At 42.0% G+C, this 144,179-nt stretch overlaps 1 protein-coding gene across 1 annotated transcript; it reads right to left on the bottom strand.

Moving 5' to 3' along the window:
* Nucleotides 1-59,762: 59,762 nt before the first annotated feature.
* On the bottom strand, nt 59,763-106,133 carry LOC147632341 (uncharacterized). Its single transcript, XM_086807161.1, has 10 exons — nt 105,909-106,133; nt 80,864-81,092; nt 80,623-80,783; nt 80,389-80,534; nt 80,203-80,265; nt 80,000-80,092; nt 61,754-61,915; nt 61,537-61,664; nt 61,271-61,410; nt 59,763-60,291 (listed from the first exon to the last, which is right to left on the bottom strand). The coding sequence occupies exons 1-10, from the start codon at nt 106,024-106,026 to the stop codon at nt 59,963-59,965; spliced, it is 1,569 nt and encodes a 522-aa protein (XP_086663287.1). The 5' UTR covers nt 106,027-106,133; the 3' UTR covers nt 59,763-59,962.
* Nucleotides 106,134-144,179: the final 38,046 nt, after the last annotated feature.

Below are 144,179 nucleotides of genomic sequence, written 5' to 3'. Positions count from 1 at the left end.
AGTGAAGTGAGGTGAGAGGAGGGATGAGTACCCGTAGTGCAACGCGGCGGTGTGACAACGCTTGTGGGGAGACACAGTGGTATTGTTTCTCAAGGAGTTGTGGAGCTTGGAGACCTCAAGGGTTACAAGCTCGGCCATTGGAAAGATCCTCACGACAGTTGCAGTTCACCAGGTAATCTCTTTTTGCATGTGTTTCAAGGAGGGTTAGGGTGAGCCATAATAGTTGCACGTAAATACTCTCTTTCTTTTGCAAGCCTTCCTCCCTTTGATTCTTTTCTCAATATTTTTCACCTTCTCTCCCCCCTTTGCTCTTATATCACTGAAACCACTAGGATTATGGGGAGACACACCGTCCAACCAAATACCAATTGGTTCATCACTTCAATCAAATTACCATAATCGAAAAATTAATAAATAATCTTAAAAAGCATAACATAGCATAAAAACACAAGAGAGAATCATTGGGTGAAATCTATCCCCCCTCAAGAAGTGTCGGCTTCCTTCCACTTCTTGAGTATTTATGCTTTATTAATCAAAAATAGCCCATAAGCCAAAAATAGATGCACGCTTATGCATGGGCTTGCCCTTTACAAAAATGGGGGTGGTTTTTAACACAAGCTTAGGTAAAGTATTCCTATCTAACCACTAAAGGATAATTACAAAAAGAACCCCAAGGGCTAATTCACGTGTAAATAAATAAGTCCACGCCCAATATAATAAAAGTGGGCGGCTCAATAGGTCCACACCCAAATACATCAAAATGGGGCGGCCAATAATAATACAAAATCTTGTAGTAGACACTACGGCAAAAATATCAAACTGAGAACCATCCCGATAATAGCTTGCACCATATCGCCGCCATCACATCCCAACCAATCTGGCTTACGAGCACAAGGCGGCCCGTCAATCTCACCAAAGGTTGTCCATTCAAACACACTACAAGGTTGTCCATTCAAACACACTACAAGTTAGCAACACATGCTACAAGTCCACAAACAGCACATAAGTAATAAATCCAACAATTAGTTCCAGCTATCCCTAATTTTATATGTCCTACACATGGAATATTTGGAATCACCCAAGTGCCATGCTTCAAACATAATGGTAATTAGGCGTCCCCAGTTAACCACAGAAGGATGGATGGACAAACCGTGACAATCGCGTTGTCAGCTGATCCAAAGCTGACGTGGAGTTAGTAGGTCTAATGTGGATGTGGAGTCAACAGATCGGAGTTGTTAGATGGATGTGGAGTTAGTAGGTCTAATGTGGATGTGGAGTCAACAAATCGGAGTTGTTAGATGTGTAATCTAGCTCTATTGAAAGTAAACCCGACCAAGAGAGTAAACCTGGCCAATGGAGTAAACCCAACCAACTACTGAATGCTGACAAACTGAAGACTGAAAGCTGATAGCTGAATCTGAAGCCACAATCAAATGCTAAACGCTGATGGTTGAAAGCTAAATGTTAGGCACTGAAAGCTAAATGTTAGGCGCATTGAAAGCTGATTGCTAAATGCGGAGAGCTAAAAGTTGAAAGCCAACCTGACGGGAAGGCTACAATCAAATATCGAACGCTGATGGTTGAAAGCTAAATGCAAAAGCTAAGCTGAAAGCTGGTTGCAACAAGAAGCCTAACCAAATGTTGGAAGTGCAAAGCCAAGTGTGCCGAATGCTGAAGGTTGAAGCCAAATGGCTAAATGTGGAGATCGAAGAGCTGAACGCTAAATGCTCTGATACCAATTTGGATGAGAGAGAAGATGCTCTGCACACTCACACACACGCACACACAATCAAATGGAGCTCAAAGAATAAGAGACACTAAAAGCAAAGCTGGGAAATAGTTGAATAGCTGAATGCTGAAGTCGCATGCCTTAATGCAGAGAATGCCTAAAGGAGAATGTTTGAATGAGGAAAGTTAAACGTTGAACGCGTGATCAGGCAAAGCCGACTGATACAGCTGATGGATGAGGAAGTTTGATGCTGTGAGCTGAAAGCTGAAGGCTCAATTGCTAACTGGGTAAATTAATAATTTGTTCTCATGTCTAACTAGAAAAGGCCCACTTCTTACACCAAGTAAGGTATCATAAAATTTGTTACGCTTTGCGCTTCATCAAATCTCACCACTATGTGTGTGTGTGTGTGTGCGCGCGTGTGTGTGTGAGTGTGTGTGTGTGTGTGTGAGTGTGAGTGTGCATGTGTATGCACATGTGTGTGCGTGCGTGCATGTGTGTGTGTGTGTGTGAGAGAGAGAGAGAGAGAGAGAGAGAGAGAGAGAGAGAGAGAGAAGAAGAAGAAGAAGAAGAAGAATTCTAATGACATCTGCAAAACACCAAGGGGTATATGAAAAGTGTCACAACATGCATTTAATGTTCAGACATTGGGATTTTGCATTGTACATGTAGATCTTTGTGGTACATGTAGATCTTTGTGGTAAAATGCCAACCATGGCATTGGGTGGTTCTACCTGCTTCTTCTATTACTTATCTATGACTTTAGTAGGAAGATATAGGTGTATTTTCTTCAAGATAAGGCTGAAGTATTTGGAAAAATCAAAATATAGCATAGCTTGGTAGATAATGAGACATCAAAGAGATTGAAGAGGTTTCTAATAGATTAAGGAGGCAAATTTCACATCAAGTGAGTTTAATGCTGCCTAGAGTAAGGAGCATGGGATCAAGAGGGATTTGATAGTTTCTCGTACTCCACAACAAAATGGTGTTACAAAGAGAATAATAATCTACAGTTGTGGAGATGGCACATAGTATTCTCAAACATAAAGGATTATAAAATTCTTTTTGGGCCCAAGGCAATAAACACATAGTGCATATCGTTAATATGAGTTAAACACCTCAAGAAGGTTATTTAGGTTAGAAGTCCTTATTTGCATATTTTATGACTTTTGGCTGCCTGTGACACTTTTGTACATGTTCCAGACTCCTCCAGAACCAAGTGGGATTCCAAGAGCAGAAAGTGTATCTATACGACCTAGAGGAAAAGAAGATAATTGTCACCTCGTGATGTGTTATTCAAGAAAATCACTAGTAACAGTACCAACTTCACAAGAAGTGAATTCATCAAATGATGAAATCTATAACACAGTAAAAAGGGCCATATCTTGAATGGGTGAAGCATCTGTAGGATTGTTAACCCATGACGGACATTGAGATGTACTATGTTTTACGTCATTAATTTAAATATTCTGAGTCATGGGCCGGGCTTGTCGGCACCATATATTAAGGATAAAGGGATTGGGTGATCGCCGATGAGAGGCGCACCTTGAATATCAGCAGGGTAAGGGTTAGATCGGCCGGCCATGTATGGGCGCCCAAGTGTGAACGGCCAAGTCACCTATAAGAGTCAAATGTAACCCTAAAATCCTCATTCTCATGTGTTATGAATACAAGAGTGCTCTTGCCTTATCTCCTTGATTTCCTTCTCCTGTGAGAGAGAGAGAGAGAGAGAGAGAGAGAGAGAGTGAGAGAGTGATCGAGCACTGTGTAGCGGCAAGGCGGCGGAGAGGCGATAGAGCGGCGACGGAGGCTCCTTCTTCACTGCGACGCGGGAATCCTTCAAGGCGGCGGTTGAGCGGTGAGTGACACACCTTTTGCATTCTGTTTGAGCTTCCTTCCCTGGTTGTATGCTTACAGCCATTCGTGGCTCGCATACGGTGTTCGGCAAGTTCCCAGCTACGACCTGTGCGGCAAAAGCGCACATTTTTGGCGCCGCTCTGCTGGGGAGTTGCCCTGCACCAAGCTCCAGTTTGCAGCTCGGGCTGTTGCGTGAAGTTTAATTTACACTGTAGGAAACCGACTGTGTGTTTGTTGTTGAGGTGTTTCCGTGTTTTGCAATTTGTTTCTGCAATTTGTCTTCTGCATTTCTGTTCTTTTTTGTTATTTTTCCACTCCGCGTGTGGGCGCACGTTCTGTTATCCAGTTTTCTGCGTGTGAGGGGGGATTTCTGAATCCCCAGACTTGTGCTGTGTGCGAACGGCGCCGCGGCCAAGGCTGAACCCTAGAAAGAAACCCTAGAAAACTTTTCTCAAAAAAAAAGAAAAAATTAATTTTAAAAAATAAAAAAAAATAAAAAATAAAAATTAAATTTTGTTTCTAAAGAAAGAACCAAATGTGTGGAGAGGAAAGATTTTTTAATTGAAGAAAAAAATTTTGAAAAGAAAAAACCCCAATTGACCCACGACCCACGGCCCCAGTCTTTTGATATATATATATAGGAGAGTGAGCCTCCATAGCTTTCTTTCAAGTGAGAGCTTATAGGAAGTTGTGCCCTATATGTAGCCCACTCCCCAAGGAGTAAAGTGAGCATGTGGGATAAAGCCCTCACCCTTTCCTCCACAAGCAAATAGACTTTTGCCCCTTCCCCCCCCCCATAGGAAAACGGACTGTTTTGAGGACCACAGGAGCTCTGCATAGGCGAACACGGTGCTGTAAAGCACGCTAGGACCCTTTAAACGATACGCTCGTTTCGAGCTATCACACGCCCTAGTCCAAGTTCGACCGTAAGTAAGGGGGTCAAAAATGAGTTAAAAACAATCTAAAAACAAGTAAAAACGGGGTGCAAAACACCTAAGAAAACACTTGTGTGAGTTTCAAGGGTAGTTACCAATGCACGTAGGGTACCCACGTCACATGCATCTACGTTCTGGTCGGGTGCTAGAGCCTGAGCCACTAGAAAGCGTTTCAGTTTACGCAGGCTCACACCATCCCTCCACGTTAGCATCTCGGCCCAAGGGAGTGCAACCCAAGATCTACGAATAGTGGATAGTGACTCGTCCTCTGACTCAGAAGCCATGGAAGGGCACCCTACCAAGAACCCTGAGGAGACAAGCCAAACATGCCAGTGTGGGCCCCATAACCCGGATCTAGCATGTTTAGTCATCTAATAGAGACCTTTAGTAGAGCTACACGCTCTGAACATGCGATAAGCGAAGTAAATGAAGAAGGAGGGATAGTGGATTCGCCATTCACATCTCATGTAGACCCTACCCTCCCAAAGAGTGTCCATGTGGATATTCTACCCACTTCGTTTAATGAGGACCCTACTGAGCTACCACATTCCGATGCTCTTCCTAAAGTAGAGGTCCCTAGAAGCCAATCCATAAGAAGTGACATTGCATCCACTTCAAGAGAACCGTTTGGCACACCAAGTCTAGATGGGATATTTCTCAATGAAAATTGGGAATATGATCTACACACAGAGACTCTAACTGACCTATACACAGGTTACACATACCATGTAGGTTGGTTAGAAGTCCTACGATCTACATCTAGCGCCACTAATCTAGAGGAGCAACAACACATGATATGTGAGGTTATTCATAGAATTATCCAATTTGAGAGGCAAAATAGGGGAGTGAGCTTAGGTTCCACTGGCCTATGAGATTTTTGGATACAGGCAAGGCCAAACAACCAACCCTATCATAATTGGAGACTCCCTCGGTGAGTCCCATAGACCCTTCATACGTTGTTTCGCCTGGAGTCTCAATGCAGGTTGAGCCCATGAGCAGTAACTTTAGCTTTCCAACCTTGGCTCAACTTTCCATTAAGGAATCCACAATGCCTACCCCAATGATGAGCATGACAGAAAGCGCACGTGTTACCACTGTAGTTAGTACGACACTGCTACCTAGTGGAACAGTACCTACAATAGTGCGTGCCAGTGCCTATCGACCCTATGTACCTATCGCTACTCATGCTCATGTAGCTCCTATGCCTCTTAGTATGCCAATGGCGTATGCTCCACGACCGCCTTATCACCACCCTTATCCAAGAGGAGCTAGGCCTAGCCACATATCATATCCTACATCATTTGCCAACATACTCAGACCAACGCCAACACCTATCAGCCAGGCTATCCCAGAAGTGCCTCCACCAGCTATGCCTGCTCACCTGGTGATCTCGTAGCGTTTGCTCAGACGATCGGACGATCCATTGCGGAAAACATGCGGGGCATGCCTGAGAGAGAACCTAGAAGCAAGGCAGTAGAAGTGGCTAAGCTCACTCAAAACTTCAGTGGTAACGAGGATGTTAGGAAGCACATTGAAGTCTTTGAACACGTGTGTGATTCCTTGGAAGAGCACAATGAGCTGCATAAGTGTAAAGCCTTAGGCTTAACCTTGAGTGGGAAGGCCGGAGATTAGTATCGAACCTTAAGGGTTGAAGAGCGCACTCACTACCCCACTCTCAAGAGATTGTTCTTGAAAGAATACATACGTGAGGGTGTGCTTTGGGGAGTAGCATCTCAACTCCAAAAAGCTGAACGCGAGGAAGGGGAGTCAGTGAGAGACTTTATAAGTCGATTGAAGCATCTAAATTCTCGCTGCACTCCCGATGAACGCTTCAACAACAACCAACTCCTCGATAGATTCATCCGAGGATTGCGCCACGAGGACATTTACAATGGCCTAGTCATTAGAGGTCTTACAACGTGGGAAGCAGTCACTGCCAATGCAATCCAGTTGGAAGACAACTTGATGATTGAAGGTAAAAAGGTGTCTTCAGAAACAAAATCCGTTAGTTCACAAGTATCTGGGCACGAGCCAATGACAGTAAAACCTATTGCCAAGGAGCCCAAGATATCCGAAATGTCTATGACCGACCTTACTAAGGCTCTCCAAGAGTACTTTCGGGGTAATCGAGCTCCTCAGAATAGCCATATGTACCCAAGAAGAGAGCAACAATGGTGTTCGGTGTGCTTAGGACCACATAGCACGAGTGAATGTCTCACATTCAGAGTCAAATTCAATGGGATTGCAATGCATGTGGTAAGTACGGCCATCAATCTAAGGATTGCCTAGTTCTTAAGTGAATGTTGGCAAATCAGGTACCACTAGCCTGGTCAAACACACCTCAAGTACCCGCGCTAATGCCTGCACAACCTGTCGAACCGTCACAGCACATAGTTCCAAGGAATCCGAATATAGTCCAGTCTGTGCCGTTACCACTGCCAGTGCTAGGACCACAACCTCCACATCCAAGGATTACCCCAATAAACCAAATGGGTTGTGAGTCACATAGTGCGTGTGGGGATTATGAAGAGGAGATAGACCCCACTGCTCCATATGGGATTGATACATTTGAAATGATTCCCCAGTACTACATGGAGGATCATTTCGGGCAAGTCAAGCCTGTATATCAAGTGGCTGCTCTCGCCACAAGAGGGCAATACCTTAATACCTTGGTGAGGAAACCACCTCTTCAATGCTACGAGTGTGGTGGACCGCACCGTGTAGCATAGTGCCCTAATAGGCTACAGAAGATCGCTACTCAAATGCAACCAAATCAAGGGAGCACACCGGGAATGCCGGTACTAACATGTAATCGTTGTGGCATAGATCATTTGATCGCTCAATGTCCACATAATCCTAATGCACCCAAGATTACGCCATTGAATTTGGTTGAGGTCACCAACCAAGCAGCACGAGGAACCACACCCGTTGTACCTGCGAATGTAGTTACACGGTCAATGCTTCAAAATCAAAACTACATTCTTGAAGAGAGGGATACTGCATCAATCGCTCAGGCAAAGAAAAAGAAAACACGGCAGAAGAGATCGCTTAATGCCACGAGCTCCAAGCCCAGTTCAAAGACCAACATAGGGACAGGAGACGACCCCGTGTATATGAATGATCCTGAAGATGATTCTGATTCAATAGAAACCATGGGGACCAAAGCCACTACCTTAAGGGAGGAACCCACTCTCGGGAGCTCAATGAAGGAGAATCAAGCGAGTACATAAATAAGGGAAAACAGAAGGAAACTTCCTCAGCCCCACAACCAAGTCAGTTAATGCCCTCTTGACCACCCAAACTGACTGAGACTCCCCAAGACAAGCCACGTGGTCCAAAAACCCTCAAGAAAAAGATTGGAACTTACCCAAACCCAGTTGAGAAGATTGAACAAGTGCAACACTTAAGGGGTTTGGTGGAAGAAACACAAAGAGAACTGGAGCCAAACCCTAGAAAAATCCAAATTCCAGACACAGTGTTTCCTACACAAGTTCAGCCTCACAGGAACCATAAACCGTTAGCTATACCTAGTATCATTCGGGAAGAAAGTGAGGATAGGACATCAGGAAGTGGGCAAACACCCTTTTTGCTTGAAAGAATGTTTAGTGAGGGAATGCCTGACCCCATCGAAGAGGAAGTGATTCCATCTTTACCAATCCCTAGTCAAGGGGCGATGTCTCGAAAAGTACCGTTGAATGTGTCTAAGCTAATGGATTTCATGTCCTCTGAAATCAGAACCACGATCATATCCAAATTATACAGAGATCCTGAGCTATTCTTAGCTTTTCGGGCATTTCTCAATGGAGAACTAAAGGCGGGGCTACCACAATTTGCAAATATGGATAGGGATCTACAACCCAACCTAGATGAAAACTCGGTCGTGGAAATACCTGTTAACAAGTTGGGACAGTACTTTGAAGGTGACGAATCTAATGCAACCCTCCCCATTACTACCAAGGGATTAACTCTAAAGGGAATCCTTGATGGTGGTGCTGGAGTGAGCATTATGACTAAAAACTGTTGGGAATCTATGGGGAGATCTCACCTCGAAGTCACAAACATAGTGGTTAAGATGGCAAATGGAACTATTGCTAAACCTATTGGAATGTTAAGGGACCTTAAGATCAAGGTTTTGGGATACAAGGTACGAAATACCTTCATTGTAATGGATTTCTCCAAGCATCCTATGTCATATCAAATGATCTTAGGATGTCCTTTCATGAGGGAAGCACAAATGGTGCATGACTGGTCGAAAAACCATGTCTATCTACAATTCCAGGATTCTGTCATTCGAGTTGATCTTGAGAATGGTCGTGCACATCCTTTAGGAAGCAAGGTTATCATTGATAATCGATCGGATACCACTATTCACTCTGCCCCATTAAGGTATTGCTATACATGCAAAAAAGAGACTGATGATGGGAAAGATTCTCCTTATATGGATGTCCTACTGGGTATGACTGAGTCGGATAACGTGGATTGGGTACACCTAGCGGCAACCATAGACACATGGGGAAATAGAGGCACAAGTTGGGTAACACCTGAAGGGCAAGATATACCACCGTTAGTGCCAATAAACATGATAGGTGTTATGCACTTGACTCCTGATGGCGAGAAAGTGGCAAACTCCACTGACACTGAAAGTAGCGAAGACTCTGACCAATGCAACTCTGAGTATGAATCTCAAGAAGAAACTAACTCTGAGCCTGATGGGGGGGATGAATCAAATATTCACCCAAATGTGGAAGCAAGGTGCTCAAGGCCTAGGACAGTGACCTCCTGCAGTTCATCCGAAAGTGAAGATCGACCAAGTGAGTCCGAATCTGATAGAAACAAAAATCCAAAACTTGGTAAGAAGAAAACGAGACATAAGCGCCAATGCTATCGAGCTAATGTACGCACTGCAATAAACAAGGAAAGATCCACTGCAGAATGGCTCAGCTATGTAGGAGCCATTGAGGCTCATCGGCGGAAGTTAGCGGATAATTGGGGACAATACCTCCAAAGTGTCATGTGGTGTATTCCGCAACCTCATGACGTCGCCCAATTAGAAATCGAAGAGAAGCCGAAACTAAGTCATACTGCAAGAAGGCGACAAAACCAAGAGTTTGCTCAGCAACAAAAGGAAGCGGAATTGAAAGAAAAAAGCCTGGCACAACAAGAACCAGTAGACTTACACCCCGCACCCAAGCATTTCAAATCATTTACCACATGGGAACGTAAAGTGGTCTACACAAAAGCCCAACGAACGCCTACCAATGGGAGTAGCGGTGTCTACGATGGCCTTGCGGTAGTTAAGGAGATAGACTTAGCAGATTCGGGTGAGGAGTCTAAACCAGTTTTTATTGCTCAAGACCTCACCAAGGCGGAAGAAGCTGCACTTACGAAGCTTCTTAAAGAATTCAAGGACATATTTGCTTAGACATATCATGATATGAAGGGTGTTCCACCCTCGGTGGTGCAACACATGATTCCAATGATTAGCACTGCTAAACCAGTCCAGCAACGTCCCTACCCAATGAATCCTAAGTACGCAAAGATTGTACAAGAGGAAATTGAAAAGCTTGTAAAATGTGGATTCATATACCCTATTGAGCACTCGGAATGGGTTTCTCCGATAGTCATCGTACCAAAAAAGAATGGAAAACTCAGAGTCTGCGTTGACCTCAAAAAGGTTAATGCAGCCACCAGAAGGGATCATTACCCCTTGCCATATTCTGAACATGTGCTTGAAAGAGTGGCAGGCAAGGAGGCATATAGCTTTTTAGATGGGTACTCGGGTTACAATCAGATCATAATTGCAGTCGAGGACCAAGCTAAAACAACATTTATCACGGAGTTTGGAGTGTTTGCCTTTCGCGTCATGGCCTTTGGCTTGACCAATGCACCTGCAACATTCCAACGATTGATAAACACGGCCTTTAAGGAATATCTAAGGGACTTCTGTGAAGCTTTCTTAGATGATCTTTGTGTTCATTCCTCTTGGGATGAGCACTTGATGTGTTTACGAAAAATATTTGAAAGGTGTAGATTATATGGCATTTGAATCCTTTCAAATGCCAATTCTGGGTTAAACACGGCCTTTAAGGAATATCTAAGGGACTTCTGTGAAGCTTTCTTAGATGATCTTTGTGTTCATTCCTCTTGGGATGAGCACTTGATGTGTTTACGAAAAATATTTGAAAGGTGTAGATTATATCGCATCTCCTTGAATCCTTTCAAATGCCAATTCTGGGTTAAACACAGAGTAATCTTAGGGCATATAGTGTCCAAAAATGGGATTTCCACGGACGAGAGTAAAATCAAGGTCATTCTGGAATTGCCACCACCCACCAACTACAAGGGAGTCCAACGCTTTATGGGCCACGTTGGTTATTATCGAAGGTTTATTCTCTTCTTCACCGAGATAGCTCGACCATTGTATAAGCTTCTCATCGAGTTTATTTGGACCGAAGAATGTGACCGTGCCTATGAGCTATTAAAGAAGGCCTTGGCGAGTGCTTCAATCTTGAGAATGGCTAACTGGGATTTACTCTTCCATGTGTATATTGATGCATCAAACTTTGCTATTGGGTGTGTGTTAACTCAACCTGGAGAACACAAGCTAGACTACCCCATTAGCTTTGCCAGTCTCCAGTTGAATGATGCTGAGATGAACTACACCACTACAGAGCGAGAAGGGTTGGCAATGATATATGCAGTAAGGAAATTTTGTTATTCAAGTTTGTTTTCTATGTGGATCATCAAGCATTGTTGTATCTGGTAAACAAACCATGCTCCACAGGAAGAATCACACGATGGCTATCGATTCTTCTTGAGTTTGATTTCACTGTTGTTGTGAGACCTGGCAAAAAACATGTTATGGCTGATCATTTGTCTCGCATACCTAATGGTGAGGCTCCTACGGGGGTTGATGATGACTTACCGGACACTTCCCTGTTCATGGTGGAGACAATGCCTGAATGGAGTGAGAAGATTGTTAACTTTTTGGTTAATGGCTTTCCACCCAAGGAGCTTCGTAAAGATCTAGCTCGAAAGCTAATCAAAGAATGCGAACCCTATTGCCTGATAGTCGGGACTCTTTATAAAAGAGGAAAGGATGACGTTCTTAGGTGTTGTGCCCGAGAGGATGAGTATCTATACATTTTGCAAGAGGCACATATGGGCGTAGCCGGTGGTCACTTCTCAGGAGACTTAACTGCGCGAAAGATTTTACAATCAGGGTATTGGTGGCCCACTATGTTCCAAGATGCATCACTCTTTGTGAAGGGTTGCGATGAATGCCAACGATACAAGAAACCCCAACGAAAAGATCAGATGCCCCTACATCCAATCAAAGTAAACCAACCATTTGAAAAGTGGGGTTTAGACTTTGTAGGTCCAATTAGCCCAGCGGCCCGCAACACACAATCTCGCTATATTATTGTGGCCACTGACTATATGACCAAATGGGCTGAAGCGAAAGCGACACGTAAGACAGATGCGAGGACAACAGCCAAGTTCCTCTTTGAAAATATAATCACACGCTTCGGTTGTCCTTTTGAACTTGTGAGCGACAATGGGACACATTTTATAAATGACGTGATTAAGGAGCTCACAACAAATTTCATGATATCCCATCATAAATCTACTCCTTATTATCCGCAAGCGAATGGCCAAGCCGAGAGTACAAATAAGACATTAATCTCTGTTTTGATAAAGACAGTTGAAGCTCATCGCATGGATTGGGATCTAAAGCTTACGACAGCTTTATGGGCCTATCGTACTGCGTACAAAGTGGCTATTAATTGCACACCATTCAAAATGGTATATGGCCAAGAAGCAGTCATGCCGTGGGAATTTGTCATTCCTAGTCTTCGTGTTGCTACTCAAGAGGGTTGGGATGGTAATCCCTTAGTAGAGAGTCTATATATCCTTGAGCGGCTAAACGAAGAAAGACAATTGGCTGTGTACAATGCCCTTGTGCAGAAGGATAGAAGGAAAAAATGGTTTGATCGCCACCTAAAGGACAAGGACATCAAGGTTGGGGATAAAGTCCTGATGTATGGAGTGCGAAATGAAAAGAAGAAGCTCAAATATGCTGGTAAGGGACCGTATAGAGTATGTGAAATTACCTCGTAAGGTACCATCAGAGTGGAGACTCTCGACGGAGTTGAAACCATTGGATTCCTTAATGGGAGTAAATTCAAAAGATACTATGACCCCCTAAGCCAAGAGGAGTTATATGCAATCCATCAAAAGAAGGCAGCTAAAGAACAAGCGGAGCTTAAGAAAATACAAGCGAGAGTTGAAGCCAAAGAACGTCAACAGCGTGCTAGGCGCCAACGAGAAGCCAACTTGGGAATTACACAAGTATTTTTCGAGGAGGCAGAGGAGGATTCACTGGAATCTGACCCACCTCTAAGATACCCAATTGAGTGTCAGAGTCCTTACTTACGGGGAGGTGCTGTATAATGCATTATTGGATACAGGAGCTCAACACAATTTATTATCATATGGCGTGTGGTGTCAACTTGGAAAACCACCTTTATCCAAGAGTGCTATCCAAGTTCAAGGTATCAACAAGAAGAAAACCCCTGTCTCAGAAATTCTGCACACTCCGGTTGCCTATGACAAGGGGACCGTAATTCAAAGCTTTTTGGTTATGCCTGCTGGTACCATGGAAGGCACTATAAACTTAGGGTGCAAATGGATGTTGGCCACCAAGTGCAATATCGATTGGGCAACCAGACGAGTCACAACGCAAGAACCAACACTCAGTATGACCGCTCAGAATCCCGCTCCTAAGCCATCGACTGTGGACAAAATGCTGGATAACGAAAAATCAGAAAGTCCAGTGGTGGCAAAACCATCTTTGATTGTTTGCCACCCCTCTAACGCTTCAATGCTAAGAGTGGAAACAGGCAAGGTGGTCTCTAAGGTTCCGCTTACTATGCCAAAGAGTATATACAAATGGGTCCCAAAAGCTTCGTTAACAGCTACTTCCCCTGCTCAATCTCGTTCAGACAAGAAGCCTTGTAGGAAGAAAGCAGCTACCCACCCGAGAAAGGGCAATGTAACATCGCGATGGATCCCTAAAAAATTATTAGTGGCCCAAGGGTACTACGAGGGGAATGACCAGATTTGGGTCCTTAAACATAAGCTGAATCCCTCTACATCACCTGTAAAACCTTGCAAACCAATTGTTGCCACCCCAACGACAATTCAAGACCGTGGTAAGGAAAAGGTAACAGAGTGCTCCGCACCACTTCTTCCAGAGCTAGTTTGGATTCCCAAACGATATCGATCAATACCACCTAGCTCAAGAAGGGGGGAGTCACATGAAGCTTCTAGCTCTTCATGCCAAACACACATTGATATAGAAGTTTCTTCATGCTCTAAACCTACTCTTGTCAACACCCAACAAGAGACCAATGAGTCTATGTCTCCCTTTGTAAAAGTATCATCGGAAACCATTTCCTCCATTCGTCAATGGGAGCGTACACTACCATCTCTGCAATTGGATGTGGCTACAAGGGTCATAAAAAGCTATCTGCCCACATCACAACCTATGACCCGCTGGACAAATTGGTTCCAAGAAGCTGCAACATCATTGCAGAAAATATGATCTACCCAAGGAAAGGGGGAGCATGTACTCACGCTCAACATTCTATTGCTTCCTCCCTAACCTTCTCCCCTGACCATGTAATTGCCAAATTCAAGGGGATGTATATATATAGCTTCATACAAAAAAAAAACAAAGAAAAGAAAAACAAAAAATAGTAAAAAGAGCAAGAGCACAAAAAGAGGAGAATTATCCGTATACAATCAGGAACTAGATTGACCTGTCATAAACCTACTGATGCTATATCTGTGTTTGCAGATATGGCAGATGCACGGTCATCATACACTTCATCCACTCCCACCTTTGGTGAGAGGTATCATCTGTACCTTTCTCAGATATTTCACATGTGCTATCCTGTAATTGAAACTGAATGGGATCATATAGATGTACTAGCCAGAGAGAAAAATGTTGAGGAATTAGAATGGCTAATTCGCCTATTGACCATGACTAACCCCTACTTCGTAGAGGAAATACCGATAGCCCAATGCCTTCCTTTTCCACAAGATGACTATCCTCGAATGGTTACATTCTTGATGAGTTTATGTGGATGGGAAATGAAAAGGAAATATCTGACAATGATGAATGGACGGATGAAACTCATGGCACTACTGAGTTTGACTTTATTTATTTGGATGATGCGGATAGAGGCTTAGCCTTAGGGCTAGAGCCAGGACTCTACAACATCCTCTTACCGTATCCTCAGTAGTAATGTGGTCATTGGTAGGTAGGTTAGTGTTTTCAAGTTTTTTCTAGTTTAGATTCCTTAAACGAGTCTTGAAATTTTCACACTGATGTGCCTCTTGAGGTATAGTGCTTGTTAGTTGATTGTACAGGTTAAAAAGTTTGAGGTGGGTTCGCTTCCAAGTCATGAGACTGCCGCAACATTCATCAAAATATATCTATATCAAATTGCAAGCTGTCTCGTCAAATCAAGGAGATCTCCAATTTCAGGTGTAATTCTTCCATGCCCACTCTCTTTAATTTTTTACTGTTCAATTAATTGCATGAACTATAATGCATGACCACATGGAAATTGTCAATGTACTACTTAGTTTTTGAAGTTGCCTGACATGCTAGTGTGAATCATTAATGAGTTTAACCTTATTGGATATATTCTTGAAAATGCATGCAGTCTTTAGTTAACCTTGGAATACGATTGTCTTAGGTCTAGGATCAAACCATCTTAATGCTTGACACCTGGCTGTGTGTGTGTTGACCTCTAGGACGACATAGCTTTTACCCCTTGTCGAAAGGATGTAAGAACACATTTTAGTTCAGGAGCGAAGATCAAAAGAAAAATTTTTTTTTTTTAAAAAGGCCTACAATAAATGGCAATGCAAGTCTATGATGTGCTTTAATGTTGGCCTATTGCCTTATTGATACTTGGTAGGCGAGGAGTATTCTACTCCAGACCGATGCCTTGGTTGGTAGGGGGTAGCCTTGCCTACTAAGGTGAACTAATAGATTCTTGGAGAATGCTTTGTGTTAAACATGGTACCAGGATCGATGTTAGTTTTGCCTTAGGAAGGTCGCCATTGTGTGAAAATTATCACGTGCATTAAAAAAAATAAAGGCAAAAAGCTCCTGTAACTCTGATGTTTCTTGTGTCCCTAGGCTCATGGTATTAACTTGTTCTTAGAGTAGACACAGTGTGGTCATCTATTTATTTATTAAGCTTGGTTATTTTTCTTGACTTAGGCCAATTATAAACCTTGATTAACCTTTGATACCTTGCTAAGTCTTGATTTACTTTCAATAATTTTAAACTCCTGTTAATTTGCTACACTAGCTCATTCATGTGACCCTTAAACTAAGTTCTCATAGCAACATCCATTGTGGTCTAACATGCTTGAATTTATACACTTTATATCTTTTGAATTCCAGTATACTTTCACTCTACTTCCCTGTTTTGCAGACGGTGCACCACAACAACCCTATCGAGCTTACCATACCATAGCTTCCGAGGACGAAATCTACATCAAGAAGGGGGGCATGTTAACCCATGACGGACATTGAGACGTACTATATTTTACGTCATTAATTTAAATATTCTGAGTCATGGGCCGGGCTTGTCGGCACCATATATTAAGAATAAAGGGATTGGGTGATCGCTGATGAGAGGCGCACCTTGAATATCAGCAGGGTAAGGGTTAGGATCGGCCGGCCATGTATGGGCGCCCAAGTGTGAACGGCCAAGTCACCTATAAGAGTCAAATGTAACCCTAAAATCCTCATTCTCATGTGTTATGAATACAAGAGTGCTCTTGCCTTATCTCCTTGGTTTCCTTCTCCTGCGTGAGAGAGAGAGAGAGAGAGAGAGAGAGAGAGAGAGAGAGAGAGAGAGAGCGATCGAGCACTGTGTAGCGGCACGGCGGTAGAGCGGCGACGGGGGCTCCTTCTTCACTGCGACGCGGGAATCCTTCAAGGCGGCAGTTGAGCGGTGAGTGACACACCTTTTGCATTCTGTTTGAGCTTCCTTCCCTGGTTATATGCTTGCAGCTATTCGTGGCTCGCATACGGTGTTCGGCAAGTTCCCAGCTATGACCTGTGCGGCAAAAGCGCACAAGGATGGGAAAGCTTTGCCAACAAATAACCACAGAAGCCAGCAGCACAATTAGTCATGTAGATCCAAAAGAATAAAGCATAAAAAGAGGGCCTCTGCTCACATTGTGAATATGGCCTTGATGTCTAAGATAATGAAAGTACAAGAGCTAAATATCTTGCAGGAAGCATTAGTAGATTCGAACTCGAGGGGGGCCATGGAATGAGAGTATGATAAACCACACTTGGGATCTTGTAGATTATCCTACAAAACATAAGGTTATTTTGGCACCAAGGTTTGGAAGGCCAAGTACGTTTGATGGTACCTTAGATAAGTATAAGACATGGTTTGTGGTGAAGGGTTTTGCATAGGTCAAAGGGTTTGACTTTATGATACATTCACCCTTTTAACTAGATTGACTATTATTCGCATAGTACTAGCCTTGGCCGCTCATGGTGTGGTAAGTGGCCCCAGTATTCTAAATGAATGTGAAGTCAATAGTATTTTTGAATGACCATCTCAAGGAGGAGGTTTATGTGGCATAGCCAACTGGGTTTGAGATACTCAATTCATGAGAAAAAAAGTGTGTAGACTTCGAAAGGAATTGTATGGCTCCTCAGGCATGGTGCTAGTGGATAGATGCTCTCAAGTATTGGTCTTTCTAAAAACCTACCAAATGTTAAATCATATATATTCTATGAGTAGGGCATATACATGATCATTATCCTATATGTGCGCGACCTCATTATGAAGGGGAACCATGAAGAGAAGATTTAGCAAGCACATGAGATGTTGAGTTTAGAGTTTGATATGATAGGCCTTAGGCTTATGCATTCATGTTTGGGGATTGAGGTCTAGCAAGAATCGTATGGAATCTTAATTTCTCAACAAAAGTAAGTAGGATAAATTTTGAAGGCATTTGGCATAGCTATGTGCAAGTCAGTGGTTACACCCATGGAGGTTGATGTGAAGCTTTAAGTGGAAGATGCTTCTCCACCAGACATGAAGGAGTACATGAAGTTGGTGGGGAGTTTGATCTTGATGTGCAACACACGACATGACATCACCTTTACAGTTGGTGTCCTTAGCAAGTTCTAAAATCAACCTAGAGAGAACCGCTGGTAGAAGGTAGGGATAGGAGTGTTAAAGTACATCAAAGGTACCATTAGGTATGTCATCACTTACAAATCGGGAAATTCCTTGATTGGATTTTGTAACTTAGATTTGGGCAAGAGATTGCGATAGAAGGAAATCTATTATTGGTTACTTCTTTCTTATTGCATTCGAAATTACATCTTGGGACGGATCAATAAAAGTAGCCTACAATAGCACTTTCTTCTATAGAGGCTGGCAACATGCTTAACTTTATGTGAAGTAGCCTAGTTGAGCATGTTGGGACGGATCAATAAAAGTAGCCTACAATAGCACTTTCTTCTATAGAGGCTGGCAACATGCTTAACTTTATGTGAAGTAGCCTAGTTGAGCTTGGTTGTTTTGTGAAATTACATCTTGGGACGGATCAATAAAAGTAGCCTACAATAGCACTTTCTTCTATAGAGGCTGGCAACATGCTTAACTTTATGTGAAGTAGCCTAGTTGAGCTTGGTTGTTTTGGGAGACATGGGTGTTGCTCAAAAGGGAGAAACAATGTTGCTGTGTAACAATCAAAGCTACACGATGATTGCTAAGAACCTAATGTTTCATTCTCACACGAAGCACATTGAGATACAGTATCATTACATGCATTAGCTTATCATGGATGGAGAGGTGGATATTGTCTATTGCGGTCGACAATAGAATTGTGTAGACATTTTTGCAAAAGGCTTTGGGGAGAGATTTGCTGGAGCACCATCTTCATTGACTTGGCTTGGCATGTAGAGATAGTTCACATATGGGTGGACATTGAGAGGGGGGGTGTTGAAAAATCATTTGTTTAAAGATCCACCCTTGTGTTTTTTCTGTGGTGGTGACAGATGTGCTCTATTTTATAAGGCCCCCTTTATGAGGAGTAGCCGTTTGTGCTCTATTTTATAAGGCCCCCTTTATGAGGAGTAGCCGTTTGTGGAGTACTTGGGCACCCAATAGTTTCTAGTTTAGACATTGGATGGGTGGCCAAGCATGATGGTTAAGAGACAACTTATGTCAACTTGGCACTCTGCCAAGTAGGATGCATGTTTGTGCAAGCCATGTGATTGCATTAGTGAGTCCTAGGAAGCATTGTTCTCAGATTATGGGGCCCATTTGAAGGTCTAGAGAATATAATATGGTCCCAGTTGGATGCTATGGTTGATTGGTAATTTTGGACCAAGTTGGCTGACAAGTGTTGGCTGACATGGTCAACCGATGCCCATGATGCCAACCATGCATTGGTACTATATATAAACTAGTTTGGTAGCCTTAGTTCATTATCAAGTTCATTGTGTTCAAGAACTCTTGAAAGCAAGACATCCTTCGTCCAAAGTTTTTTTAGATTACTATCAAAGGTCCTTACCTAGAGCACAACATTTGTAATCAAGTTTGCAAGTGGAAATATTGTTTACTCTCCACTTCTTTATACAATTTAATGCTTTATATTGTGTTGATCTTGCTTCGACTATTACGTATTCTTAAATCTACCAGTCAAGGGAGCTTGCATCTATCTTGGGTATAGCAATATATGAAGGTCACTATCTGGAAGTCGGTATCAACTACCAAGGGGGCTTCTCTACACCCTACAAGAATAATGGAGTGGGTATCAACTACTAAGAGGGCCTGCTCTAAACCCTACAAGAATAATAAAGTGGAGCACTAAAGGCCTACTTCGAATCATCTACATGAAACATCATGACTTGTAATCTCTTTATCCTCTTCGAGTCAACCTTGCCGAGGTTTGGTCCCTAAAAGGAGGCCTTATACATCACAATAAGTGTCATAAGTGTATGAAAAAGGCATCCCCTATGTAGTCAAGCCCAAGCCATTTGGCACAAGTCCACTAGTTCTAGTCTTAAGCAAGTATATACACAAAGTTTGTGACTTCCCTATTTGGAATTAAACTCATGGTAAGGCCACTTCATAAAGACCATCACCATCTTATAAGGAATGGGCTTCCATTACATGCAAGTAAGATGACAAAACACCTTACAATAGGAAGGGCGAGTGAAACCATGTTAACTGGTGAAGTGGTTAACATACTCCCTCACCAAGCTGACCAAGCTCAGGTGTGGTGAAGATGTTGTCGGCCCAGATGACAAAGCACCTTACAATAGGAAGGGCAGGTGAAACCTGTTAACTAGTGAAGTGGTTTAACATACCCCTTTCCTAATGATGTGACCACATTCTTGCATCACCAAGCTAAAACCACGTTAACTAGTGAAGTGGTTAACATACCCCCTTCCTAATGGTGAGACCACATTCTCACATTACCAAGCTGACCAAGCTCAGATGGTGAAGATGTTGCTAATTATAGAGAGATGTGGATGGTCAAAGATGTTGCTAATTCTAGAGAGATGTGGATGGTCAAAGATGTAGTCGATGAAGAGACCAATCCATGTGCTTTAGGGCCTATTGGAGATAGAGTTTGGCTATCCGTTGAGTTAGGAAGAATGCTAAGGCTACATGTATTATAATGTAGGTGAAAAAATGCTAGATCATGCAAGAGCTCACTCAAAGGTTATGAGAGGTTTAGCCCTACATAAAGAAAGGCGGCCCTTGACTTTGATTTGTGGATTCATATGCCAATACCACCTTCATTTGATTGGTAATAACCAATAGTGGGGTCGAGAATTATTTTGGCCGCAAGGTATAATTTCCAAATCTCAAGGTGGTACAAGAGATTGGAATACTTTGTTACATGTTCCAACTTGGTGCTGAGGTTCTTGTTATGATGGTAATGAATGTTGTTGCAAGAAGCAAGTGGTCAAGTAGAGATTACAAGAGGAGATGTTTTCTTTGAAGATCTTTGGAGGTTTTTTCGCAAAGAGGATCTAGGTGATGGGTTATTCCTTTAACTACGCTTTTTCTTGGCCCCCTCATCCAGAGACATGCTTGGATGGCTACGGATAATGAGGCTTAGTGCAGGTGCTAGCTATTGTGAATGTCAATGTACATAAGATGTGTGTGTTATAAGTAGTGTAGGGGTCATGCATGGGCTATGAGGGCTAAAGTTGTGCCCATGTGTATTCTCCTCCATGTGAAAACTCTAGCTCATTGCTTTCTTTGGGTCTCTTATTTTTGCTTTCATCAACATATTTTCACCTTATTTGGGAGAAGATTGCATGAGGAAGTTGGTTCTTGAAGGGGTTAGTTACTAGGAGATGTTGGGTGTTCACACTTTCCGTACAATGGGAATCCCCACCTCTTGCCTAATAGCTCTCACATTATGTATAGCCCCATAGGCCCCATTGATAAAACCATTGCTAACCATAAGGCTTGTATGTATGAATAGACATAGGCTATGGGCACCCACTTAAGTTTGGCCAGTTGGGCAAAGCCCTTATGTATATATACAAACTTTTGATTATGTGAATTAGGAGAATCAATCATTTCTTTAGGGCAAAGCTTTTGGGAAAAGCCCTTGTATATATAACTTTTGATTATGTGAATGGTGAGAATTAATCATTTCTTTAGTGCAAAGCTTTCTTCTTCTCTTGTGCTCTTGCTTGCTTGCTTCTTGTGGTATGCATGCTTGAGAGATTGAGTGATGGAGTGATTAAGCTAGAGTGGAGTGGAGAGTGGTTCAAGCTTTCTAGCATAACTATTGACATTATAAGGGTTACCTTAGAGGACTAGAGTAGAGGAAAAGCTCAAACAAGAGGGATTGACACTCTTATTGGCACATTTTGCCTCTCTTAATGGGATTTTCACAATCTAAGATAAGTGGTTTGGCCATTATCCTATAAATCCTTATTACGAGAGGACAAGAAGATTCTTTGACATAAATAAATGATGTCATTGTCAGAGAAACTAGTCTTGAATGAAGGAAGGAAGTAGGGCCATTCTCTTCTAAAAAAATTTATATTTTTCTCACTTAATATTTCCCTTGGATGAAAATCCTTGGTATATTGTTAGGGAAATATATTCTAGTGTAGAATATTGAGTTTCTTCTAAAGTGTTAATGTGTGTGATTTGTGTGTTTGTGAGTGGATTTGTGTGATTAGGATAGGCTTTCTTTCTCATCTTAACCTTTTTGTTGTTCTATCACTAGAGTGATGGAATGAAGAGCAAGTTGTCTCAAGTGCGATTGAGGTAGATTCTCTCTCCACTTGATTGCTTTTGTCATTACCATGAGCATTAGTCTTAGATTAATTAAAAAATTAGTGTATAACAGCATTTTTATTTTTTTACTAGTCTAGCTTAATCTAGGTATTAATCTTTGAAGCTATTATTTTTAGGAGCATTAAGCATAAAATCATGGCATTAAAGTGTTAATAAGCATCAATATCATGCTAAAAAATCCAAAAAGTGAAGAAAAATCATTAAAATTTTAAAAAACTATGTTTTTTGCTCTAGAACTTTTGGATTGTTAGATAAGGATCCGAATCATCTAGCATTCGGATCATTAATCGGAAGTTTAAATTGTTGACCAGTGTTAAAAGTGGGTTGTAAGGGACAATCAGTGTGATAAATGATCTTCATTTCCACACACTTGAGCTATAAAAAAAGGGGACTATCAAGGTACCAATATTCTATTATAAGAGTATATAAAGTTGTGTAAAGACCCTTGCTGTTTACTTGGAAAGTAAACAGAGAATAATGCCACCTACTATCTTAAATGCACTTTCAGATTGCCGTTTCCAAATCTGAATCATTGATCCCTATCTATTTTATATCCTTAATCCGAAATCATTAGTTCGGATCACCAATCCAACTTTCAGATCGTCCATTTCCAGATTGTGCGATCCCAAATCCATATCGTTGTCAAATTTCGATCAAACTCTCAGATCATTTAGGATCTAGATCTTTCCACTTTTCACATTGTGAGATCATTGCAAAGTCGAGATCACCTTAGTTTTCTAATCGTCTTTGATCCCGGTCGTCGATTCAAGATTCGGATCATTGACTTAAGATTTTCGCATTCGGATTGTCAATCTGATTACTTCTAGAAAATATAAAATATAAAATATAAAAATGTATATTTTTTCATATACAGTAAGCACATTTTTATTTCTTTGTTAGTTTATAAGTTGTTTACTATTTAAAAATTTCTTGAAAATATAAATATAAAAAACCATGCAAATCTATAAAAACTCAAGAAATCACAAAATACTCATAAAGGAACCCTCAACAAGCGATTCTCGGGTTGAATCAAGTGCTTATGTATTTACAATTAGGTAGAATCATTGCTCAATCCTATTTTAAACCAACCTTCAAATATGAGACTTCATCCTACACATTGACATTAGGGAGTAACACTAGACCACACATAAAGTTGACCTCCATGATCGTGCCAATGGGGTATTTGTTGGTGAAAATCTTCAATAAGGACTAAAAAGGGCTCATATTGCTCACCAAACCAAAGAGAGGTGAGCTATTAGTTAGTGAGAATGGAGGAGAATGAGCACAAACTCAATTAGTTGGTGAAGTGTATATGCTACAACATTATGGTTGTTGTTCTACAGTTATCATCAAGAGACTACAAAAGTCCTAGCCTACATTGACCATGAACAGGGTACTCTTGGAGCGATGGCCACCTTCTAGCATTGCCAGGTCATGAACTAAAGATCTTGGACAACCCAAAAGTCATTGTTCGCTACACGACGTGAATACGACGTGAATGGACACAAACTTTATGTAGATATGGAAGGAAACATGTATATCCCCATGAATAGAAGGATGATAGAAGGATAAGCATCTATCATCCTATAAGGATGATAGATGCTTTTGGCTTAACCTTAGAAAGTAACGCTTTGCTCGCTATAAAAGTTTCACAGAGAGAATCATAGAGGACTTGGAGCTAGCATTTATGATGGAGTTCTCCAAAGCCATTAGGAGAAATATGGACTCTCCATTTTTCCCCTTAAGGAGTGAATAAAAAAAGATTGGCCTAACCAATGAGAGAGCTGGGATTATAGATCCATGTAACATAGATCTTTTTGTCATATCTTTGCCCAAATCTCTTAAGACAATAAAATAATAAAGCCCATATCTTTAAAAAATAGAGAAATGTCAGATTCCATATCTTTCATGTCAGATGTACCCATGGTGATGCACATGGAAGTTTGAAAATTTTATTTTTTCTCTTATTTTATGTTTACCTTTTTACTTTCCCTCCTTTTGCATTTCACTACCTTTTCATTTTCCCACTTTTTTAGCGGAATTCAATTTTGCCATATCTTCTGTAACTCTAGTTCTTTCTTCATGAAATTTTACAGGTATGTTGTTCTCCACCATAGCTGTCTCCTCATAAAATTTCATCTCATTTGGACAAAACCTCTATGAGTTATGTACATTTTCTCACATGAACTTTCTCTTTTTTGCGCCACAAAAAGCTATCTTGATCTGAAGTGGCATTAAATTCTTATGAGTAATGATCATATGTTTAGGGTTTGTCTATGTTTTATCTTGATGTAAGATAGGTTTGTTTATGTTTTGTCTTGATGTGTTGTTGTTTATTTTCACATGAGCAAGGTTGTGAGCAACAAGATTGTGCAAATCAAAGCAGTAAGTTGCTATTTATTTTGTGTTGTTTTAATCTTTATTTATTGCTTATAATCTTCTCTACACCACCACAGATAACTATCTTGATTTTAAGTGGCGTAAAATACTTGTGAGTAATGACATAAGTTTAGAGTTTGTTTATATTTTGTTTTCATGTGTTTATGTTCATTTTCATAGGTTGTAAGCAACAAGGTTGTGTGAATCAAAGCAATAGGTTGCTATTTATTTCTTGTTGTTATAATGTTTATTTGTTGCATACAATCTTAGCATAGATATTTATTAATCATGCAGTCTAACTTTGTTAATTTGGTGCTTTGTTTTTTATTATAGATGTCTTCAAGGAGAAGGAATATCAGTAATATTCACACAGTGGAGGTGTTTAATAGGAGAGATAATGAAGGTAATTGGATCCCTGATCAATACAGTAAGTTAAATTGGATTTTAATGAGACCAAGTACTCGTGGGAGTTTCAAGGTCAAGCTCAAAGATGTAACAGACCCCAACAAACAATGAAGGTAATAGGAGAGATAATGAAGGTAATTGGATCCCTGATCAATACAGTAAGTTAAATTGGATTTTAATGAGACCAAGTACTCGTGGGAGTTTCAAGGTCAAGCTCAAAGATGTAACAGACCCCAACAAACAATGGAAAGGTAGAATCATAGAGTTCACGAGACCCACCAATGGTACAATAATAGAGGCTTTCATTCAGCATGTTTATATGCACAAATATATTCGAGTGCATCATGACAACTTCAGTGCGAGACATAAGCCTAACAATAAGTTTATATCTTTGTGCTTTGTGTTCTTGTGCTTTGAGTCCATGGTTATTAGATAGAGTTTTAATACAAGCATGATTGTTGCTTGCAGCTTTATATCCATCAACTCTGCATGAATGGCAAAATGTAGAGTGCTTAAGTGGAAGGCTAAATGTTTTACATGCAAAGATAGGTGCCTTGATCTATGACAACAAGAGTGCAAGAGAATTGCATCTCAGAATGTTTACTTTTATGATTCCACATGTGTTGTGGAGAGACATAGTTTTGAGTACATTCCACTACCACCCTTGTCTAGCCACCAGGAATGGTATAATCCTAGCTTAGACATGTCAGAAGCATGTAGGGTAAAGATAAAAACTGATGTTTATGCTACCATGAAACCCTTCACATGCTCTAGAGATGTGCATGTAAGTTGGTTTGTTCCAGCTTGTTTGTTTGCACATTTGTTTGGATCCTGTGAAGTAGTAAAGAAAACTAAGATTATGTATCAATGCAAGTGCCCATCTTAGGATTGGATGACTCAATTACTAGGTGAGTTACTAGGTGAGTCATGGCATCTCAAGAGAACTCACCATGATGATATCATTGAGTGTAGAATCACTGTGTCAGATGTTACCTTTAGGTAAGATTACACTGTTGTTAATTGTTTATAGTTTTTATTCATAAGTACTTCCTTGCAAGACACCGATCATTGATTATTGTTGTTGTTTTTATGTTTTTATGTTTTTATGTTTGTTGTTGATTGTTGATTGTTGATTGTTGTTTTTATGTTTTTATGTTGGTTGTTTGTTTTTTATGTGACAGGTACTTCATTGCAAGATAAACTTTGTGCATTCGCTTCAAGTATAGGAGGTGGCGACTTCTACAAGGGGAGTGGCTTAGCTTGGACCAAGACATGCGAGATGGCATGCATTTAACAATCATTGATGTGAATATTGTTTGGGAGGGTCCTGAACCTTTTAGCGTTAATGTAGAAAGTCATTGGCCTGTTAGTTTTCTGAGGCAGGAAATCTAACTCATGTCCAATGATCCCCCTTGTAATTTTTTTTCAAGTTGGATGGTAGGAAGGTTGGGAGTCGAAGTGAACATTGCAAAACATGCAAGCAATGTATTGCTCCACACATCCTTGAAATTGTAGAGTCCATGTAGTTCTTATTCTTCCAAGTGAATATTAAAAATTGTTTCTCTAAAAGTGTTGTAAATTTAATTTTATTTCATTTTCATAAATTGTAGTGGTTTTTTTAAGTCTACTGTGTTTCGAACCCATTAATATGTAAGAAAATAAAGATAAGTATAAGTAAGTATAATTATAAATATAAGTATAAATATATATTTAAGTGTAAATAATAATATAATTAATTATCCTAGAAATATAAATATGATTTATGATTTCTTATATTTTAATGAAGTGTCATTAATTTTAAGTCTATGGATATAAGTATAAAAATAAATATAACTTTAAGTATATATTTAAGTGTAAATTATAATATAAGTAACTTTGTAAATAATATAATATAATAATAATATTAATAATATGTAACAAGAAATAGAAGTATGAATTATTATTTATTATATTTTATTGAAGTGTCCTTTATTTACTAAAGTATAAACATAAGGTATTAAAATAAATATAAGTTTATAGATATTTTAAGTACAATAATAAACATAAGTATAAATTGCATCCATCCAACCTCACGAAACCCAAAGTCATGACCCACCACTAGCTTCATTGAGTGCCATCACCATTGAAGGGGTGGAGTACCTCCTCATGTAGGATGTGTTGGAGCTCTTGGAGTTTTAATGAAATAAATATTATTGCATTAAAATTTTATTAAAATATATATTACTTTATTAAAGTTTTAATGAAATAATATATAAATTTATATTTATAAGTATAAGTAGGGGTTATTTTCATTCACTTCTATTACATTCTCTATCTCTCACTTTCTATCCACCTTGCTTGTTGCCCCCTTTACGCCTTCACCATGGCTTCTCATCATGATGCATTCGCATAGTGGATGAGTGAAACCCGTTATGTGTCAGATGTGGGACCAAATTTACCCTAGGTTTTGTTATAGTGTTGAGCTAGAGAATATATTTAGGACTCTAGAGCCTGATAGCTCAGTGCTTGCATATTTTTGTGTGGGATGTGATATGGAGGAGGCACATAGCTTGTCTTTGGACTTGTCGAGTATCCACCAGGAGGTAGCCCATCCTACTGAGAATACAAAACTTGCATCATTGAGTGCCATCACTATAGATGGTGTTGAGTACTTGCTCATGCAAGATGTCCTTGAGGTCTTGGATTTGAGGGAGGAAGAGTTGTACTGCCACCTTGTCCAGGATGTTGATGAAAACCTCATTGACTTTGACACTGTGGATGTCCCTCCACACAAGTAACTGAGATTGGCCGATACAATGGTACGAGCATGGATGATGTCTCTGCAATCATCCACATCCAAAGAAGTGCTGTAGAAGCTACTCCTGACTATAATATCTCAGATGCAGAATTGAGAGGTTGTAGGAGGAGCTCTTTGGACCTCGACCACGCATTGACCTCTCAGAGCGATCACTAGGGCAGACCTAGATGCACCGGTCGAGAAACAGAATGTTGAGGCTGAGAAGGTACGTAATGTTTTTTAAAATCTTCCTGGAAATTTTGGTGCGGGGCCTCAGGGGCCTAGGGATTCCACACATGTAATCTGGCATACATCAGGGCCCTCCAGGCATGCCAGTCAAAGGCTGGCGAGGATGGCCCTGATTCTGCAGATTCAGGGCCATCCTCGCCAGCCTTCGGCTGGCATGCCTGGAGGGTCCTGATGCATGCCAGATTACATGTGTGGGGTCCCCATGCCCCTGAGGCCCTACACAGACAATTTCAACTCATTTGAAAATATTTTTTTTCATGCAATTGTATTTTGGAATAATTTTTAATATTTTATTTTTGCATGCAAATATTTTCTTCAAGAAATTGTCTATATCGATGTGTTTGCATCAAGAGCGGGTGGAACAAGGGATGTCAAAGGAAGAGTCCAAGATGTAGCTTTGAAGGAGTATATTGGCAAGATCTTCCAAGACATCATTGTCTTTCACAAGTCTCTCTTATGAAGATCAAGGCTTTAACAAAGGGTGCTGCATTCAAGTCCATGCCTGTGAAATCAAGCTTAGAGATCATCTTCTTATTGCTAGCTTGTAAATCATTAACTTGGTTAATCAAACTGGCATTTTGCATTACCATGTCATGCATAGCATCTTGTAAAACATTGTTCTCTTCTTGTTTTGCCAACAATGACCTATTAAGTTTCATGATCTGTTGTGTAGAAACATGTGCTTGGGTTGCAACTCTCCAAGTATAACCCTGCATTACCCTCACAAACATACTTGACAAATGATGTTAGTCTTGAGAATTGGGGAGATTGTTGTGTAATAGGATCAGGTGGATATATAGACCCATCAACCCAAAGATCTATATGTTTTTTCCCTTCTATTATGTGTAACTGCATCACCGATGGATTCATCATTGAAACCTCAATTCTCTTGTACAATGGGGCATACTCTTCATCTAGCTGGAAGTGTATACTTCTCTTCTTAGAGCTTCTTGCTTCCTAAAACATCAAAAAACTAGAAACACTTAGATACATCACTATCTCCATTGAGTACAATCAATGCCTACAAGAAAGCTTACACAAAATTTCATGATTATTAACACATGTGTAACTTAACACCAACTTTAACACATATTATTACTATTAATCAATAGTAATACACATATTATTATTATTAACTAATAGTAAAACATATCTTACTATTAACTTTATTATTTATGAATAGTAATGCACATAACCAACAAGAAAACATAACTTATAGAACTCAATTGAAAATAACCAATATCAAAACATTGCTAACCTCCATTTTTTTTTCTCTGTGTTGTCTCTTTGTTGCTTCTTTCCTTGATAGCAAGATAACTGAAGAGGGAAATGGTTTGTTGGCTCCGAGAAAATGGCACCAAAAAATCAAATCACTCTTCATTCTCTAGCTTTGTAAGTGAATAAGTGCAATAGAATAGAAATTGTTTGGAGATGGAGAGAAATACAAATTGTTTGGAGATGTAAATTTGAAAGTAGAAGAAGAAATGAGCTATGGAAAGAAGAAATGACCTAACGAGAAGAAGAAGCTCTATCACAAAGAAAGGAAAATTTGTAATGCATTATTCAAATCTTAACACATTCTTAAAATCTTAAAAAATGTCAGTTATCTTCAAATCTCTATAAAAAAACATAAAAATGCACCAGAATGTAGATAAAGCACGGATCTACATACTTGTAAAAAGAAATTATAAAATACAAAGTACAAATCAAGATATTTCATTTTTAAGATAAAATCCTTCTAGAATCATGAAATGATTGTTTCTTTAGTCATAAATGAATCTGGGCATTTAAGAATGTCATATCTTTTGAGATATTCTAAACCAGCTCAAATAAAAAAATAGTTTTTGAGATATTCGAGTTTTGAGCAGGTCTGGTACAGTTCTTGGACAGTCAATAAAATAATAAGTGAATCTATTATAAAACTAATATTTTGAGATGTACAAGATTCAAAAAGAGAAGAGAGAGGAGCAATATTATAACATTATTTTTGCACTTTTCCTTGATTCAATGGAAGAGAGAGAAATCCCTTAGAGGGTCAGTTTATGAGTCCAAATTTTTCCTAATGATAGCTAACTGACACAATTATATCAGTTCAATCTCTTACCATCACCATTATGTACAAAGGGATGTGGATGAAAACCACAAGTTCCTTGGCACACCCTTAGTTAGGTGTTATCATGTAACTCCAATAATCAAACTATTTACGCAGAGGAGGACAATAACACATACATCCCAAGAACATCTAAATAAATGAGGAGTATATAAAGGTGTCATAGGGGGGAGTCTTCCCATCCAATACAAACCTAGAGCATAGAACTTCAAGGCTAAGACAAGCGAGGACTTATCCTGAGGAGTCACTTCAAGACCAGGGTAAGGGGAGTGATAGAGGACGTGGAGTATATCCATCCCAAGTTAAGACTCTTTCTCATAACCAAGCTATTTTCCAAATTCAATGGAATGGGAGATCCCTATACGACATTTAGCTATTTTTAAGCAAGTCTATACAACAAAAAGGATAATCAATCTTAGAAGGATGATAGATGCTTTTGGCTTAACCTTAGAAAGTAATGCTTTGCTCACTAGAATATTCATAGAGAGAACCATAGAGGCTTTTCTCGCTAGAAGATTCATAGAGAGAACCATAGAGGACTTGGAGCTAGCGTTTACGATGGGGTTCTCCAAAGCATAGCTATGTAACACAATTATATCAATTCAAGTAGCTTGAACACAAGGCTATGAGAGACTACATCAATCGTCTCAAGAACTTGAATAACATGTGTTTTGCTGAGGAGAAACTGAGCCAAACTATGTTACACAATTATATCAATTCAAGTAGCTTAAACATAAAACTATGAGAGACTGCATCAATCGCTTTAAGAACTTGAACAACAAGTGTTTTTGCTGAGGAAAAAAGCAAAACTATGTTATTTTTATTGTTCTTATTGTTGTGTAAGGATTGAGAAGCAACATGGTGTTATATGCCAAGAGGAGTTGAGCACTAGTGGAGTGTTGCTTGGATGCCTTAGATTTTGATGATAACTTTACGACAAGAATCTCATCTATAAATAGTCTAAGGTGAGACCCATTGATGTGTTATAAGTCTAAAAATAGGCTAAGGATGATCATACTCATTTCATTTACAAATGGTCTAAGGAAAAACCAAGCCAAACTAGGCTAATTTTATTGTTCTTGTTGGAAGGGTTGAGAAGCAACATGATGTGTTATATGCCAAGAGGCATTGAATGCTAGTGGAGTGTTGCTTGGATACCTTAGACCTTGATGATACCTTTACGAGCATCTCATCCATAAATAGCCTAAGGCTAGACCCATTGACCAAAACTAAGCCCAGTATTAAAAGCTATGATTACGTTGAAGAGCCTAAGAGTGCAGGAGACATATCAAATTTTGTGATCAAAGGACTCAAAAGGGGTATTCAAGGTAGCTCCAAGAGAGATTGGCCATCCTTGTTTGGCTCCTAGATGAGAATGATATGGTGTGTTGTTTATAGAAGCAACTACACAGCTCATGAATGTCTAGTTTTAGGAGAAATAGTGAGTGACTGGTGTGGATATTACAGAAGGTATGGGAATCATGAATCATCTAAGAGCTACCATGCCCAAAGAATGATGAAAATGGTAGGAGTGCTAGCATTATTGGGACCTTCTTAACCATTAGCCTTGTTAGCACCACCTCCCACCACTGGTACTGAGGTTCTAATTATCATTAGGAATCCTTATAGGGACATAGAGACTCCACCTCCAGTGTTACCACCTCAACCAGTCCTGCCATGAACGACTCCTATGAGGTTAGTCAAGACTGAGCTAATTATAGATGAACCTACTAACCCACCAATTTATATGTGGAATACCCAGACTTCATAGTTGTATGTCCACCAAGGCGTGTGCACCACATGGAGACCAACTAGGATATTTAATGCTAGATACACATAAATTGACCACATTAATGCAAGCTCATTCTTTGGCAAGAGATAAGCCCATGATGTCTACCATGGCAAAAATTTCTATGGAACCAATGTACATAGCTAGAAGTCCTAAATTAATTGCAAGATTACATCACCCTTCTATGGAACCAATGTACATAGCTAGAAGTCCTGAATTAATTGCAAGATTACATCACCCTTCTCATACTTACACTCATCCACGGGTACATGCTATCCCAGTGGGAGGAGGAATAGCAATGGGAGTTCCAGCTCCTACTATAACGATAGAAAGACCCATTCTCGTTGAACAACAATGGGAGTTCCAGTTCCTACTACACCACCCGTACAAAGACCCATTCCAATTGAATCATGTTCGTCCAATACCACACGTGTGGATGGTGTGTGGGGATGGTGTCTACTAATGATGCCATGAGGATGGCAGATGCTATAGCTAAAGCAATAGCAATAAGGGAACATCGAGTTCCTATGGTAGCTATGCCACATGAACCTAGAGTAAGAGAACACGATAGAAGAAACTCTAGAGTCTAGAGTGGCAATGAAAAAATTTAGTGGGTTGGGAGATGCCCATGGCCATCTAGAAACCTTTGAGCAAGTCTTTGATGCTTTGGATGTCAATGACGATCCTACAAAGATCAAAGCATTTAGATTCACCCTCAAGCACAAGATGGCTAAATGGTTCTGAACCTTGGAATTGGACGATAAAGAAACTTATGAAGATTGAAACAATCCTTTTTAATGATGTCGAGAGTGGAGAGTGGACGGGAGAGTAGGAGACGAGAGTCAACAATGTGTGGGTGTGAAGAATGGATAATGGGCACACCACAACCCATGAGTTTTATTCATGTGTTAGAGTTAGGGTGGAACCGGTTCAACGAACCGGTTTCACATTGTATACAAACTACAAATGTTACATAGGGCCTTTACACCCCAACAACCTCCCACTTAAAGGCAATATGCCCGTAGGAGAGTGAGAGAAAAAAAATACAGCAAGTATACAATGATATACAAGACCAACACAAATCTGTAAATGGCCTGATCCAACACCCATGAGTGATCTGCAGTGTGCAAACCGCTCGGCATGTAAACTCTTCGTCAGAAGATCTACAGGATTATCATCCGAGTGAATCTTGACAAGCTGAAGCAACTTGCCATCAATCACCTCATGGATAAAGTGGTACTTCACATCAATATGCTTCGTCTTTGCATGGAAAACAAGATTTCGTGCCAGCTGGATGGCACTCTGACTGTCACAATGCAAGAACGAAACATCACCTGGGAATCCCAAATCTACCACAAGCCGAGCAAGCCATAAGGCCTCCTTGCAAGCCTCAGCAGCTACAACATACTCTGCCTCAGTAGTAGACAAGGCAATGCATCCCTGTACACGAGATATCCATGAAATTGCACCACCTGTAAAAGTGAAAACATAACCGGTAGTAGACTTCCGATTATCTGGATGACCTGCATAGTCTGAATCTGTGTACCCATGAACAATGGCATCATGCTTACCAAAGCAAATGCACATCTCCTTCGTACCCTTCAGGTATCTCATGACACCTTTCACTGCATCCCAATGTTTCTTCCCAGGGTTTGCCATATATCTGCTAATGACTCCCACTGCAAAGGCAATGTCGGGCCGTGTAGCAACCATGGCATACATGAGACTACCGCAAGCTGAAGCATAAGGTATCTTGTCCATCTCTGCCCTCTCAGAATCACTCTGCGGGCTGTCCTTAGCACTGAGTTTCACTTGTGGAGGCAACGGAGTAGAAATAGTCTTTTCCCCCCTCCATATGAAACCTATGCAAGACCTTGCCAATGTATTCCTCTTGAGACAAATAAAGCAAATGCTGATTTCTGTCCCGAGTGATACGCATACCTAAAATGTGGCTAGCATGTCCCAAATCCTTCATGTCGAAGGTCTGATGCAAACCCTTTTTTAAGACATCCATCTCCTTGAGAGATTTACCGGCAATAAGCATATCATCAACATATAAAATGAGAATTAGCAAACTACCATCTGATACCCTCTTAGTGTACAAGCAGTGATCTGTGTCACTTTGCCTGAAGCCTTGGGATTTCATGAAAGCATCAAATTTATGATACCATTCCCTTGGTGCCTGTTTCAAACCATAAAGGCTCTTCTTGAGTTTACACACAAGATCCTCTTTCCCCTTTACTGCAAAACCCTCAGGCTGCTGCATGTATATCTCCTCATGGAGATCACCGTGAAGAAAAGTAGTCTTCACGTCCATCTGGACCAATTCCATGTTCTCATGTGCAACCAAGGCTAAGACAGTCCTCAAAGTAGTCATCTTAACCGTAGGAGAAAAGATCTCATCAAAGTCAACACCATATTCCTGCTTAAAGCCTTTGGTAACCAGTCTGGCTTTATACCTCGGCCTAGCATTTGGTATCTCTTTGAGCCTGTAAACCCATTTGCATGGCAATACTTTTTTACCATTAGGCAATGGCACCAAATCCCAAGTTCCATTTTTCTTCTGAGAATCCATCTCTGACTTCATGGCAAGCTCCCACTTGAGCTTATCATGCCTCTGCATTGCTTCCTTGAAGCATGAGGGTTCACCACTATCCGTAAGCATGACATAATCAACCCCTGGGACAAACCTATAAGGTGGTCTTGTGATCCTAGTGGACCTCCGAACCCTATGTTCTTGACCTCTTTGTTGGCTGTTCAGCCTGCATATCATCATCATTTGGCATGTGTCCTTCAAGAAGGTACGGTTGTAAGATAATGTCAGGAAGCTCCTCAAGCGGTGGCATAACATTTGGGAAATTGTTTCCCTCTTCCTACTACTGGTCATCAAGACCATCATTTGCAGTATGATTGGGATGATTTTGGGGCTGTTCTTGCTGCGGTACAACCCTCTCGTTTTGCTGTCCAGGATGTGCATCTTCATCATATACAACCCTTCTGCCTTCTGGAGCATTCATGGGCTGTTTGTGCATGCTATTTTCATCAAAGATCACATCATTGCTGCGTATGACTTTCCTTTGTGCGGGATCCCAAAGTCTATATCCCATCTCCCCATCATCACCATATCCTAGGAATACACACTTATGAGACTTAGGCTCAAGTTTGTTGCGCAAATCCTTGAGGATATGTACGTATGCTACGCAACCAAAGACTCGCAGATGCTTATAAGGAGGAGGCTTTCCACTCCATATCTCTTCTGGCACCTTATTATCCAGCCTCTTATTAGGCGATTTGTTGATGAGGTGAATGGCCGTTTGCATGGCCTCTGCCCAAAATCCATGGGATAGTGCAGCATGTGACAACATTGACCGAACCTTTTCCTGAATGGTTCGATTCATACGCTCTGCAGTTCCATTTTGAGGTGGGTTATAAGGAGCAGTGATCTCTCTTTTAATACCCTTGGAGTCACAAAATGCATCAAACTCCTTCGACACGTACTCCCCTCCATTGTCAGAACGCAGGCATTTGAGTGTCTTACCCGTTTGGTTCTCAACCAAGGCAAGCCACTTCTTAAATTTCGTGAAGGTATCACTCTTCGAACGAAGAGGACTGGCCCACACTTTACGTGTGGCATCATCAATGAATATAACAATATACTTTCCTCCCCAAGTGATAGATTTGGCATTTCACATGTGTCTGTATACACAAGCTCTAACTGTGAGCTTTTCTTACCCAAACCCCTCTTATGAGGACACATATTCTATTTACCATAAATGCAGTGCTCACAATTTTTCAAATCTGAAAATTTAAGAGACGGGATGTAACCAAGACGAGACAACTATTCCATTCCTTTGACACTCATGTGTCCAAGCCAGCTATGCCACAATGAAACCTTTGGTAGCTCGGCAACAGAAGCATCACCAGATACAACAATTTTTCCAGCAACTAATGGATAAAGAGTGTCCATCTTAAGACCCCTAGCAACAACCATGGAGCCCTTTGCTGTCTTCCACTTCTGAGGACCAAAGGTGGTGTGATATCCCATATCATCAAGCTGTCTCGTACTAATGAGATTCTTCTTAAGTTCAGGGACGTAGCGAACATCATGAAGCATGAAAGCTGAACCATCACAGAGCTGCAATTTCACATCACCCATTCCCTCTATGAGGCATGCATGATTATCTCCCAAATACACACGAACACGGTACTTGCTGAAGCTGTCCTTGAAAGGAGTAACATGGAAGGAAGCCCCTGAATCAATCAGCCATGTGTTAAGATCTGAGAGACATCCCGCATGTAGAGAGTGTGCACTGATAGTAGAGGTAAAAAGAAGATCTGAAGAGCAGTGGCTGCCATCAGACACATAATTCAGCTCCTCTATCTTGACAGAAGACTTTTTAGAATGAGGCACAATGGCCTTCGAATCATCACTTGCATCTGCCTTTTGCTTGCCCTCTTTCTTTTCTGCTTTCAACTTCCAACATTGTTTTTTAAGATGCCCCTTTTTGCCACAATGATCGCATTCAACATCTTTTTTGGAGCGGGACTTGCTCCTACCATTTCTGTCCTGACTCTTGCCTCTATTCTTGGTTCGGCCACGTACTTGCAATGCATTCCCTTTTCCACTTGAGTTGTTCTTTCGATTCATATCTTCCTGCAGGATGGCACCCTCCACATCTACCACATTTAAGAGAGGATTGGAGTTGCTTGTGGCTATCCTGAAAGTGTCCCAAGATTCTGGCAATGAATCTAAGAGAATTACAGCCTGTACCTCCTCATCTAGTTTCAGCCCTTGTGCAAGCACTTGGCTGAAGATGCTTTTAAACTCATTTATGTGTGCACTGACTGATGTTCCCTCTTTCATCTCGAGGCTTGTAAGCTTCTTGAGCTAATAAACCTTGCCTGTGGCACTCTTTTGAGAGTAGGTGTTCTCTAACCGCTGCCACATTGCCCATGCATTGGGCATATCTCGTATTCCAGGAAGAAGAGAATCCACAACTGATAGCATGAGTATGGAACGCGTAAGCTCATCACCGTTGAGCCACTGCTCATCACTAATGGCGGAGGGCTTGACACCCTTTTCCCTTATAGGGAGATGCTGACTCTTCTGCAACAAAACATTGTACACCTGGGTCCTCCAGATGTCGTAGTTCTTAGCACCCTCAAGCTTTCGGATGTGGAGCAAAGATGAGCTCTCTCCTGATGAAGCCATATCAGCAAATAGAACCAAGAAATAAAGTGTATGACTCCCTGATAAAGTGTATGACTCACTTAGAAGTGCTCAGCAAAGTATCTCCAAAGCGCGGAAACACTCCCAGATAAATAACACCTCCCACTTGTTGCAGAAACGGTACAGCAAGCTTTAATGACACTTATAGCACTCGAAATGCGGTACAGCAGTAGGAAAGCTCCACCAAAACTGTCCAGAAACAGTAAATGACTGTTTTACTCAGAAAATGGCACAATTTCTCCAACTTAAAGTGCTCAATTAGTGACCAAAAAGGCATGTAACAGTCCCCCAAACTATGGCAAACAATTCAAAACTGCAAATAGGCAAAAGCCCCTTGATTTGAACACTTTTGACGAGGATTTATGGCATGTACTTCCTGCTGCAGTTTGTCCAATGCACAATAACACCTCTGTCTTCAAAAGCCCCTTGATTAGAGCTCAATTTCTGAACATGTGAGGCATGTATGGCATCCAATAGCTTCCTCCTAAACGCATATGCATCCAAACCACAAAAGACCTTTGAACGGCAAGTGCTATCCAAGCACAATAGGCATCAAAAGTACTCTCAATGCATAAATAGCATACCCATTGTTGGTGCAATCACAGTGTCATGAAAAACACGCTCATACATGAGCACATAACCGCATCCGGATGTGTATCAATCCGAAAAGCCACATCTCAAATCAGCACTTACATACACAAATGCAAGCTAAATCAGCTCTTAAAGAGCACCACAATGTGACATACATGTCCAGAAACGCAAACTGCACAATGCTCTGCAGTGTAGACATCCAACTGTCAAAGTTCTTATGAGTAGGAAAAATGCTGTAGGTTGCTGCAGAAAATTCAGAGTTCAGAATTTCAAAATTCTGATATCACCAGCGTGTCCGGAACATGTCAAAACCCCAAAAAAGAGTCCTAGGTTGCGTGATTCCGAGTCCGAGTGAGGGAGATATGAGTAAAACAGTGTTTTTCGGGCCATAAAACACACCTGCGGAAATACAGATCTGCAATCCTCTCCACAATCTGGCACTCACCATGCATAGACACTTGCCAATGAAGCTTCTCTCAAGCTTGGGAATGGCTCTCAAGCTTCCATGAGCTCAGATCTGGTGAGTAGATGCACAATACTGCTCCCGCAATGCCGCACACACACTGTGCTCAAGAGAGCTACTGAAGAGCTCACAAGCTCTCTAATCTCCTCCACAAAAGAGCTCATACACAAAGCTCCTCTTTGCAATCTCCTCTATACACTCCTCAACCTGCTCAAGGCTCCATAGCCGAGCTACGCGCTCCAAGCTCCGCTCTCACACGCACACCCTCTGCACGCCAAGCTCTGATACCAGTTGATGTCGAGAGTGGAGAGTGGACGGGAGAGTAGGAGACGAGAGTCAACAATGTGTGGGTGTGAAGAATGGATAATGGGCACACCACAACCCATGAGTTTTATTCATGTGTTAGAGTTAGGGTGGAACCGGTTCAACGAACCGATTTCACATTGTATACAAACTACAAATGTTACATAGGGCCTTTACACCCCAACATTTAATCCAAATGTGAATAAGGGGTAGTTTTATATAAGACACTTTCTCATAAAATGAAATGACATAATCTCCCTCTGTGCTAAGTGAGTTCTTGTTATCTCCTTGCTATTGCTCCTATGTGTGTGTGTGTGTGTGTGAGAGAGAGAGAGAGAGAGAGAGAGAGAGAGAGAGAGAGTTGAGAGGAGATGCTTCCTTGCTCATAGTACATGTGCCCTTCTATTTTGATGAGAGAGTGTAGAGAGGTAAGTCCTTACAAGGAGGTGCAACAAACCTCTTGTTGTTGACAGTAAGAGGGAGACACTGGTGGAGCTTGGAGGTCATGGAGATACTAGGCTCAGAAGTAAGATAAGAATCCTATGAGATAGTAATTGTTTTTGTTTGTTTTAATACTTGTATGAATGAGAAAGAGTTCTTAAAGGGGTAGAAACAAACCATAACACCCATTCAACCTTACGCCAGTTAAAATGTGCACTAATTTCTATTTACAAATTTTTCCAAGGCTAATGATCACATACCCTATCATATTTTATTTGCATATATTGCCTAATACAAACTATATGCAAGCCCTAAGAACATGAAAAACCACAATAACAACAACAAAAACAACAAATCAAGCTAAAAATTAAGCAAAAAAAATCTTTTCAAAAACAAAAGGGAGAGCTATTCTACACTAAATCACCATCAAATCCACATCTTTTTCATGGGAAACCATTAATCAAGATAATGGGCAATGGGTAATGTGTAGATTAGAGAGGAAAGATGATGGAAAAAGCCAAGGGATGGCTCCCCGGCAAATGGCGCAAAATTTGTTATTATGGCTCACCCTAAACCTCCTTGAAACACATCTAATAAGAGATTACCTGGTGAACCACAACTGTCGTTGAGGATCTTTCCAATGGCCGAGCTCATAACCCTTAAGGTCTCTAAGCTCTACAACTCCTTGAGAAGCAATTCCACCACGCATCCCGCGAGCGTTGTCACACCGTCACGTTGCACTACGGGTATTTGTCCCTCCTCTCACCCTAAACCTCCTTGAAACACATCGAATAAGAGATTACCTGGTGAACCACAACTGTCGTTGAGGATCTTTCCAATGGCCGAGCTCATAACCCTTAAGGTCTCCAAGCTCTACAACTCCTGAGAAGCAATTCCACCATGCATCCCGCGAGCGTTGTCACACCGTCACGTTGCACTACGGGTATTCGTTCCTCCTCTCACCTCAGTTCACTCACACACACTCACTAGCATGCATTAGGGAGAGGGATTAGTAAGAGGATTAGCAATAGCAAGACTCAATTGCACAATGGGAGAGTATGTTATATTATGAGAGATATTCACTTATATACATGGCCATAAGTGTTCACACTCACTTAAACTGTGGCCAACCGGGCACTCTAGGCTCATAAGAGGCCTAATTCTATTACAATGACTACTCTCATAATATATCCATGAAGTATATCACTTAGGATTTCATCCTAACTTGCTACCACACGCTCTTGTAGCGGGAATCACCATAAATACTCCATCACACCATTACGGATGCCCGTCCAAGTTGTAGCTTTGGACACTATTGCTTCATGTATGACCCTTTGGTGTATCTATCATGACTTCTTGATGTAAGATAATGGCGGTAGATCTTGTTAACCCTAGGAATGGGTTAACATAATTTTCTTTATTCATTTGTACCCATCATTTACATTTTGTCTTAAGTCAAAAAAATAAAATCAAAAATATAAAATCACTATCATTTGTAAGAGATTAGACACTACCATTGAAGCCCAAACAAGCTCTTTGGTAAGACCTTATCATCATGACATCATCTAGCATTACTTCACATGTTGAGAGGTTCACTGGGGAAGGGTTCCATCCTTGGGCCACGCAAATGAAGTACCTCCTCATGCACAAGAAACTATGGACGATAGTTAAGGAAAATGTGCTTGCTGCACCAAATGATGAATGGATAGAAAAGGATGAACAACCAATGTCACTTATCGATCGACACTTATCGATCGCAAATGAAGTACCTCCTCATGCACAAGAAACTATGGACGATAGTTAAGGAAAATGTGCTTGCTGCACCAAATGATCAATGGATAGAAAAGGATGAACAACCAATGTCACTTATCGATCGACACTTAGTTACTAATCTTATCCACCATATTGACTCCAAAGATCATGCCAAGGATGCATGGGATGCATTGAATCTAGTATCTAGAGCCAAAGAAAAGAACCAGGAAATCCATCTTAAAAATTGAGTTCTATATGCTACAAATGAGGTTCAGTGAGTCACTACCACAATTCATAATAAGTAAAATGAAAAACATCATAACCTAGCTTGATGGCATAAATGCTAAAATAGGAGAAAAAGATGCATTAGCTATACTCCTAAAAAGCATGCCTACGGAATATAATGCACTTGTGACCAATTTGAAAATTTTACTGGATCCAACCTTTGAAGAATGCATCTCTTCCCTACTTGAAAAGGAGAAGGAGATGAAGCAAGGAAGCACAACCATTGAGCAAGCACTCTTCAACAAAAGCACTATGAATTGTCACCATTGTGGGAGAAAAGAACACTTTCAAAGTGAATGCAAATTGAAGGACACTTTCAAAGTGAATGCAAATTGAAGGACAAGCCGAAGTACAACAACTATAAGAAGATTGGCCACAAACAAAAAGACTACAAATTCAATGCAAACTACATGACATCTACATCGACAATAAGTCAAGAAGACGAAGTAGTAAAAGGACCTCTCTTCTAGATCAACAAGCAGCAACAAAAACCTCACCACCTTAGCTCATTATTGTAAAAGGTCACCAACGAGTAGACCTTAGGACATCTCTTCTAGATCAACAAGTAGCAACAAAAACCTCACCACCTTAGCCCATGATTGTAAAAGGTTACCAATGAGTAGACCTAGTTTTTTGTATTTGTTTTCTTATCACACCTGACCCCTTGAGAGTACCAATTTATGCACCCAAGGGGGGTGATGACATCTTGCATTACCACACTTGACCACCTTGAGTAGCATGTTGCACTAAGAGGAAGTGATGGATCTTTTTTTAACTCACATCCAACCACCTTGAAGTAACCTATGCATCATGGCACCAAGGGGGGGTGTTGAGAAATGTGGTGCCATGAGCACAAAGCTGGGGCAAGGCATGAGTAAAGGACTAGGACCAGAAGCATTTAGCCACATCACACTTGAGCATTATCCCACACATGAGCACATATGCGAGAGTTGTACCTCCCTTATATAAAAGGAGTCACATCACACTTGAGCATTATCCCACATGAGCACATATGCGAGAGTTGTACCTCCCTTATATAAAAGGAGTCATTTTCAAGGAATGGGAACAAATTGCTCTTAAGCCTCTCTATGAGTACAAGTTTAATCTTGTAACCTAATTGAGCTTAAGTGAAGCTTATAGTTCGATTAGGGTTTTCATTATTTGTGTAATTAGGTTTCACCCACCTTAGGATTAGGACACACTAATCACCTAGATTAGGGTTTTCATTATTTGTGTAATTAGGTTTCACCCACCTTAGGATTAGGACACACTAATCACCTAGATTAGGGTTTGTATTTGCAAGCTTCCATAGCTGCACGCCTGGTACCCATGCCTATCACTAACAAGAGAGAGGAGGACATGGAGAAGAGGAGAGATAGAAGGGGAGGAGCTAGGTGGTGATGGAGAGAAGGAGCTGGGCAGTGATGGTGGTGGTGGTTAAGGATTTGTGAGAAAATTTGGGTTTAGCCCTTGCAGAGTTTCACATGGAGCTCCCTCCAAAATATCCCTCCATGAAGCTCCCTTAAAAATCACACTCATCCATCTCATCTAGCATTTGCTTTAACACTTCTACTTTGATTAGGGATCGAACCAATTTAATGGCGTCAAGGAATCTTGTTCACATCAAGTGCCTTAAATGGACTCATTCCTATGTTTTGATGGTGAGAGGCAGTATAACCAAACTCTACCAGATGTAGATAGTTCATCCATCTCTTAGTCTCTCATCCACAAAATGCTCAAAGGATATCCTGAATCACCTCGCTTACCCTCTATGTCTCGCCATCAGTTTCTGGAATGATAGGAAGTACTAATATCTAGAGAGGTACCCATGGCTTTGAAAAAAGACTTTAGCAAATTAAGTGCAATGTAGGTGCTCAAAGGATATCCTGAATCACCTCGCTTACCCTCTATGTCTCGCCATCAGTTTCTGGAATGATAGGAAGTACTAAGATCTAGAGAGGTACCCATGGCTTTGAAAAAAGACTTTAGCAAATTAAGTGCAATGTAGGTCTTTTTTACTAGGATTAGACGAGCAACCTTTCTTGTTAGAGTCACAACTTGATGTCCTTTTAAGCATGGGAAGCTCTAGGTAAACCCGACTTCAAACCCACAAATGTAAGCACTTCTAGTCTCCACACAAGTGTGGTAAAAGCTAAAGGGAGTTTAATTTTCAATAATAACCTTGTGGCTAGAAAGGCATATGTTTTGCATATAGGAGATATGAAAGAGCAGGTATTGTTGGAAAGAGCATGGATTGGTGTAACCAATTACTCCATTTAATGGAGGAAAGACCAATCCAAATGTAGACAAAAGAGATATAGAACAATGCTACCACTTTGGCCTCCAACTTCCAAGAAATGCTCATCTTCTACAACAAACAGTGAAGCTTGATCTTAAAGAATGATCGAGGACATCATGATGGCTTCACTAAGAGAAGCCCAGTCATAGCACTAGAGAGCAATGAGTTCCTATGGGAACCTCTCAAAGATACAAGGCTATTATGAAGAGAATAGATAGATCTGAAAGAGTAGGTATTATTGGGAAGATCTTGGATTGGTGCAACCAATTGCTCCATTCAATGGAGGAAAGAACAATCCAAATGTAGATAAAGGGATGTAGAACAATGGTACCACATTGCTCTCCAACTTCCAAGAAATGCTAATCTTTTGCAAATAGTGAAGCTTAAGCTCAAAGAATGATCAAGGACATCATGATGGCTACACTGGGAGAAGCCCGGTCATGGTAGCCTCTCCACTTGCTCCCATGAACCATCACTATTCAAGACAATAAACTAGAGAGCAATGGGCTCCTATGAACCTCTTGAAGACACAAGGCTGTTATGAAGAGAATAGACAGATCTGAATACCAACATAGAGTAAAGCAATCCATAGCTCAGGTTCATAACAGTCCACAACAATAAAAATGGGAAAGAAAATTAACAACAGGAAGCCAGAGTTGTTGGGTGGCTAAAGCCACTTTGATAGCACATGGGTACTACAAGGGAGCCACAAGGATCTGGATACCTATTAGAGTCCAAAATCTAGAGGAAGTGAAAGTTGAGTATACAAGAACACCAGAGGTCATCCTGCTCGACTAGCAAAGATGAAGAAACCATCACATGGGGCCTAAAGAACCAAAGGCATCAATGATTAGGCCCATGAATGATAAAGGAACATTAGAGGTCATCCTGCTCGACTAGCAAAGATGAAGAAACCATTAGATGGGACCCGAAGAACCAAAGGCATCAATGATTAACCCCATGAATGACAAAGGAAAGAGCAAAGTGGAGGGAAAGCCTACACTAGATCCTACCATGGACTTAACAACTAGCTTCATCCAAAGGAGGAGATGCAACTCTCAAAGAAGGAGCTAGAGTCCCTCTGTCAACAATATCCTTTATGGCAAAAGAAGAAAATGGATACTAGGAACCTAGAGTTAGAGGGAAATTAAAGATTCAAAAGAAGAGGAGGAACCTTAGATAGTCATGCCATAAGAATCTCAAGTTTTTCATGCCTAAACAAGTTACTCAAAAAGGGGTCATAAATCTTGCTAAAAACTATACAAGAGTCAAGGGAACAAAAGGCTACTCAAAACCATGATATTCAAAAGATCAATTGGCATGAAAAACCAATGAACATATTCACGCTGTGAAAAATCAAGTTCTTCATGAAAAACTTGAGTTTTTCATGCTGTGAAAAACTCAAATTTTTCATGCCCAAAAAATCTTTTCCAAAATCAAGAGGAAACATTCCTAGGCCTTAAAAATGATCAGAGGAATCATAAAAGCAACTCAAAAGAATCAAACTCAAAGTTTAGTTGACATGAAGAAAAAATGGATACTCATGAGAGTGAGCATCTTAAGTTTTTAAGGCCCCAAAAAGTTGTTCCAATAAGCATGAAAATCATACCCAAACTGCCCAAGGGATCACATGAACCCTAGCATCACCTCAAAAGAAGGAAAATCACTAGGCTAGTCAACGTGAAAAACCAGTACATATTCATGGTCGCTCGTGAGTATTTAGAGTTTTTCATGTCCATAAAAGGTGTTTTAAAGGTAGCTTAAATCATAACAAGGTCTTCTGATCAAGGGCTTTAAAAAATAAGCTCAAAAACAAGAAATTTAGAAGTTCAATCTCGACGTGAAAAACCAATAGAAGTTCATAACCATGAAAATCTTGAGTATTTCATGCCCAAAAAATGCATCAATTATATCAATAAAGGTGACCACAAGCTTCCACAAGGTGTGAGAAAGGCCTATATTTGGTCGAAATTACCAAACAACAAATGTTTTTTGACATGAATGACCACAAGCTTCCACAAGGTGTGAGAAATGCCAACATCTAGTCAAAATCACAAAACAATAAGCTTTTATTGATGCAAATATCTTACTCACACATGACTATCTTGACTAGTCAAGTGCTGACATGTGTCACCCACCCATAACCTTCAATTGGTGAGCTCAGTTATGCTATTCTCATCCTTTATTTCTTGTCTTTGATTTCATATTTGCTTTTGGACTATTGCTTCGTTACCCCCTGCTGCGTGCTTCATTACCTTCGATCTCCCTTGCCTCCTCTTCCATGCTATTGATAGGTGTCAACGTTACCAAAAGAACCATTCTGGTTCTTTAGCCTTTAACTTTGTGTCTACCGGATTCATCTTGACAACATAAATGAGCTGTTTCTTTCTAAGTCCTTTCAATAACTTAGAAGCTTTTACTAATTGCAGACCTGGGGATCCTGAAATTCCAGTTCCTTGAACTTTGTTTCCGTGAAGGTCACGGAAGGAAATGGTTCCACTACTGTGACAGTGAATGTCAGCTTGATTTTTGTGGAGCCAATCCATTCCAAGGATCCCGTCGAAAACTCCCAAAGGTAGGACTCTGAACTGACAGTCAGTTATATTCCCATCTAGATTAAACTGAATACGATCTGTCTCATGGTGAGTGAAAAGGATCTTCCCACTTGCCAATTCAACTTGCATAGGTTTCCTTGATTTCTGTTCTAAGACTAGCTTACGCAAGCATCCAGGGGAAATAAATTAGTGAGTATTTCCTGAATCAATCAAAAGTTTGAATGACTTACCCTTATACTCAACTGGAGTATGGATGACAGAGAATTGACGATTTGGCCCTTGGTTCTCAATTGCGGCATAAATCTGACCTCTTTCCTCTTCTACTACATCTGCTATTATAATTGCTCTGGCTGCTGTGCAGATTGGGGCAGAACTCTTTCTCTTTGGTTACCCCAGTTCTGGGAGGGAGTTCTGAGATTACTCTATACAGAGGCAGATGGCTGAGCTGGATTCCTCCTGGGATTGCCCTGATTTTGACAAGACGGACCCTGATGTGACTGAATAGGAAGGGGTTGGTCTCTGCATTCTAGGTCCTTGACTTCCCTGTCCTCTTGACATGGCAGGAGTTGAGCAGCCTTTAAGCTGGTGACCGAGACCCTGACATCCAAAACATCTGTTCTCACTTCTAAGCTCATCTCTCTGGGTTCTTGAAAAAGGTGGGGCTCCTGAGAAAGTGTTCTAAGGAAAGGGTCTTCCTTCACTTATGAATCTACCAGCATCTTGATTCTGATTTGGGCCTTGCTCCCTCTTTAGGGGAGGAAAGTTTGAAGCACTTCCCGGGGTGTGGAACCTTTTAATGTTTGAGGGTGTAGGCTTTGGCAGGACCTTGACAACAAATGCCTTGGCAAAGTTCTTTGCCATTCTGACAGCTTCCGCCATTGAGACTGGTTTGGCATTTTTCACAAAAGTGTCTAATGGCTTGTTCATTCCTCGAATGAATCTGGCCATCAGCTGCTCTTCATCCAAAAGTGGAGGAGAAGGGCAAATGCCTGATGGTATTCTTCAATTGTCCGACTATCCTGCTTCAACTCCAAGAACTCATTCATTTTGGTTTCCAGGAAGCCCGGAGGACAGACGATTTGGTGGGAGATTTGAGTGTATTCTGAACTGGTCACATCTTCTTTCCTTGAAACTGACGAAAGAGTTTGGTCTTGGGCATAGTCTAATTCTAGGTTCGAGTCTGATAAGGTTTTTCTTGAACTATCTTTCTCAAAAAGGGGGTGATATTTCAGTTACTATTTTACTGAATTTTATTCATTGAATATTCACTTAACTGATTTCTAAATTAATCACGAATTCCGATGAGGAATATCTGAATTTTCGACTTCGATAGATTTTCTGAATTTTATCTTTACAATCCGAGTGAATATGAAACGATAGAAATTTCCCTCTCAGAGTATTTACTTATTCATTTATCAAATATTCATGGAAATTAAACATAGGATTAAAGAGAATCTAATTTTGATATAAAAATTCTTTATGCATCTATTTATGCATAAATTCCAACTTCAATGAAAATAACACTTTTATATAAAAGAAAATCCTTTTATGCATCTATTTATGCATAAAATCAATTTAATAGGAATAACACTTTTAAAATTAAAAAAAAATCTACTATGCATCTTTCCATGCATAGAAATTAAATTCAATGAAAATAACTCTTTTATAATAATTTTTTTTCCCAATATTCATCTTTCTATGCATAGAAATTAAATTCAATAAAAACATCACTTTTATATTAAAAAAATTTTCCAATATGCATCTTTCTATGCATAGAATTTAAATTCAATAAAAACAACGCTTTTATAATAATAAAAATTTCAATATGCATCTTTCTATGGATAGAATTTAAATTCAATAAAAACAACACTTTTATAATTTAAAAAAATATCCAATATGCATCTTTCTATGCATAGAATTTAAATTCAATAAAAACAACACTTTTATAATAAAAAAATTTCCAATATGCATCTTTTTATGTATAGAATTTAAATTCAATAAAAACAACACTTTTATAATAATAAAAAATTTCCAATATGCATCTTTCTATGCATAGAATTTAAATTCAATAAAAACAACACTTTTATAAATAAATTTTTTTTCAATATGCATCTTTCTATGCATAGAATTTAAATTCAATAAAAACAACACTTTTATAATAATAAAAATTCCAATATGCATCTTTCTATGCATAGAATTTAATTTCAATAATTAATATCAATGATATCCATGCATATTCATAGGTGAGTATGTACATGGAGTAAATAAAAATATTTCTTTTAGAATGCGCAAATGGTGGGAATTACTCTTTTAGAATAACATAAAGATAAACTTTATTTTCCACAAAATTTAAGAAAATTTTACCATAACCTCCTTTGTATGGCTGATGATTTGTCAATTTTTCCACTCTAATATCAATTTAAAATTAATCCCAATTTGAAGTAAAGTACTCTAATCTACTCAATTTTCACTTTTTATAATGAGTAAACAATAAGAAAAGTTTAATCAATTTATTTATTACTCAATCTAGGATAAAGAAAGACTAAATTTTTAAGGAAGAGAAGGGGGTAGCCTTTTCATCAAGGCATAACATCAAGATTCACTTTAATCAACTAAAAAAAAAAAGCAAAGAATCAGAAAATCATAAATTTAAAATTAAAAAGTAGAATTTTTAGCTTACATGGAGTTTTGTGAGCTTTCCTTTGGCTTGAGGGATTGAGGGTTCTACTCTTGTTTGGATCAAGAGTGGCCACCAATTCTTTTGGAGAGGATTTAGTCAAAAACAATTGAATTATCAAGTGAATTCAATGTAATTGGCTCTGGGAAGGAGTAGAGTAACATTGCATAAACACTATTAAGCTTTTACAAAGGGGGAGGATTCTATTTATAGGAAAAAGCGAGCCTCAAACCAAGCAAACTTATTCTAGAATTTTTAAGATTAGTTTGGTCAATTTTTGACCATTTTTGGGTCAGTTCAGCTTACTTTTTGGAACTAGACTTGAAATAGGAGAGAGGAGAGATGAAATATCTCATTTTATTGATTTAAAATGGGGAGCAATGATGAGAAAAAAGGCACCTCCTTCATGAGGGAGAATCCCCACTCTGAGGTTTCAAAAATTCATTTTTTTAATGTTTCCTTTGGTCCTTAGTCTACTCTTCATCTTATGTGAGTATTTACTCATTTTTGGGAGTTTTTTCTTTATTTCTTCAATTTATCTCCTCCATACATTTGGATTAATCTTATTGGTCCCTCATAACCTTAATCCAAAATTTTCAAAAAATCTGGACCCTTAGACTGTGGTCTTTTGAGCAGATTATAATTTATTTCTAATGCACCTTAGGAAATTATTTTTAAACTTCTGTTTTGGGAAATTTTATTTTAATAAGAAAGGATATTTTTCCATCCAAAGATATCTAAAAACTGAATTATCTCTCTCTAGAACATTTTCTCTCTCCAGGCCAAAACAAGTAGAAACAAGATCTTTTATTATTTTGAAAAGGGGATTGATTTTACAGGGGAAGAAACTGGACATCTTGAGGGGCTGGGGAGGAATCTTACACTCAATCTGTGTTGTATGCCATATTTTAGATGTGAACATGCTCAAGCTTCTCCAGTTAGTCTCTGTCCCTTGTTGCTGTTTCCAACTTAGACCCCAAAAAGTCTTTCTTGGCCATGCATATCAAAGAGTTTCTTGGTTGTACATATTAAAGGGAAAAAAATCCTAAACTAAGCTCTAAGTAAACTATGATGTCATGTTTCTTCCTCTTACACTCTTATTGATCCCGCAAAAGTATTGTAACTTGACTATCTAAGTCCTCGTTGAAAAACAATCTCATTTTCCATGCCAAAATGACCTTCTCTACTTGCACTTGCACGACCACATCTTCCTTAGCACAACAATATACTCCTTATCTAATTTCGTGACAAAAAAATTGATGTGAATATCTTAGACAAGAAAAGGGATATGAAATACAAAAGGGGGCCAAGGCATATTAACTTCAAAATCCATGTAGAACATGATGGATAATGAAAGACTCAATATAAAAAAGAGAACAAAACATGACAACCTAGTTGAGCAAGGTATTCACTGTACCTTCTAGGCTATACACAATATAGTAGTTTAGTCTAGAATAATAAAATATTTTGGATGGATAAAGCTTGTGTGGTTCACCTAAAAATATGTAAGTATACCATGTGAGTTCAAATGAAGGAGTTTTTTAATTCAAAAATTTAAGGTAAATTTACAAAAATACATTTACAGAAGGGGCTTTTTAAATCAATTTTGGAAAAAAAATCGTAAGTTCATAAAGGAAAAGGGGTCATTTTATTCATTAAAAATTCATAGGTAAGGGGTTTTTTAAATACCCCTTGAACGCATGTGATACATAGGGTTTCTTAGTAGTGCATCTCCCAAGGGATAAAGGCCAAGGTTAAATGTAATTATTACTTATAGATCTCATCGAGAGGAATAGTGGGGCTACATGTTTCTATTTGGAGATAAGACACTCCATTCCAATGAGGGAACCCAAAGCATAATATCTATATGGTCCTTCCTTAATTATGATGTTACTCATACATGGCATCCATATTGTAATATTACTCGTGACCATAACTTCCCAATGTTTGGCATGTAAAGGAAGGCATAAACAAAACAAAAATAAGAAACGAACATATTCTCATGGTAGGGTGGATTCTCCATTGAGGAAGCAAGTACTTCAATAATAAATCTTGCAAAAAGTGTGTAATGTGTGTGTGTCTGATATGGCTAATTCACCATTGCAAAGATGGAATGTCATGTGGGAGAGGGTACAAATATGGAGGCTCTAATAATTAGAGCTTCTTCGAGAAATACTCTAACACCTCCTCAAGTAGCTCGTGCATAAGCTTTGAAACTCCAATTCCAAAACCACTTCAAGGTGATAGGGGAAATAGTGCAAAGCAAGAGGCATCCATTTAGTTGATGTAGATAAGATTGTGGCTCTCATCATCTAAGATATGTAATGGAGAATAGGGATATGAAATAGAAAGGGAGGCCAAGACATATCAACTAGAAAAGCCATGTAGAAAGTGATGGGTAAAGAAGGACTCAACTAGAAGAAAGGGAACAAAATATGACAACATAGTTAAGCAAGATATTCATCGAAGATGCTAGGCTATATGTAGAACACCAATTTAGTCTATAATAATGAAACATCTCGAATGGATAGAGGGAAAGGTTAAACGTAATTGTTACATATAAAGAGGCTACATGTTTCTATTTAGAGAGAAGACACCATGGTCCTTTCTCCCCTGTTGACAAGGGAACCCAAAGCATAATCTATGTGGTTCTTCTTTATTTATGATGTTCTTTGGACAAGCTTTGTCGATGGCTTTGATGTTGAGTGACGTTCAATGGTCTTAGTTCCTCCGGAAGGAATAATAAAAGCTAGTTAGCGAATGAAAAGGTTAGTGGTTTCTTGGGAATTCCTAACGGAGTGGGGGGGGGAATGATTGCATTTTTTAAATTTGTGCGAGCATGTTTTTTTTAAATTAAAAATTCTCACTTTGTTTTTGGCAATCATAAGCAAGGTTACATTTGATTTGTGTTAGTGGGGATGCTAAGAGATGTTAATAATAGGAGAGAAGAGAAGGAAGGATCTAGAGGAACATAATCATCACAACAAGATGGTGATTCTCAGTTCCTCATTTGATTCATTATTGAATCGACATTCATCATTTGAAGGAATTGTCCTTCGATGATGTCCCTTTGTGTAGCAGGATTGTTGTCAAATGTTGTTGAGTAAGACCTGTTCCTGCATGCTTCTTCCCATGTGCTTTTTATGTTTTTATGTATATTTAAGTGCCCTTATGAAGTAGATATACATGAAGTACAAGAAGTGAGTCATATAGACTCTTATTGAACTGCTCTGTGTTGAAATAGCCACTTGTTGGTGAGGATTGAAAGAATTACGTCGACTTGCGAGGCTAATATAGATATCTTCACTAAGGATTAAAGATCATTGATTTGTGAAGTTGGTAGCGTCGTTTGGAGAGGTTTGTAATTTGAAGGAAAATTCCAGGCAATGTGTTGTACCATTGGACCAGGCTTTTGCCCACCATGGTCTCCCCATCCAGAGATGTACCTAGAAGTTGAGGCTTTGGTGCAAATGTTCTCCAGTGCATGAGTGTGGATATGTAGCTGCTACATTAATTTAGCCAAAAGAGTAGTAAGCTATAAGCTTAAAAAATATATAATGGCTATTGAAGATCATTGGGAAGGTGTTAATGTGTGAGATCGCTTAATCCGTGATATGGCTTAAATCGTGAAAGTGCAGGTTCTTAAGCCGTGAGAGAATGTTAATTTGTGAGAGAGATTAACCAGTGACAACCTTAACTCGTGAAAGTGCAAGGTCTTAAGCTGTGAGACTCTTAACCCGTGAGAAACTTGAACTCATGAGATTGCAGGTTTTTTGGTCGTGAGGGGTTATTCGTGAAATGTCATAAACCCCTTAAAGGTAATCCCGTGAAATGGTGTCTCCATGAAAGTGCAAGTTTTTAGGCCGTGAAGGGTTATTCCGTGAAGTGGCCTAAACTCGTGAAAGGTAATCCCATGAAATAGTTTAAACCCGTGAAAGTGCAAGTTTTGACCCCGTGAAGTTGCAGGTTTTAACCCCGTGAAGTTGCAGGTTTTGACTCGTGAGATTGCAGGGTCTGTTGATTTTTTATTCAAAATGATTTTATGGGTCAGCTAGGGCATGATGTGCGAGCAACAGGTTCTTGTGCATTTATGCTTCACATCCAGAGGGGTGAAAAGAGCATTGTGAGTTTGTCTTTGATGCACTCGTAAGTCTCCGTACAAATGTGGGAATTGATTCTTGAATCTTTGGCTCAAATGTTTTCAAAGCAGTAGATAAGACTGCTAGTTGGTTACCATTGGGTTTGCTTGAACATGCAAGCTCTTGTGTAAGTGTTGAATGCACAAGAGTGGTTGAGTGACTTCCTTGGTGTTGCTTGGGCCTCCATTCTTGTCGAACTTTAGTTGAAGCTATTGGGGTTAAAGTTGGTGGTGAGGCTTTCTTCACGTTGTTCAATTTTGGCAACCATATGATGGGATTACCATCATAGTATCCTTGTTATTGAAGCACATGCACAGGCACCCATCTTTTATCAACATTATAAACTAGTTCTGATGCCTTTGGTGCTAAGGTTTGTTTCTTTGAATAGGTTGAGGGGGCTTTTTAATTTGCTTGGAAATCCAAGCTTTGGTATTATCTTGGTAGTACCCTTGTGCTTTTAGTAATCTTTTTGGTACCCACACTTATTAACTTGATGGAGTTCTTTGAGGAGCTCACATAGGTTTTTGTGGACAGTGTTGTGGAGTACTTTTCTTTTTCCTTGGCCTTTGAGTGTTGCGTTGAGAAAGAGGCCCATCATGAAACATCTCTTCAATTGAGAATCATTTAATTTCTCCCATGACTCACATCGTGAGTCCAAGAGTTTTATCCGAAGGATAAAGTCTCTAATGGTTTCGTTTGGGTTACGTTCAATTGAATAGAGTTCTCTTGTTGCACTCCACCAACCACCTTGTCTTGAAAAACCGTGGATAAAGGCTATTTTCAAGGTTTTGAAGTTGGTCTTGATTACCGGCATCAATGTGATGAACCATCGACTAGCCTTTCCCTCTAAGCATAGGTTCAGCGCATGTACCTTGGTGGGGCAGTTGGGATTTCCAAAGGCGTCACATCTCTATTCAAACATTTGAATGAATTGAATAGGGTCTGTTGTTCCGTCATATTTATCCATAATTTTGGAGATCTATACAGCTGTATTCTTGTATGAGTCACTGAGGTCGTAAAGGACCAAAGCCCGGTAGAATTGAAGTGATAAGGGGTGTAAAACCCGATGACACGCTTGTTATAGGCATGGCCAATGGTATTGGGAGGTGCATTTGCGGCATAGATGTCAATGGCTCGAAGATGTCAGCCATTGGGTTCAGTCCTTATGTGATCCCTGGCAATCCCTCTATCATTGCCATGTTTGATTGCCTGAATGCTCCTTAATGAGCAAGAACACGTTTTTTCTTTTTGCTTTTTATATTTTCTCATAGCCCGTGCCTCAAGAGGCCTGGCGTTCTCTTTGTTGGGTCAAATGGGTGTCCATTCACCCTAATTAGCTTCAGCGCTATCCACACGTGAACGACCTCTTAGAGATAATTTTTCAAAAAAAGTGCATGCTAGTAACTTTCCAAATGAAAGAGAAGGTCCTAAAATGTATTTTTCGGAGATTAATTAGACTCTTAATTTTAGTCTCCTCTTTTAAGGTAAAATTAAGCAGAGTAAAAATGAAGAAATTGATGTAATTAGGTGTTTTGATGCATCTAGATGCTCTCAAAACACTCAAAAATACTAATTTCAACAACTCACGATCAATTTAGACCCCAATTAACACATTTTCTAATTTTTGTGTCCCTTGAATAAGATTAATCACCCTTGAACAAGATTAATCACCCTTAATGATAAAAACCAGTCCATTAAGAGAAATTCGTTGAATTCAAGGATTTTTTGATGGTTTTAAGAAAATTTTTAAAGGATTAAGGTACTCCTAATGCTTGTTTAACACTCTAATGCAAACAATTTCAACAACAACAACCACACAATTAAGTTAAAATTAATGATTTTAGTTCTATGTTTAACACTAAAGAGAGCTAACATTCACTAAAAATTGTATTCTATTGCGTTGTTTGATACAATGGATAAAAACTAAGCATAATACAACTATGTGCAAGCACTAAGAACATGAAAAACTACAATAACAACAACAAAAACAACAAATTAAGCTAAAAATTAAGCAAAAAAACATTCTTTACAAAAACAAAAAAGATAGCTATTCTGCACCAAATCACACACAAATCACCATCAAATCCACATCTTTTTCATGGAAAACCATTAATCAAGATAATGGGCAATGGGTCATGCGTAGATTACAGGAAAAACAATGGAAAACGCTAAGGGATGGCTCCCCGATAATGGCGCTAAAAATGTTATGGTTCACCCTAACCCTCCTTGAAACACATCCAATAAGAGATTTCCTGGTGAACCACAATTGTCGAGAGGATCGATCCAATGGCCGAGCTCGTAACCCTTGAGGTCTCCAAGCTCTACAACTCCTTGAGAAGCAATTCCACCGCACCTCCCACTAGCATTGTCACCCTGCCGCGTTGCACTATGGGTACTCATCCCTTCTCTCACCTCACTTCACTCACACACACTTCCTAGCATGCATTAGTAGGGAGAGAGATTAGCAAGAGAAAGACTCAATTGCACAAGGAGAGTTTGTTGTATTATGAGAGATATTCACTTATATACATGGTCATAAGTATTCACACTCATTTAAACTATGGCCGAGGGCACTTTAGGCTCATAAGAGGCATAATGCTATTACAATGACTACTCTCATAATATATCCATGAAGTACATCACTTAGGACTTCATCCTAACTTGCTACCACACGCTCTTAAAGTGGGAATCACCATAAATACTCTGTCATACCATTATAGGCACCCATCCAAGCTGTATCTTTGGACACCATTGCTTCATGTCTTGAATGTATGAGCCTTTGGTGTATCTACCTTGACTCCTTGATGAAAGATAATGGTGGTATCTCCTCTTGTTAATCCTATAAACGGGTTAACACACATCATACCAACTTCCAAAATGTCTGCATTGGCTCCCCGCCCATCAAGATAATCCGATACACACCTCCAACAAACTCTCAAGGAAGAGACCTCAATTGGTCCCTCATGGACATCCCATCACACAAGATGCATGCAACAATGGTCTCATAGCTCACACAAGCACCTTTGAAACTTGTGGATCAAGATCATTGGCATGAAACTTCTACGAGGAACATGCTCTGACAACAACATGAAATCAAAGTGTTGGGATGAGTTTATCCAAAAGAAAGCGCTAGAAGTTCAACCATTCCTAACAACTCCATGACGCAAATGAGAAGGTTGCCAAGTTAGAATCTAAAAAGCCAAAAGATAAGTCCACAAGCTTGAGTACAAGCTCGTAGCTATTGCCAAGGACAGCCATGAGGAGCTCACCTACTCTCACAATAGGACATGGATGCCCTCTAGAAAAGAATTGGAAGCACCTAAGAAAAAGGCAGCCATGGCACATGAGAAGATTGCCATGTTAGAAGCTAAAACGCAAAAAGATAAGTCCACAAGCTTGTTTGCCGAGGCCACACATGAGGAGTTCACCTACTCTCACAATAGGAAATGGATGCCCTCTAGAAATGAAAAGGAAGCAGCTAAGAATGAGACAACCATGGCACATGAAGCCCACATGACCAACTCCTCAAAAGGTCAAGAAAGCTAAAGCAAAAGAAGCCCAAGCCATCTTTGCTAATCAATTTACACAAAATAATATGAAGATGTCCTCATAGCCAAAGAGGCAATAAAGATCATAATAAAATTCCACAATGATTATAACCAACAAGTGCACAACTAGAAAGGCCTACCAGGATCTCTTGAACAACACAAATAAAACCATATCACCAAGGTAAACATAGACATTCTTATGTTAGAAGCCATCACCTTGGATGCTACCCCACTGGAAGGGCATGACCAAAAGAAGCTAGATATGCTTCCCTCGCGGGTAAGTGCCCTTGAAATGTTACTAATAAATTGTCAAGGGTCCCCTGTGGATACCATCACCCTCATCAATCACACCCTTTCCCTTTACCTACTTCAATTTAACTTTTATCTGATCAAATCTCAACCCCCACCTTCTACACTATCCTTGCCTACATCAACACCTTATGGTGGTAATAACCAACCCCCCTCTCCACCCTCTTCTTATATGACCAATCCATTTCATTCCTAGACACTACCCTCCTTTACTCCATTGAATCTTACTCTTCTTATTGAGGAAGACCACTTCCTTAAACTTACAGCATCCCCCTCAACTATCCTATCCACAAAGATATGATTTTCTCTACCTTAGTAGCCATGAAGACCCTCATTTGTCCATGAGTGGAATCGACCTACCACTGCCTTCTTTGCACATGCCCAAATAACCAATACAACCCACATGGCACTGTATCAAATAGTTTTTTATGCATACCTTGATCAAGCCCTTGCACAACCAACGACGCCACCATTCAAGCCATTCATGTGGCCTGTAAGACCTCTCCATCAAGGAGGCACAAGCGACCTATGCCTTTTCAAAAGCCACAAATCCATAGATGAAGAAGATGACCTTGGAGACACCACCGTTTAAACCATTCATGTGGCCTATAAGACCTCTCAATCGAGGAGGCACAGGAGGCCTTACACCTTTTCAAAAGCCACAAACTTGTAGATGAAGAAGATGATCTTGTAGACTCCTCACAGGGCAAGCAAATTGGGGACAAGCCTTCAAGAGATGAAGATATGGAAGCCATCAAAGCCCACTTTTTTGTAGTTTGGGTGAATGAAGATCCCAATGAGGAGTAGGTCCCAACCCACCGACAATGAAAGACCCAAAAGCCAGTCCACCAAACTGCTCCACGCTCTCCAAACCAACACCCCACAAAATGCCCTGCCCTTGTCAATCATCATGCATCATCATCCATGAAGCTATTGGCCACATCCATATTCCACCCCCCCCCATTCTCAAGCTTCTCTCGCACCTTAACCACATCATCTGTATTCCATCCATGGAGCTATTGACCACATCCATATTCCACCCCCCCCCCCCCATTCTCAAGCTTCTCCCGCACCTTAACCACATCATCACCCTTATCCCTGAGCCCCCAATCATCTGAACTATTTCTTGAGGGGCTCTAACCACATATGAAGAGGCTAGTGACGACGACAGGGAGGACCTAGGGGAAGGACCCAGGGGTGTCCTTGCCCATCTTTGATCATCAACTCACTTATCTGCCCAATGTGCAAGACCTAGGGGTGTCCTTGCCCATCTTTGATCATCAACTCGCTTATCCACCCAATGTGCAGGACCTCATCTTTCAAGGTAACTTCCACAACATCCTTGACACAACCTTTGATATGGCCGAATTCTGCTTAGTGAATCAATAAATGGACAGCCACTTTACTACACCACCAGAAGGTTGGACCATGCCTCAATGAAGGCACCAAGGTTTTCCAATAGATAGGTCAGTATGGCATGGTCAAATAATTCCACAAATATCGAGTTCTATGAAAAACCTTTGACACCATAATGTAGCAATTAGGTAGATGGATTTCCCACAAACCCTTCTATGAAAAACCTTTTGCCACCATAATGCAGTGATTAGTAGATGGATTTCCCACAAGCCCTTTAGCACTTCCTTCTATGAGACCAGCAGCATCTTTGGCACTAATGTGGGCTGATGCTGAGCCTAGCCTTCTACATTCCTTTTGTTTATGGGCACGGAGCAAGTGTACAAAACCCTCATCAATAAACTCAAAGGGGTTTCGCAAAATCTTTATGACCTTGATCCCCCAAATTCAAGATAAATATTAGATGTCAAAGAAAATATAAATAAGAGTCAAAGAAAGCAGAGAGTTGGAGTTTTCACATGAGCACACCTTCACCTCTCACAACTCATGAACGGCACTTGCATTACTCACCAGGTCTTTGCACTTCACAAGCACATCTTGCATACATGGCATTCATAATAGCTAGCACCAACACCGAGCCTCATCTCATCTCACCAAGATAGTAGAGGGCATCAAACACAAAAAGTGTGGCCAAGGAGCCTCTCAAATCGGTCGTGGATATCAAAACCAATTTGAGAGCCTCCTTGGCCACATTTTTTGTATTATAAGCCCTCCAAGAGCATGGCCTTAAAGCATAATAATGCTTAAGGCATGATGTGTCATTTAGCATGATGATAATGGGCAAGCATAAAGGGATTGTTTAGCATAAATATCTCTGCATCTTAATGTTGTCAAAGATGATGAGCATGAGCAAGAAAAAAAGATTATCCTTTTAAAAAACTGAGGCAGTAACCAAATTTTTTTTAACGTTGGTTTTACTTCCCTGGGCGCAGTGCACACTAGACGAAGGAGGCCGTTTATGCTAGAGAATACTAGAGAACCTTAGAATACCTAGGACAATATAGATAGCAAAGGAAAGGAAATTAAAGCGAGATTTAATACAAATGCTTCAAGAAAGAAGGATAGCTTGAAAAACAAGATAGGAATCAAACTAAGTAGAAATTAGGATTGCCTAGAAAATCAAGCTAAGAGCAGAAATAAGGATAGCCCAGAAAGATCAAGTATAGGTATAGACTACTAAAGACATACAAGAAAAGAATGATTAAATAGAGATGCATGTTAGTGTATTAAAGGAAGAAGATGGTGTATGTTCATTTGGAGTACAGGTGGAACTATCCATGTTTAGAATAAGGAAGAATGATCCGGAGGTGTATGTTCATGTATTTGAAGCTTGGGCTCAACTTTACAGGTTGCAAGAAGAAGATAAGATGTTTCTATTCTTTTTAGGCACTATTACTATTGGAGATACCATTTTGTATGTTTAATTGAGGTTGATATCAGTTTCCTTTCTTTGACCATCTTGGAGTACTTGGGGTTCATTGATAAGCCATGTGTGTCCACAACTTCATGATGGGAATTGTGCGCTTCGCCTTTCATGACCGTGTACTTCCGAACGAAGCAGTCTTGGAACTCTGTGAGCAAGTCAATTAGGTCTTTCTCCTCTACAAGAGTCAAACTAGATTTTGATCTTCACAATCAGGTCCAAGGTTAAGCTCCCTGACTTCAAGATTTCTTGTTTAGTTTTGAGCCTCCTTACATCAAACTTTCAGGTTAGTATAAAAGTACAAAAGCATCAGCTTTGGTGCATAGCTACTATAGAAATAGAGCTATTTGTTGCCATTGAAGAAGTGTGCAATGAAATAGCCAATGGCTGATTCGTGGATCATCAACAAGGAGGCTTCTAGGCGCATGACCGGTATTCCTTCATAAAGCCTTGGCATCGTGGTGGTAGTGGGCAATGATACGAAGTGTCCGATCAAAGGTACAGTTACTATTTCACTCATAAGGTGTTGCAAAAAGTCTTTTTAAATGTCAAGATATGAAGAGAAACTCTCTTTTTGTCTTGGCTTTAAATGATCATAGACACGGTTTATGGATCGTCAGTGGATGAGAAGGGAATGTGTATGATAGCTAGACATGAGGTGCAGTACTCAAAAATTTGAGACCACAATGTGCACACAAAAATACACTGCCAAAAAAGGTGTAAGATATCAATTAAGCTAAAAATATTTATCTGTGGTTGCCAAGGTAAACCAATAATCTAATCATGAATATTCCTTTTTTCCTTTACAGTAGTGGTGCCAAACTATTTGATATCTGTACAACGAGCTGGAGTGAAGGATGCCTGAAATATTCATCTGTTTGTGTTTGGCACCGTGCACATTTGGGTTTAAAAACCAAAAAAACGTGACTTACTCACACCTTCATTTTCATCAGCTTGTACCATATATGCAGTTGTTTGAATTTCATCGGCTGATCTGTCTTCTCTGTGCTCAGTGGGCAATATCATGACTCTCTCTGCATTCTTTGCAAACCAATCAGCAAACTTTGGAGATGCTGCCAATTCTTGCATGGCCTTTTTTGTATGTTGCTGTGTAAAATCAGTCCATTCAGTTTGGTTCATCTTCTTCTTGGTTGGCGTCTTATGAAAAGTTGAGTAGTACTGCTCTGTGAATTTACTGTTTGAGGCCATGCTGGGTGGAGTGCCTTGTGATTTCTCTGCAAACATATTTAAGAAAAGGTAAAAAGTCCTGCCCCAATGCATGAACAAGCTTTTCATAGCATATTTGGAGTAAGTAAAATCCATAGTGAAGATAAGTAAAATCCATAGTGAAGATAAGTACACACAGGGTTTGCGCTATTGTGTGGAGGTTATGATCACCGTAAACTGTACATTAGTGTATGGACAATTGGTAGTCTCTCCTTTGTCCTGATGACACTAATGAGGTGCTGATTCAACATTGTTTCAGGCTGTACTGTAGGTTGCCTCAGAAGCCATAGTAGACAGCCTGTTAAACTCCTGCTGCATCCAGCACCTGATGGGTTTTAACAGCACCTCTACGCTGATTAAATTCATGCTTTCCATCACAAAAGTACAAGAATCGCAGTGAGGGGACATGGCTAGCTATGGTGGTGGGGGATACCTCGGTGAACTTCAAAAGACCGTAGGCCACTAGATGTCTTGCGCTGAAATGTCTTTGATTATGAACCCCATAGATTGATAAGACAAGGCAGCCTTGGGACAAAACTTGTGTCCTACCCTAACCGACTAATGTTGTATCTCAAGGGTGACTTGTAGCCAGGTGCAGAGTTAAGGGTAATGGCACAGTTTCCCTGCTGTCAAGTGGATGTACTACCAAGCATCACCCAATCTATGCAGAAAATCTTTAATCTCTACCCAGCCATCAGGGACCAAGACTAAATAGTTTACTTTGATTGAAAGAAGTCATCATTCTTGACAGTCCAACAAAGTGGTCATGAAGGATACCCACTGCCGCATCAAGTTCTATGGGTATAACTCATAGCCCACCATTGCCCAGGAGTAAACTAGATAAGAAAGTGCTTTCCCCTTCCTCTTTAGAAGATACATGTAACTCTCAACAAAGCACAACAAAGGCCATGAACGGCATCACACTACATGAAGTCTACTTGCATAAAAAACCTTCCAAAGAAAACATCAGGACTTTGTGATGCTTACTGGGAGCTCGATATGATGTTCCAATTTGGGATCTCAAGAACACAGTGTCATGTTTTGATAGAAACTCTGCCTTTGAAAACCGCTGAGGATCAGTTCGATGATTCTTACTTCGAAAGTTATAGTAATTAGAATTGGCATGCCTGCACCCAAATACAAAACCATCAATGCTCTGCATTCAAACACTGTAATCCAGCATCTCAAAAGGAGACTTCAGCACTGAGGCAGCCAACAATAGCTAACATATAATACAGCATGTTCAAACTTACTCTTGCCAGAATGACAATATAGCATCCCATGTGTTCACCAAATCTTGTAAATGTAACTTCCTGATGGTCCAAGTTAGAGATAGCCCAACGAGCAAAGCCAACATGGCGAGTATGGGGTCATGGGAGCTCTGAATCATTAAAAAAAGTTCCCAGTTACATCTTCCAGATTCCTTGTAATGCTATCACATTCTGTGTTAGAAAAGCTCTGATGCTTTACCTGGAGGATCATGACAAACCCAACAATGCGAATAGCCCATTTTACAAACTGAGCCGTCCCAATGTCAACCGTGCCATCTTCCGAAAGTACCATCTTACGCACTCCCCAATATCCCAGCCATGCTCCCATGAGTGCAATACCAACAATCAGGAATATTGCTACCTATCATAAAACTTGAAAAGTGAGAACAAATACTGCCGATTCAAAACAAATATTCACAGAACCACTCCAAGTGCAAATCAATGCTTCCCTGCTCTCTTGTACTTTACCTTGAAACCTCTCCCGTCGCTTACCAAGTGTCAGATGCATCCTGCACTTGGATGCCATGACTGCACAGACAAGTGCAAGACCCAGCCATGCATTTTCATTGTGGCCAAGGGTGGTCAATCAAATCATGCGAGTCCTTAACCGCCAAGGATGGTCAATCAAGCCATGCAAGTCCCACACCATCAAGTTGTGCCATCTTGTCCATATGTAATCATGTACAATCAGCCTAGACACTAGACCGGAAGGTCAAGGTTTAGGTCTAGAAGTTAGGTTGTGTGTGAACCCATCTAGTCCTATGGTACTAGCAACAACCATAGGAAAAGGGGCCAAGTGTACCAAAAAGGGGCGCCCATGTGCACCCCTTCATGAAGGCCAATGGTCTAGGGTCGGCCCCTTCATTGCACAGGCGCCCAGTCAGCCAGATCAATCCCGATTTAAGGGGCATCTGGGCTCATAACTAGAAGATCTCTCATACCCAGCCATAGGCAGCCAAAGGGCAGCAGACACAGGCTAACGCACGGCCAAGGAGGGGTTCAGAACAGTCAGAAGAGCACACCAGCATCCAGTCCAGCACGCACAATCCCAGAAAGCTGTCACAATGGAACGTCAAGCGCTTCCAGCCAGAGAATTTTCAGGTGGCGTTTGAGCTTGATCAAACCATCAAAATGAAGAAAGGCGCCAAGTTCCGGCAATAAGGCAGAGTCGTCAGGATCCACCATAGCCTAGGCTTCTAGAGCTCCTGGCTCCGAGCCAGCAGAGACCACACCCGCATTGACCCCAAACCAAAAGGCACAGGCAGGGGTAGCACGGGGCAGATTGTCCGCATATGAGTTGCAAAAATATCCGCAAGAGAGTAAATGATTTTTCTGCCATCGTGCAATTGGACAGAGCAAGCAAGCATGCCCCAAATGTCAGCCACCTAACCATGGCCCCACCGCCTCCACAACCGTAGTTCTTGCTCATGTTGGTCCAATAGAGTCCCCACAACCAGACCTAGCTGTCAATACTATCCTTAATAGGGTGCTGAAAGATAAGCAGGAGGGGACATCGCTCAAGACCAGGGGACCTTAGTGAGGGTAGACCAATTACTCAAGTGTCTTGGTACTCTCTTGTTTGACTGTACCAAGCAAGAAACCAATTACCCAAAGAAAGAAGAAGACCACTGCAACATGGGGCCATCAAGTCATCGGAGGGTCCCAAACAGCTTCATCGTCCACCCAATTGGACCACACTCCCATGGATACCAACACCAAGGGATCATTGCCAGCTTCATCGTCCACCCAATTGGACCACACTCCCATGGATACCAACACCAAGGGATCATTGCCGATAGTTCATCTCATTGGAAGTTCACAAGAAGGCAACCCCGCAAAAGACCCTCCAAGAGTTGACGTGAGCTTCTACAAAAAGGACTCGACATTGTTGATGGCTTGTCCGGACTGCACCCACTTGCAATATGTAACTACTAACAATGTACATGGGGCCCGGACACTTATTAGACCCATGGTCCAGTGCCTGGACAGCTAGTCTAGAAGGTCCAGGTTTAGGTCTAGAGTTAGGTTGTGTGTGAACCCATATAGTTGTTGAAGAATGCAAGATCACACCACCTCTCATCACATGGAATAAAGATGCGGACTAGCTTTGAAGACATGTCAAGGATCATGTTATATCATGTGCAGCATGTAGGATAAATCACAATTGGTGGAAATATGTGATCGTATGTTACAAGAATTGTTCACTGAATGTCACAGTATTGCAAACACCATTATCTTGCATTCCAACCATTGAAATTGAATGATGTGAAAAGGTCAAATGTTTATCATTATGTGTTCTACAACTTGACCGTTGGGATTGAACAGATCACTTTCTGATCTGGAGATATCTTAGCTCCTACTTTGCAGCATCATTATGCAGGAATTCATGGACTGCACCTACCTACCTACATTGCGGAGCAAAAAGAAAACATTAGATCGACTTGAGGTCTTCAACGAAGTTGTTCCTTAGATCAAGGCATTGACATTAACATTAATCCCAGATTTAAATTCTTTATCGGTTCTTCATTACAGCAGTGTTTACTGCATCATTTGTTTAATTCATATTGCAACCATTTGAGCTCAACTCTTATGTTGTGTTATCTCTAGTAATCCAAATCTAATCCTCCTCAAATTTTCTCATGGTATCAGAGCATACCTATGTTCGAGGCTAATGAGAATTACTCCAATCCTAATGAGATACAATAATGAGTGCTAAAGCACGTCATAAGGGTGACCTACTGAACTTTGAACTTGGATTGATTTATCCTTACAAGAAGGAGATCTTATTATATAGATGTTCGTACAATCTACCAGGCATCCTAACAATCCTAGGGCACTGAGCAACGTCAGTGGGTGGGCTTCCATCTCCCAGCCGTTGCTCCCCCCAAAATCCCGGCTGGAGGAGGTATCCATGACAAGGTTGCCTAGAAAACTGCAGGTGAGTAAACCTTGCCTAACTCACTGACCAAACATAATTTGGATAATCCCAACGGTGAGAGTCTAGTGCTACTGTGTGACTATGGCAGGGTATCAGAGCTCGGGCCCGTGTGGTCCTGGGTGGCCCTAGCCTCCCTTGATCGAGGTGCTCGAATTGAGGGAGGGTGTTACAAGTGGCAATTCGCGTAGCTACTCTCGGGTTGTCACATGACTGCAAGTTGTGGTGGATTATCCCATATGCGAGAGCATGGGAAGTCGAAGAGCCATATATAGGGTGTGGTGGCACCTTGTCATAGATATCTCCTCCGGCCGGGTGTTTGGGAGAGCAATGGCTAGGAGATGGGAGCCCAGCCACCATTGTGCTCAGTGCCCCAGGGTGGTGTGCATGCTGTTGCTGCGTGACTCTGACAACCTACACCTAGGGCCAAACCTTGTGTTGGGTGATTCCACTTGTGTAGTAAGCTTTCATCTCTTTGTGAGAGTGTCAAAGCCTTGTGACTTTTGAGTGTTTCATCACTCCCTTTCATCTAAATGAGCATCAAGATGGCTCCCTACATAACATCCCAAATATCTGATCGGGGTGCCGCTGGGTATCCCCTGAAAAAGACTCAATTGGACGCCAACCATAATGAGGATCCAACCCAAAACCACACAACTTGTGCCAGTTGATCTCAATGCCTGAGGCCAAACAAAAGTCCTCGATTGCCTGCACAAATCTCTGAAGATTCCCCTCCTCTCGTGAGAGTTAGGCAGCTGTATCATCCATAAAATTTTGAGACTAGAAGGCCTCTTGAGATCTGATGAGGAGATGAAGACCATATAGCCATGTCCCCTAGGCGAACAAAAAACTATTCATCACCTCTACAACGAAGAGGAAGAGGAAGGAAGCGAGAGGACACCCATACAAACTGATCTGGTGATCGGAAATCTGTCCCCTATGGCCCACTCAATAAGGACCTGGCTATGGGCGTTGGAATAAAGTGCAGAGAGTCCAAGCGAAACAAAAGTCCTTCATTGCCTGCACAAATCTCTCGAGATTCCCATCCTCTCCTGAGAGGTAGGCAGCTGTATCATCCGCAAACTCTTGAGTCTAGAAGGTCCTCCTAAGATATAATGAGGAGACGAAGATGCTATAGCCCTGTCCCCTTGGCGGACAAAAAACTATTCATCACCTCTACAACAAAGAGTGACGGGAGAATTAGGGTTAGGTTCATTCATGGGAGACATACAAAGAGAAGCAAGGGAGAGAGAGAGAGAGAGAGTTGTGGGGATAAGTCAACTCATAATGGCATGAGTGTGTGACTCCCCTATCACACATGTATATTGCACTAGTACACATAGTGCACTTAGTACATTAAAAGTACTAAGTGTACTATGTACTATAACTTATGGGCTTGTACACACTATAAGGGTGGGCATAACGCCTTTACCCCAACAACCTCCCACTTAAAGGCAAAGTGCCCTTAAGTAAAGGAAAAGAAAAATCAGCATGTACATGATAGTATACAAGGCCATATCAAGGCTGAAACTGGCCTCATCCAATGCCCATCAAGTGTCTGCAATGAGCAAACCGCTCCGGAGGCAAACTCTTCGTCAACAGATCAGCCGGGTTGTCATCCGTATGAATCTTAACAAGCTGAATTTGCTTGTTCTCTATCACCTCTCTGATGAAGTGATACTTCACATCCACATGCTTCGTCTTTGCATGAAAGACACGGTTCTTTGCCAACTGGATGGCACTCTGACTGTCACAATGCAACAATGGAATATCCCCTGTATAACCCAAATCAACCACTAACCGAGATAGCCATAATGCCTCCTTGCAAGCCTCTGTGGCTGCAATATACTCGGCCTCTGTAGTAGATAAGGCAATGCACTTCTGCATCCTGGATATCCATGACACAGCACCTCCTGTGAATGTAAATACATAACCGGTAGTAGACTTCCGGTTATCTGGATGACCGGCATAATCCGAATCCGTGTAACCATGCACTAATGCATCCTGTTTGCCAAAGCAAATGCACAAATCCTGTGTGCCCTTCAGGTATCTCATGACACCTTTCACTGCTTCCCAATGCTTCTTGCCAGGGTTGGCCATGTATCTAGAAACCACTCCCACTGCAAATGCAATGTCCGGCCTAGTAGCAACCATGGCATACATGAGACTGCCACAAGCTGAAGCATATGGAATCTTGGCCATATCAGTCCTGTCTCTATCTGACTGTGGGCTGTCCATAGCACTGAGTTTCACATATGGAGGCAAAGGAGTACTAGTCTTCTTCCCCCCGTCCATATTGAACCTCTGCAAGACTTTGCCAATGTATTCCTTCTGAGACAAATACAACACATGCTGATTTCTGTCCCGAAGTATCCGCATACCCAAGATGTGATTTGCATCACCCAAATCCTTCATATCAAAGGTTTGATGCAGCCTCTGCTTCAAGGCATCCATCTCTTTACGAGATTTCCCGGCAATCAACATATCATCAACATACAAAATGAGAATCAATAGACTGCCATCCAAAGCTTTCTTGGTGTACAAGCAGTGATCTATGTCACTTCTCCTAAATTTCTGTGATTTCATGAATGTATCAAATTTATGATACCATTCTCTTGGTGCCTGTTTGAGCCCATAAAGACTCTTTTTCAGCTTGCATACAAGCTTCTCCTTTCCATTTACTGCATAACCCTCTGGTTGCTACATATATATCTCCTCATGGAGATCACCGTGAAGAAAAGCAGTCTTCACATCCATCTGAATCAAGTCCAGATCATCATGCGCAACCAAAGCCAACACAGCTCTAAGTGTGGTCATTTTGACCACTGGAGAGAAGATCTCATCAAAGTCCACACCATATTCCTGCTTGAAGCCCTTAGCCACTAACCTGGCTTTGTATCTTGGCTTTGCATCTGGTGCAACTTTGAGCCTGTAAACCCACTTGCATGGCAAAACCTTCTTGCCTGCAGGCAAATGCACCAACTTCCAAGTGCCATTTTTATGCAGAGAATCCATCTCTGACTTCATGGCACGCTCCCATAGAGCCTTATCTACCCTCTGTAAAGCCTCTTTATAACATGAGGGCTCCCCACAGTCAGTAAGCATCAAGTAATCAACCCCTGGAACAAACCTGTCAGGGGCTCTGGAGGGTCTTGTGGACCTCCGTACCCAATGACCATCATTTGCAGGTTGCTGTCCAGCCTGCATATCACCCATTGGTGGCTCCTGTTCCATGCCATAAGGCTGAAAAATCATGCCCGGTATCTCCTCCAACTGTGGTATATCCATAGGGATATCTTCTGCCATCTCTGGCTGTCCATTTGGACCATTTTCAGCACCATTTAAGGGCTGGTTTTCCTGCTGTAATGGCTGATTTACAGCCCTTTGTTGTTGTCCATGATGTCCATCATCATCAAAGATGACTCTGCCAGGCTCCTGTTGCCTTGCAGGCTCCTTATACATGCATGTTTCATCAAAAATGACATCATTGCTGCGTATGATCTTTCTATTCATGGGATCCCAAAGTCTATACCCCATTTCACCTCTATCACCATATCCTAGGAATATGCATTTGTGAGACTTAGGATCAAGTTTGGTGCGCATTTCCCTGCGTATGTGCACGTACGCAACGCAACCAAACACTCTCAAGTGCTTGTATGACGGAGGCTTCCTGTCCATACTTCTTCTGGCACTTTCCCACCAAGCCTCGTGTTAGGTGACCTGTTTATAAGGTGAACGGCTGTCATAACAGCTTCAGCCCAAAAACCATGAGGTAATGCAGCATGTGACAACATAGAACGGACCTTCTCCTGTATGGTCCTGTTCATTCTCTCTGCTGTCCCGTTTTGTGGAGGATCATTAAGGAGTAGAGAGCTCCCTCTTGATGCCTTTAGCATCACAAAAGTCCTGAAACTGTTTGGACGTATACTCTCCACCATTGTCGGAACGCAAAGCTTTCAGTGTTTTGCCAGTTTGATTCTCAACAAGAGCAACAAACTTCTGAAACACTGAGAATGTATCACTCTTCAAACGAAGAGGATAAACCCACACCTTGCGTGTGGCATCATCAATAAAAGACACAAAATATTTTGCCCCTCCCAAAGAAAGCTGAGGCATTTCACATACATCTGTATGCACAAGCTCTAACTGAGCATCTTTCTGTCCAAGAGCTTTCTTGTGGGGGCACTGTAGTTGCCTACCATAAATACAATGCTCACAAAACTGAAAACTTGAAAACTTTAGAGAAGGCAAGTAACCCAAACGAGACAATTGCTCCATTCCCTTGACACTCATGTGTCCCAACCGGCTATGCCACATAGAAATTTCCGGCAGCTCGGTTGCATTTACATTAGCATGGTGACAAACACCTGCATGCATGAAATAAAGAGTGTCCACCTTAGAGCCTCTGGCAACAACCAGTGAGCCCTTACTAATCTTCCACTTTCCACTACCAAATGTGGTAACATAATCAGCATCATCAAGCTGTCCAGTAGAAAGCAGATTCTTCTTGATCTCAAGCACATGCCTAACACCACTCCTTCATTGCCAGCAGTGTACCTGACAAACAAGTCTCTGCAACCTGTGACATGAAAGGAGGCACCTGAATCAATGATCCATGAGTGCATACCATGACCACCTGTAAGAAGTGAATGGGCATCAAGTGAAGACGTAAATAGGACCTCATCCTCACTGCCACCTGCATGTGACACATTGATTTCTTCAATCTTGACTCCACTTTTGCCCTTTGGCTTTACATCTTTGGCTTCATCCTTCTCTTTGTCTTTGCCTTTTCCCTTTTCCTTTTGATCATTTTTCCATTTGTAGCATTGCTTTTTTAGGGTTTAGGGCTAATTGATGATATTGGATGCAGGCTATTATCAAACATGCTTCCAAAGGGGAATAGACTACCCACCTCAAGAGACATAGCGAGGCGCTATGTGACATCTCTTGGAGGATTGGATTATGATCGCATACATGCATGCGTCAATGATTGCATTCTCTTTCGTGGGACGCATAAGAAGGCTAGACATTGTCCCACTTGTGGTGAAGCAAGGTATAGAACAGATGTGAAGAGTTTTGATGTACCTCGTAAAGTCTTGCGACACTTTCCTATAATTCCTCGCATCAAACACATGTTCAAGCATACACAACCACAACATCCAATGTGACTAGTACACATATATCATAGAAGTCCCATAAACAGATGTACTGTCAGCCATCAGTACCTTCAGGTGAGACGAAAACTGCACCAAGCGACCTCTAGATGCCATCTGAGCCTGTCTGTATCAAGGGAGTGGAGGTGCTAGCCCCCTCTTGAGCATCAGGCAATGCTCCAGACCCATGCTCTGCTGAACCTGAATGAGCCGTAACAAGAGTCGGCTCCAACTCAAAGGCATCAAGATAAAGCTGCAAAACCTGAGGTGAATCTGTTAAGTCACCTTCCTCCATTCACTTCGCATCCATCGGTGAATAGTTCTTGAACTTCACAAGACAGCGACGGGAAACTTTACCTCGTACCTTTCTTTCCTTATGTGCCAGTATCTGCTCTGGAATAAGAACCTCATCAAGTTCCTCAACTTCCGGCTGAGCCTCATCTGATACATCCTCGAGCACATCCCCACGGAAAAGGTCTAAGGAGACTCACATGAAATGCATTGTGAATCCTCCAGTGATCTGGTAGCTTCAAGCGATAGGCCACCTCACCAATCTTTTCCAATACCTGAAACATAATAGCGCATGCTCGACTTAGGGAATAAGCGCTCTTTACCCTTCATCTTCTTGTCCTTTTCAAATCGCAAAAGAACCCAATCACCCAATGCAAACTCTAATGCACGTCTGTGACGGTCTACTACTTTCTTTTGCTTTTACTGGAGTGCCAACTTAACTCTCCGATAAGCTTCATCCATACTCTCCACATACTGATCAGCCTCAAAGATTTTATCCTTTGTGTGCAACATGGGTGGTACCTTCTTCCCCCCTTCCACAATCTCAAAAGGCGCCTTGCCCGTCGAGGTATGAATGGTGTTGTTATATGCAAACTCCACTAAAGGAAGATACTTTTTCCCATTGTTGCTTGTGCTCTGACACATAACACTTAAGAAGATCTAACACTGTAGAGTTAGCCTCTTCCGATTGACCATCTGTTTGTGGATGAAATGAAGATGAAAACTTGAGAGTTGTACCCATGTTGTCAAACAACCCTCTCCAGAATAAACTCGTCATCCGTGGATCACGGTCACTAATGATAGACGAAGGCAAGCCATGATACTTGAAGATGTTCGCCATGAACAACTTCACCATATGATCAACTTTGATCGTCTTACGCACAAGAATGAAATGAGCCTACTTACTGAACCTGCATATGATAGTCCAAATGCCATCATTCCCCGTTTGTGTACGTGGAAGATCAAATATAAAATCCATGGCAATGCTCTCCCAAGGTCTATCGGTAAAGGCTGTAGTAACCCTGGTATCTTTTGACGGTTAAACTTCACCTTCTGACATACGATGCATTGCCTAACAAAAGCATCAACATCTCTTCTCAAGGTTGGCCAATAAAAGAAAGTCTCCACTGCTTTTACCGTGGCGTCAATACCTCTATGACCTGCATACGGTGGAGCATGACTTTCAATCATTACCTTGAGTCGCAATTGCCTGGTAACACACAGTCTACCATGCATCAACAAAAACCCATCTCTGAGAGTATAATGATCATGCCGCTGACCCTCAGACATCTGATCATACAACCTGCCAAAGTCCTCATCATGGGCATACTGCTCTTTCATTTCATCAAGCTCATGATGATAAGCAAGTGAAACTGCTGAGACCTGTGGCTTGCGTGACAAAGCATCTGCCACAACATTCTTTTTGCCTTCCACATGTACAATCTGGAAGTGGAACATAGACAAAAAGTTTGCCCATTGCATATGCTTCTCTGAAAGCTTAGTTTGCGTGAGGAAATAACGCAAGGTCTGATGATCTGTCTGCACAGTGAAATCAGCCCCAAGCAAATAGTGTTTCCATGTAGAAAGAGCATGAATTATAGCAACATCTCTTTCTCATAAACCTGTAAATGCTTCTCGGCATCCTGCAATATTCGACTCTCATACGCTATTACATGTCCTTCCTGCATGAGAACTGTCCCAATGCTGTTTCCACATGCATCACACTAGACAACAAAAGCCTTTCGGAGGTCCGGTAATACCAATACTGGATCCGAAGTAAGCTTTTCTTTAAGCTTTTTAAAGGCTGTAATTCCTGATCAGCCCATCTAAACGGAGTTGCCTTCTTTGTTAAGGCATGAAGGGACGAAGCAATTTCAGCAAAATACCATATGTACCGCCTATAATAGAAACACAATCCCAAAAAGCTGCGTACATCATGCACGGTCCTCAAATCTGGCCAATTAAGAATTGCTTCCACCTTCGATGGATCCATACGGACTCCATGCTTAGACACAATATGCCCCAAGAAGTGTATCTCTTGCAAGAAGAACTCACTCTTCTTGCCATTAATAACCAGCCTATGATTCCGGAGTTTTGCAAATACAATGGCCAAATGCCTTCTATGCTCCTCCTCAGTGTGTGAATGCACAATCATATCATCAAAGAATGTGCCCACAAACGCTCTATGAGGCCGGAAAATCCTGTCCATCATTCTGTTAAATGTGGCAGGTGCATTTGTCAAACCAAAAGGCATAACCAAGAGCTCATATAACCCAAACATGGTTCGAAATGCTGTCTTATGCACATCCTCGGGTCTAATACGTATCTGATGATACCCGCTTTTCAAGTCAATCCGACTAAAGACTGTGGAGCCCTGTAAGCGGTCCAAAATGTCATCCATCCTCGGAATGGGGAATCGATTCTTGATGGTATTCTTGTTCAGTGCCCTGTAATCAATACACATGCGCCAAGAACCATCTTTCTTTTGCACTAAGAGTACAGGTGAGCAAAAGGGTGATGAGCTAGGCTGTATCAACCCTTTATTCAACAGCTCCTGTACCTGACTCATAATTTCTTCTTGTTGGGCTGCACTAACACGGTACGACGGTCTGATTGGTGGAGTACTACCCGGAATTAGATCAATGGCATAATCTTCTTGCCTCTCCGGAGGAAGTTCTCCTAGCAATGACTCGGAAAAACAATCTTGGAACCCACATAAGAAATCAGTCCTGTCCTTATCTAACGTAGACAAATTAGACTGAGACTCATCATCTTTTGCATCCTTTACATAAATCAAATACGCGGAAAGATGCTTTTTCATTACTAATGAAATTGCTGAAGCTGATACAATAGGAACAGATTCCCCTTTTAACTTTACATCCAAAACATGTTCTTTCCCTCTATGAGCCAAAGTGATCTTCCTATTGTATATATCCACCACCGCATGTACTCGGTGGCACCATGGCATTCCCAACAAAACATCACATCCATCAAGTGGCATGATGAAAAACTCTTCGCTGTCCACATAACCCTGCAAATGAAGCCGGAGCTTCCCAATAATAGGAGTGACGGGTTCTGCATACCCAGGACAAGCCATGTTAGCCTCATATAAAGGCCCCATCTCCTCTGCACGGATCCCCAATCGGCCAACCAAATCCGATGAAATAAAGTTGGCTCTAGCACACGTGTCAAAGAAAATCAAGGCATTTTGATCTCTCACTTTACTCCATGCCCTGCACAACTCAGTCTCTTCACCACCTGGCTGTTCCCCAACAAGATCAGGAACTAACCCTGCAGAAGGTTTTGGTTTCTTTGACTTCGGCTCTCCTTTGGTGTCAGAGCCCTTTTGGGACTTTCTCTTAGGACAATTAAGAGACATATGTCCTTCCTCTGTACAGTAAAAACATTTCCGAGCATCCATCAAATCCCGTCTCTCCTCAGGAGTTCTCTTGGGCATTGGTAAATTCTTATACCGCTTCTCTGTAGACCCTTTTGCATCACGCGAAGCATGCCCTGACTTTTCAGATTTCTTGCTTGAGTTCTTACTACCTTTAAATCCAGATGAGACTCCAGTGAGTAACGCATTTGCTGTCATAGCATTCTCTATCATCTGTGACATATTTGTTACTCGAGTCTTTATACAATAGTCACGCACTTCCTTGGGCAGCCCACAACAATACTTCTCCACCTGCTCCGACAAAGGCACTGCACGATAAGAAGTAATTGGGAGTAAAGCTTCCCAAAACTTCTTATTATAATCGTCAAGATTTTCACACTTTGATGCATCCACCTCAAAAGTAGATGTGAGCCATACGGAAGAGAACACCTGTTTAAACTGTACCCAAGTAGATGGTGCTATGCCCTGCAAAAGAAGAGTAGGCCACCACTGCAATGCATTGCCCTGGAGAAAAGTCGCAGCTTTTCTCACCTTAGAGGACTCCTTGTAATTACCACCAGAAAAAGCAGCATCAAACTGCTGTAAAAAGGTAAGTGCCTTTAGTTTATCTTTGGCTCCACTGAATGTATCAAATTTCACAGCAGCTCCCTCTTCCTTATAATCCTTCGCTTTACCCATAGGCGTTAGATTATCATAAGGAAGTGGCTTCACAAGATTGCTACCCCCAACATTCATGCCCATCATAGGGTCAACATTACCAATTCCCACACCTGGCATGCCATACATTCCAGCCATGTTTCCAAACATACCATTAGGCATACCGGGCTGCATGCCCCCATACATATTTCCTTGCATTCCAGGTTGCATGCCCCCAAACATGTTTCCTTGCATTCCGGACTGCATACCACCATACATATTCCCTTGCATCCCAGGCTGAAAATTAGCTCCAAAAGTCCTTGGCATACCCATGCCTCCCTGAGGATAATCCCCAGTCATGGACTGGAACAACCACCAAAATAACCTGGATGCATAGACTGCTGAGGAATAGATGGCTGTCCGAAAAAGGAACTCTGTGAGTTGGCACCAAAAGTATGTTGCATGTTCGGAAACTGTCCAAAAGATGGATCCTGTGGGAAGGCACCACTATGACCCTGAGGTAGGTTCTTAGAACGCACCTTCTTCTTCTTCTTTTCAGGATCAGAACGGGATCTCATAAATTCAGCAAACTTCTCACTTTGTGTGAGCTGCATAAACACATCCGTTACACCGGCCAAACGATTTTTAAACTGAGCATCATCTTCCTCGTTACTAGGCATATCTTCTGGCTGTGTTACATTCTCATATTGTTCATCATCTACAGCCTATTCTCCTGCAAGAATATCCTCAGATTCATTTCTCTCAGGAGAGGTCTCTTGCTATTCCTCTTCATTATAAAAATATTCATCTTCTGTATCAGACATGCTGCTGAATTTTTCAGCAATGACTTCCCTCAAGTCAACCACGAGCTCACCCCCTTAAGAAAGTTGATGATGGGTCCCGGCAACGGAACCTTGAAACCGGCCTCTGGTAGAAACCAAAGTGCGGTAGACTAGCAGTCACCATTCCACTTGTAGTCCAAATAAATAACAAAATTAATTGGAGCTAGAATGCCCCAAAACTGAAATGAAATCGACACCTATTGGCCCCAAAGCTTGGCGCCCCTTTCGGTATTTCTTTATTCAAATCCAATGAGATGTAAAGCTGAATACAAAAAACCAGCCAGGAGAATAAACCTGTATGTCCAATCTAGCAGCCCTCAAGACCTCTTAGCACAGAGGGTTCACACACACAGATCTGTGTCCCACAAAAGCAACACACTGTGCTTCCCTCTGATCAACCAAGACAATTCAGCAGGGCAGCCTTGAGCACACATCTGGCATATTCCATGAACATGGTTTCACAACTCAGTACAAACATACATCCACTGTCCGGTCTCTGTTTCCACCCTTTCAAACTGCCATACCCCTCCTCTCACAAGGGGCCAGATAACAGCAGACATAAGCCAGTGGAAAGATAGAAAGATGGACAAGTTCAGAGCTTACCAATTCAATGCGTGGTTCTGCACCCGTGGGACTGATCGTACCAGTCTGTACTTGACAAAGACTGTCTGTACTTTCCTCCTTGCAACCACCTGACTGATGCACCAACTATGCTCTGATAAAGCACCGCCTGCAACTGGAAATGCGCCGCCTACTACTGTTCAGGACTGAACAGAACTGAAACCGGATCTACCTATCCATACAGGTCAGTAAAACCCTACTGTACCTGTCCGTACAATCTCTGCGCCTGCAGCTGCTGCGTGTATGATGCACCTCCGCCTGTACCAGCTGTACAGGTCTGCACTGTACCCGACTGTACCAGCTGGACAAAGGTTTCCTTGTCGCCTGTACCTGTCCGTACAGGTCTACAGCCGCCTGTACCGTACAGGTCAGCACCTGCACAGCAGCCGCCTGCTGTCTATTCCTGTCAGCGCCACCTGAACCTGTACCTGCAGTCGTACAGCCACGTGGTCTGTACGGCTTGTTCTGTACGGAAACCAGCAATCCACTATGTAGCCAGTCGACAGTCTTTTTCTGTCAATGAGCAGCTCTTGCCAACAATAGTTGGCTCAGGCATCATTGACACTGGTCGGGCTCAGTGGGTGACCATCAGGATTGGCAAGGATTGTGTGGGCTTTTTAAATGTGTATGCTCCGAACATTGCTCCCGGCAGAGCTGCCTTCTCGAGTGCAATTCACTAGTCCCTTCCTCACACGGCCTTTTGGTGTATGGGTGAAGACTTTAACATGATAGAATCAATAGAGGATAGACTCAGAGGAGGCATGGCTGCAGTCTCTGGCTCGGAGTACTCTGCATGGGAGTGGCTGATCTTGGCTCTTAGGGGCCCGGACCCTTGGCACTTACCAGAGTTTGGACGCAACCCCGTCAGTTTGTGCTTCTCAAGGTCTGATAGGAGGAGCACTAGCCGCAATCTATCTAAACTTGATAGATTCTATGTGGATGAGTGGGCTTGCGATCGTGGGGCATGATCGGTATTTTGGCAAGCACTACTTTCTTAGATCACGCTCTGGTTATATTGTCTCTAGAGGATCCCTGGAGGCAAGACAAACACTTGAGTACTCGAATCCCTAACAGCCTCATCCAAGACTCTACATACCAACAAGATAGAGCAGATATGGGAGGGGATGGATTTTCTCTCAGGATCTGCTGCAAGCACCTTGGATGCAGGCCTACGTGAGATTAGCAGTTTACTACAAGAGGCAGCACAGAGCAGATTGGTTGGATTCCGTGAGCAGGAAAGGAGCATTCACCGAGGCCTTGCTTCTCTTCAACGACTTCAAGAGAGCTCCCACAGATAGCCTGTGGATTGAGGGTCAGTTGGTTGCCATCTGTACAAAGCTCAGATCTATAGAGGAGCAGAGGGTGGACTACAAATACCATGCCAGACCTTCCTTCTAGACCCAAGCGGGGGATAGGGTCACTGGGGATTTCTTTGAGATTGCAAGCTCCCACAAGCAAAGAGATGGTATCCGCAAGTTGCGAGGCCAAATGATTCTATTGTTTCTGACCCTCCCCCCATGCAACAGCCAGATGGGTCCCCCCTTACGAACAAGGACAAACTTGACGGGACAAATTATGCTCATTAGAAGCTTAACAGGCGGGTCTAGTTCATCCATAAAGGTCTCTGGGACATTTTTTAGGGCATTGAAAAGATCCGTGATTCCAAGGCACACTCCACGCTTATGCAGACTATCTCGAAGGAGGTCTCACCGACCCTGCAAACCTTTGGTGGCTCGTTCGAAATCTAGTCCAAATTGGCGGATCTCTATGCTCGGGAGTCCTCGATGTGGGCCGTTACTTTGGAAGGGCAACTGTACAGTCTGGTATTTCCTGCAAGGAGTTCCATGCAATCATTCTTAATGAAGGCCAAGGTCATCCATGATTAGTTGCTAGCGATGGGTGCTTCTTTGTTTTTTGCTCAATTGGCTGCTCTAATCCTCACAAAGCTCCCTACTGAGTATGATGATGTTTCTCGAGCTTTGCGGTGCCAGGTCACAAAGAGCCATCTCGACTTTGATGATCTCAACTCCCTTGTCTTGGAAGAGGAATCAATTCTCACCTCCCAAGATAAGCTCAAGTTTGAAAGAATGTGCACAAGCGGAAGCAATGAACATGAAAGATTACAAGCAAGATCTGAGCTTTATTAGCTTGAGGTTACAGAGTACAAGAGCCAGCAAATAGGGCAAGAATGATATATATGAATGAATAAGGGAGCAACTCTTATATACTAGTACATGAAGCAGTCGGCTATAGGAAAACACGCCGACAGCTCCACGACAGCATAAAAGGGAGTTGGGTTAAAACCCAGATTCCCTCAGACCTTGATAGCTTGAAGAAGACACAATTGTGGTGCCTGATAGTTAAGAGTCTTTGAGGAGGAGGTAGGATATCCCCTAGGTACAAGGTTTTACTAGATTCTGGAAAGGATGGGTATAATGTTGGAGCTAGCAGATATTTATCTTGACGATTTCAAGTTTCCAATTCCATGAGGAGTTGGAGGATTGAAGGATGGTTTATGTTCTTCGAAGACCTGAGAAGGTTCTGTTTTTGTAACCTTGTTCCCACCGTCATATGTTGGAGGAAAAACAGCTTCAATTGAGCTCGTTCCTAGATACGTGGCTATGTGGATTTTGACACACATGTATAAACCTGATTTCGGAGATAGTTGATGCACGTAGTTGGATTCTCCTTCATTTATTTCCAAGAGTGGAAATGTCCTAAGTGGGGAGGAATGATATGTACCTAGCACTGGTTAGGGACTAATCCAGTAGGGTTGGGGGAGCCCTGGGATTAGGAAAAGCAAGCGGATTCAGGTTCAGATTTAATAAATCCAAGGTTATTGGCTATTTATGATTGGACTATTATTTATAGCGACAATAAGCACTATATAAGTGAGTCTTGGGTTACCATTGATTCATTGTGGTCTAGACATGGACCAAAAGACTTACTCCTGCCATGGACGTGGCGGATCATGGGTAGTCTTGCCAAGGGTCCCTGTGGGCAGGAATTGGGTATGGAATGCCAAGGCTGACTAGCATGGACTCATGGGAATGGAGCCTTGGCCCTTGGCTCAGGGAAGGTTTACAGACGTGAACCTACGGTTGCGTGGTGAGCTTGCGTGCACCCCTTTTATTTGGTTTCTCTAACCTTGTTTATGCATGTGTATTAGGTGATCCTTGGGAGGAGCCTCTCACAGTTGGGTACAAGGAATTTCCTAATCTTGATAGGATAGGCAATTTGATTGGCTACAACAATTGTCTTTGTGATGCTGATTTCTCGGGATTTGGATTGAGGTCCTCACGACTCTAGTTCAAGTTGGTATTTCTTTAGTTCCACTGAGATAGTTGTAGGAACAGTGGCTGTAGATTTAGTTAGTTCCTTTGGAGAACCAAATTAAGTGAAAAGAGAGGACACAGGAAGACTCAACAAGTTGCTCGTATTAGCCTGCTTTGTCCTAATCCTAGGGCTCCCCTAACCCTATCGGATTAGGGTACTAATCCTGAGGATTAGCACTAGGTACGTAACATACTTCCCCCTCTCAGACGTTTCCACTCTTGGAAACAAAATCTGCCTAAGAAAGAAAATTGGGAAACCTATGTTGTAAACTAGCGGCTAAGGTTATTATTCATAAATCCATGTGTACTTGCTATTTTATTAGGAGAAAACAGGCTAATACAGGCGGCCAGGGCCTCTATGGGGCAGACTAGCATGTATATGTGGGAGTCAAACCTTAGCCCCTGGCTCGGTTCAAAGCATTGAACCTATGGTTGGGAGGTGAGCTAGCCCGCACGCCTCTTAGGGGATTTGTTCTTATCACTCGTGTTTTGTGTTTAGGAGATCCGTAGGGTTGTAACATTGTCAATGCTCCACAGCCATGACAAGTGGCCAGTCTACCCATAGTAGCCCACCACAGCCACCATGACCAGTCAAATAGAGGAAAAGAGTGACCCTGCATAATCGGTACTTAATCCACAGCTGTCCACAATACTCGCCAAATCATGCTCTCATAAGTCGTCCAGCAGGACTGCTTTGGTGCACCATCAAAACTGAATCTGCACGTGGAGTCGTTCAAAAAAAGATAGCTGGGGAGGTCACGTCTATTGAAGGGTCACACATTCCCCTTTCTTAGCTTGAAGGATGGGAGGGCATCGCTCACAGCCAGACTAAACAACCCTAACTCAGAATACAGACTCCCAAGCCATACCTGCCATGTATGAAATGCAGTTAGAGAACCTGAGTAAGGCTCTGTGTGTATTCAGTGTCCTCAAAGAAGCAATCAATACCTCTAACAAACCTTTGATGAGTACTTCAACTCCACACTGTGATCATCTATTTTCCTTCACCATGGATAGGCAACATCCCTGGCAGTACCCCTAAACATATCAAATCTTGTAATTCCCCGACGGACCTATAAGCTGCTGTGAAAAGCTGTACATGTGGAGTATTGTAACATGTGCTTTCCTCTTGTTTTTGCAGAGCACACAAGCCACATTCAGAATAACATGTTTCTCATCAAATGATGAAGATGATGGAAGTCCGAAGGGGAATACCATGGAGGTTGAAAGCTTACAGGGTTGTATGCTTCATTGTTGATGCCAAATTCTTTAGAAAGGGATGAAACCAACCCTGTGAAGTAATGCAAAATCACTGTTCCCATGCCCACCTGCAAAATCACATGTTTGCAGAACTATCATCACCACAAGAAAAGATATTACATAAAAACCTTAAATATGAAATCACCTTTACATATAAGAGCACGAAAAGCTATTTTACCACTGAGCCATACAAGACAATGTAAAGAGTACTCTTTCGCCCTGTAGGGAGCAACTTCATGGCCTGAGTCACATGAAGCCAAGCATCAGAAAACGTGTGCATAGCAGCTGAGTTTGCACATGGGCAGCAGCTGATACTGCATGCCCACATACAGACATCTCACTTGTACTAAGGAACAGTGTTCACCTGAAATAGAAGTACTAAAACGATCAAAAAAATGCCAAGCATCATTGCACTGCTGTAATAGAAAGGCACCCAGCTGCTCATGACAGGAGCTACTAGCAGCAGGAACAGACCAAAACCCAGAAAACCCAGTCGAAATGGCCAAAATTCTGCATCATCAGTGGCATAAATGACAAATAAGAAGTTGTCTTGACGCTTATCGTGACATGAACTTTACAGACAAAGTTAAAGGCATACCTTCATCAACAGAGACTGTCAAGGGCATATCTGTGATTGAGTCTCGTATCCTTATATCAAGAAATCTTGTCTCAAAGGGAGACATCAATCCATTCCAGGACCCCTTTTCCAGTGCCTGCCAACTTTCCTTCAAGCATTGCCCCAGCTCCAACGACTCATTTCTGGGAACAAAACACGAAGGGTAGTTTCAGCACAAGGTGAAGGCCCAGAAAAAATAACAAGTTATGCCAACAATCCTTACCCATGGAAGCACACATCAGCTTTTTGAGGGGTCTGCAGAGCATTCCGTGCTGTTGCCTCAACCTTGACTCGAAAAGAATTTGCATATTTCCCTATGTTTCTAAGTCTAGAAACACCTGGGATTCGCAGACGGATGCAAGATATCAATTCACCATGCTTTACTCCTGGTGAAGTCTCAATAAATAAGCCAGAGGAACGCTGCACAGTTATAGATGCTCCAATTGTAACATCTGAACAACCATGCACATACAGCAAAGTAAGTGTGAGCATCTTCCTCTTCTCCTAAGTACTAAAATCTCAATTTAATCTCTCTCTCTCTCTCTCTCTCTCTCTCTCTCTCTGTGCCCAGTTCGCCTCTGCCCGCCAGTTCGCCTTAGGTCTGGCCCGCATTCCATTTCGCCTCTCTGCTCCAGTTCGCCATTCCGCCTCTCTGCCCAGTTCGCCCAGTTCGCCTCTGCCCGCCAGTTCGCCTTAGGTCTGGCCCGCATTCCATTTCGCCTCTCTGCTCCAGTTCGCCATGCATTCCATTTCGCCTCTCTGCCCGCAAGTTCGCCATTCCGCCTCTCTGCCCAGTTCGCCTCTGCCCGCCAGTTCGCCTTAGGTCTGGCCCGCATTCCATTTCGCCTCTCTGCTCCAGTTCGCCATTCCGCCTCTCTGCCCGCCAGTTCGCCTTAGGTCTGGCCCGCATTCCATTTCGCCTCTCTGCTCCAGTTCGCCATGCATTCCATTTCGCCTCTCTGCCCGCAAGTTCGCCATTCCGCCTCTCTGCCCAGTTCGCCTCTGCCCGCCAGTTCGCCTTAGGTCTGGCCCGCATTCCATTTCGCCTCTCTGCCCGCCAGTTCGCCATTCCGCCTCTCTGCCCACCAGTTCGCCTTAGGTCTGGCCCGCATTCCATTTCGCCTCTCTGCTCCGCTTTCCACTCACCCTTGCTCAGGCCCCCAAGGCAGCAACATAACTCTCTCTCTCTCTCTCTCTCTCTCTCTCTCTCTCTCCTCCCTGCCTGTGGGAAGGACTGCAGAGTGATTTGGAGGAATGGCCCCGAGTCTCCAAGAGAAACTCGAGGCCCTCGAGATGGCAATGAAGGCACTAATCAAGGAGAACAAGAAGACATCCGATTCCAACCTCAATGAGGTGGAAAACAAACTACACAGGCACATCATAGCTCTCGAAGCACGGGTCACGAACCTCGAACAAGAGAACACGGCACTCAAGGAGGAGGTGAGTGCATTGAAAGTGGAACTGGTAGCCATCAAGAATGCTGAGAAGGAAGAAGGGGAGATCAATGACAACACTCTCACGGCCATCAAAGAAGAGATCTCCAAGGAGATCACAAAGGACATGGAGGGAAAGCTCGAAGCCAAGCAGTCAGGATGGGTCGAGGTAGTGAAGAAGAACATCCGTAAAGAAGTGAGGGAGGAGACTCAAAGGGAAGAAAACCAAATCATTCACACCACCATTGAGGAGGAGAAGATGAGGCATGCTCGCCGCCTCAACATTCGAGTCACAGGTATAGCCGAGACACCCGACTCCACTCCCGAGAAAGATGGACAGCTTCTATGCATGAAGCTCGGCTACAAGGAAGAGCACCCTCTCCCCTTCACCAAAGCATGGAGAGCCGGGAAAGACTCAACACGCAAGCGAGCCCTCATCCTACAGTTTGCAAGAGAGACGGAGAGGGTCACCTTCATGAGGAAGAGGGTCATACTACGGGGTTTAGAGGGAGCTCCCATTTTCTTGGATGATGATCTCACGAGGATGCAGCTTGAGCATAGGAGAACTTGCATGCCACGAGTCTTACACGCGAGGAGAGAAGGCAAGAAGGCCTTCTATCGAGATGGTCGGGTCATCATTGATGGCCGGCCCATGGATTAGCGGTTTGGGGCCTATGGGACACAAACCAGGCCACTGACAGAGATACACATGGCAGTATGGAACTGTAATGGTTCACTATGGGTGCAACCTGGACGATTGGAGCATGTTATGGTGGGGAGAGACATCATACTTCTGACAGAGACACATCAGAGCCCAGAGAGAGGGCTACCTCGAGTAGAGGGATTCCAGTGGGAGTCAGCATACAGGAGGACCACACGCCAGGGTACCTCGAGAGGGTCGGGGGGAGTAGCAGTCCTATTCAGACGGGAGCTACACGGGAGGCTGAGAGTGGTAGCACAGGATCCAGAGGCCAGATACATGTGGATCAGCTTATTGCTCTCACAGGACAGGGTTATATACATAGCTCTATGTTACTTTTCTCCATCAGGATCATCCTATGTCATTACAGAGGACATGCCACAGGAGGAGGAGACAGGAGCCTCGCCATACACTTGTCTGTCAGAGGAGATTATGCATTATTCTACACTAGGGGAAGTATTTCTTACGGGCGACTTCAATGCTCACACACAGAGCAGACAGTGTGAGGTGTATGACTATGATGACATGGAGATCCTCCACCCTGTGGATCCAGAGGAGATAGGGGCTAGTCGGGCATCAGAGGACACTGGACCAGACAGAGGACATTATGGGGACCACTTACTAGAGTTGGGAGCCAGGCATCGTCTCGTTATTTATAACGGGATGCTACAGTAGCCGGGATCAGGAGGGCTGACATGCTTCCCACATGGGGGTCATACACGGACCGGAGGCACGGTGGTAGACTACATTATGGGGTCTTTGGAGGCATCACAGCTTGTCACCTCATTCTCCATTCCACCTCGTCCTATTGGGGCAGATCATACATACTTGGCATTTTCACTAGCCGGATCACCAGTATCACCAGCCCCCCACATACCCACGCCACACACTACCATCTACTTCACACGACATGGAAGACATATACACTGGCAGAGTAGAGGATGGGCTCCTACTCATGGATCCCCTGGCATCTATGGATACCATTACAGCCCAGCTGGCATCACTCCTACACACGGCTGCATTACAGAGCTTCCCACATCGTGTACACTCATGAGAGCCTACGAGACCTGGGACTATGCCCCAGAACAGATGGTATGATGACGAGTGCAGAGCCCTATACTCACGGCTCCGCATACAGAGAGCCTTGGGAGCCATCACAGAGCAGGAGTCGAGGAGAGAGATGAGGAGACTTACTCGCCGCAAAAGGCGGGCCTTCGCAGAGACACAGGAGCTAGAGATCTTTCATTTCTTCATGAGTAGAGATAGCCCTGTCTCATGGCGGCACTTCAGAGAGCCCCGGACCCCGACACCTATTGCAGACCCACAGACATGGCACACATATGCAGAGGGTCTATACCATGCCCCACAGCAGCCACCTATACCTCAGCCACTAGAGCCTCGACCTACCACAGCTAGCTTCTTTACCCACTCGATGGTACAGGAAGCTATCCGCCGCCTACAGCATGGACGGGCCGCCGACCATATGGGCCTGCAAGGTGAGCATTTCATATATGCAGTAGATTCTTTAGCTCCTTTTCTTGCACACCTGTTTAACAGGGCACTAGCAGAGGGTTTGCCTGCGGAGTGGACGATGTGCCGATTCACAAAACAGGGGATATGCTCGATCCGAGCAACTACAGGACGGTTATGGTTGGCCACGTGCTGGCCAAACTCTATGGTGCAGTGCTGGAGCAAGAGCTTAGCTTATATGCTGAGCGAGCAGGTTTACGCTCATCAGGGCAGGCAGGCTTCAAGAGAGCTTTCTCTACCACTGACCATGTATTCACTTTGAGATGTATGATTGATCAGGCCAGAGTGAGGAAGAGAAAGCTCTATTGCTGCTTTGTGGATTTCCGCAAGGCATTTGACACAGTACCACGAGAGAGGCTCTTTCAGCGCCTGCAGTCTCTTGGCATACCAGCAGATATGACATGGGGGATCTATGCATTATATGAGCAGGTTTTTGGGCGAGTCAGATGTCCAGGAGGTATGTCCGAGACTATTGCTAGCACCATTGGTGTGAAGCAAGGATGCCCACTTTCCCCCACGCTATTTGGGTTATATATTGATGAGGTGGCTGACTTCATTACACGGGGAGGCGGAGATGGAGTTGATTTAGCAGGTACCTCAGTACATATTATGCTCTATGCTGATGATATTGTATTAGTGTCTGAGTCCCCAGGTGGTCTACAGTAGCATCTACATGCACTCGATGATTTCTGCACACAGAGGGGTCTTACTGTGAACCTTGGGAAAACCAAGGTTATGGTCTTTCATACATCGAGACAGGGCAGGAGTCAGCTGACATTCACTCTCGCAGGATGCCAGGTGGAGGTGGTGACATCATACGTGTACCTAGGGGTTACCTTCTCTGCAGCAGCCACACGCTTTACCATGGGTTCAGCAGCCAGAGCTAGATTGACACGGGGATATGCAGCATTGGCTATGCTAGAGAGACAGTGCCACCAGGCGCATTTTCAGGAGCCCCGGACGAAGGGGTGGCTATTTGACACATTAGTCGCACCGGCATTGATGTATGGAGCAGCAGTATGGGCGCCAGGCCTTGCTACCCATTGGTGGACACAGATAGAGAGACCACAGGCCCTCATGATGGCACGCATGATACGCAGCAAACCGTCAGTACCTCATGACATTATCCGAGCAGAGTTTGCTGCGCCTCCTATGATGGTAGAGGCCATATTTCAGACTATATGCCTGCTAGACAGATTCAGAGAGATGCCACAGGACAGATTATCATACAGAGCTTTTCAGGCATCTAGACAGTTGGCTGAGGCAGGAGACAGAGGATCATGGTATGCACAGGTCACACATTGGTTCTCACAGCATGGCCTAGACATGGATCATCTACCACCATTCCAGTATGACAGGGATGCACCACATATCCGTCTCTCATAGTGAGAGGAACAGAGTATTGAGACAGGATCTATGGCAGCTCTATACACGAGAGACATGGATATCGCCTACACAGCCTCTTCCACCGAAGATGCTATACTACAGAGATCACTTCATGAGTATCACTGATGATGGATTTATAGAGAGGCCTAGAGGGCTTTTTACCACACGGCTCCCGAGTGGCTATTGGTCAGCTCAGAGTTTCATCACACCGATTGGAGATTGAGGCTGGCAGAGCAGCACGGATCCCCCGAGAGGAGAGGGTATGCAGATTGTGCAGAGAGGAGGTGGAGAGTGAGGAGCATTATGTATGCAAATGCAGAGCATATACAGCCATCAGAGAGAGATATCCCATTTTATTCAGAGAGCCACATTCCCTACGCCAGATCTTTGAGGCAGCAGACCAGCGCATACTGGGGAGATACATTCTAGACATACAGCGCCACAGAGAGACATTATTACAGGCGAGGGGGGACGACAGACACAGATTACTACATTTTTTCAGAGATCCATACCCCTCCCAGCCCCTACACGGCAGGGAATTACTCTCCAGAGAGCAGAGACACTTAGAGCCCGCAGGAGACAGAGGACACCTGGCTTTTGGACATACCAGAGAGAGATGACAGAGATCAGAGCTCAGTTTCACAAAGAGGGTGCGGAGCGACTGGCCCGCTTCAGAGCACACCCAGGCATGTTCTTCAGGGAGCTGTGGACACCCCCTTCACTGATGTATACCATTTTATACCCCCAGTATGGTACAGGATGGAGCTAGCTAGGTTGCATATCATGATTGTATACTCCATGCATATAGCTTTGCATTCTCCTAGTAGTAGAGCTCCATCCCCTGCACACCCAGATTCAGCTTTTTTATTCAGTACTTTTTCATTTTGTTGGGATGACAGAGGATACCCCATACCTGTACTCCGATTTGTCTCATAGGCCGAGTTCGGTCTTTTGGAAGACGTTAATAAAATCTTTCTTTCTTTCTTTCTTTCTCATACTCTCATATGTGGAGAGCCTGTGGAGTATGTTACGTCATATGTATACCTTGGGATCACATTTGCTAGACCTCAGTTCTCGATGCAGAAGGCGGCTGAAGCTAGATTGATGAGGGGATATGCAGCCCTTGGCTCGCTAGGGAGGCAATGCTCACAGATACAGTTTCAGGAGCCGAAGACGAAGCTTTGGCTATTTGATACTCTAGTTACACCTGCACTACTGTATGGTGCCCCCATCTGGGGTCCGAGCTTATACCATAGGAGGAGATAGAGGAGAGAGCCGGCCGAGACAGATACAGAGGAGGTATATGATGAGTGGAAACCGATGGAGAGGCCCCTAGTGACAATGATCTCACGCATGATTAGGAGTAAGCCATCAGTGCCACATGAGATTGTGCAGGCAGAGATGGGGGCTGCACCGATAGTGACATAGGCTCTATTCCAAACAGTGACATACTGGCACAGGCTATGGGAGCTTCCACTTGATAGATACCCCCGGCTAGCCCTGGAGTCCTCGAGACAGTTGACACTTGAGGGAGATACAGAGTGCTGGCATGCACAGGTACATGCACGGTATGCAGATGGAGGCACTCCCCCCGTTCCAGTACAAGAGAGGCCCCGTCATTTGCTCTCAGCCTCACAGAGCGGAACAGGGTTATTAGGAAGGACATTGTCAGACTAGATACTCAAAGGACATGGAGTTCACCTAGTCACCTCCTATGCCTGACAGTGGATGGTTTCATCATCCACCCACGCTACACGGGCACACACCTATCTTTTGGGGTAAGATGTGCGATCGGCCAGATCCGCACCTCGTCCCACAAGTTGAGAGTGGAGACTGCCAGATATGGGCCCAAGGCGGCCACACCAGAGCACAGGATATGCCAGCTCTGTCACACATAGCCCGAGACAAAGGATCATTACATATGCCGATGCCCTGTATACTATGAAATTCGGGGGAGGTTCCACCGCCTCTTCCGAGCTGGGTTCGGACCACTTTCCAAGATCAGAGACTTCCCGGATCAAACATGCCTGGGAATTTTTCTTCTAGAGCTCTGCAGACAAAGGGAATCCTTAGTGAGATCCAGATCAGCTGTACTTGCTCGAGGACCAGCACAAAGAGCTCTCACCGACTTCTTCCATACCAACGCTCCAAGGGCCGATCCACCCATCATACCCAGACCACAGGCTAGTGCAGAAGCCTGGCCAAGAGGTGTGACACTCGACAAAGCCACTGAGTTATGCAGAGCTCGAGGCCCCAGACCCCATGGCCCTCGCCAATGGCCACACCACCACAGGAGGATCCGGGCCATCATCTCCCATCATCGCAGGACCTTCTCGTGCCAGCTCAGTTTTACCACCTTGAGCACCATGTCACAGTGGTCCATGAGGGATGTATTAGGGTGATATGAGAGCTCTCTGCTCATGTACCTAGATCAGATTTTTTAGTTCTAGATTTTTGTTATCTTTCTTTATTACTATTTTGTACCCAGGATGATGTAACTCATGGATATGATGTAACCTTTTGGTCTCATAGGTCATTTTGGCCTTTTGAAGACGTTAATACAACTCTCTCTCTTTTGAAGACGTTAATACAACTCTCTCTCTCTCTCTCTCTCTCTCTCTCTCTCTCTCTCTCTCTCTCTCTCTCTCTCTCTCTCTCTCTCTCTCTCTACCCCCCGATGGCTGCTCACACTACAGAGCGCCTAGAGCTGCCAAGAGACCGCGACTACCCGGATGCAAACCACCACTACTCCATCAGGCCCAGTCTGCCTAGATCCAGGCATAATACCACGGAGCTATGGAGGAGAGAATCCAGAGGCTACACCAGGGCACAACAGATGTGAGAGTCCTCCTCGCCCCATGCCCCATGTGTATACCAATTATCATGATTGTACATCTATAGCATGCTAGATGATGATTGCATAGTGAGTTGCATATGACTAGGATTAGCTTTTCATTTTCATTTTTCTTTCCATGATACTCAGGACATGGACTTGTTGTATACAGATTTGTCTCATAGGCCAATCTGGCCTTCCGTAGACGTTAATACATCGTTTCTCTCTCTCTCTCTCCTCTTTAACAGGGCACTAGTGGAGGGCCTACCAACTGAATGGACTATGCGCACCATTGTGCCTCTCCACAAAGCGGGAGACATGCTAGACCCCAGCAACTACAAGACTATCATGATCGATCATACATTGGCCAAACTTTATGGCGCAGTGCTCAAGGCAGAGTTGAGCTCATATGCAGAGAAGGAGGGACTGCGAGCACCAAGGCAGGCTGGATTCCAACGAGCTTTCTCCACTATTGACCATATATTCACTCTGAGATGTTTGATTGATTAGGCTAGGGCGCAGGAGAGGAGATTATACTGCTGCTTTGTGGATTTCCGCAAAGCATTTGACACAATGCCACGGGAGAGACTCTTCCAGCGCCTCCAGTCATTGGGGATCCCTTCACAGATGGTCTGGGGCATCTATGCTTTATATGAGCAGGTCATCGGGCGCATACGATGCCCCGCGGGACTATCTGATGTTATTGCTAGCACCATAGGTGTGAAGCAAGGATGCCCACTCTCTCCTACACTATTTGGGCTATACATTGATGAGGTGGCTCACGGTGGTGGGGACGGGGTAGACATCTCAGGTACTACAGTCCACATTATGCTATATGCAAATGATATCATTTTGGTCTCTGAGTCGCAGATGGGACTACAGCATCATCTCCATGCACTCGATGACTTCTGCACACAGAGGGGACTTACAGTCATAGTTACCACGGAACGGGAACGTTCCGGGAACGTCGGATGCTAGAACGGGAGCGGGAACGGGAACGGGAGCGGATCGGGAACGTCGCGGAACGCCACGTCATATGACATGTCAGCATATGACACAAAAAAATGTAACTTTTTGTATACGGATAGCCAAATATGCTTCCTAATATTTGCTCCCCCAAGACATGAACATACATTTCTGCAAGCAAAACAAACGTTCCGCCCAAAAAAAAAAAAAAACTTTTTTTTTTTTTGCGGAACGTTCCGGCGTTCCGGGAACGTGCCTTCGCCCGGAACGGCGTTCCGGCGTTCCAGGAAGGCGAAACGACGTTCCGTGGTAACTATGCTTACAGTGAACCTTGGGAAAACCAAGGTCATGATTTTCCACACCTCAAGGCCGGTTAGACGACAGGCCATCTTCACACTAGCAGGAGGACAGGTAGAGGTGGTAGACTCATGTGTGTACTTGGGAATTAAATTCACGACTCCGCCAGGAAGATTTACTATGGCATAGGCAACCACGGATAACCTCGCACGAGGGTATGCAGCTCTAGCCATGTAGAGAGACCAGGCACACTTCCAAGAGCCCCGCACGAAGGGGTGGTTGTTTGACACACTAGTCACCCCTGCTTTGATGTATGCTGCAACAGTATGGGCACCTGGGCTCGCCACCTCCACATGGTCTCAGATAGAGAGGCCTCAGATTCTCATGCTCTCACGGATGATCCGCAACAAACCCTCCGTCCCACATGACATTGTCCGAGCGGAGTTTGTTGCACCTCCTATGCTAGTAGAGGCCCTCTTCCAGACGATCTGCTTCATACAAAGGATCAGAGATATGCCATCAGATCGACTCTCACATAGAGCTTTTGAGGCGACTCACAGAGAGTGGAGATAGGAGATCATGGTATTCACAGATGATACAGTGGCTCACTCAGCATGGTCTCGACATAGATCACCTGCCACCTTTCCAATATGCTATACATGCACCACACATCTAGCTCTCTCACAGTGAGAGGAACAGAGTCCTTCGGCAAGATTTATGGCAGCGATACACCCATGAGACTTGGATTACACCCAGCCAGCCTCTACCGCCAAAGATGCTATACTACAGAGATCAGTTTATGCGTATCTCAGTGGATGGATTCATTCAGCGACCCGGATATACGGATGTGTACATGCCTCACAGTGCCCGAGTGGCGATTGGCCAGCTCGGAGTGTCATCACACCAGCTTGAGATTGAGGCAAGTAGGGTAGCACGGATCCCCAGAGCACAGAGGATATGCAGACTATGCCAGGAGGAGGTTGAGAGTGAGGAGCATTATGTATGCAAATGCAAAGCATATAGTGTCATTAGAGAGAGAGACACCACCATCTTCAGTGGACATCCCTCACTCCGCCAGATCATGGAGTCCGCAGATCAACGCATATTAGGCCAGTTCTTGCTAGAGACACAGCGCCACAGAGAGACACTGCTACAGACTCATACCACAAGGAGAGGTGGGCGACAGCTCTAGCTCACTGATTTCTTCCAGAGATCTATCCCAATGCCTACCATGACACAGGAGGGGGTTACACTTAAGCGGCGCGGACCTCCAAGCCAGACGGAGCCTGAGAGCACCAAGCTACCAGACTCCCAGACGATCACAAAGATACGGGCTCGATATCAATGTCGTGTGCACAGTGTGTATCTACCGTGTGCTACACGCATGCAAGACTAGTTTCGAGGCTTGGGGAAGCTTGGAACTAGGCAGGCTGGTTGACGAGCTGAGTTAGGGAAATACTAACGGGCGGGCACCCAAGTATGGACAGGCGGGCACCCAAGTGTGGACGCCCGATGACCGGCCAAGAGCCTATAAAAGGGTGGCCAAGGTTAGTTATTGGGATATAGAGAGTCTCGCGAGTTTGTGAGAGCTCTATGATCTTGGAGCCTGGATCTAGTGCAGACGTGCACCTGCTTTACGCCGTCGAGGCCGGCAGCAGTCTCGAGGCCCGCGAGGGCAGCTTCGTGGCGGTATGGGACGTCGCGAGGAGGAGATTGGTCGGTACGTCATCCTAGTTAGCTTAGCTCGTGGCTCGGTGGGGACAGCCAAGACTGTGGGCTCGCCCACGGCTGTCATGGTTGGGAGGTGAGTCAGGCCTGCACCCCCTTGCTTGTTTGTTTGTTCATTTGTTTGCAGGATTCGAGTTTCAAACCAAGATCGATCACGAGGAGATCCGTGGGGATTTGACAGTGGTATCAGAGCATGCCTCGTGAACGAGAAAGTCGGTAGGTAGAGAAGAAGAGGTCGAAGAAAGGTATGTGTTAAAAGCTTGCTGTTTTTTCTGTGCATACTGCAATTTTCAGAAATAGTATGTGTTTTTCTTCATCAAAGACACCCATGTTGATGGGAGGTGGTAGTCTAAGTAGGGTTGATTGCTTTGCAAAGAAGAGGCATGTTTGTTGTGCATACGCATAAACTGCAGGGAGAGAAACAGAAAAAAAAAGAAAAAAAAGCACGTTGCTTTTCGTTGAACGAACGAGCGAGAGAGCACGTGTGAGAAGGAGGCGTTGACGGCTTTGTACGCTGGCACGTTTGCAGGCGGTGGCTACCGGCGGGCTGAAGGCACCCAAGGCTAGGCATGGTGGGCGCCCAAGCCACGTGGCCTTGTGGCCAGGCTAGCGCAGCCAGCCCAGGCGACGCCTAGGCCAAGCGGGCTGGTGCCCAGGCCAAGCAAGGCGGGCTGATGCCCAGGCCAGGCACAACAGGCCGGTGTCGCCCAAGCCACGTTTACTCACGCTGGCAGATCCGGCGGTTCAGCGGCCAATCCAGGAGGGAAGCGAAAAAAAAAACAAGGGAAGCACTCGTTTATTTTTGGGCTTTCGTTTTTTTTCGTTTAAATTTTTTTTATAAAAATTTAAAAGTCATCTCCTCTCCAAGGTTTAAAAGTGTTTTTTTTAAGACTTTAGAATATATATATCCATATATATATATATTTATTCAAGAAAAAAAAAACACAAAAGCAAAGAAAAAGCCAAGCATAGCTTTTGGGGGCTTTTACTTTTTTTTGGGAAACCTTTATAAAGCCCCTCAAGTGGGCTTCTTGCCACACCTCTCTCAAGTTTTCAAGCTCTCAAGTTCACTAGCACTTTTGTTGTGCAAAGATCGAATTTTCTCTCCACGTACCCTCTCCCGATGTCGACCCAAGAATCAGAGTTGGAGCCCCTCGTGGAACGCAAAGGCTTGCCGGCTACGGAAGGTACCGATGCCGATCTTTTTGACGATTTTGTGTCAAAATCAGATTTCCAAGAGTTCAAAGTAGCTCTGGAAGCTTCTTCGACGGAACGTCAGGCACAAATCGTAGCCCAGATGCAAGCTTTGCAAAACTCCATCGCTCTATTGACCACTACCCTCTCTACTTTCTCGGGTATGGATACCTTGGCTTCAGTTTTAGGCCCCAATATTACTCCGGAACCGTTCAGGGGCGAGCAAAAGCAGCGAACCAAGCAGATCGTGGACACTTGGCTACATAAGTGGCAAGTTCACTTTCAGTTTCATCCATATGATGATGGAAAGAAGATCCAGTTAGCAGCAGGTTTCCTGTCCGACAAAGCTTTGCTTTGGTGGAAGGAACTCAACCCTAAGCCAACGACTTGGGCACAATTTGAAGACGTTTTCAAGAAAGAATTCCTCAAGAAGAGGATGACTATGATGTTGTTGCCCGGTTTTCAGCTTTGACCATGACCTCGCAGCACCTCACTTATGAGGTCTACCTCCAGAAGTTTCGTGACTTGCAGATGAAAGCTACAAAGATGGATCCCACTACTCTTTTGGGGTTTTTCGTAGCTGGTTTACCAGACTCGTACCGATTGCAGGTTAAAAATAACAAATGTAAAACTTTGGACAAGGCCATTCATTCAGCTCGTATCTATGATGATACGATGGTCTCTTCCAAGTCGAAACCCGTTACCGAGTAGGAGAACAAGCATAAACGAAAGTTCTCCGCACCTATGGCTAACACGACTGAAGGCAAGTCTTTGGACCAACCTTCGAAGAATTCAAGTTCGACACCAGCGAAGAAGAAACGACTCCTTAGGGCTTTAAAGCTCAAGAAGGAAGGACGTTGTTTTATCTACGAAGAAAAAGGACACATGCGTAATGAGTGCCCGAAGCAAAAGGATACCAAGACAAACGCAAGACCCAAACCAAAGGCAACTAACCAGTTGTCTTTGACAGGTAAGCCAATTACTGTACTTTCTCGCCCTAGTACTTGTTCTGATTGTCTGTTCAATTCTAAAGTATTTGGCTTGCATGATCTTCTTCGAGTTTTTGGAGAAGTGAATGGCCATAAAATTCACATTCTTTTAGACCCTGGCAGTTCGCATAACTTTGTTAACTACAAACTTGTGCAGAAATTGAGTCTTGATACGACACTCAGCGACCATACCTATGAGGTACGTCTACCTGCGGGAAGACAAGTTTGCTATGTTATGCATCTGGAAAATGTTTGAGTGGTTTAAGACTCTTCAAGTCCAGATAGATTGGTCTAGTCATATTTTTTCTTTTCAGCATAGGGACACCCAGTATAGTATTTTAGGTGATTGTATTCATCCCTCTCAGGGACCTCTTGTAAATACAATTGATTTTGGAAATATAATGAATTCTTCTTTGTATACCGCTTTCCATTGTGTATTGATTCCACTTTCTTCCTTTCTCATCCCTTCTTTGGATGTAAATGAATTAAGTGTGTTTGAAAGCAAAGAATTACAGAAGATACTTGATTCGTTTCAAGATGTATTTCCTAAGGAACTGCCATCGGGTTTACCACCTGAACGGGCAGTAGATCATCGTATTGACTTGATCCCTGGTGCTCATCCTGTGAGTATTCCACCTTATAGGATGAGCCAAGCCGAGGAAGATAAGTTGGCTAAACAACTCGAAGATTATTTGAGGATGGGCCAGATCCGTCCAAGTAAATCACCTTGGGGTGCACCTGTGTTGCTTAGGAGAAAGAAGGACAATACTTGGAGAATGTGTATAGATTACAAGAGATTGAACAAGCTGACCATTAAGAACCGTTATCCTCTCCCTAGATCAGATGACCTGATTGACCGGTTCGCAGGAGCGAAATATTTCACGAAGATAGATTTACGTACTGGCTATCACCAGATACGAATTCATGAAAGGCATGTCGAAAGAACCGCCTTTCGGACTAGGTATGGCCATTACAAGTTTCTCGTATTACCTTTTGGGTTGACCAATGCTCCAACCACTTTCCAGCAAATAATGAACGATCTTTTTCGTGAACATTTGGGGGAATTTGTGGTGGTGTTCCTGGATGATATTTTGATTTATAGTCGTACTCTTGAGGATCATGTCAGACACCTCACGATTGTCTTATCTATTTTAAGACAGAATCGACTATATGCTAAGTTAAGTAAATATGAGTTCTTTATGACCGACATCATTTACTTGGGACACAAGATCACTAGAGATGGATTGAGCATTGACTATGACCGAGTTCAGAAGGTTTTGGACTGGCCTATACCACGAACAGTGAAACAACTTCGTTCTTTTCTCGGTTTTGTTGTTTTTCTTCGGAAATCTGTACGGGAGTACTCTCAGCTCACACTACCGATGACCGACTTATTGAAAGGTCGTGGACGTAAGTCAAATCAGCCTATCACTTGGAATAACAATTTGGATATGGCCTTCAGACTTTTGAAAGATAAAGTCAAGGAAGCACCTATCTTAGCATTGCCTGATCCTAGTCGGCCTTATGTTCTTGAAACTGATGCCAGTGACTATGCTATCGGGGCTGCTTTATTTCAAGATGGTAGACCGGTTGCTTTTGAAAGTAAAAAGCTAGACGACACTCAATCTCGTTGGCCAACCCTTGAGAAGGAGCTTTATGCTGTGATTCATGCTCTCAAGGTTTGGAGACATTATTTATATGGCTCCAAGTTTGTGGTATTGACTGATCATCAGTCAATCAAGTATGTGTGTGATGCGGATGATTTGAGAGGAAGGAAAGCTCGTTGGGCAGCGTTAATGCAAGATTTTGATTTTGAGATCCATTATCGGAAAGAGTCCATGAATAGTATTGCAGATGCGCTTAGTCGAATTAGAGATCCATTTTGGCAGAAGATCCAGGACGGGAGCTCATTGATTGACCAAGACTCAATGACTGAGCAGTCTACTATTCAGGCTGCAGGAGGCCAGTGGATGATTCGGAATGGTTTATTGTTCCGTAATGACAAAATTTGTGTACCACAGATCCCGGACATTAGGTCCAAGATTCTTAAGGAGTGTCACGACGCCCCTTCTGCTGGACACCCTGGGTACACAGGACGTTATCATTAGTGAAACACACTTTTTATTGGCCGAAGATGAAAGGGTATGTAGAAGATTATGTTCTCAAGTGTCAAATTTGTCAGGCAAATAAAGCTGAACGCTTTAGACATGCTGGGTTGTTGCATCCTTTGCAAATCCCACGTAATAAATGGAAAAGTATTTCCATGGATTTTATTACCGGATTGCCAAGAACACATCAAGGCCACGATTCTATTTGGGTTGTGGTAGATCGCTTGACAAAAATGGCTAGATTTTTACCGACTCGGAAGACTATTACAGCTACGCAATTAGCACGGCAGTTTATCAAGCAATTGTTTAGACTGTACGGGTTACCGCAGGACATAGTCAGTGATAGGGACTCTAAGTTTACGAGTGATTTTTGAAAACTTGTTTTTGAGAAGTTGGAAACAACTTTGAACTTGAGTTCCTCGGATTATCCTCAATCTGATGGTCAGACTGAAAGAGTGAATCAGATTTTGGAGGATATGCTTCGAGCATATGTATCCAAAAGACAGAGTTCATGGGAGGATTATCTTCCTATGTTAGAATTTGCATATAACAGTACTAAGCATACGAGTACAGGGTTTAGTCCTTTCATGCTTATGTTACAGTAGGATTCTCAGGACTTCAGCATGATGCAGCACGTAATTTTTCGCAAGATATGCAAGAAATGTTACAAGTTGCAAAGGAATCTATTAGAAGTGCTCAAGACCGAGACAGGTTTTATTCTAATAGACATCATTCAACCAGAGAGTTCTCTGAAGGAATGATGGTGTATTTGCGAGTTCCGAAAGATTCCGAGACTTCACGGACAGGTAGATCTCCGAAATTATCCCCTAGATACTGTGGACCATTTCGTGTTACACGACGGATTGGTTCAGTTGCATATAAATTGGATTTGCCTTCTCATGTGAAAGTTCATCCTGTATTTCATGTCAGTAGACTTAAGGAAGTACTGGGTGGAGCAGATCAGTTAGTTACTCCTCAAGAAATTATAGATGTCGAGGACATGACATTTGTTCCACACGAACCTGAAAAGATTCTTGGATTTCGTGAAAGAAGATTGTGTAATACGCTTATCACGAAATACAAGATCAAGTGGAAGGATCGTGTTGAGGAGGACGCTACATGGGAGACATTGACTACTCTTCAAAGAGATTACCCTGGCTTTTTAGTGAGCTCAGGAGTGAGCTCTTAGAGAAAGGGGAGTATGTCATGTGCACAGTATGTATCTACCGTGTGCTACACGCATGCAAGACTAGTTTTGAGGCTTGGGGAAGCTTGGAACTAGGCAGGCTGATTGACGAGCTGAGTTAGGGAAATACTAACGGGCGGGCACCCAAGTATGGACGGGCGGGCACCCAAGTGTGGATGCCCGATGACCGGCCAAGAGCCTATAAAAGGGTGGCCAAGGTTAGTTATTGGGATATAAAGAGTCTCGCGAGTTTGTGAGAGCTCTATGGTCTTGGAGCCTGGATCTAGTGCAGACGTGCACCTGCTTTACGCAGCCGAGGCCGGCAGCAGACTCGAGGCCCACGAGGGCAGCTTCGTGGCGGTATGGGACGTCGCGAGGAGGAGATTGGTCGGTACGTCATCCTAGTTAGCTCAGCTCGTGGCTCGGTGGGGACAGCCAAGACTGTGGGCTCGCCCACGGCTGTCATGGTTGGGAGGTGAGTCAGGCCTACACCCCCTTGCTTGTTTGTTTGTTCGTTTGTTTGCAGGATTCGAGTTTCGAACCAAGATCGATCACGAGGAGATCCGTGGGGATTTGACAATCAGCACCATATCCAGGAGCAACTAGCTCACTCACACTCACACTCGGAGATGATGCTCCAAGGTATTTTTGCCTCGCCATTGCCTATGTATCACATATTACACCCCCATTATGGTACTGGTTGGAGCTAGACAGGTTTGCATTGCATTCTTGTATACCCTACGCATATAGGTTGCATACTGAGCCTCTGGCAGTAGTGCTCCATCCATCACACCCCCCCACTAGCTCAGCACTTTCATAGTTTATTTCATGTTCATTTTGTCTTTTTGTTTTTCTGGACATCCAGAGGACATTGACAGTTGTACATTGATTTGTCTCATAGGTCGAGTTCGGCCTCTAGTAGACATTAATACAACTTTCTTTCTTTCTTTCTCTCTCTCTATGCAATTATACGGCAAGAGGGAGAGGGAGCGATTGAGACGAGCTGGACTGCCCTCCTCCTCAGCGACACAGCCACCACCATTACTAACACATGCATGGTACTCTGAGGTCGTCGAGTGGTTTCATGCACATGGCATTCAGATGGACCGTCTCCCGCCATTTCAATATAGCTTGGATTCTCCATACCTTGATATCTCACGTCAGGAGATCAACCGGATCATTCGGTTAGATCTACTCGGGCTACACATACACCAGACATGGGTGTCTCCGTCAAAGATTGGTAAGAAGTGTGAGTTCTATAGAGACCACTTCTTGAGACTCTCCGAGGATGGATTCTTTGAAATCCCGGGATACATACAGATACACGTCACATGCCATGTGTATCACGATCGGCCAGCTCAGGGTATCCTCCCACCACCTCAGAGTAGAGACTGACAGAGCTGAGGATATCCCACATGAGGAGAGGACATGCACAGTATGCATCACAGGAGCAGTAGAGGATGAGGCCCATTATATGCTTAGTTGCCCAGCTTACTATGAGATACAGGGGAGATTCCATTGCCTCTTCCGAGAGGGATTCGGACCACTCACACGGGTGATACAGTTTGAGGATCAGAGGTGCTTGGGCATGTACTTGATGGAGCTCAGACGACACAGGGATGTAGTGTTGAGGCAGCTTGCTGAGAAACAGCCCTGGCTCCAACAAGACACCTCACAGAGAGCCATCACAGATTTCTTTGTGGTACATACATCCACATCGAAATCCACTGCCCACAACAGTTCCTCTACTATGACATCAGAGCCCACCACCCGTACCCACGCTCCAACTCCACGTCCCAGAGGAGTCCTTAGTGAGAGAGCTCGATCCATTCTACGAGCAAACGTCCTCGACTCAGAGCATCAGGACCCTCTGCCACACAGAGACAGATTCGTGAGGTTCTCCGCTGACATGTCACGCTCCCATCACAGAGGCATGACATTCACTCCACCATCAGATCAGTTCTGGTCGAGGCAAGTATTGTCATTAGCTGATCACAGCATATCTCATTATACACAAGATCATCTATTGATCACATGTACTGTCAGATGTTTTTCATTTTACTTTTTCTTTCAATTATATTGGATCTCATCTCACCTACTTGATGGGACATGATTATATCTTGGATGTACGGCTTGAAACTTAAAGTTGCGGACAACTTTTAAGAAGCTGGGGAGGATGTCACTAGCCTAGACATTTTTCACTATGAAAGGGATCTGGTGGACTCCAGGACGTCTAAATATTTGGAAAGTACAAGCTTTGGGAATGGGGGATTATCCTAGAATACAAAGGATCACACTCCTAAAATCTAGGAGGGTTACTATTTTTGGCACGACTCTGATGGAAATTCCGTTCACGTCATTACATTTGAAATTGAGCAAATAGGGAAACATGCCAAAGCACATCTAGCAAAAGGACTACCAGTTGGGATATTTTTAAAGGTAAAGATGATGAGAGAACCCATCTCTTACATTGGGACGTGTGGAAAGCAGAAAGGGCGGCGGCAACGAAAACTAGCGAACAGCCGGCCGAGCTGGGCTCTGGGTGGCGAAGGAGCTGGGCTCTAGGAGGTGGCGGAGCCAGCGGAGTTGGGCTCTGGGCGGTAGCGGAGCCAACGTAGCTGGACTCTGGGCGGCGACGACGGAGCCAATGGGGCTAGGCTCTAGGCCGCGGAAACGCCAGTGAAGTTGGCACTGGGCGGCAGAGGCACCGATGGAAGTGGCAGCGACGTCGGTGGCGGAGGCTCTGCAACGGCAACGGCGACGGCGACGACGCAGGTAGGATTGTGGCTAAGGGAAGGAGAGGCAAGATAATGATGATGATGAGGATGATCAAGCTCTTCAAAGGTAAATCTCCCAAGATGGCTCTCCCTAAAATTGATGATTCTCCAAGAGGGTACAAGCTTCTTATATACTTGATGGGTGTCCCTACTTTTGCCATGCTTTGCTTTTATCTTTCTGCTTTTGCTTTTTCTCTTTTAAATATTATTAATAATAGCCAAAGTTCTTGATTTATGCTTTTATAGCTTCTAGGCCTTGCTTTTTGGCCCGGGAGCTACTTTTTGGAAAAGCGAGTTTTTGCTTTTTGATCCTCTTTCCAATGGTGCACTCAAGTTTTCATCAACATAGTTTGACTTTTTGCTTTTTCTTGCTTTTTGACCAAGACTCGTGCTTTGTCCAATGCCAGCTTTAGGAACCATGTTCCCATGTATCCATCAACCTATCCAAGTGTCCGGGCATGAGTTCCATCATGTGAAAAGAGCTGCGAGGGCCAGATAGTTACACTCCCTCCCTCTTTCTGGGATACAGATATTCCATATGATCGTGATACTAGCCCCATCTAGTACTCTTGTGCATCTCGTCTTTCCTCATATATGTGGTGTCTTCTACTCATCTGGCAACATCTTTATGCTTTTTCTTTGACCAATGTTGTCATGACCCTGTGAAAGTGGAACAACATAAGTGTCAGCATGGTGGTTGGTGAGCAAGATAAATGTAAGGTAAACTTTTAAAGATGCATACTTGGGAGTCCGGACAAAAGAAATATGTGTGGACAGCCCCAAGTATGAATGGGGACCAAGGTTTTTAACTTTTTAAGGTTAACAAATCTTGGGTGGCCCTTCGAAAGTTTAATAGACTTTAAAGGGGCCACTAGGATAATATTGGAGGGGGCTACTCTACTTTTAGAGTACACGCCTCCCTCTCCATCTTCTCTCTCTTGCTTTTTGGGGAAAAGAGACTAGTCGACTGGCTGTGTGGGGAGAAGACGTGTGGTCTGGCTGCGTGGGGAGGAAGCTGGAGCAGGATGCCGGAAGGAGAGCTGTATGGTACAGGTGCTGTAGGGCGACTAGTACGGACAGGTCCGGCTTGGTGCAGGTGCTGCAGTTTTTCTGATGCAGGCAGGTACAAGCAGGTACTGTACGGACAGATCACTCCAGCTGTGCAAACGACGCATCATTCAGGCGGCTGCAGGAAACCGTACACACACTTGTGTTGCAGGTGCTGACCGGTACGGACAGGTACAGACGGGTACTGACAGTCCTGTCCAGAAGGTACAGACGGGTACAGTTCAATCCTATACAGCTGGTACATGCGGCGCATCACAAGGACAGTTGCAAGTGCATACGGGTTTAGCCATGTTCTTTCCGGTTGCTGCTGACTGGCTGACGTAGGCAGCTACAAGTACAGTTCTAAGGCGGCTGCAGGGAGAATAGTTCAGACAGGTACACACATGTGCTGCAGGTACAAACGGACAGGTGCACACGTGCTGCAGAGTTGCTGACACAGGCAGCTGCAAGTACAGACTGGTACGGTCAATCCCTCCGATGCAGAACTGTGCATAACAGTTCTGAGACTTTCATTGTGGAGTGGATCTATCCTAGTTGTTGCCTTTTCCTTGAATACTTGTGGTGCCTTAGGTGTCGAAAGACAAAGTAGCATTGTGGATGGGTGTGGTTGCTCAATTTTGAGATTGTGGTTGGTTGCCTACGGTGCTCGATAGCAGCAGTGAGTATCTATAGTTCCCTAATGTCAAGTGAGCAATCATTTGCTCCTAATTGACTTCACAATTCACAATAGAGATCCAACTTCATTCGCACAACATTTTCTCATCTAAAGCACATGTTGTGCATGACATATACCTTACATGGCCAAGGATTATTTTTGGTGGAAACATTAACTTTCAAACATACCAAAACTTCTATAGTTCCAACATGCATACTCTAAACTCGAGCTAATGTGGGTTCCAACTATGGTTTGTTCAACTTCACCCAAGGCTTATTTTGAACATATCTTTCTCTCTCTCTTTCCACTGGCTTATGTATGCTACAGAGTTGTTTCTTCTGGCCCTTTGTGAGAGGAGGGGTATGGCAGTTTGAAGGGTGGAAACAGAGTGGGACAGTGGATTTGTACTTGGGCTAAGTCTGCCATGAACATAGAACAACCAGATGCGTGCTCAAGGCTGCCCTGTTGTATTGTCTTGGTTGATTAGAGGAGACCACAGTGTGTTGCTTTTGTGGGGGACAGATCTGTATGTGAATCCTCTATGCTAAGAGGTCTTGAGGGCTGCCAGATTGGACATGCAGGTTTACTTTCCTTGACTGGCTTTGTTGTACTCAGTTAAACATTCTATTGAATTTGAATGAAGAAATACCGAAAGGGGTGCCAAGCTTTGGGGCCAACAGGTGTCGTTTTCCTTTTTGTTCTGGAGCATTCTAGCTCCTGTTCATTTGTTATTTGTCTGGACTACAATTGGATAGGTGACTGCTAGTCTACCGCACTTTGGTTTCTACTAGAGGCCGGTTTCAAGGTTCCGTTGCCGGAGCACCATCTAATTGGATACAGTTTAAACATGGCTCACATTTACTTTTGAGGTGAATGTAATGATAGCATGGCACAAGTTGGATGCATCGACGTGTGAAAATCTTGAGGATTATAATAAGAAGTTTTGGGAAGCTTTACTCCCAATTACTTCCTATCGTGCAGTGCCTTTGTCTGAGCAGGTGGAGAAGTATTGTTGTGGGCTGCCCAAGGAAGTGCGTGACTATTGCATAAAGACTCGAGTAACAAACATGTCGCAGATGATAGAGAATGCTATGACGGCAAACGCGTTAGTCACTGGAGTCTCATCGGGATTTAAAGGAAGTAAAAGCTCAAGCAAGAAATCTGAAAAGTTAGGGCATGCTTCGCGTGATGCAAAAGGGTCTACAGAGAAGTGGTATAAGAAGTTACCAATGCCCATGAGAACTCCTGAGGAGAGACAGGCTTTGATGCATGCTCGAAAGTGCTTTTACTGTACAGAGGAGGGACATATGTCTTTTAACTGTCCCAAGCGTAAGTCCCAAAAGGACTCTGACACTAAAGGGGACCCCAAGTCTAAGAAATCAAAACCTTCTGCAGGGTTAGTTCCTGATCTTGTTGGGAAACAGCCAGGTGGTGAAGAGACTGAGTTGTGCAGGGCATGGGGCAAAGTGAGAGATCAAAATGCCTTGATTTTCTTTGACACGTGTGCTAGAGCCAACTTTATTTCACTGGATTTGGCTGGCCGATTGGGGATCCGCGCAAAGAAGATGGGACCTTTGTATGAGGCTAATATGGCTTATCCTGGGTATGCAAAACCTGTTACTCCTATTATGGGAAGCTCAGGCTTCATGTGCAGGGCCATGCGGACAGTGAGGAGTTCTTCATCATGCCACTTGATGGATGTAAAGTTTTGTTCGGTATGCCATGGTGCCATAGAGTACATGCGGTGGTGGATACATACAACAGGAAGATTACTTTGACTCATAGAGGGAAAGAGCATATTTTGTATGTAAAGCTTAAAGGGGAAGCTGTTCCTATTGTATCAGCATTCGGCAATTTCATCAGTAATGAAAAAGCATCTTTCCGCGTACTTGATTTTTGTAAAGGATGCAAAAGATGATGAGTCTAAATCTAATTTGTCTATGTTAGATAAAGACAGGACTGATTTCTTACATGAGTTCCAAGATTGTTTTTCCGAGTCATTGCCAAGAGAACTTCCTTCGGAAAGGCCACAAGATCATACTATTGATCTAATTCCAAGGAGTACTCCACCAAATAGACCGTCGTACCGCATTAGTGCAACCCAACAAGAAGAAATTATGAGTCAAGTACAGGAGTTGTTAAATAAAGGGTTGATCCAGCCTAGCTCATCACCCTTTTGCTCACCTGTGCTCTTAGTACAAAAGAAAGATGGTTCTTGGCGCATGTGTATAGATTACAGGGCGCTAAACAAGAATACCATCAATAATCGATTCCCTATTCCGAGGATCGATGACATATTGGACCGCTTACAGGGCTCAACAGTCTTTAGTCGGATAGACTTGAAAAGCGAGTGTCATCAGATACGCATTAGACCCGAGGATGTGCACAAGACAGCATTTCGGACCACTTTTGGGCTATGAGTTCTTAGTTATGCCCTTTGGTTTGACAAATGCTCCTACCACATTTAACAGGATGATGGACAAGATTTTCCGGCCTCATAGAGCGTTTGTGGGCACATTCTTTGATGATATGATTGTGCAACTTCGAACCCAGCGAAGAAAAAATGTCTCCTTAAGGCTTTGAAGCTCAAGAAGGAGAGACGTTGCTTCATCTGCGAAGAAAAGAGACATATGCGTAACGAGTGCTCGAAGAGGAAGGGGAAGCTTTTTAGTGCGCTCTTAGAGGAAGGGGAGTATGTCATGTGCACAGTGTGTATCTACCGTGTGCTACACGCACACAAGACTAGCTTCAAGGTTTGGGGAAGCTTGGGGCTAGGCAGGCTGATTGGCGAGCCGAGTTAGGGATAGACTAACGGGCGGGCACCCTAGTATGGACAGGCGGGCGGTTAAGTGTGGACGCCCGATGACCGCCCAAGACCCTATAAAAGGGTGGCCAAGGTTAGTCATTAGCATATAGAGTCTCCCGTGTCTTTGTGAGAGCTCTATGGTCAGGAGCCTGGATCTAGCGCAGACGTGCACCTGCTTTATGCAACCGAGGCCAGCAGCAGTCTCGAGGCCCGCCGCGAGGGTAGCTTCGTGGTGGTATGGGACGTCACGAGGTAGAGATTGGTCAGTACGTCCATCTAGTTAGCTCAGCTCGTGGCTCGGTGGGGACAGCCAAGACTTGTGGGCTTGCCCACGACTGTCAAGGTTGGGAGGTGAGTCAGCCTTGCACTTCTTCACGTTTGTTTGGTTTGTTTGCAAGTTTCGAGTCTTGTACCACGAGCATTCTACGAGGTGATCCTATGGGGATTTGACAGACCGTCCCCTTCCATCCCCGTTTCCAACGCGTCCCGAGACAGCGTCCCAAGCTACCGTCCCTTCCGTCCCCTCTGACTATGGTATACAATCTACTCAAAGCTGATACTGCTCTCGCGTTTCTATATTCTTAGTATTCCATGATGAGTTTCCATGGACAATTTTGTATCACCCCAGTGAGATAGCTATGTTTATGTTTTCTTTCTGTTTTATTTCCATTCCATGATGAGATATGCCATGGACATTATTGTATCGCTTTGGTCTCATAGGCCCATTGGGTCTTTATTAGACACTTAATCTCTCTCTCTCTCTCTCTCTCTCTCTCTCTCTCTCTCTCTCTCTACGGGCCACATTTATCTAATGAGGATTAACAGCGAGTTGAGAAGCCCCAGATCACAAGGTTCTCTCGTATGATCCCCGCATGGACCGCCTCCCACCCCTTCAGTACAGTTTGGAGTCCCCTTTTCGCTAACCATCTCATGAGAACACCAACCGGGTTAGCCGGTTAGATCTTCTTAGCCTCTACACTCTCTGCACATGGATCACACCTTCAGAGCTCCCACCGAAGATGCACTTCTACTATAGAGATCACTTTCTCAAGCTTACTAAGGATGGATTCATCCAAGAGTTGGGATACCTGAGTGTTCACATGTCCCATTCCATGCTCATCGTCATCCTCATCATGGAGGATCACCATCCTCATCATCGTGGATGCAAAGTGGTGTCAATGTGGAGAGGGAGCTATCCATCAATGTAGTAGGGGCCCATAAGAATGTCCAGAATCGGCAAGGGGGTGAGGAGGCCGTCAAACAAAGAAGAATGTCCATTGAAACACGACCTAAAGCATTTCCTATTGTATGTATCCATGAGCACAAATAAGCTAATCTACAGCTCTGTTACGATGTGGGTAGGTTTTAGGTGTTCATGATTTTTTGTCTACATGAGCACAAGTAAGCTAATCCACAGCTCTGTTCAAGATGTGGGTAGGTTTAAGGTGTTCTTGATTTTTTGTCTACACGATGCAATTGGGTTTCGCATGACCATGATTGACAAGTTTTTTGTGTGATTGGGCATGGCTAAAACAGTTAAAGCACATCAAAAAAGAGAACTTACAGTGGATGGGCAGAAGAGATTTTACCGTCGGTGAAAGAGATGGAGTACCTTGAATGGGCGGTGGGGAGTCTGCGAGAAGGTAGTCATGGAGCGAGAAGGCGAGCCCAAGGAACAGGAGGAGCCACAGGAGGCGAAGGGGCAAGCGAGAAACACACTGCACCATCATCCCTTCTTTGCCACCCTCCACAGAGAGGGACGATTGTTGCTACCGCCTGAGCAAGCCTCCCTTCGATCACTTCCTGCTCGATATTCTTACGTAAGCATATGTTCTAATCTAAGGGTAATATATATGGGTATATATATTACGCATAGGACGGCTAAAAAAGTATTCTCAAAACCCTGAAATAGAGAATCCCGCCTTTTTTAGAAGTTGTGTTACTTGATTTTAAAAAATACAACAACAAAGGTTCTAGCATATGTTTTTAGTATGCTTTAGTATGTGTTACTTGATTTTAAAAAGTACAACAACAAAGAAGTTCTAGCATATGTTTTTAGTATGCTTTGGATCGTCATGTAGTATTCAACTTTTGAATCGAGAAGAAAGTTGCATTCAACTAAATATGCTATGAAAAAGTGGTTGAGCCTTGTGAACACCATCCTCCTTCGTTTTATTCTTATAACCGTGCAAATCTCTCAAGGCCACAAGAGGACAGCACGAGGTGGCGTAACAGTAACACCACACAGACAGATCGCCAGAAGCACATACATGAGACAAGTTACCCAAGGAGCATGCCTAGTAGGCATGAGAAGGGGAGGCATGGAGAGACCTCTCTCTCTCTCTCTCTCTCTCTCTCTCTCTCTCTCTCTCTCTCTCCACTTGGTTGGAGCATATTTGAAGCCCTTTTGGTTGGAGAGGATTTGAAGCCCTCTAGACCTAGTAGAACCTTTTTCTAGGAGTTCTAATGGTCTGAGGAGGTTCAATGGGGGGGACTCTAAGAGGTTTTTGGAAGCTAGACCTCATCCTCTTCCTGCATAGGTTCTTCTATTCAATTTGGGTCTATGGCTAGGTCCGAGCACATCCTCATCACTTGGCTCATCATTAGCGGCCTCAACCTGCCTTTGTTAAATTAAAAGTTCCTTGCTCTATAAGAATGTGGGATCATTGATCATTTCATGTATATTCTCTCTCGTGTAGAGCCGATCCCCTCCTCCTACAAATGCCCTAGGTAGATTGTCCACTTCTTCTTGTGTTTTGAGTACTTCTTCAATCTTGGGTTCCTTGTTTATGGGTTCTAAGGCTGGTATTCCTCCTTCTGTCATTCCCATCCATATGTTATCAATGGCATTTCTAGATGTTTCTGGTTTCTTGCTCACGGGGTCAAAACAGATTCAAATTATCAATTTTCCTTTGTTCTACCATCATTCTTCATGTATCAAGCTCTTACCTTTTTAAGCCCAGTAGTCGTAATTGGCGCTTAGTTTCAGCCAGTTTCGTGTCAATGTCCACTTTCTCCGATGTGGGAAAGAAGATTTGGCCCGTCTAGGCAGCATTTTCCTTGTCCCTCCTAACCCTAGAAGTCACTAATCCTCACTGTGTTAACATTCTTGGGGCCAGAAGTTAGGGATGTTTGGGTTAGTAAGTCTGGTCTTAGACCATGTCTCGATCTTGTTGACGGGCCCATACCCACAAATTGCGCTTCATCTTATGTGCCATGCTGGAGACCAAAAAATCCCCTGGCTATATCAAAGATTCCGTTGGACTTCACATGAGAAGCTGGTTTTTCTTCTCCAAAGCCAAAGAATCTTAGCCCTTCTTCCATGGATTCTTCACTACTGATTTCTATGGTGGTTAGATTTCTCCAAGCTGCAACACTTAATTGAGTGCTCGTCGAGCAGCCTAAACCAACATTTCTTTGGTAGGAAGAACCTAGGTGATTTGATGCACTGTTGTTCAGGCAAGGTCATCACCAATGAGTTTCCCTAACCTCCAGTGTCTGAGAATGTGTTTCAATAGGCTAAATAACTACTCCAACTGTTATGCTTGGTTTTCTACAAAACTTCTCGTCGTTGTAAATTAGTAGATCTCCATGAAATAGCAAACCAGAGTTCACATCGTGAACTAGCAGTCTGTGTTTCACGTCATGAACTGTGTTACGTGGAAACTCCTATAATGCAAATATGGTCCTCTCTTAACTCTGTCTAATAATGATTAATCTGTGAACTAGAAGGTCTCCGTGAAATAACAGACTACAATTCACGTTGTGAAGTAGTAGTCTGTGTTTTCACATCATGAACTAGAATATGGTTCACGCCCTGCTCTTTCACGAGATAGAATTTTCCATTTCTTTGTGTCATATGTGTTAGGATAAGGCTCCCTAACTTTAGGAAGGTAATCTCAAAATTTTCGGTGCTCATGGCGGATAGTGTTTCATGCCGTGAACTACATTCCTGTATTTTCACGTGTTTAATCGTCGAATCAATAGAATGACGTTTTGATTGAATTAGAGTGTGATTTCCCTACCCAAAAGATCCAAAAAGGTTGTTCCTAGCAATTGGAATGCAAAGGCAAGTCACCAACACAACCAATGGCTCTTTGTTTTTATAATTTTTGTGATTTTTTGGAAAAAACATAACAAAGTGTGTCACCACCACTCTTAGCTCACGGTAGTGAAATTGGTGACGAAAACAACAAAATTGAAAGGACATCCCAATGTAGCTTTCCTCTAGGAAATGCCAAGTACTCACCCACACTTCCAAACATATAATTTTCCTCAACTACTCTAATTTCTTCTCTTCCACACAAACCTTATCTACATAGTTTTTCACAATGCACCTTTAAAATGCAAAGGCAATAGTGAATCTTGCATAATGGGACCTGGAGCTCTAAGAGGATGGAAGAAACAATGGTTGTTTCCCCGGTAGCGGTGCCAAAAATGTTATGGGCTACCGCACCTCCCAAGAGGGAACTCCACACATCCACATTTGGAAGAAGTAATAGACAACAACTATCATTGATTACTTACCAATACTTCGAGCTCACTTCCCTTAAGGCTCTCCAAGCTCGCTTTTGGAAGCTCCACTCCTCCAATCTCCACCTCACGTTGTCACCACGAAGTCGCTCACACCATAATGCAAGGCAATCTTCCTCTCACTCTCCCACACACATGCATAGAAGAGGAACATGTACTAGAGTACTCTCTCTCTCTCTCTCTCTCTCTCTCTCTCTCTCTCTCTCTCTCTCTCTCTCTCTCTCTCTCTCTCTCTCACACACACACACACAAGACAAAGCAAGAGTTCTTATAGCACAAAGGGGGATTGTCCACCCGTTTCCATTATGAGAAAATGCCTTTTATACAACTGGCCCTTATTCATACTTGGGCACCCAAAACTTACTAACTAAAGCCTTGGCTGGCCAGTATCTCATAATGTAGAACCTTTATAGTGCCTTTACATATAACACTTATTAATGTCCTTAAATGGAGGAGCATCTTTGTTAATCCAAAATGGGATTAACAATAATGACCATCACCTAGCCAAATAGGGTCATCATAATAATGACCATCATCATTAATGCACTCATCCTATTCCTCTTCATGCATAGGCAACATGTGTGCAAGCATAAAGCCCATGTGAAAAAACACTTTGCATGCTTTTGCATGTGACTAAGGGCTAGAGTGTAATTTGTCTCACTTTACACCATGTTTAGGGTAAGGGTTTGAGAGAACCTTATCCTTTTTATCCGACTTGTTTCATTGCACCTAAACTAGATTCATCTACTATAGGATCATCTTGGTGGATAATATCTTCACACCTTCTGGGAAGTAACAGCTTCAACCAGGCTTCATAGGGAGGACATAGAAATTCTTCTTCTCGACTTTGAGAAGGCCTATGATAGAGTCAATTAGGCTTTCTTGGAGGGAAAAGCATGAGCTTCTCGATGGCATGGATCACAGGTGTTTGTGCCCTTTATTCGGTAGCTCATAGCTAGGTCCTCATCCCTAGCAAGACATGTTTTTTATTTCTAGAGATAGGGATGCCCACTTGCACATTTCTTGTTCCTCTTCGTAGAGGTGATGAGTAGTTTTCTCTCCACATAAAAGACAAGAATCCAAGGTCTACATCTCCCCATCAGGTCCCATGATTACTTCTCGACTTGAAGTTTACCAATGCAATAACCGCCTACCTCTTAGGAGACGAGGGGAACCTTTAGAGATTTTCCCTCCCATGCTTTTTGGCGTAGATTTTTAGAGAGGACCGACCCCTAGGCTTGAGCACCACTTTTAAGGATAGATTTTTGGCAAGTTTAATGAGAGCTTGGGGTGACGTAAATTCAGTGGGATCCCGGTGGTGAGAGTGGGAGTGGACAGGCCCTTTTAGCCTTGAGAGTTCCAACGCCCTCTTTTTCACTACTCGGCGAGGTTAGGCCAAGAGATACAGATGTATAAGATTGACAGTACTCTCGCTTCAGCAGATCATTAATCCTCACAGGACATTTCACCTAGCTTCCTCACACATCTCGCCTAGCTTCATTTATAAACTATTGGAAGTGATTATGGGATAGCTTTTGCCCTCGAAAGGTCACTCTATTCCTATGGTAGGTGGGTTAGGACCCTTGTGTAGAGATCATCTCCTTAATTTTTAGGTAAAAAGAGGGGACATTTGGATATCTTGAGGCACATAGGAAGAAGGGTGTAATGTGTGAAGAGAAATGTTGAACATAACATACATATGTGAGAGCATATCCTTCCATAGCCAAACAAGAGAGGTTATCAACAAGTATACTTTTATATCTTTAATCCTATAGGTATACATAATATAGTGTATATATCTTCCCTCTTTCTAATTAGGCTTTCTTATATGTATGTGAACTCAAGGGTCGTTTTGAAGGTCTTGAGATGTTCTTTTAGGAAGAAGTCATCTACATAAGCACATCGGATATGATATGTTGAGTTCATGGTACATAAAGATATAAAATTTTATCTGATTTTAGATGTCTATGAAAATACCAAAAGTGGATATATTATCTTGTGTATATAAATGCCTTGAAAGGTGTAATTTATATGCTTTCAAAAGTTTATACTTGTGCATGGGGATTGAATAAAAGTCTATACTAGTGCATTTTCTTCAATAGAGTTAATCTCTTAAAATCTGTTAGAAGTCTTATAAGTAAGATAACTTTTGCAAAATTAATAATGCATGTGTATGTTCATGATTACATGGCTAGAACTAATGCACGAGAAGAGAAGGCAAACGAAACTTTGCTCAAGCTCCCATGTCCTTAACGAAGATAAGTATATGAAGAGAAAATTGATAATGCATGTGTATGTTCATTATTACTGGGGCTAGAACTAATGGTGTGAGAAGGTAGATGGAACTTTGCTCAAGCTCCCATGTCCTCAATGAAGACAAGGATATGAAGAGAATTATGCGAGCAGGAAGACTCCCATGTCCTCAATGAAGACAAGGTAATGAAGAGAATTACTCCAATGAAGATGGAAACACGGTAGAAGACTCCATTAACGATCAGGGTATCATGAAGATTGCTTCAATTAGAATGAGGATATTGTGATGACCATTTTGATGGGGTGGATGCATCATAAGGTTGGATTAATTTAGCACAATAAGGTTTTAGTTATTTTTTAGAAGCTACTTTAAGAAAGATTCTCAACACTTAACCAAACATTTATACTCTACAAAGTTAAGACGCGAGGACCCTACTATGGTGGCTAGTTTGGCATGTCTTCATGGAGCATGTATCAATTTTGTGTATGTGTTTTAATACTGTGTACTCAGTGGTTAGTATAGATGAGCCCGACTATGGTGCGTGCCTCGCTTTTACGGAATTGTTATACTTTATCCTCTATGGAGTTGATGTGGGAAGTGGGGATTACAAGATGGGAAAAGGGATGCCAAGTAATCTCACATCCAAAGTCAATGTGGAAGTTCAAAGAAAATATATAGTCCAAAGGGACCCCTCCTATCTTACTGTGCCCGAAGCTTGCCTTTTATGGAAGATTAGAGGGCTAATAAGGCAGTTGGTTAGGCACCTTCGGGAGACTTGCCTTAGCATGTCAATGCATCCACATGCCCATGTGGATGTGTGGCTCTAGGGGTGCTAGCAGCTCATGTGTTGGCCATTCCTATTAATATCATCCTTGGTGTGTGAACCATGACACATCATGGGCGGTGTGGAAACTCTTGGTTTCCAAGATATCTCTCATCACCCTATTTGAAAAGAAGGGCAACATGATCATGCACACGTAAAGAAAGAAGAAGGTTGGGTTTTCTCCTAAGATTCATGTAACAAGGAAGTTTCCTCTCTAGTGAAGAATCTCTAGTGAAGAATTAGGTGAAAGTGAATTAAATATTTTTGAGCATTCACAATACAAAGAAGTAACATGGGAAGTTATCATGTCTTGGATGACAAGATCCACTTGATGTGGCACTCAAATGAGTTTTAAGTGTGTCTATATTTAATTGTCTATCATCATGTAAGAGAAGATCCACTTGACATGGCACTTAAATGAGTTTTTAAGCGTGTCATTCTTCCAAATTCAACTAGACTGGGAAGAGGAATGGGGACATGGATCAAGGGGCTTGAAGATTACTTCAACTTTAGGATATTATAAGAAGTAGGAAAGACTAAGGTGGACTTCAAATGTACTGCCAAACTTTGGTGAAGTACATTACTACAGGCAAAAGCTTTAAAGATGATTTATGATGTGGATGTTATAGTGTGAAAAGCACAAAAGTAATTTGTTTGCTTCTTCTCCTTTTCTTGGAGAAGCTTTGATACTAATGATTATGCTACAAGGAGAACTACATGGATGTACATATCAAAACTACAAGTGGACGAAGGATATCCAAAGTATAGCTAAGTACACTTCTACTTGATAAAAGTTATGAATCATGTGGGTAACTCTATTCAATTTTTGTATGATTAAGGTAGAAAAACTTGTGTGTAATGTATTCTTATTTTCACACACAAGCTAAATTTGATAAGAAATTTTCTTGATCCATAGACATGACCAATTGAAGGAAAATTAAAATAGTCATAGAATCTTTAAATGTCAAGATAATCTAGTCTACAGCTTACTACCAAATCTCAAATTTGGAATTCAATTGATAAAAAATACATGAGGTACTCTAAGGCTAGATAGAAATGCAATTTTTCTAAGAAGTAAGTAGAAAATTTTCAAAATTCTTTGGTATTTAGAATTTGATAAGACTAGAATCTCATTTTGATGATGATTTGCTGAAGAATAAATTCATCAAGATTGAAGGTTTCCCGTGAGACATATCCATGTAGTTCTGATAGGGAGGGGAACAAATCTTTCAACTTTGTATAACTAGGAGGAGTTAAATTGTGAAACCATCTAAAACACATTCCTTAGCTTATACTAATAATTTGATAGTTCAATTATCTTAAAGTTAGATGTTTTGATTTAGGACTAATTTACGCAGACATTCTGGGGAAGTAAAAGAATGAGTACTGCCTGAATCAATCAAAAGCTTGAATTTCTTATCGTGGTACTCTGCTGGAGTTTGGAGGACTGAGAATTGATGGTTATTCCCCTGATGTTTAAAGTAATTGAAGGTATGGATGCCACCAATGATAGCATCTTCAAAGTTGCTTTCAATATTTATTAGGAAGAACATTGTGGATACCATCAATGTTTAAAGTAATTGAAGGTATGGATACCATTAATGATAGCATCTTCAAAGTTTCTTTCAATATTTATTAGGAAGAACGCTATGAAAGCGACATGTGCATCTATAAATTATATGATTTCATGACATTTATTTGTAATCTAAGAATGAGAAAGGACTTGGAATTCTCCTTAGGAAGATGCTACCTAGAGGTCTAAATAGTTCTTTGAGAGAAAGACTAAATGATTTACTTAGAAGGAGGGTGCTATTCAAGGAAGAACTACATAGGGATCTTGAAAAGTTTTAAAATATCTTAGAAAGACCAACTTCTAAGTCAGTGAGAAATGTTTATAAAAAAAACTTGGCCAAGATATATTTAAAGATTCTTGCCTACCACAACATACTTTCATAGCCTTAGAGTGGATCACTTTCTCTTCCTTAAAGACTTCTTATATGTATTTGGCTTGAATGTTACCTAGAAATTTTAAATTTTTATTCTTGATGAGTTTTGGAAAATATAGATAAATGACAAGGTGATAAGTGTGTATATGATGATACCTTCACATCAAGCTAAATTAGCAAAAGATGTCACAAAGGGGAATACTGTGATTTCATGGATTTCTTGGGAACATTACGGTAGACCAAGATTTTGGATTACTAAACTTAAAATGAGTATAGTTTTTCATCTTCAAACAGATGGGGGATTTTATTTGCAAGCTTTTTTTAAAGAATTTTCAAGTGTATTTCAATACTGGCACAATAAGGAACTCGGCAAGTGTAACAACCCACCAACAAATAAATATTTTCTAGAAAAACCTAGCTCATAAAAGGTAACCCACAATAACCCTAGCTTCTTAGTTTGATATGTTAATGTTACAGTTATGAAAGGTCAAATGTGATGTTTATGTCTTATGTAAGAAAGTCTTTATGGATCATGATGCTAATTTTGGTATCTATGCCAAATCAAGAGATTGTTGAGAAATTGGGATGATTTCTCAAAGTTATTTTTTTCTTTTTCATGCATGATGGCATGTATATATACTCATATATAAACAATATTCAAAAACTTTTGGTTGTCAAGGTTAAGTACATCTGCATGCATGAATGCACGATGGCACATATATATATATATATATATGCATGATGGGATGATTTGTCAAGGTTAAGTACATTTGCATACATGAATGCATGATGGCATGTATATATATACTTAAGTATAAATAATCTTCATAGTGAAAAGCTGCAACCTCTAACATGTTCAATGCTAAAAAAAGGCACCATTAAAAATGAAATCCCTTAGGCACCATTAAAAATGAAATCCCTTAGGTTCAAGTATGGTAAAGAGTCAATGAAAAAACATTGCATTCTAATAAATGTCAAAAAAGTCAAACTAAAACATTTTAAAAACCATAGTCATGCTATGCTTACATTTCTCAGAAAGTAATTCCTTTGACACCTATGCAATTACTTCTTATACAGCTCAAAGTGATTAAAACATTTATAGTTAAGAGGATTGGATGGTGCATGTACATGTTCTCATTCTAATGAAGCCCCAAAACAAGCAAGAAAATTTATAAATGTGCTTGCATGTAACATATGCCTTTTTTCCCATCTCTCTCTTTTTTGAAGTTTGGGTAGCTGCACGTTAGATGTGCCTTCACATGTTGTAATTGGCCCCTTATTTCTCTGAGTCTTGAGAAATCATATAAAAGATCATACGTCTCAGAGGTTGCATGTTTGTGTCACCCACGACGAAAGCCTGCATGGACATAATGCACTAGACATCCTTTTTTCCGCCCCGTGAAATTCCATGCCTCTAAGCAATATTATCCACTTCAATAGTGCCAAGCCATGACAATATGTTTTCTTTTTCATTTGTGCCTGCATCCATTGGGAAGCTATAGGACACAAGTGATTACAATGTAGATGCCATCCCACACAATGGTCTTCAATGCAATCACGAGGACACGACACCATCACGAAGGGAGGGAAGTTAACCCATTCCTAGGGTTAACAAGAGCTACCACCATTATCTTACATCGAGGAGTCAAGGTAGATACACCAAAGGGTCATACATTCAAGACATGAAGCAATGGTGTCCAAAAAGCTACAACTTGGACAGGCGCCCGTAATGGTGTGACATAGTATTTATGGCAATTCTCGCTTCAAGAGCGTGTGGTAGCAAGTTAGGATGAAGTCCTATGTGATGTACTTCATGGATATATTATGAGAGTAGTCATTATAATAGCATTAGGCCTCTTACGAGCCTAAAGTGCCCGATCGGCCACAATTTAAGTGAGTGTGAACACTTATGGCCATGTATATAAGTGAATATATATCTCTCATAATACATGGCCATAAGTGTTCACACTCACTTAAATTGTGCTCGATCAGCCACAATTTAAGTGAGTGTGAACACTTATGGCCATGTATATAAGTGAATATCTCTCATAATACAACAGACTCTCCCATTGTGCAATTGAGTCTTTCTCTTGCTAATCCTCTTGCTAATCTCTCTCCCTAATGTATGCTAGTGAGTGTGTGCGAGTGAAGTGAGGTGAGAGGAGGGACGAGTATCCGTAGTGCAATGCGGGGATGTGACAAATGCTCGCAGGAGGCGCGATGGAATTGTTTCTCAAGGAGTTTTAGAGCTTGGAGACCTCAAGGGTTACGACCTTGGCCATTGGATTCTCACCACAAAGGTTGTGGTTCACTAGGTAATCGCTTATTGGGATGTGTTTCAAGGAGGGTTAGGGTGAGCCATAAAGTTATGGGAGTGGGTGAGGGATTTGCAAAGGAGCCTAATCATGTGGTGTTACTTGTTAACTTTCTTGAGGGGCTACTCTTCAGCGTGGACTTCCTTGGCAAACTTCCTATGTGAAGAAGTCATGTGGCTCAAACATGTAACTTCTTAAGCTAAATGGGACCATGGTTTCTTTAGTCATCCATTGCGGTTAGCTTGTGGGCTGTCATATGATCCTCCATGGGCACCTTAGGTGAGGTATTTGAGGGGTTGTGGGTCATTTCCAACTTTTGTCTTCTAGGGAGAAGATGGGGCAAAGGAATGCAACATCTTCATAAGGTGGGACAAAGCTAGTCAAGGAACAAGAAATGGAATTTTTTGCTGAGATGGCATGACATAGAAATTGTATGGGCATGTGGGCGCAATGTAAATTTCTTACTAGATTCTTGTGGGAGACTTGGATTTCATCACTATGGTAAAGGCCTCCACCCATTTTTTTGGTTGCTTGTAAGTATCTTGGCTAGAATGGTGAGTGATACTTGGTTGTATTAGTCTCTAGCCTTTTGGTGGGTGAGGAAAGTGAGTTCCCTAGCTGGGGGCACCAGCTTTGGAATAATGAGTCATTGACTTTGTGTTATGGTCGTATTTGGTTACAAGATGCAAATCTTTGCCCATGGCTTCTTTCTTGCTATGGAATTTATTTGAAACATTTAGAGGTGGATGGCTCTACCTCCCTCATGTTACCATTTTTATGGTTGTGGACTTGATGAAGTAAAGGGTAAGAGAAAACTCCGAGCCCCATGGTGGTTGTGTTCACAAGGCTTTGAGGCTGAGCTTGTTAAGCTAGGGGCTACCTTCTAGTAGTTGAAGGATGTACTCCGATGGTGGATAGGCTACCCTATAGTGATTTCCAAGGGTGGGTCTTGACGTGCATGGATGATTTCTCCTCGGACCTTATGGAGTATTTCTAGTTCTACAAAGCACGAATCTTCTTTAATTGTGGCTCCAATTTCGGCAAATGGATCAAGAATATCCATAAGGCACTTTTTGGGTTCTCGATCGATTGGGGAGGTGGGGGTGGATTCCTCTGCCATCATGCTTCCATGCTTCTTGGACTTGATGTTCCTTATGCAAGGGTTATCTTCTTAGTCTTGGTAGGTACATAGATAGCTTGAAGGTGTAATGGGGGAGGAGGGCTAGATGTAGCATAAACAAGACTCAATCAAAGTGATGGGGCCTATGATTGGATTGCAATGACGTGGGAAAAGTGTCTAATGCAAGAAGAGCATTGGACGTATCATAAACCATGACTTAATAAAAGGGGATGAGGGCTATGAAGGAAGGTCAAATTGCAATGAAGTGGTAAAACTGTGGTGTACTATGCACGCCGAAGAGTGAGTGGTTTTGGTAGATTAGAATCTATGATTATGTGTGTGGTCTTCTGGTATGGGTATGTGGACTTGTTGAGAAGAGGGTTGAACATAGCATAAACCAAGACTTAATAAAAGGGGACGGAGGGCTATAACGGAGGGACGGAAGACCGAATTGTAATAAAGTGGGAAGTGTGGTGTGCTATGCATGCCTAAGAGTGAGTTCTTTTGGTTGATTGGAATCTATGATTATGCGTGTGGTCTTCAAGTCTAGGTATTTGGACTAGTTGAAGTATATATGAAGTTGGACTTTTTGTGAGTGTAATTGCAAGACTTTTTGTGAGCCACTTTACCCACTCACTATGGGGAGCCACTCTACCCACTCATTGGGAGAAAAATAAGAAGGAAAACAAAGGGATAAGAAAATTATTGCATAAACCCATTTCTCAAATGAGAGTTGAAGCTGATGTCCCTTTGGGATTTGGTGAGAGGTCGCATTGCTGCTTGTTGGGTTTGGTAGACTACTAGAATCTACGATTATGTGTGTGGTCTTCTGGTCTTGGTATTTGGACTTGTTGAAGAGGGTTGGACATAGCATAAACCAAGACTTAATAAAAGGGGGTAGAGGGCTATGACGGGAACGGATGGAAGACCGAATTGTAATAAAGTGGGAAAAGCGTGGTGTACTATGCATGCATGAGTGAGTGCTTTTGGTTGATTTGAATCTATGATTATTCGTATGATCTTTTGGTATAGGTATTTGGACAGGTTGAAATATATATGAAGTTGGACTTTCTAGGTGTGCAAGGGGACGTATGGCTATGATGAATAGACGGAAGACCGGATTGTAATAAAGTGGGAGAAGTGTGGTGTACTATGCATGTCTGAGAGTGAGTGCTTTTGGCTTATTGGAATCTACAATTATGCATGTGGTCTTTTGGCCTAGGTATTTAGACTTGTTGAAGTATATATGAAGTTGGACCTTCTGGGTGTGCACCTGCAAGACAATCCATTTCTCGAATGAGACTTGAAGTTGATGTCCCTTCGAGGTGTGCTTGTCCGGAAGGGGTGGGAGGTGGCATTGCTGCTTGTCTTGCGATTTGGGTTTGGGTGTTCTCACAATTGACTTTGTTCTTTGTGCTGCTTGTCGTTGTGCTCTCTACTTTATCTTGCTTCTACTTGGTTCTACTCTTATGTGGATAAGCATGGAACAGAATCTCTCTCTCTCTCTCTCTCTCTCTCTCTCTCTCTCTCTCTCATGATTTTCTTCATAGGAGAAAGACCCAAAAAAAAATCTTGCTTTTCCACTCTTCTAAGGCAAATCTGAATAGGGAAAAGAAAAATCTCTCCCCATCTTATTATTCTTTTCTCTCCACTTTTTCTTGCCTTGCTTCCTCTTGTCTTGTTTCCTCTTTTCTTTTCTGCTTCTCCTCTACTCCCTCTTACAACTTACCATTTTTTGACTTCTCCTTCTCCATTTCACTTCTTTCTTCTTCTCCTTCTTACTTTTTCTTCTCCCCCTCCTTTCTTCTTTTTACATTTGCTTCTCTTCTCTTTTCTTCTCCCTTACCTCACCACTTCACTTCTCCCTTCTTCCCCCTTAACTCTCCAATTCATTTCTCCCTTACCTCACCACTTCACTTCTCCCTTCTTCCCCCTTAACTCTCCAATTCATTTCTCCCTTAACTCTCCACTTCAGTTCTCCATTCTTCGCCTCCCCCTTTCTTCTTTTGGCCTTTATACTCCTCTAGTGATAATGTCGATCCCTTGTTATGGCTTGGCCCACCTGTTTGCCTCAGCTTTGCCTAGAGTTTTACCTTGAGTAGCCTCATCAAGCCATTTTCCTGCATGTTGTCAGATGTAGGACATGTGAGCCATGGCCTGCATGGGGCTTGAGTTGTGCCATGTGGCCATGTGGGCCGCCCCACAGGTCTATAGACAGGTGGTCACACATTCTTTTTTTAAAAATTTTAGGGGAAAAATAAGGATTTTTTTATAAAAATAAAATAAATAATGACAAAAAATAACAAGGAGGAAGGGGGAAATATTTTTCAAAAATCATGTCCATGTGTGCCGGGACGGCCATTAGATTAGCTCACTCAGATATTGATAGAGACGCTTCATGCTGCAGCATCACAGGCATATCCCCATGTGAGTGAAAGTGTGCATATAGGGAGAAGGTGTGTATGAGCATGTGTTTTCTATTTGTAAGGACGTGGGGGGGGGTTCTATATTTTGCTTTAATTTAAACATAAGGTTTCTAATTATTTTCAAGTATGTATGTCCATATAATTGATAGAGGGGCTATGCTGTTTGCAGCTTACCTTGCAAGCTTAATGAGTAAAGGTGGAAAATTGCTTGCCCATCCATAATGAAACCTTTGAAGCCAACTATTGTCATCTTCATTGGTGTGCTTGATTAAGATTTGGCCTTCCAAAGCTATTGTTATATGCACATTATGTGTGCATATATACTAGGAGGCTAACCCACGTTAGGCTTGTGAGCATGGGAACAAGCTCTAGTGGAGCATGGGTTAACCCATGCTCCACTAGAGCTTGTTCCCATGCTCACAAGCCTAACGTGGGTTTAACCCATGCTCCACTAGAGCTTGTTCCCATGCTCACAAGCCTAACGTGGGTTAGCCTCCTAGTAACCCATGCTCCACTAGAGCTTGTTCCCATGCTCACAAGCCTAACGTGGGTTAGCCTCCTAGTATATGCACACATAATGTGCATATAACAGCTATTGAGTTGGTGTTTTGACTTGGTGCGCATGAGGGTGTTGTCGGACCTTGGAAATGCCAAGTTGGTCTTTGATTCTTTGAGGGTTTTGCATCGTAGGTGGTCTTTTGAGATGGGTAGGGCCATCATACATGGGATTGTTTGGTGATGCCTCTTACTACTTGTGTCCATGGACTCTTTCAAAACCTTCGGAGGTGGTGTTGACTCATGAATTGAGGTGGTAGTCCCACTTCTCTCCATTTCTTTGGGGGTGGCATCAAGAAGAGGCATGGATTTAGGTTGCCACTCCATATTTAATTTGGTGTTTGATGATGGCATGTTTATAGAGGCTTGTGGCACGAGTTCTCTTGACCTCGAAATCTAAATGTGGGAGTTCCCTTTATCATAGAAGCCTTTAGCTTCTAGTAACTTTCTCAAGATCCAAATGCTATGCTTGAACTACAGTTTGGGAGGGGCACCGCTTAACTCTCTTTGGCTAAGGAGATTGATATGTGTGGATCATAAGGTTTTTGGGACCCAAACGAAGGTTTTCCCTCGTAGAATCCTTGAGCTCTTAACATCTTGAGTGACGGGGATCTAGACATGGGAAACACTTTTGCTTGAGGCTCTTGATTTGCTTATAGGTAGTCTTCTAGCTACTAAGTCTTTTTCTTGAGGCTCTTGCTTTGCTTATAGGTAGGCTTCTAGCTACTGTCTTTTCTTGGGTATAATACATTCCTTGGCGTGTACGTTTCTTGGCTAGCCAGGGTACTCTTGGTAACCTCCATGAAGGGTTATTGAGATTGGCATTTTGGGGGTGGTCTCTTCGTCTTTTCTAGGGAGATTTTGAATCTCCATAATGGTTTGAGGAAGTGGTCGATCGATGAGGCAAGAGGAGTGTTGAGTTTTAGTGTTTACGAAGTTGATCATCCAAATTACTCCATGCACTGTATTTTTTCAACCATTAATCTGTAAGTGGAGCACAATCTTTTATCATGTAGTTTCTCTATCAGCAACTAACCTCTCTGTGAGGGGAGTTTTCTTTAAGATTATTTCTTGTTGCAATTTGGAGGCTTGAAACCACGTGTTCAATTGGCATGACTTTGTCAATCTTAAATGCAAGAGCTAGAAAGGTGTGCAGTTTCATAACCTACCTTGTAGCCAGTAGGGTAGGTCCATAGAAAAAAGTACAACTTAGGTCCATAAAGCAAAGTGTAACTTATGCTTCCAATCACCTCTAGATGCCTCAACCATCTTGGTGTGAATGGTGCACATTTATGCTCTTGACTTGGCCAATTTTATTATGGCTCTAGTAAAGTGTTTGTACCATATTATGGCTAGTAAAGTGTTTGTACCATAAGGAATTCTTTATACCATTATTATGGCTAGTAAAGTGTTTTTACCACATAAGGAATTCTTTCAACAAGTACTCCACCACTTTGTTTACAGAATGCATACCACTATTTCTAGCAGGAAACCAAAATGAGTAATCACATTTTCATATAGGAAATTGGCACTAGATCTTGCATCATTACATTTCTGTGTTGCTTCAGCCTCAGGCCACTTGGTTCAATGGTGACTACAATAAAATGCAATGGGGTCCTTAGCAGTTGGGCTAATATGGAAATACGATCCTTCTCTTGGACCATGGGAAAAAATTGGCATTCATCATTGCATTAGATAAATTTAGCTGCATCTCTAAAGAGGCCACCATAGTTTTGACTATGAGAGAATGGACAAACTTACTCAAGGTCAATAATAAATTTATCTTCAAGAATTTATTTCCTCATGATGCTATCTCTTGATCCTTCTTGTAAAGCATTCCCATTATCAAATGATAAGGGGAAGCCTTCCTAATGAGGTGTGTGTCTCTTTGTACTTCTCTTGATGGGATAGTTTTTTGGAAATCCATTGGTTAAAAAGTGGGTAATGTCTTTACTGCATTCTTGTAGTACATGGTCATCAGTGGTGGAAAGATCAACTTCCACTCCTAGAGGAGCTTATCAATTTGGAATTCTAGAAAGATGGCATGGATATCCATGGATACCTTTCCACAAATCCCTTTCTCATGGTAGTGTTTTCAATTTCAAAAGAATTAGCAACCATTGGGTGATGCATTGTGCTAGTGATGGTATGATTGCATTAAACATCATCGAGTTGATGGCTAGAAAAGGTCATAATAGGGAAGTCCATGTGTTAATATATATCCAATAGCAAATGCTGAAAGCATCGATATACAAATGAAAATTAAATCCCAATTGGGGAATCTTAGGATGGGTGCACTTAGGCTAATGTTTAAAAAAAAGATTTTTGGGGGATCTCAGGATGGGTGCACTTGTGCTAATGCTTTCTTTAGATTTTTTTATGCCCGTTGGCACTTGTTTGTCTATTCAAGATAATTAGGAGTTTATACAAGGATCTGGCATATACGGCATTAAAGAAGATAAATCTTTTGTAATACCCTACATGCCCCATGAATCTATGTACCCCTTGTAGTTGATTGGTGTGGTGGTAATTCCAACATCACGTGGATCTTACACTCATCTATGGAGATTCCATTCTTGGAGACAACATGTCCAAGGATGACCATAGTAAATGACTTCCGTCAATCGGCTCTAAGATTATTTGGATCTCATTGTCATCTAACGGAGAAGCCATTCTTGGAGACAATGTGTCCAAGGATGATTGAAGTAAATGACTAGAGAAGCCATTATTGGAGATAATGTGTTCACCTATCTTCTAAAGTGGGGTTGGGCCTAAGGTGCTCTCATTGGTGATACCCTCTATTCAATGAGGCGGTGCACCTTAAGGGTCGGGCCTAGGGGGAATGGGTAGAGATGCTGCTATGAAGAGGTAGTGCACCTCGAGGAATTTTCTCTTTTTTGAGGAATTCAATATGATGGGATAAAAGGAGGCATTTGAAGCTTTACTACTACTGATTTGAGCCATGATGCTAGGATGACAAATAGCTTGAAAAATGGAGTTCAGAGCTTTGCATAGAGAGGGTGGTGGGTGAATGGGAGTGATATCATGGATAAACCTGGCAAGAGTATGTCTAGAAACATAGGAAATAGTGAGAAAAAAAGGGGGGGGGGGGCTCCGATACGTAGGTATAGTGAGGGAACTTCATACATTCATAAGGCAGAACTTGTGTGTTTGCATGCCAATTGAAGAAACTTGAATGTACAGGGGCATCGAATATGTGTTCATAAGTGAATGACAATGTGCAAACATGCATTCACAGGTGAAAGAGCATCCATGGTGATAGGTGATGAATGACAAGTGTGAAAACATACATTTGTAGGTGAAAGAATGTGCATGGCTAGGTGAAAGATAGGTATATGAACATGTGTGCGTGTGAAAGAACGTGCATGGCTAGGTGAAGGAACATGCATGGCTAGGTGAAAGGATATGCGCGGGGCCAATGCAAACATGTGTTTGTATGTGAAAGAATGTGCATGATCATAGGTGTGAAAAGGTGCATTTGCATGTGAAAGAACGTGTGTGGCCATGTGTGCAAACATGTATGCAGATGAAACAACATGCATGACCACATGAATGACATATGTGCAAACATGTATGCAGATCAAAGAACATTTAATTTTTTGAGTTTTGCATAATGTTGGTTCCCTAATCCTCGGAAGTGTAATTGAGTGCTTTCATGAGGAGATGTGGACAAAATAGAGCTCATAGTGATCTGATAGGTACGGTGTGAATGAGTTGTGTGTGCAGCAATATCATATGCCATTTGTCAATGCCCCTCTAAGAGCCCTCCAAGAGATGAGTCATACCATGGACTAGGTTTTTGCCTACCATGGCCCCCCCATCCGTTTGTGATGTACTTTGGTGGATATATTGAGAAAAGGCATAGTGTGCTTCCATGAGGGACTCTCCATTACAACTCACCAACACTTCTACTTTCTTCTTTACTTGTATTATTCTTCAACTTCTCTAGCACAACTGCTTATTTTGACATTTCACTGCTTTCTTTAACATTTGGCATTGGACAAGGGTTTTGCACCCGTTTCTGGCCCATATGGCAAGGCTAGAGAATGTATCTTGAATAAAATTTATTAAGGTAAGTAGATTTATGGACTTGTCACTCTCTTGTTTGCTGAGGCTCTATGTTTTTTGATGGCGAGGTGAGAACGTCGGCCAATAGTTGAAGCAAGGTAGCAACAAGAAGAATATTAAAATCATTATCGATTGTTTTTTGGATTACTTTTGTGGATGGAATGTCTACCCTCTTGAAGCATAGTAGGCTTCCCACTATTGGTTGAGTCTCTACTAGTTTCACTTACCCTTTATTTATGGTGGGTTGCATCATGATTGTAGCTCCAAGGGGGATTTTGCTATCCACACTACTATGTTGACTTTTGGAGAGGTATAGAGGGCACATATTTTGCTGATATGGTAGATTTAAGAGGTATAGAGGGTGCAAACTTTGATGCGGTAGATTTAGGCACCTAGTTACAATTATTTCTTTTAAAATACCCTTGTGCCTTGAGAAGTGGTTTGGGTACCCATCATATGTTTGGTGTGGGTAGAGCTTGTGGAGTTCGTGGTTGAGGGCAGTGAGGGGACCATGTCAAGGCCTTGTAATTATTACCTTCATAATAGCCCTAGTCTCATAGCAACTTCTCTTCAAAAAACCCACCAAGTTTTGGGGGGGAGGGGGGTTTTGAGATCATATGGTATGGTTCCTTCCTACAATTATTGGTGTTTAGAGACAGGTTTCAATCCCTATTTAAGTAACCATAGATTGATGTTCCTATTATCCCTATGATTGAATTATGCTCTTAGGCACCCACCCATTTGTTTCCTTCTTGATGATAAATCTTGTTATGGTGGTGAGGATTAAGGGGCGTTGACCCAAGAGGGACATTGTTTGTGGTGCAAGTTGTGCCATGAAAGGTGTTAAAAGATTTGGGGAAGAGAAAGAGCTTGAGATCTTGCAACAAGCACACACACATACTCACACAACAATGAATAACACACACACAAGGACGAAAGGATGAAATCTTCTTCTTCTTCTTACTCTCAAAAGAAGGCTACAAAAGATAAGTGATAATCCAACATAAGTACTAGAGTACTATGTACAAGTAGTCCATAATGTGAATACACTAAATAGGTGAGTTGGCAAGATGGTATGCCATAACTTGGTTGGACTAGGTAGGCGTAGGCCAGCTATAGAATCATTGGTGAAGATCCGTTGTGTTAGGAACACCAAAAATGCCAGTGGTGTAAATGTGAAACAGTCACCCAGGCACATCATGAGTGTCAGCCAACAGCTAGTGTTGAGCTTGATATCTCAATACTCCCCCTCAAGCTCAACTCTATCTCTAAGACTCTAAGCATAGTATGAAATCTATAAAGATTCTCTGCTCCTAAGGCTTTGGTGAAAATGTCAGCCACTTGTCCCTCTGTGCTAACATACACAAGATTAACATCTCTTACTAAGTCCTCTCTGATGAAGTGATAACATACCTCTATATGTTTAGTTCGTGTATGAAATAATGGGTTCCTGGCCAACTTTATACTACTAAGGTTGTCACAATAGATGACAACCTGCCTATCCACATGCAGCCCCAAATCTCTAAGTATCTTACGTAACCAAGCTATCTCACATGTCGTCCCATCTCAACACCCGTGTACTCTATCTCTGTACTTGATAAGGCAACTGTTGGGTGGTTCTTACTACTCCATGTAATAGAACCACTCCCAAAGAACATAAACCTGCTAGTAGATGTTTTGTCCACACCAAGATGCTACTAGCCCAATCTACATGAGTGTACTCATACATATGTAACCCTATACCAGCCTCATAAAAGAGACCATAATCCAATGTGGACCTCACGTAGCGTACTGTGCGCCTCACATTATCCAAATGTGGCTTCCGAGTTTTGCATAAACTCGCTCTCCAACCCAATTGTGTAATTTGAGTCTGGCCTAGTGATCATTATATAGATCAAGCTGCCCACTATCTTCTTGTACATAGTGGCATTCTCCAAAATCTCACCTGTGTTTGCACTCAACTTGCCATTTTGATTCAATGGTACCATATTTGGACAACATGTCCAATGCATACTATCTTTATGATAACCATTATTCTGGTGACCTCAATGCCAAGAAATTATCTCAACTCTCCCAAATCGTTTATGTTAAACTTTTTCTTGAGGAGACCCTTTGCATTCTCAACTTTCTCTTCATTGTCACTCGCCAATAATCAAGTCATCCACATAGATGGTGATGACCACAATCCCCTTATCACTCTTCTACATATAGAGTGAATGGTAAGCATTTTCCATATAAAAGCCAATGGTGATAAGATACTACCATCTTATTATGCCATGCTCTCGATGCCTGCTTTTAAGACATACAAGGCTTTATGTAACCTAAACACAATATGGGTGACTTATAACTGAGTGGTTGTTCCAGATATACTTCTTGCAACTCACCATGCAAGAATGCATTCTTTGCATCCATCTTATATAAAACCCAGTCTTGTGATGTAGCCACTACAACAACAGCTCTCATGGTTGCCATCTTGGCAACGGGGTTGAATGTCTCCTCATAATCAATGCCATTGGTTTGAGCATAACCTTTGGCAACCAATCTCGCCTTGTATCTGGTAATGCTTCCATCTGAGTTGTGTTTCACTTTATAGACCCACTTATATCCAACAACCTTTTTACCCTTAGGCAGCAAAGCACCAATTCCCATGTCTTATTTGCATCCAATGCAGCCATTTCTTCATCTATGGTTGTATCCCAATTTGTATTCCCAATAGCATCCTCAAAACATGTGGATTCAACATCCTGCACAACCTTGGCCATGTATGCATAATGGTGAGCTACATAACCATCATACATCAATCCCTAAACATGGTTTTTTACTCTATTCAAACTATGAATCCAGGATCTATCCTTGGTGTCCTATGGTTTCCTTAACCTTCCTTACACTAGGTGTCCTGGTATAGCTGGAATACCAAACTCCTCGTCAAGGCTCTGTTTTGAGCCACTAAACTCTCCATCAACAAATGAATTCCTTGCTGAAATGTTAGGCATACCAAGGGGCTCATTGACCTTCTCTTTGCCTTTATGTGATGCACATGTTGAATTTGCAGGGTTGACATTCTAGCAGTCGACCACTCCATGGTCTATCAATAGACCCACTCTATTAGAGGACTCTCTCATTCCACCTAACAACTGTGCTTGTTGACTTGCATTTTGTGCAACCACATGTTCTTGTGCATCAACCCCAATCGAGTCTTTTACATCAACATACCAGCTCATCTCATCAAATCCTTGCGTATGACAAGGTTATAACATCTGTACCCTTTTTGCTCAAGGGAGTAACCAATGAAAACACATTTTTCAGCCTTCGAATCAAGCTCATTGCATAGCTCATCAAGAATTTGTACATATGCAATGCATCCAAAAACTTTCAGGTGTAACAAATCTAGTTTTTTGCCACTATACTTCTCCTATGGGGTCATACCATCCTGCTGTGGGGGTCCTCTTCATAATAATGATGAGGCATGCTCTTCTTAGCCACTAATGCATGAGAAACTTCTACAATGTGCGTGTTCTTCCTCTTTACAATACGGTAACCTTTTTTTTGTGGAGTGTACTTGCATATAAATTGGCTCTGAATTCCATGCTTTTTTAGATATGCATTGAACTCATTAGATAAATATTCTCCCCCTCTATCTGAACTCAAGCACTTAGTTTGCAAACCTATTTGTATTTCAGTCAACATTCTGAAATTTTGAAAGTGAGCAAGCACTTCACTTTTCTCTTTCATGAAGTACACCCACACCTTCCTTGTGTGGTTATTATTAAATGAAAGATCTTGGGGGTTTCACTATAAGTAAACTCTTTGTATCACGTGCATTCAAGGCTTATTTTAAAAATTCCTTATTAGTGAATTTTTCATGAAAACATACCCTTTTTCTATTCAACCCGTGAATACCTCCTTTAAATGGTACCCTTTTGTATGTAAAAAATGTGTAAAAAGGGGATTTTAAAAATCCCTTCTGTTGAACCCACATGCTACGCTTACATATTTGAGTGCCCCCCTCGAGTGAAAGATAAATAATAGTGATATCCTCTCATTAATGCCATTCTCTATCCTATGGAAGGTAGTTTTTGCAAGAACTATACTAGAAGAAATCATCCTTAGAATTGCTAAACATGACTACAACATTGACTTGAAGGATAAGGACCATAACCATCAAGTTTGAGCAAAGAACCACGAGAGTCCTTCTTGCAGAATGAAAACAAGACAAGTCTCCTTGGAGATTCAAGAATTACTCACTTTATTACAAGCAGGTTCGATTGAGTCGGTAAGTACAATTACTCGCAAACTTCAAGCCTCATCCAAACAATCATAAACCTTCCCAACTCTATCACAAACAAGGGTTTACAAGATAAAATTTGGACCTAAGCAGAGAATCCCAAGACAAAACCAAGGAGGAACAACATAAGGAACATAAAAATATACAAAGAACTAGAAACTTATGCCATCTCCACATTATCATCAAGACCCAAGGCTAAACTTTGACAGGTATGTATAAGAATATAGCACACTGAAAATATAGATAGCAAAACAAAGTGCAATAGGCAATGCAATAGATAGAGAATAAACTTTTGAGATAGGTACAATGTGATGATGTTGTCCACTCGTGCACTCTCAAGTAGAGTTTAGATGGAAATATAAACTCTACTTGATGGTGTTTTCCACCCATGCACTTTCAAGTAGAGTTTAGATGGCAATCTAAACAGATTTTGGATGGAGGAAGTACTAAGTGTAGAGGGTATGGATACTCACAAGCATTGGATACCTTAGCTTGTGATAATTACATCCATATATGTGCTATAAGTGGTGTGGTAGTGCGTATACAATGCAGGTAGTTACGCAACAGACACGGTTGTTGAAATATACAAGTGAATAGGGTGTATGTGGGAACAAGCCCTTGGCAAGAGGCCGTGAAAGAGAATCTGTAAATGTGAGAGAAGCTATGAAAAGGTGAGAAGTATCTACTGGGAGAGAATAAAGGGTAGCATGAGGAGATTTAAGAGGTGTGGAGAGATTCTGGGAAGAGGTGGAGAGAATCAAGCAAAAGAGGTGGAGTGAATCAAGGAGAAATCAGTGGGATTGGATGCTTGGATGTAAACCCTATAAATTGAGGCATTCGCCTAATGAGAATTTGCTGGTTTTTGATTATCCATGCCTACATTAAGCTATCAGTTAATTGCTTACTAATCACATCTTAATTATTGTCTAATCTCTTTGTTAATGATGTTGATTCTAGCATTTGATCCACCATAGCTCATCACATTGCTGCAAATTCAACATGGTATCAGAGCCTAGCCTAGAATCCATCAAATTTATGAGCCCATTATCTTACTAATTAGGATTAGTAGATGATTAAGAAATAATCATTTTTTAGTTGTTTTCAACAAGCTCTCTGTACCCCCAACTAGTGGAGGGGCTTGATCTCCCTCCGAGAGTAACATTAGGGCAAAAGCTTCTAGGCAAGCATAGCCAGCCTCCCCACCATTCAGCTCATCAAATCGGTGCATCAAACCGCCACGCGTTGCTGCAGCTCTATGCATTTTTACAGGTGCCTATTTTCTGAGGAAAAAATTAGATTTCTTCTTCACCAAATGCAATGGATCTAATTCCTCTTGGCCCTAGGGGTTTTCAAGATTGCTCTACAAGTTGGTGAAGACAAATTTTGATTTGATCAAGTCTACAGTGAGATCTAAGCTCTTCATCAAATCTGCAGGTGGCTTTGGTAAAACAGAGATTAAGCATTCAATGTTTGGTCAAATCTTGTGTTTCTTGGATTAATCCTCTACTAGACTAATTGCTATTGATGGCCTTGAAAGGATTTGAGCTCATTTGAACTCTAAGGCCTCAGATCTGGACTCCTAGCATACTCTATTTTCTGCACACAAAATAGAGGATTAATTTGCTAATCAATGATTAATCAATACTAATCACTATATTTTGGTACAATTGAGGGTTCAAATTAATCATTGGGTATCTGATACAGATCCCTATAACTTCATATTACAATTCGGAGATGGTTTGATACTCCAACCATTCTATACAGATTTGTTACCCTTGGTTTAATGTAATTTCTGGTGATTTTATGCTGATAAATCTATTGTAATCATCACCTAAACACCAGATTGAGTTGTAAAAGGGTAGACACTGCCCTTGAATCTTGAATTTGGATCAAGAGGTAAGATCCCCTTCACATCATCATAAGTACAGCACAAGAGAGCCAAATTTAATGGGGAGCAGTTTTACACATGGCAGACAAAAACCATGTATCTGCTCATGAGGAAAAATCTGTGGTTGGGGGCTAGTTGAGGGAAGAGATGAATGCCTAGAGGTGAGAGAAAAATGAGTGGAAGAGAAGGAATGAGAAAGCATTGGGACTTATCGCACTCAGTTTAAATGATGAAATCATTCATCACATCACAGGGATACAGTGGGCAAAAGATACATGGGATGAACTCAATAAATTATTTGGCACACAAGCAAAAAATTCAAAGATAAATCTGTTAATGCAATTCTACAAATTAGATATGAATGAAAGTAAACCTTTAATCACACACTTGAACAAATATAAAAGCATTAAGCAACAAACTGAAGGTAGAAGATGATGAGGCACTAGCAGTGCTTCTGAAGAGTGTGGACAAAGGTGAATATGAAAATACTGTAGCTACACTAAAGAATGTACCTGAATTGTAGCTACACTAAAGAATGTACTTGAATTGAAGCTACACGAGATAGAAGGAGCTCTACTAATAGAGCAAGAGACCAGAGGCAAAGAGAAGAAATGGCTGGACTTAACAGCAAGAGAAGAAAAAGCATTCTTCACACGAGGAGGATTCTCTCGAGGATGAGGATGAGGAAGAGGCAGAGTAGGAGGAAGGACCTTCACTTGCCACAACTGTGAAAAGCCAGCACACATGGCAAGAGCCTGCTATACAGCAAACCCAGTGGAGAAGGAACGACATTGGCAAACTTCATGGAGGCTCCTAAGGAAGTGGAGTCAGATCATCTTTTCTGAGAGAGAGAGAGAGAGAGAGAGAGAGAGAGAGAAAACCCACAACCCAATGTAACCTGCCCCAATAGAGTAAAACCACCTCTGAGAGCCACCGATGATGTAAGCCATGTGGTAGATGTATGTGTGAGCACTTTAGTCAAGGTCACGAGCACTTGTAGTAGCCTTGGACACATAGAGAGAGAGAGTGTGTGTCAAGGACTATGAGTTTAGGGACTTGAGGCATTGGTCGTGGACTATCAAGTAAGAAGGAAACTTGGTATAGGGTCCAGGTGTGCTAGGATTATTCACTTGAGGGGAGGTGTACTAGGCACTGGTCGCGGACTATCAAGTAAGAGGGAAACTTGGTATAGGGTCCAGGTGTGCTAGGAGTATTCACTTGAGGGGAGGTGTTGAAATATACAAGTGAATAGGGTGTGTGCGAGAACAAGCCCTTGGCAAGAGGTTGTAAAAGAGAATCTGTAAATGTGAGAGAAGTTATGAAAAGGTGAGAAGTATCTATTGGGAGAGAATAAAGGGTAGCATGAGGAGATTTAGGAGGTGTGGAGATATTCTGGGAAGAGGTGGAGAGAATTAAGCAAAAGAGGTGGAGTGAATCAAGGAGAAATTAGTGGGATTGGATGCTTGGATGTAAATTCTATAATTGGCCTAATGAGAATTTGTTGGTTTTTGATTATCCATGCCTACATTAAGCTATCAGTTAATTGCTCACTAATCACGTCTTAATTATTATCTAATATCTTTGTTAATGATGTTGATTCTAGCATTTGATCCACCATAGCTCATCACATTGCTACAAATTCAACAACGGTCACATTGTCCTCAATGATCACCATAATAACCCCATGGATGTCTAAGCCAAAGTTCCCACCAAAGGCATATGCACCAATGGATTCTCCTCATAATGGGGGCCTTCACAACATAGATGTGAAGATACATGTTGAAAGGTGGGCATTGAGTGTATACTAACACTCCCCCTCAATGTCTACCTCTGATGTTCTTGGCCCAATGCCAAAATGCCAAGTCGATGTAGATGCCAAGAGAGCTAATTCTTCCCAAGAGCCTTGGTGAAGATGTCGGCACAATTTTTGTCCATAGAATAGTACTCTAGCTACACTATCTCATCCTCAATCAGCTCTTGCACATAATTATATTGAATCTCAATATGCTTCATTCGAGCATGAAACACATGGTTCTTGGCAATAGCCATGCAACTGTGTTGTCGCATTGTAAGGATGTAGCCCTACTAATCTAAACTCCCATGTTAGCTAAAATCCTCCTCAGCCATATTGCTTCACAAGCAACAAAATAAACTTCCTTGTACTCAGCTTTTGTAGAAGAAAGTGCCTATAGGGGGCTACTTCTTACTGGTTTAAGAGAAAGCACTAGAACCAAGTGAAAAAGAATATCTAGAAACTGATTTCTTGAATCATAATCTGCTGCCCAATCTGAATCATAGTACCCCATAAGAGTGTCACCTACATTGTAAAAGTGTTGTTATACTTAAGAATACCTTTGATGTACCTAAGTACTCGCATCCTAATGACTCTCTTGTGGTTGTTAGAAAACCTACTCAAAACACCAATTGTGAAGCTGATATCAAGTCTAGTGTAAGTGTCACCTACACTGTAAGTGGTGCCATACTTAAGAGTACCTCTGATGTACCTAAGATGTACCTAAATACTCACATCCCTTGCTTCTAATGACTCTCTTGTGGTGTTTTAGAAAATCTGTTCAAAACACCAATTGTGAAGCTAATATCAAGTCTAGTGTTATTGAGAAAAATAAATTTCCCCACTAGCTTCTTGTACTTCTTGATGTCTACTAATGGTGAAGAATATTTTGCAAAATACTTCACATTCACCTCCATAGGCATTAACACAGGTTTGTAGTTGATCATCCCAAATGCTATGAGAATCTCCCAAGCATACTTCTACTGCGATATGAAGATCTTACCTGACTCTTACCAGACCTCAATCCCCAAACAGAAATGCATAAGACCTAAGTCTATGATCTCAAACTCATGGCTCATTATATCCATTATGTGCTGGATTATTTCTTCATTGTCAACTGTGATGGTTAAGTCATCTACATACAAGGCAACCAAAGCAATCTTACCATGCCTTTTAAGAACATACAAACTATGATGTTCCTAGGTAGGCCTTTCATGAAACAGTTATTGAGGATCCATGATTGGAGAAGCAATAAAATTTAGAAAGCATGAGAAAATGATCAAAATCAACTTGGCTAATCATAGAGCTCACCTAGTAACTAGATCTCCCATAGATCTAGAATTTGACACTACTTTCATTCACAAACATCCACTGAAATAAGTGTCTGTTTAATGTGTAAAGGCAAGATCTCTGATCTACAAACGACAAATCTTTGTCGAAAAGAAGAGTTTATAAATGAAGCCCTCAATGTGGATCTCAAAAATATTGGCACAGAAGTCAAAAATGAGGAGAATGACATATCTCATATTCCAGACCCATCTTATTGTGAGAATTGGATGCAGCTATTGCGTATCCTCAATGTGGTTCAACATAAAATTGGATCTAAATTCAAGAATTCCGGTAGTGAAGAGATTTCCCTTTATATGATGAGTGCCTTATCTTTTGTAGACTTACCTCAAGCTGAATCATCTGAAGGAAGTGATTCTGATGATGTTGCTAGAAAAATAAGAAAAGCTATTTTTTTTTGTGGAAAAATTGAGAAATAGACCATTAAAAATGAAAGTACCAACTCCTCATAGAATTGGAGAGCGAGGAACATTTCTTACAATATGTTAGAGTAATTGAATCATTCGACAAGCCAAAACTCTAGGTGAAAATTGGAGTAGTATAACTCATGTCCAAACAATGGATTCTATTCTCGACATAGTGAACCCACAAGAGATTAGCTTAGAAGAGGTTCCCTCTGAAAAGATGTCTAGATTAGCTCGAAAATGGAAAAATAAACTCGTAAAAGAGATTGAGAAAGAAACCAAAATTAAAACTTGAGAAGAATAACTAGAAGAGGATGCGTCAAGAATATCCAAGTAATTTTGAGATTACATTGGTATAAGTGTGATATCTATGGCAAGAGGGTGAAAAAATCCAAAATCTTTGGACCCTCATATGAAGGACCAATGTGAAGCATGATCTGGTTAAGCTCAGTGAGGACCCTAAGCCAGTTTATTTTTCCACTGATTTAATAGAGGAAGAGGTAAAAGATCTCATTGATCTCCTTAAAGAATTCAAGGACATGTTTACATGGAAGTATAGGGACATGAATGGAGTTCCACTTGAATTTTAAGACATAGAGCCCATCCCATGAATCCAAATTATGGAAAACTTATGCGTGAAGACAAACTGATCAAATTAGATTTTATTTACAAAATTGAGCACATGCAATGGGTGTCCCCCAAAGTGGTAGTACTCAAAAAGAATGGAAAACTTAGGGTATGTGTAGATCTCAAGAAAGTGAGTGCTGCAACTGTATTATCCTTTGCCATTTATGGAACATGTTTTAGAAAGAGTTACAGGAAAAGAAGCTTACAACTTCTCTTGGATGGCTTTTCTGGATATAAGCAGGTTCACGTTAAGCTAGTTGACCAATATAAGACCACTTTTATCACTGAATGGGGCACTTTTGCATATAAAGTGATGCCTTTTGGTCTCACCAATGCCTCTGCTACCTTCTAGAGATTTATATATACCGCATTTCCAGACTATCTTAGAGAATTTATTGAATTTTCATGGATTATCTGGTTGTGGCATCTCTTTAGAGAGAGTGCAACAACTTGTATGAGCTGTCATCTTTTACAACTTGAATCGAAGTGGGGACAAAAAAGCTATGACACAAGAGATTTGGGTACCTGAGCTTTGTATTCTTGAAAGAGATGTAAAGGTCTAGAATTATAGCACATCTACCAGCATTTTTAGAGATCATGTGTGTGAAGCTATACATGTATTATGGGAAAGCATCATCAACATGCATTTCCATAGGAAACCAAGAATCATGCAAAGGCTCCTCTAGATCTTGTACATATAGATCTCTGTGGTAAAATGCTACCCACTGCATTGGGTGATTCTTCCTACTTCTTGTTGGTGATTGATGACTTTAGCACAAAGATGTGGGTGTATTTTCTTTGGGATAAGGCTAAAGCTTTTGGAAAGTTCAAAATATGGCTTAACTTGGTAGAGACCGGAAAGAGGATAAATAAGTTTTGAAGAGATCAAAGAGGATAATTCACATCAAGTAAGGTCATTACCTAATGCAAGGAGCATGTGATCAAGAGATGTTTGATAGTTTCTCATACTCCGTCTCAACAAAACAATGTTGTAGAGCACAAGAAATGTATGGTGATGGAGATAGCATGGAGGATGATTAAAGGCAAAGGATTAGAGAATTATTTTTGGATTGAGGCAATTAACACTGGTGTATTTCCACACTGGTCCTTAATAGGAGTTACAAAAAGGTAGTGAAGGGCATGACACCTCAAGAAGTTTATTCAAGTAAGAAACCCTTAGTTGCATATTTTAGGACATCTAGTGTGACTATTTTGTGCATTTTCTAGACTCATCTAGAAACAGGCAGGATCCCAAGAGCAAAAAGTATATCTTCTTGTGGTCTCTTCATATTTCTCACTTCTATAAGTATACATTTCTTCATTGCTCACTTGAGCATTCTCCCCTACATTCAACTAGGTGTATATGTCTTCTTTGCTCAATGTTTGAGCTTACTCTCTCTACTACCTTCCATTAGGCATTATGTTTGGTCACATCTTCTTGAGCTCCGTGAGCTCTCAAGGCTTTTCAAAGCCTTCCATTTTACTATAATCTTCTTGATATTCTCCTTTGTTTGAGAGTCAAGCTCCAGTTCAATGTTTTCATGCAGGCTCATAAGGCCACTATAACCATCACCCATAATTGATTAGAGAGTCCACTCTCTAATCACAACCTTGCTATATCCAAGCTGGGACATGCACCCATTTTGTGCACCACAATGTGCTCTCTTCCACATGAAAGCACTCAACTTCATGCTCAACCATCTTGAGTATATTTTAGCAAATTTCTTGCACAATAGTGCTTCCCATTGAAGCACTCTCTAACTTACCCAAATCCATGGGCATCTTGATATCAATTGTAACCAAATTACAACATTGAACTTTCACCATACCAAAAAAAATTATATAGCAAAACAACTCTTTGAGATTGTTTGTTGCTGACGGTAGCTTCCCCTTCTTCTCAGCATTCCAAATTATGTAGTCTCCACATAATAATGAGTGTGCCATTTTTTTCTTCTTTATACATAAATCAATAAACCAACACTCTAAAAATAAACACACACCAATCTAGGCTTAGCTAAACCCAATGCTCTGATATCATGTTAAAAATGTGAAATCATACTAAGTCTAGTCTGATCACATGATTACCATATATTTAAGGAGTCTCAAAATAATTAAGAAAATCCATAATGATAATTAGCACACTAAGAAAAAGTAGAAAATATAGGTACACTCAACTCAATCTCTATTTATAATGTGTTGTAAACCATACAATGAGAGGCTCCTAATATAGATAGCCTCTAGCCCAATCTCCTTTATATGTGTCATACCATGTGGTAATTCTTTTTGCACATTCTTTTGTTGAAATGTACAAAGTAAACTAAAGAACGGGTTATTTAGTCGAGTATGTGAACGCACCCTAGAGGTGCAAGATATTGTGGAAAGATAAGAATGCCACATAAGATATTGTGTGAATGGTGAGAGCCACATAAAAGAATGTGGAAAAGGAGTTGCCACATGGCATGATGATGTGTAAAGGAGATTGAGTCAATGGCTATCTATATTAGAAGCCATGTTTGCATTAGGAACTCAATGGAGTCTTCTTGGGCCCTTTAATTTGGATGTTTAGTGAAATGCTTAAAATGCTAATCCATCTTTGACCAAGCCTAGAGGCCTAGTCCTAAAAGCATATATTTGATTTTTCACAAAAAATAAGAAAAATAAAAAAAAGGAGATCTTCTTAGATCTAGCCACCTAGGTGACTTTAACGCTTACTTTTGGGCTGTCAGTCAGTTATCATAGCCTCTCTCTACCTTTTTGAACTCCAAACATTCCAAAAATTTGTCACTTTCTTCCCCCCTTTTTTGTGTGTGCACCAGATCTCTTTCTCTCTCTACATCCTCAAATGCACTGCACTCCTTCTCCATGGAAAAAAGCTTCTTTCTCTACTCCAAAGGCCATAGCTAGCAGATCTGTACTCCTAAATGAGCCTTCTCTCTCCAAACCCATAGTAGTAGCCATGGCTTGCAAGGAAGAAGCTTACCATGAGCATTCTCTCTACAATACTTGGTCCTCTCTCCATAGCTAGTAGATCTGTACTCCTAAATGAGCCTTCTCTCTCCAAACCCATAGTAGTAGCCATGGCTTGCAAGGAAGAAGCTTACCATGAGCATTCTCTCTACAATACTTGGTCCTCTCTCCAAACCCACAGTAGTAGCCATGACTTGCACAGAAGAACCTTTCCATGATGTATTCTCTCTCTATATTGCTTAGCAGCCATAGCTTGCACTAAAGAAGCTTCCCATGATGCATTGTCTTCTTTGCATTTCCTTCTCACCATTGCCAACCCTCTCTATGTTTCTTTGGCTCCCTTTGCGGCTTCTTTCTCTATCCACAATGCAGCTCTATGTTTCTTTGGCTCCCTTTGCGGCTTCTTTCTCTATCCACAATGCAGCTCTAGAGAAGCAACCCTCATCTCCATTCTTCCCATTATTTTTTGATTCCATATCCTGCTCCTTCCACTCCTATTCAACCCAAGCTTACAAGCCTACTTTCTTGTAGATGGCACTATAAGACATCACCAATAAGCATTCTAAGTTCTGCCTTCAGGTTGATTTGGAGACAAAATACGCAACCCTATGCAGTAGGCATGCTGCACCCAATATTTCATACGATCAGCTTCAAATGCAAGGAGCAAAGGCCATTGATCTTTGGATTGATGGAAATCTTTATCCACCAGATCCAATATTTGGTGTCCCTCCACCATTCAAAAGCATTACAAGTTTTTTGAAGTTTGTTGGTGATGGTTTCAATGGCCTTCTTGGCTATTGTAGGAGATTACACATGTTGTGGCTAGATGAGGCAGCTGGAAAGAGGCAAACACACCAGCTTCAAGCGACGTCGACTAAGCAGATCAATAGTTTGATGCAGAGGATTACAGAGCTCTCACATGAGCTTGAGGTGCAGAAGAATAATTTAGCGGATCGTGTGCGCATAATAAATCAATTTACTGATAATTATGTTCGTCTTCAACACTCCACTCGTAATCTTCGGCGTCGTGTTCACCATTTCACTCACCTTCCCATTGGATATCACGCAAGGCAAAGAAAACGTAAAGCTGTTGGGTTACTTTCTAAGACAGCAGGCGCATGCAAGAGGCGTATTCAAACAACTAGGTAAAAAATTTTGTAGGAATTATAGCAACTTTGAGAAGCAATTAATGAATAAAGAATCTCTCATGGGTGACTCTTGCGATTGTAGGGCATGTGCAACAGCTATACTAGGATGTAACAACGCTGAGGACAATGTTAATGTCTCCCTTCTTCAGCATGTCCTTCAAGAGAAGGATATCATGGAAATGATAACAGGTTCTGGTAATGATAAGCTGCGGGAGACCCTTCGTCGACATTTCTTGAAGGAAATCAAAGAAATTGTCACACCCAAAGAGATACTTGATATATGTGACTCAGCAGGTATTAGCCAGAAAGGTTACAGAGCAATGTACAGGTCAATCACTTTAGGGTTGCGAGCAAAGGGAGTTACGCAATCCTTGCTTCCAACACTTTATAGCTTACAGATGGCAAAGAAGTGTGCTAATGGTGATATTGCATCCATGTTTAATGGGTACAAGTGGGTGGAGGATATTATGCTAATGCCAACAAACAAACCCTTTGAATACAATGCATATAACAATGTCTACATTGACACGGAAGTGCTACAAAAAGCAATGATTCAGTACTATGGCCTCACACTTGAAGAGATAGGTGGAAATGCCGTGTTTGTCTTGAAGCTAGATGAATGTCAAGTGGTTAAAGGTCAAAGACTGGAGCATGTTAGTTTAACCTTGGCACTTAGAGGAAAGCCTTTAGAGACCCAAGAGTTGGATGCAAGTCAAGACAGCAATAATAGGGGTCAAGGGCATAAGCAAGACTACTACCACATTCAATCAGAGAAGAACATCTGGTGGCAAGCAGCATGGGTCCTCCCAAAAGAGAACCATGATACCTTGAGGTGGTATTTTGAATGGTCTGGCATTCAACATGTCGTCTCTTGTCAGGTCAATGGTCAAAAGCTTGATGTTCCCAGGATAGGCTGCTTTAACGTTGAATGGCACTTGGGTGGCGATCTAAAAACCTTAAAGTGTATGTTGGGTTGTAAAATAAGTGCGAATACTATATTCTCATGTGTTTATTGTTGTCATTCCAAGACAGCAGTAGACTCAAGAGTAAAAGGGAAACAACCTAGCAAAGGCAAAAGTCAAAAACAGGTGGGTGCAAAAAAAGCAATCGTTTTTTATGCTGAATAGAGGAAAGGATCAAAGGTATGGCATAATGGCATATTAAGTTGTGACCAGAGCAAGCCACCTAGTTGACCAGGAGGACAATGCTTGGAACCCAATCTTGGACATTCCACTATGTCAAGTGCATGTGTGCACATTACATGCAAGACTCAGGATTTTGGATAAGCTATTGATGCTCCACATAAACTATGGATGGAACATGGAGCCCAAAGATCAACGAGAAGAGTCAATACGTGCACTAGAGGGTGTACTTTCCTCTATTGGACTACATGCTGGAGCAGTGGTCTTGACAAAGGACATAAAATCAAACTCTACACAAGACAACCCTAATAAAATTTGCATGGGTGGATCAAAGGCAAGACACTTGCTATCAAACCACTTGGGTTCTCATAGCCACACTAACTTTAAAATTTGGAAGAAGATATGTGATTTTACAACATATCGAGGAAATGATGCCAGGCTTGGCCTAAAATGTGCACGTACGTGTATGGGAGGCGTGTGATAAAATGGTCGATCTTCTAGAGCGACCTCACCTAGATGACCATGGTATTGAGGCACTTAAACAAGCCACTTGTAGATTTACAGAAGAAATGGTCGAGGCATGGGGAGAAACACATATGACTCACTACATGGTAATGTTATATTTCTTGTGTCCTTGTAGTATGTTCTTCATACTGTTTGTTGACTTTTTTGTAATTTTCTATGCAGCATATATTGTATGCACATGGGCCATACTTTCTCGATAGATATGGCTCTTTAGCACTTTGGAGCAATCAAGGCATGGAGAAATCACATCACCAAGCAAAGGCCGTGTATTTTAAGGGCACTCGCCATGGTGGTGGCAAAGTCAAGAGTAATGCGCTCCATGAAATGTTCAACTGGTTCTATCGCATTCTGGTTGGCAAAAAAAGGCAGAAATCTCGCGGCAATTTGTCTCTTAGGCGTCAAATAATGAAAATTGTTAATGCAAGAAGAACTGAAGGATACAACCAATCAAATGCTAGGGAGAGACTACGGCAGTGGGTTGCAACAAGCAAGCATCGGTGTGGTTCCTCATGGGCTTAAACTCTTTGATTGTAATCTTTTTGTGTTTTTAAATTTTCTAAAAGTTTTTAAAAAATATATTTATAGACATATTTAAGTCATTTTTCATTTATAACCACCACATTTCATTTTCTTCTTTGTGCTCTACTCTCTCTTGCTCTCCCACTATCTCTCGCACACGTACATACCTAGGCCATGCCAGAAGAACAGGAGCAAGATGAGCGGTTTTTCGATCAACTCGGCCCACTACCTGCTACAACAAAAAGGACAAATATACCTATAGTAACAGATCAAGAGGCAAAGGAGATGAGAGAAGAAGAGCGCAGGAAGGAGGCCGAAGAAGCGCAGCGTAGGATATACACACACATATATACACACATATACACACACACACACACACACACACACACATATATATTTATATACAAAAAAGGTAGAGTCTATAAAGTCACCTAGAGACCCTTATTGAGGGCCTTATGAGCCTCACAAGACACACAAAAAAATTTAAAAAAAATTAAAAAAAAAATACCATGTACGCTACGACGCGGTAATCGCCTGTTTGACCAGGTCAAAATTCAGATTTCCACGCCGTAGCAGTGCACATGGCTATTTTTTAATATTTTTTGATATTTTTTGTGGTCTTGGGATGCCTATAAGGCCCTTTAGGGCCCTTTAGGTGCCCTAATAGCCCCAAAATCTTATATATATATATATATATATATATATTATAATAGCCCCAAAATCTTATAATATCTTATATATATATATATATATATATATATCTTATATATCTTTTATATATATATATACTATATATCTTTTATATATATATATATCTTATATATATATATATAAGTACACACACACACACACACACACACATATATATGCGCGCGCACACACACACACACACATATATATCCTATATATCTTATATATATATATATATATATTTAATAGCCCCTTTTATATATATATAGGTACACACACACACACACACACACACACACACACATATATATACATATATGTGAGTGTGTATACATCTATAAATACAATATTTTTTTGTACCGCTCTAACCCAATCCCGAATACTTGTTTTAATCATGATCACATTTAAAATAAATCCTAAACAATATTTTCTATTAACACATGAACAAAAGCTTGAAATTGCAAGGCTTGAAATGGTATATCACAAGTACGCCAGGAAAAATCACAACTTACAATGCACAACAAAAAAAATTTATTAAACTTGGAAGAGAAGTTTGCATTACATCTTTTTAATAAGCTCTTGGAAGAGCTGAGGAGAGAGAGTTCTAGAGGCTGGTTTCTGGCCTAAGCTTTGGAATATATCACTCGGCTCGTTGATTCCTTGAGCCTGAGAAAGGGCACAATGGCTTAAAACTGAGCCGGGATGCTTGCCCGTAAAGCAATACAAGGCAGCTTCCCTAGCTACCAAAATACATTTATTTATGTTTGAGGCTAAGGGGTCCTCCGACAAGACTGCACTAAGTGCTTTACATTTTAGGAGCTCGGCATAGGCGATCTCTGAATAGTCTAAATGAAAAACCCACACTATGTCGGCTCTGAGGGGGGCATGTATGTAGTGCCAAAGAGATGCATCTTGACCCTCTGACTTTGGCCGCGTTCCTCCTACGCGCACAACAAACTTGTCCACTTCAAAAGCAGTCTATCAACATGTCAATATAGAAGTTAGGAAGCGTGAAATGATACAACTAAAAATCATTTGCTTTACAACTAAGAAGTTAGGACATACCTCAGTTGCATCGTCACTTGCAACTAGTTGCTCATTTGTCAAGTTTATACTTCCTTGGTCTTGAGCATCGCCAGCAATCAAGGGCATGTGTGGTTCAAAGGCAGCTACGCTCTCATAGAATTGCACATCAGATTCTTTCTTTATTTCAACGAGCGCTTTGGACACTACATCTTCCAAGGAACTGCTACCAATATCGTATGCAAGCGCTTTTGTGAGGTTGTCATCTTCAAAAGAGATTTTCAATTTCCCTTTGTCTTGACCCCCAGCATTCATGGTGGCAATAATAGACAGTGCCTTATCCTCGCGAAACCCGAGTGTCTTTGCAATGTCATCCATAAACAAAAATTCTTTCCCATCAATAATGATTGGATGCAAAGACATGACAACAAGGTCTGGGACCTCCTCAAGTACTTCATCGCCCTCTAGAAGTAGGTCTGGAACCTCCTTGGGGACATTCTCTTGTAGAGCCACCAATGCCATTGAGGCCTCCCACTATTCTGTAACATTCTCTTCCTCAGCATGGGCCTCTTGGACTTGCTCCATTAGCTTTGCTTTGCCCTTTTCTTTTTCCTTGTTGCCACTCTCTTTCGCCACACCCTCTTGTAACAGAAGGACCAAAACCATGTCCCAGCTCATGAAGGAAGTGCCGATGTTGCCCATTTGTAGATGCAAGAGCAAGTCTTCCTCCTCATTCCTGTAGTCCTTTTCTGTGAGGGATTTTAAAAACCTTGATAGGCGGAATCTAAAATTCTTGTCTTCCCTGAATATGTACTTGATGAGGTCAACCGGAACCATTAGGCCCTCATCACCCTCAAACATGATGGAGTACGTGCTGATGTGTTGATCCATATACTCAATGACATCTGTAAAAGCATCCGCGTGTAGATGCATTGTTACACGCACATCAATTGCTCCCTCAAACATAGGGACGATCTCGTCAACCCTATGAAGTAGCTCAAGCTTTCCTAGCTGTGCAATAAGTGCGTCAAGTAGAGGTGCCATGACTATGAGTGATTGCAAGAAAGAGAGAGTGTGTGATACAGAAAGGTGTGCGAAATTGAGAGCAAGTGTTAGGAGAGAACGGTAATTGTCAATTGATGAAAATGAGTAAAGTATCGTTTATAAATGGGTGACCTTGTTATAAAAATTTTAAAAACTTTTAAAATTTTAAAGTACAAAAATTTTAAAAAAAATGGTATGCGAAAGCAAGAACGTATCCTTCCATCACAAGGTCATTTCTAATTTACTAGTGGCTCAAGCCACAGATGCTTGTGTGACCAACCTTACACTATCACAAAAAAATAAAACTTGCACAAGACAATTGAAAAACCTTAATAAGACATTGAGGCAAAAAACTTGAAATTGTATTTACTTCAATCCAAGATTACATATCCAGTGGTTGTTTGCTACACAGCCAGGGAAA

The sequence above is a fragment of the Cibotium barometz genome, chromosome 13, assembly GCF_041138505.1.
Source record: "Cibotium barometz isolate CiBa-2024 chromosome 13, ASM4113850v1, whole genome shotgun sequence".
Taxonomy (NCBI): Eukaryota; Viridiplantae; Streptophyta; class Polypodiopsida; order Cyatheales; family Cibotiaceae; genus Cibotium; species Cibotium barometz.
Note: the sequence above shows the minus strand (reverse complement) of the source record. Positions and strands in the feature narration are given on the sequence as shown.

Excerpts from the sequence above, each read along its gene's own strand:
- LOC147632341 (XM_086807161.1), bottom strand. The coding sequence starts at position 106,026 with ATGATGGTGCAGTGTGTTTCTCGCTTGCCCCTTCGCCTCCTGTGGCTC. Across the intron at positions 81,093-105,908 it reads CTCCCCACCGCCCATTCAAG|ATGTTACAATTGGAGCATCT; the intron begins GTACTCCATCTC and ends ATGGTTGTTCAG. Across the intron at positions 80,535-80,622 it reads GACAGTCTCTGTTGATGAAG|AATTTTGGCCATTTCGACTG; the intron begins GTATGCCTTTAA and ends CTGATGATGCAG.